The 143,217-nt window shown below is 34.6% G+C and overlaps 16 protein-coding genes, 3 long non-coding RNA genes and 1 pseudogene across 23 annotated transcripts in view; 8 read left to right on the forward strand and 12 right to left on the reverse strand.

Moving 5' to 3' along the window:
• The first annotated feature begins 18,337 nt into the window (after positions 1-18,337).
• Positions 18,338-19,456, forward strand: LOC140830397 (uncharacterized). 2 transcript variants are annotated; one of them, XR_012117612.1, is made up of 2 exons: positions 18,338-19,039; positions 19,241-19,456. It is a non-coding gene; the product is annotated as an uncharacterized lncRNA (long non-coding RNA). The 2 variants fall into 2 exon arrangements; XR_012117613.1 differs by having other exon boundaries at positions 18,338-18,561.
• A 498-nt stretch (positions 19,457-19,954) lies between these two features.
• Positions 19,955-23,112, reverse strand: LOC140830399 (heat stress transcription factor A-7a-like). Its single transcript, XM_073193669.1, has 2 exons — positions 22,477-23,112; positions 19,955-20,996 (listed from the first exon to the last, which is right to left on the reverse strand). Exons 1-2 carry the CDS (start codon positions 22,783-22,785, stop codon positions 20,217-20,219), a joined length of 1,089 nt encoding a protein of 362 aa, XP_073049770.1. The 5' UTR covers positions 22,786-23,112; the 3' UTR covers positions 19,955-20,216.
• Positions 23,113-28,941: 5,829 nt separating this feature from the next.
• LOC140829576 (uncharacterized) lies at positions 28,942-41,366 on the reverse strand (annotated as a pseudogene).
• On the reverse strand, positions 30,511-34,501 carry LOC140829640 (uncharacterized). The gene is made up of 9 exons (XM_073192947.1): positions 34,358-34,501; positions 32,636-32,795; positions 32,268-32,527; positions 31,995-32,198; positions 31,821-31,913; positions 31,420-31,527; positions 31,261-31,346; positions 30,832-31,180; positions 30,511-30,760 (listed from the first exon to the last, which is right to left on the reverse strand). Exons 3-9 carry the CDS (start codon positions 32,469-32,471, stop codon positions 30,656-30,658), a joined length of 1,149 nt encoding a protein of 382 aa, XP_073049048.1. The 5' UTR covers positions 32,472-32,527; positions 32,636-32,795; positions 34,358-34,501; the 3' UTR covers positions 30,511-30,655.
• LOC140830400 (uncharacterized) lies at positions 35,328-40,025 on the reverse strand. Its single transcript, XM_073193670.1, has 4 exons — positions 36,658-40,025; positions 36,463-36,571; positions 35,711-36,370; positions 35,328-35,614 (listed from the first exon to the last, which is right to left on the reverse strand). The coding sequence occupies exons 1-3, from the start codon at positions 39,264-39,266 to the stop codon at positions 35,717-35,719; spliced, it is 3,372 nt and encodes a 1,123-aa protein (XP_073049771.1). The 5' UTR covers positions 39,267-40,025; the 3' UTR covers positions 35,328-35,614; positions 35,711-35,716.
• Positions 41,367-43,421: 2,055 nt separating the features above from the next.
• On the forward strand, positions 43,422-47,481 carry LOC140830401 (type I inositol polyphosphate 5-phosphatase 4-like). The gene is made up of 10 exons (XM_073193671.1): positions 43,422-44,223; positions 44,316-44,403; positions 44,641-44,709; positions 44,853-44,934; positions 45,038-45,142; positions 45,219-45,828; positions 45,895-46,088; positions 46,208-46,316; positions 46,395-46,543; positions 46,689-47,481. Exons 1-10 carry the CDS (start codon positions 44,194-44,196, stop codon positions 46,945-46,947), a joined length of 1,695 nt encoding a protein of 564 aa, XP_073049772.1. The 5' UTR covers positions 43,422-44,193; the 3' UTR covers positions 46,948-47,481.
• Positions 47,482-54,472: 6,991 nt separating this feature from the next.
• On the reverse strand, positions 54,473-56,809 carry LOC140829641 (FCS-Like Zinc finger 5-like). Its single transcript, XM_073192948.1, has 2 exons — positions 56,474-56,809; positions 54,473-55,728 (listed from the first exon to the last, which is right to left on the reverse strand). The coding sequence occupies exons 1-2, from the start codon at positions 56,743-56,745 to the stop codon at positions 55,596-55,598; spliced, it is 405 nt and encodes a 134-aa protein (XP_073049049.1). The 5' UTR covers positions 56,746-56,809; the 3' UTR covers positions 54,473-55,595.
• Positions 56,810-58,790: 1,981 nt separating this feature from the next.
• Positions 58,791-61,176, reverse strand: LOC140830402 (uncharacterized). Its single transcript, XR_012117614.1, has 3 exons — positions 61,057-61,176; positions 59,128-60,958; positions 58,791-59,038 (listed from the first exon to the last, which is right to left on the reverse strand). It is a non-coding gene; the product is annotated as an uncharacterized lncRNA (long non-coding RNA).
• An 865-nt stretch (positions 61,177-62,041) lies between these two features.
• LOC140829642 (uncharacterized) lies at positions 62,042-62,969 on the forward strand. The gene has a single exon (XM_073192949.1). It carries the CDS (start codon positions 62,349-62,351, stop codon positions 62,826-62,828), a length of 480 nt encoding a protein of 159 aa, XP_073049050.1. The 5' UTR covers positions 62,042-62,348; the 3' UTR covers positions 62,829-62,969.
• A 1,942-nt stretch (positions 62,970-64,911) lies between these two features.
• Positions 64,912-66,578, reverse strand: LOC140830403 (small ribosomal subunit protein uS13z/uS13y/uS13x-like). Its single transcript, XM_073193673.1, has 4 exons — positions 66,447-66,578; positions 66,178-66,338; positions 65,383-65,571; positions 64,912-65,304 (listed from the first exon to the last, which is right to left on the reverse strand). Exons 1-4 carry the CDS (start codon positions 66,531-66,533, stop codon positions 65,199-65,201), a joined length of 543 nt encoding a protein of 180 aa, XP_073049774.1. The 5' UTR covers positions 66,534-66,578; the 3' UTR covers positions 64,912-65,198.
• Positions 66,579-69,995: 3,417 nt separating this feature from the next.
• LOC140830404 (uncharacterized) lies at positions 69,996-72,235 on the forward strand. The gene is made up of 5 exons (XM_073193674.1): positions 69,996-70,302; positions 70,406-70,483; positions 70,582-70,657; positions 71,748-71,821; positions 71,917-72,235. The coding sequence occupies exons 1-5, from the start codon at positions 70,204-70,206 to the stop codon at positions 71,983-71,985; spliced, it is 396 nt and encodes a 131-aa protein (XP_073049775.1). The 5' UTR covers positions 69,996-70,203; the 3' UTR covers positions 71,986-72,235.
• Positions 72,236-72,591: 356 nt separating this feature from the next.
• Positions 72,592-75,083, reverse strand: LOC140829643 (uncharacterized). Of its 2 annotated transcripts, none has more exons than XM_073192950.1 (5): positions 74,932-75,083; positions 73,645-73,872; positions 73,434-73,511; positions 73,271-73,342; positions 72,592-73,085 (listed from the first exon to the last, which is right to left on the reverse strand). In XM_073192950.1, the coding sequence occupies exons 1-5, from the start codon at positions 74,977-74,979 to the stop codon at positions 72,870-72,872; spliced, it is 642 nt and encodes a 213-aa protein (XP_073049051.1). In that variant the 5' UTR covers positions 74,980-75,083; the 3' UTR covers positions 72,592-72,869. The 2 variants fall into 2 exon arrangements, with proteins under 2 accessions (XP_073049051.1, XP_073049052.1); XM_073192951.1 differs by having other exon boundaries at positions 72,595-73,085; positions 73,434-73,508.
• Positions 75,084-76,315: 1,232 nt separating this feature from the next.
• On the reverse strand, positions 76,316-77,570 carry LOC140829644 (uncharacterized). The gene is made up of 2 exons (XR_012117491.1): positions 77,053-77,570; positions 76,316-76,791 (listed from the first exon to the last, which is right to left on the reverse strand). It is a non-coding gene; the product is annotated as an uncharacterized lncRNA (long non-coding RNA).
• Positions 77,571-86,266: 8,696 nt separating this feature from the next.
• On the forward strand, positions 86,267-88,736 carry LOC140830405 (aluminum-activated malate transporter 12-like). Its single transcript, XM_073193675.1, has 7 exons — positions 86,267-86,508; positions 86,672-86,812; positions 86,919-87,191; positions 87,369-87,487; positions 87,672-87,815; positions 87,912-88,250; positions 88,557-88,736. Exons 1-7 carry the CDS (start codon positions 86,286-86,288, stop codon positions 88,653-88,655), a joined length of 1,338 nt encoding a protein of 445 aa, XP_073049776.1. The 5' UTR covers positions 86,267-86,285; the 3' UTR covers positions 88,656-88,736.
• A 6,842-nt stretch (positions 88,737-95,578) lies between these two features.
• Positions 95,579-96,864, forward strand: LOC140830408 (adenylate isopentenyltransferase 3, chloroplastic-like). The gene has a single exon (XM_073193680.1). The coding sequence runs from the start codon at positions 95,795-95,797 to the stop codon at positions 96,743-96,745; it is 951 nt and encodes a 316-aa protein (XP_073049781.1). The 5' UTR covers positions 95,579-95,794; the 3' UTR covers positions 96,746-96,864.
• Positions 96,865-98,401: 1,537 nt separating this feature from the next.
• On the reverse strand, positions 98,402-100,870 carry LOC140830406 (protein WHAT'S THIS FACTOR 1 homolog, chloroplastic-like). Of its 3 annotated transcripts, none has more exons than XM_073193677.1 (2): positions 99,593-100,870; positions 98,402-98,541 (listed from the first exon to the last, which is right to left on the reverse strand). In XM_073193677.1, the coding sequence occupies exon 1, from the start codon at positions 100,852-100,854 to the stop codon at positions 99,598-99,600; it is 1,257 nt and encodes a 418-aa protein (XP_073049778.1). In that variant the 5' UTR covers positions 100,855-100,870; the 3' UTR covers positions 98,402-98,541; positions 99,593-99,597. The 3 variants fall into 3 exon arrangements, 2 of the variants coding, with proteins under 2 accessions (XP_073049778.1, XP_073049777.1); XM_073193676.1 differs by having other exon boundaries at positions 99,588-100,870; XR_012117615.1 differs by having other exon boundaries at positions 98,405-98,541; positions 99,538-100,870.
• Positions 100,871-102,705: 1,835 nt separating this feature from the next.
• On the reverse strand, positions 102,706-104,558 carry LOC140830409 (sm-like protein LSM2). The gene is made up of 3 exons (XM_073193681.1): positions 104,434-104,558; positions 104,211-104,369; positions 102,706-103,053 (listed from the first exon to the last, which is right to left on the reverse strand). The coding sequence occupies exons 1-3, from the start codon at positions 104,434-104,436 to the stop codon at positions 102,934-102,936; spliced, it is 282 nt and encodes a 93-aa protein (XP_073049782.1). The 5' UTR covers positions 104,437-104,558; the 3' UTR covers positions 102,706-102,933.
• Positions 104,559-106,789: 2,231 nt separating this feature from the next.
• Positions 106,790-113,696, reverse strand: LOC140830407 (BTB/POZ and MATH domain-containing protein 2-like). Its single transcript, XM_073193678.1, has 4 exons — positions 112,959-113,696; positions 108,989-109,337; positions 107,601-107,877; positions 106,790-107,164 (listed from the first exon to the last, which is right to left on the reverse strand). Exons 1-4 carry the CDS (start codon positions 113,375-113,377, stop codon positions 106,986-106,988), a joined length of 1,224 nt encoding a protein of 407 aa, XP_073049779.1. The 5' UTR covers positions 113,378-113,696; the 3' UTR covers positions 106,790-106,985.
• A 9,439-nt stretch (positions 113,697-123,135) lies between these two features.
• Positions 123,136-124,097, forward strand: LOC140829645 (uncharacterized). The gene is made up of 2 exons (XM_073192952.1): positions 123,136-123,533; positions 123,632-124,097. Exons 1-2 carry the CDS (start codon positions 123,182-123,184, stop codon positions 123,658-123,660), a joined length of 381 nt encoding a protein of 126 aa, XP_073049053.1. The 5' UTR covers positions 123,136-123,181; the 3' UTR covers positions 123,661-124,097.
• An 18,669-nt stretch (positions 124,098-142,766) lies between these two features.
• The window catches only part of LOC140829577 (uncharacterized), a 2,959-nt gene continuing 2,508 nt past the window's right edge, over positions 142,767-143,217 (forward strand). Inside the window, exons 1-3 of the mRNA XM_073192890.1 lie at positions 142,767-142,840; positions 142,913-142,965; positions 143,059-143,099. Coding sequence (XP_073048991.1) covers positions 142,767-142,840; positions 142,913-142,965; positions 143,059-143,099 — 168 coding nt within the window. The remainder of the gene's footprint in view (positions 142,841-142,912; positions 142,966-143,058; positions 143,100-143,217) is intronic.

Raw genomic sequence — 143,217 nt, forward strand, 5'->3', positions numbered from 1 at the left:
AATTAATTATTGGTTCAAAGAAATCAATAAAAAAATCACATGTTATAGTTAAGTACAAAATTTATAAAATTTTATAATAAAAAAAAATCCACAAAAGTCTATAAAAATCTTGCAAAAAAGTCTACATAAATCCACATAATTCTGTTTATAAATCTGTGAGATTCTACAAAAGTCAATAAAAATTTATCAAATCCATAAAAGTCTATCATTTAAAAAAATCATTAAAAGTCATCAAAACTCTGAATTGAATACACCCCACATAGAGATACACTTCGGAAATTTGAGAGAATGATAGAAATAGATGAGAGGAGAGAAGATATGAAGAGATGTGATGTGAAGCGACGGAGAAAAATAATTAGCTTGTGTGTGAGTTAGAAGTTTTAAAAATCCATTCAAATCTTTGGGGTGAACCAAATACAATATTTTACAATTTTTAGTTGTACCTTAGGCTTTAAAACGTATGTCAATGAATTCCATGGAGTTATTAAAAGTCCATGGAAAATTTGAATACCTATAGACTTTTATAGAGTTTATAAAAGTCAATGTTGAATACTACTTGACTTTTTAAAACTCCATGAAAGTCTATTTTGAATACCACTAGACTTCTATAGAGTATGCAAAAGTCTTGATTGAATACCTCTAGATTTTTACAATCTACAAAAGTCATTAAAAGTCAATAAATTTCCCAAGTTGAACACACCCCCCGTGTCCAATAAATTAAAGGTAACTAGGAAATTAAAAGTATCTGGTAGAAATTATTGATAATTTACATGAAAGAGAATAATAATCAAATAACATTGTAAATAAAAAAATTGCAGATCATTGATTGTCAAAAAAGATTTGTAATAATTGAATATTTTAATAAAATATATGCATTATTGAGAGAATATGACAACTAACAAAAAAAAAAACAATATGATAAAAAATATATAAAAAAATTTTAGTAGTCTAATTTTTTTTTAAAATTAAGAAAAATGTTTTTCCTAATTAGTTACATATGCTAATTAACACGATTGTCAAAATTTACAATACTATTATCATTACTTTTTGTTGAGTTAACTAATTTTATTTCAAATTATAATTATTTCAACATATGTTTTCTACGTGCAACGCACGTACATTATTTCTAGTATATATATATAGACTTACATTGTGAATTTACTTGGTCACCCTTTTCCAACTATTACTTAATTAATGTCTTATTTATTTATTTAGGTGACTTTTCAATTTTCTTATCTAATTACCTAATTTGTTTAATTAATACATTTTATTTTACTATGCATTATTTCACATCAATATATTTTCTAAGCTTTATAATAAAAAATGGTTCGAACTTAATTTTTTTAAACTTCAAGTTACATGAACATATAATGTAACGCCCCAGATTTGACGACTGTCCTCACTATACCAAGACGAGTCTTTCCAGCGTGCTTATGTCCTCACTCACACGCACCCTGGGAAACTTCCCAGGAGGTCACCCATCCCAAAATTGCCCCAAGTCAAGCACGCTTAACTATGGAGTTCTTATGTGATGAGCTACCGAAAAGAAGATGCACCTTCGTGATATGAGTAGTACCAATCAAATCTTTTAAGCCCTCTTCAACTGTTCAGTCCATTACATTGCACAGTCTCGGAATCCCTCTCATTCCCGTGTGGGTCGGTTCATTCATGTTCCCTCCACCTAGAAACCTGCCAGGAGCCGCTCATTGTCCGTGCAACTGATGGCACCGGCGATCACCCCCCGCCCTCTTCGGCCCCGGGCCTCACATGCCCACCAGCTTCCGCTTGGTTCGTCCCCGAACCACACCGTACTAAGAGAGGTCGGCTCTGATACCACTTATAACGCCCCAGATTCGACGACTGTCCTCACTGTACCAAGACGAGTCTTTCCAGCGTGCTTATGTCCTCACTCACACGCACCCTAGGAAACTTCCCAGGAGGTCACCCATCCCAAAATTGCCCCAAGTCAAGCACGCTTAACTATGGAGTTCTTATGTGATGAGCTACCGAAAAGAAGATGCACCTTCGTGATATGAGTAGTACCAATCAAATCTTTTAAGCCCTCTTCAACTGTTCAGTCCATTACATTGCATAGTCTCGGAATCCCTCTCATTCCCGTGTGGGTCGGTTCATTCATGTTCCCTCCACCTAGAAGCCTGCCAGGAGCCGCTCATTGTCCGTGCAACTGATGGCACCGGCGATCACCCCCCGCCCTCTTCGGCCCCGGGCCTCACATATAAATTTTTGGTTAGCGGTTCGGATTTAGTTTTTAAAACTTCAAGTTAAAAAAACATATATGTTTTATACCTAAAAATAATTCAAACTTTATTTTTTAAACTTCAAGTTAAATAAACATATATATATAAAATTTTTGTTAACAATTCGAACTTAATTTTTTAAACTTTAATTTTAAAAAAAACATATATGTTTTATAAATAAAAATAGTTCCAACTTTATTTTTTAAACTTCGATTTAAATGAACATAATTAGTAAACTTCAAGTTACATGAACATATAAATTTTTGGTTAGCGGTTCGGACTTAATTTTTTAAACTTTAAGCTAAAAAAAATGTATTTGTTTTATAAATAAAAATAGTTCAAACTTTATTTTTTAAACTTCAATTTAAATGAACATATAAATTTATGATTAGTAAACTTCAAGTTACGTGTACATATAAATTTTTTGTTAGCGCTTCGGACTTAATTTTTTAAAACTTCAAATTAAAAAAAAAAACATATATGTTTTATAATTAAAAATAGTTCAAACTTTATTTTTTAAACTTCAAGTGAAATGAACATATAAATTTATGGTTAGTATTTTTTAAACCTAAAATATATTTTCTATTTTTTAATATATTTTCTATGTTTTATAACAAAAAATGGTTGAACTTAATTTTTTAAACTTCAAATTACATGAATATATAAATTTTTGGTTAGCGGTTCAGACTAAATTTTTTAAACTTCAAGTAATCAAGTTAAATAAATTTTTGGTTAGCGATTCGGACTTAATTTTTTAAACTTTAAGTTAAAAAAACATATATGTTGTATAACTAAAAATAGTTCAAATTTTTTATTTTTTAAACTTCAATTTAAATGAATATATAAATATATGGTTAGTATTTTTTTTAACCTACAATATATTTTTTATTTTTTTAATATATTTTCTATGTTTTTTTAAACTTCAAATACATAAACATATAAATTTTTTATTAGCGGTTCGGATTTAATTTTTAAAATTTCAAGTTAAAAAAAGATATATGTTTTATACCTAAAAATAGTTCAAACTTTATTTTTTAAACTTCAATTTAAATGAATATATATATAAATTTATTGTTAGTATTTTTTAAACCTACAATAAATTTTTCTATTTTTAAATATATTTTCTATGTTTTATAATAAAAAATGGTAAGGACTTAATTTTTTAAACTTCAAGTTACATGAACATATTAATTTTTTGTTAGCGGTTCAGACTTAATTTTTCAAACTTCAAATTAAATAAACATATATGTTTTATAACCAAAAATAATTTAAAATGTATTTATTAAACTTCAAGTTAAATAAACATATAAATTTGTGGTTAGTATTTTTTAAACATATAATATATTTTCTATTTTTTTTAACAAAAAATGATTCATACATAACTTTTTTAGCTTGAAGTTAAATGAATATATAAATATGTCTTTATCTCATTTATATTTATCTATAACACTCATCCATACATTTTTGGTGATCTAATATTTGATTTGCATATGGTTTCAATATATAAATTTAGCTTAAATAAAGATTTTGGCGCTTTATTATATTTGAAATTATTGTGAGGTCATCACGATGTGAATAATTTTAGTTCTTTATTTTTTGTAATAATAATAATAATGTATTGTGATTTCACCGACTTATTAAAATGAACATAATCATATAATATTGCTCTAAATTTTGTTGATTTGATTGATTTATATATGATTAATGTATGTTCTTAATTTTTTAAAATTTAAGTTAAATGAACAAATTAATTTTTAGTTAGAAGTTCAGACTTAATTTTTTAAACTTCAAGTTAAATAAAATTAATTTATTTAATTGATAGATTGATACAACATTATGCATTATTTTCCCAATTATTAGTTAATAATTGATATATTTTTAATTTAATCTAGTTTATTTATTTATTTAATTGATACGTTAATAATTGATATATTTTTAATTTAATTTACTTTATTTATTTATTTAATTGATACATAACTATGCATTATTTCAAATAAAAAATTGAATGCTCTTAATATTTCTTACATATTTTTTTATTATGCATTCTTTCACATGAAAAAGTAGGCTACTTATAATATTTTTTAAAGGTATATTTTCTATGTTTCATAACAAAAAATAGTTCAAACTTAATTTTTTAAACTTCAAGCCAAATAAACATATACGTTTTATAAGCAAAAATGGTTCGAACTGTATTTTTTAAACTTCAAGTTAAACGAACATATAGATTTGTGGTTAGTGGTTCAAAGTATAAAATATAAATCAAACAAAGAGAAGAATTTTGTTTTCTGTTATATATTTTATTTATTCAGCAATGATCCTTTTATAGGAAAATACACATATGAAAAAAACCATAAATATAGCAATAATATTTGACCACTAAACCATGAAATAACAAATATGCTAAGATAATTATTTTATGTAATACTTTGTTAATAATAAACAATGACTAACAGACTTTATTTGACAAGACAGATAACTAAGTACTTCGACAAACCTTTAACAATTCAATAATATCTCTCTTAAACCGATAATGTAAACATCGGCTTAATAAGAACATCATCCCTCAAATTTATTTTGTAGTATGCTAATATCAAGTAGCTCCCTTAGTTTATGAAATGCATGCAGTTTCAGGGACTTGATAAACATGTCAGCTACTTGGTTTTCACTTTTGCAATAGACGAGATCAATTGTTTTATTCTTTGTGAGGTCACTTAAAATTGATATTTCACATCAATGAGCTTGCTTCTTCCATGGAGGACTAGATTCTTTGATAGTTTTATGGCTGAACTATTATCATAATAAATTGCAAATTGCAAAAGGATCATGATTCTTGAATTTAAGCTCTTCAAGAATTTTTCTCAACCAAATAGCTTGACATGCACGTGAAGTTGATGCAACAAATTTAGCTTCAATGGTTGATAAAGTAAAAATTGATTGTTTCTTCGAAGTACATGGAACAACCGCTTGATCTAAGTAAAAAAATCATATCCTTAAGTTCTTTTTCTATCATCTCGATCTCCTTCAAATCTGATTGTTCTCCTTTCTTATAGTAGAGACCAAGTTCTTGTGTTCGTTGTCGGCATCATAAAATCCTCTTAACAGCTTAAAAATGCATTTTTGTAGGATTCTCAATGTATCTACTTATGAGACTGAAAGAATACATAATATCCGACATTGTTGTTGTCAAATACATTAAGCTTCTAACAATTTGCTTGTAAAATGTGTTGTCAATCTTCTTTCCTTCACAAATTTTTCTTAGCTTCAAACCATAGTCTACGGGGGTACTTGCAGACTTTCATTTCTTCATATTAAATCTGCACAAAACTTTTTGAACACGTTTCTTTAGTGAAATAAAAATCTCACAAGTAGATAGAACTACTTCATACCAAGAAAATGATGTATCTTGCCAAGATCCTACATATCAAACTCAACCATCATGGACTTCTTAAAATTTTCAAACATGATACTATCATTTTCAGATAATATAAGATCATTAACATATAAACAAACAATGAGATTTTTCATTCATCTTCAATTTTGTACAAAGTTTATACTCATATGGACTTTTTTGAAAACATACCTTAAAAAATAAGTGTCAATTCAACTATACTAAGCTCGTGGGACTTGCATTAGCCCATACAAAGTTTTTTTCAATTTATACATTTTATGCTAATTTCCAACTTAATATAACAAGAAGGTTGATTGATACATATATGTTCTTCCAAGTCTCCATGTAAGAACGTCGATTTCACAGCCAAATAGCAGATAAACCATGAATATTGTGCTACTAAGACAATTATCAATCTGATCGTATCATGTCTTGCAGCTGAGCAAATATTTCTTTATAACCGACTCCAAACTCTTGTTTGTAATCTTTTGCTACCAACGGTACCTTGAATTTGTCGGCTTTCCATTTTCTTTCAATTTACTCTTGTAAATATACTTCACACATCGTTTTTTGACCTTTGGAAGCTCGATGAGTTCCCAAGTTTTATTTTTATCGATGGATGTGATTTCAGCATCCATTGCCTTTTGCTATTTTGATTCTTTGATACCTTCTTCGAAAGCTACTGGATCACAATATGAAAATAGAGCAAAATGAACAAATTAATCTTCAATTTGGTTATTACCAGTTATCTCATATTTTGTCATCCATGTTGCTCTTCTTCTAAATTGTTGAGATCTTTGTTCATTTTTTGTCTCATTGACTGAAATATGTTGATTGATTATTGATTGTTGCTTGTATTCTACAGATTATGCATTCTCCAAAGGATGCTGCATTTCTTCTCCATTTTCTCCATCAAAATCAGCTTGAATTGGTTGTTTAACAGTATTTTCATCAACGAAAAACTACTGAACATCATGTATATTTTTGGCATTGGGATAACTCTATCTACCGATTATCGTGTTAGTATCTATTTGGTTCAACTTTGAACACAATTCCTTTTCTGCGCATATATTTTACCTCGTTGACTTGTAACTCAACTGAGTTGAGATAAAGCGATTGTATTTTGTTAGCTCAAACCAATGATACCGAAAGTTTTAATATGTATTCATTCACCCCCTCTAAACATCTAGCCGATCCTAACAACATATGAGATTGAGTACATGCTGATAGTCATAGACTAAAAAACGAAAGCTAGAGAAATCCACCAGTCATTGTTGCAATTGCAATTATTAAATAACAAAAGGACACTTGGTCATTGTATATTGTTGAATTAGTTAAATATAATTTGATATAGTATATTGATAAAATAATGAATTCCTTCAAAAGCATTGCTTAAGAATTGATATGTGCATTAAGCGATATTTGAACCGTCGTTTATTAATTATTTTAATTTGAATTATTTAAATTGTGTTTGTTTCATCCTTTTATTTTAATTTCAATTTAGTTTATTAATTTATTCAAGCTTTTGTTCAAGTTAATTAAAGAATTGTTTTTAATGTATATTTGTAATATATCAAGTCTTGTCGGACGATATTCGTACTTGTTATTAAAATTTGACATGTACACAGAAATAACAAACAAAATTACATAACGAAAAGTAAATTATTTAAAACAAACATGTGAAAACATGTAAATTTCATATATGTAATTAATATGAATTTATAAAAAATATAATTTTCATTTTTATTTATTATATCAAATAATTTTATCTCAATAAAAACGTTTTCACGTGCAACGCACATACACTTTTCTAGTACATATAAATATACCACTTTTAATTGTAAATTTCCCTATATGTCTTTTTTAATCTAGCTTAACAAGTTATATTCTTATATGGGTTAAGTAGTAATTTCTTTGTTTGTCTTAAATAACTATAACTATCTACTTATTATTTTATTTTATTTTATTTTAAATATAAATATATCACTTCCAATTGTGAATTTCTCTATATGTCCTTCTTTATCTAGCTTAACAAGTTGTATTCTTATATATATATGGGTTAACTTGTAATTTACTTGCTTATCTTAAATAACTATAACTAATTACTTATTATTAATATATGAGCATTAATATTCATTGAAAACATTGAATTCATTCCTATTTTTTCCGTCTTGCGGTTCTACATGACTTTTCTTGTTTTTTTTTCGGAGTTCGGTTAATTCTTGTCACTTTTCACAAAATTTAAAGATTATATCTTGGTCTCTAAAGATTTATTTTGATGGTTATTTTGAGCTCTTCTATCCAATCTATATAGTGTATATGTATTTTATTTTTATTACATTAATTTGTTTAATACATTGGATCTTTTAGTGTTTCATTTTATTTTGGTGATTATCTATTTTCCTCCCTCTATGAGTTTTTTAACTTAATTATTTGATGTTACGTTAGTTTATTTGATTTAATTAGTTTAGTTTATCGACAGTTCGTGTTTTGTTATCATTTTTTTCTTTCGTCTTTTTTACAGTTCGGTTAATCTATATAATAAATTTATCATCTTTGAGATTATATTAGTTTCCAATGATTTATTTTGATAGTAATTTTAAGTTCTCCTCTTCCGAATTTTTTTTTTCAGAATTCGGTTATTTCTTGTCGCTATTCACAAAATTTGAAGATTATATCTTGGTCTCTAAGGATGTATTTTTATGGTTATTTTGAGCTCCCCTATCCAAACTATATAGTATATATTTATTTTACTTTTATTACATTAATTTGTTTAATGCATTGGATCTTTTAGTGATTATCTATTTTCCTCCTTCTATTAGTTTTTTAACTTAATTATCATGATGTTACGTTAGTTTCTTTGATTTAATTAATTTAATTTATCGATGGTTTGTGTTTTGTTACCATTTCTTTTCCTTCATTTTTTTTACAGTTCGGTTAATCTATTTAATAAATTTATCATCTTTCACAAAATTATGAGATTATATTAGTTTCCGATGATTTATTTTGATAGTCATTTTAAGTTCTCATCTTCCGAATTATATATTAATTTATATTTATTTTAGTTTTGTTACATCAAGAACTTTTAACCTCGTTTTTAAATTTCAAAATTGTTCATGTTGTTTAAATATTATTCATGTACCACACCACATGAACTAAGTCATAATAATAACAACTCAACAGAGCATATGTGTGGGTAAATGATTGTCGTTATCACCTCCACTCAAATTTTGTCATGATGAAATAGTTGAGGTAAAGTATTGTTAGGATAGTATATTGGTTTGCTTTCGGATGAGATCATTTGATTTGTGATCAGGTATAACTCGATTAATATTACTATAATTTAACTAAATTAATAACGTGTTTTAAATTATTTGAGAAAAATATATTTAAGGATTGTGATTGAAAATGATAATAACCTTATTTCATTATTTGGTTGAATTAACGATAAATATTACAAAATACCTTAATATTACACTTTATTTTATTAAATTATGATATTGAATTAATATCTCAATATATATCTCAAACTTAGACTTTTCTACAAGTTTTATTAAAATCATGTCAGTAAATATCATTTATCTTATGATACTTTTCCAATGAAAATGAATATTGAGTTCATGTAGATTCTATATGATTTTTTGCAAAAAAAAAATAAAATTATATTTTATTTACAGTATAATTTGATTAGTTCGATCTATTTCAACTCTATTCATATAAATAAAAAGTAATGATAAATTAAAAAGAATGAAAATTACTTTCTACTTTTTAACTAAATTTATGATATAAGCCTGATAATTTTTTTAATTAATATAATCATTATAATAAATATGAATTATATTGATAATTTATTATCATTTGTTATATATTACAATTTTACATATGATATTTTTTTAACTGAGTATTACATATTATTTTATATATATGTTTTACTACATATATTTATTTGAGTGATATTATGTTAAAAAAATTTATTTCACTGAAATTATTAATCACCAATATTAATTTATAAATGATTGATTATGATATAAAATTAATTATCTATAATATGTATTTAAAAAAAAACATAGAAAGTTAAATAAAATTCACAAGGGGTTAAAAGTTAGCAAAAGCACAAGTGATATTTAACTTAGTAACAAGTTTTAACGGTTTTATTTTAACATTATTATGACAATTTAGTAAATTAATATAATTTTATTTGAAATTTGTATGTATTCTATTTAAGTACATTGTGGTTTTGATTTTTGTAAAATTCACTTAATTTTATTTTTATTGTTTTTAATTTTGAATGATATTTGGATGCAAAATATTTTTGTTGATTTAAAAGAGCTGTCATTATGTTATAATCACGCGGATGGAAAAATGTCATATAAATAAGTGAATATATATTATTTATTGTCATAATGTATTGTTTTTTATGTATTTAGATTGATAAATACTCAAAAACAAAATTTTATTCAAACGATTTTAAATATTATCTAATTCTCGTCATTATATTTTTCATTATTAGTCACACACGTACATCGCACGTGTTCGTTATATATATATATATAATATATATATATATATATATATATATATATATATATATACTTGAGCCATATAAGTGTTAGGCACTGATGGGGAGGTGTGTATATCTACTTACATATAATCTACTTACATATAAATATATAATTTTCAATTATGATTTGCTTAACAAGTTGTTTATGCCACAATTTCAATCATAAATTTCCATGTTCGCTTTTTTTTCCATATAAGTGTTAGGCACTGATGGGGAGGTGTGTATATCTACTTACATATAAATAGACAACTTTCAATTGTGAATTTTCATGTTCGTCCTTTTCTATTTATTTGTTGAGCTAAATAAATTTAAAAAAACGAACATGAAAATTCACAATTGAAAGTTGTATAAACAACTCTTGTTGAGCTAAACAAACAGAAAAGAACGAACATGGAAATTTACAATTGAAAGTGGTATAAACAACTTGTTAAGCTAAATAATAGAAAAAGGCAAACTAAGTGAATTTTCATGTTTGCCCTTTTCTATTTATCTAGCTTAACAAGTTGTTTATACCACTTTCAATAGTAAATTTTCATGTTAGTCCTTTTCTGTTTATTTAGCTCAACAAGTTGTTTTTCATATGGATTAATTAATTATCTACTTACATATAAATATACCACTTTCAATTGTGATTTTCCACGTTAGCTCTTTTCTATTAATTTAGTTGGCAAAAACTTGTGTGTAACGGTATCACATGTCGTATTTTGTGAGACGGATCTCGACTTATCCATAAAAAAATATTACTTTTTTATCCTAAGAGTATTACTTATTGTGAATATCAATATGGTTAACGCGTCTCACAGATAAAGATTCGTGAGACCGTCTCACAAGAGACCTGCTCTATTTAGTTTAGCTTAGCAATTTGTTTTCTTATATGGGTTAATTAATTAATAAAATATATTTGTCACTTTTCAGAAAATTTGAAAATACATCTCGGTCTATAAGGATTTATTTTGATAGTTATTTTGAGTTCTCCTCATCCAAACTATATGTTAGTCTATATTTATTTTAATTTTATTACATTAATTTGTTTAATGCATGGTATCTTTTAGGGTTTCGTTTTATTTGAGAGATTATCTATTTTTCTCCTCCTATGAATTTTTTTACCTAATTATTTGATGCTACGTTGGCTTCTTGATTTAATTAGTTTACTTTATCGATCATTTGTGTTTTATTTCCGTTTCTTGTTCTTAATATTTTTTTACAGTTCGGTTAATCTATAAAATATACTTATCATTTTCAAAAAATTATGAGATTATATTAGACTCAAATGATTTATTTTGATAGTCATTTTGAACTCTCCTCTTTCGAATTATATATTAGTCTATATTTATTTTATTTTTTATTATATTAATTTATTTGGTGCATTGAGTATTTTAAGGTGCCATTTTATTTTAGCGCCTATATATTTTGTTCTGTATCTCTATTAAATAAAAAAAATTAAATCTGCTTAAACCTAGTAGACTATTTCACAAAACGTAAAAATCTATTTTATGAAGAATTTTTGCATATAGAAAATATAGAAAAATTTTAAGTAGTTCCCTTGAATAATTTTAACTTTTATTGTGCATTTCTCTATCTTCCAATATTGTTTTATTCATTTAATAAAATTGTTGCTAAATATTGCAACAGTTCACAAAAACCGTTGTGATTTGTATAAAAAACTCGCTAATCCACAATAGTTTTCTAAAACGTTGTCAGTGTCTAAAAAAACACGCTAATAGACAACAGTTTATAAAACTGTTGTCTTTGACACTAAAAAAAGGCTCAAAGACAACAGTTTTCTAAAACCCGTTGTCTTAGAGCCCTATAAAAATTCCAAAAGACAACGTTTTTAGAAAATCGTTGTCTTTTTCTTAAAACAACATACTTAAGACAACGGTTTTCACTAAAATCGTTGTTAAAAAAGTGTACGACAACGGTTTTAGTGGTGTGTTGTTGTATGTTAAAATTCTTGTAGTGGTTATTATTATTATTATTATTATTATTGTCACTCAACGGAATGTATGTGTGGGTGAATGATTGGGGTAAAATGTGGGTATGATAGTATATCGATTTGCTTTCGGATGAGATCATTTGATTTGTGATCAAATATAACTCAATTAATATTATGTTAGTTTGACTAAATGAATAAAGTGAGAATTTGAAATTCTCCTTAAATTAATTAAGTCAGACAATATATGGAAATTTTCAAATATTATCGTAAATTATTTGAAAAATATATATTGGGATTGAAATTGAAAATGATAATAACGCTATTTTGATTGAATTGACGACAAATATTACAAAAGATTAATATGATACTTTATTTTATTTTTTATTTCTTAAATTATAATATTTAATTAATTTCTCAATACATGTAACACCCCAAAGCTTATTTACGTATTTTAATATTAATGGGCTTTAAAATAAAACATTAAATAATTGAATTTGGCCCATTAGTGGTTTAAACATAAATTGAGGGCAAAAAAACCCTTATTAGAACGCAGTAGCCGTCTTCCATCAGTGAAGGGAAAAGTAGGAGAGGGAGGAAATTTGCTCGTCTTCTATTCTAATCTAATTTCTATTGTTTTAAGATTTTGATATTGCTCGAGATTCTTGATTTAGTATTCACATTTAAGCTAAAGATCCCAGGTGCTTACACTCCTATTCCGACATTATTTCGCAAAAGCTCCACAATAATGAATTTGGATGCATATTGTTGTTATCGATGCTTTATTGTTCCTTATTCGTTGGAATTTTGTATTGGTGATATTGTGGATGATATGTATGTCATGTGAGTCACATCTTGGTTCCTGTGGGCTAAAGTGCTGCATGTGGGATACATGTGAGCCACATCTTGTTTCCCTATGGTCAAAGTGCTGCATGATGGGGTCGGTCCCGTTGTGGATGTTGTTATGTTCTGTCTATCATGTGAGCCACCTCTTGGTTCTTGCGGGTCAAAGTGCTGCATGATGGGGTCGGTCCCGTTGTGGATGTTGTTCTGTTCTGTCTGTCATGTGAGTCACCTCTTGGTTCATGCGGGTCAAAGTGTTGTATGTGGGGAAGTGTGTGAGACACCTCTTGTTTCCCTATTGTCAAAGTGCTGCATGATAGAAATTCTTATCTGGATTTTTTCAGTATTTTATTATATCATTCTGTCACCCTATTTACATGTGTATTTTTTATTTATCATTGTGAAAAAATTTGTCGTTATCCTTGAGATCGAATTAGTGGCTGGATATAGGAGTGTACTGAATAATTTTGTTTCAGGTAATAATATGAATGAGGAAGAAGAATACGTCGAATATATAAAAGATATCATTGAGGATGATGATGACATAGAGGATGTTCCGTAGAGTTTGGGAGACTTGAATTCTTTCATTTGAGTTCTTTTAGGATCCGTGGATTATTTCTTTTTAAATATTTTGGCTAGTCCTTTGAAAGACAGATTTATTTACTCATTGATATGTTTAAGAGATTGACTGATTATTTCATTTCAATAAATAAATTATGATTCTTTATAAATTTTAGGCTTTGTGTTGATTATATGGGTATCGGTACTTTAAACAAGGCTGAACCTCTACAAGTATTGCGTGTGTTTGGGTGTGCATAATCTGGGCCTTACATTTTGGTATCAGAGCCATATGTTTTAAGATCTTTCATGGAGTTTAGTATTAAGTAATGACTAAGACAAAGCTGTTAGTGGCGATCTAGGACTGAGTTTTATATTTATGTATACTTGATTATTTATTGTCCACCTTTAGAATTTTGTAGGATAATAAGATTTTATATTGCATTCACGTAATTGTTTTCTTACATGTAACCATCTTATTGCATATTGTTTGGAAAAAAAATGCTACCTTTTCTAACATGAGATTTTCGTAATAGAAATGCCGCCACGTAGACAAGTGAGGATTAACGACGATGTATCAGACGATGCCAACATCAATAATCAGAATGGAAATCACGGGCGAGGTAGAGCAAGAGTTGAAAGAGGCGAAGCTGTGGGATTTCGAATGAGAGCAACAATTTCTGATTTTCTGAAATTAGACCCACCAAAATTCTATGGAAATGAAGAGGCTAGTCAGGCTGATAGCTGGATGCATCGCATGGAACAGAGTTTGGAGGCTTATGGATCGATGATAGGAGCAAAGTACGTCTTGCAGTTTACTTATTGAAAGATGATATGACTGGTGGGAAAGTGTCAAGGCCGTTCTGCAAGAAACACAAGGTGTGATTACCTGGGGGAGGGGGACTTTAAGAAGGCATTCTTGGAAGAATATTTTCCTAAAGCGGACAAAGATTCAAAAGTCACAGAGTTCTTTGAATTAAAACAGGGGACCATGAGTGTGGCCGAAAGAAGTTCTTTACCTTGATCTGATATGCTCCTTGGGTTGCAAGAAACATGCAAGAGAAGATGCACCCTTTTCTTATGGGGTTGAAACCCCAAATCTATGATCGTGTGGTAGCTAACAGATCAAACACATATGCTGAATTATTAGATCGGGCAAAGCTAGCCGAGAGTGGTCTTGCAGCAATTACTCAAGAGATTTTGAGTGGTGGTACTAGTTCAGGGAAGCGACCGACACCAATATTACAAAGGACTATTTTGAAGAGGATCAAAGAACCTAGTCATCAAGATTATTTTGCGAAAGCCAAGTGTGATACTAGTGGAGGGAACCATCATACTTCTACTTGTTACCAAACTACCATGGCGTGTTTCAGATGTGGCAAGACAGATCATATAGCCAAGGACTGTACCCAACCAAAACCTCGACCAGACCAAGTGGGGCAGCAAAGAAATAAAGTTAAAACAGTCCGTGTTATTCTTCGTCCTGTACAGAATAAAAACAATAATGGAGGCCAGGCACAACAAAAACCACATGCTCGTGTTTATGCATTGACTGAAGAACAAGCAGATGAGGCTGAGGATGATGTCATTGCAGGTACATGCTCTATTCATGGAATTCCTGCTTATGTTTTGATTGATAGTGGGGCAACTCATTCTTTCATATCTTTGAGATTTGTATCGGCACATTCATTGCATGATTCTATTATGTCTGAGTCTTTATTGTTTCTACACCGTTGGGAAAAGTGTTGATAACCAAGAAAATAATTAAGGATTGTGAATTAACGCAAGAGGGCCACAAAATAATAGCTGACCTAATACTATTGGACATGAATGATTTCGACTGTGTCGTGGGTATGGACATAATGAAGAGATGTAGGGAGAAATTATATAGTCATCAACGTGTGGCACAGTTTGAATCTGAAGATGGGAATAAATTCATATTTTATGGGAAATGTTAGAGAGCAAAAGTCCCTCTGATATCTGCTATAAAAATGCAAAGACTACTAAGGACTGGATGTGATGTGTGCTTGATTTATGCAACGAAAGCAGAAGAAGCCGAGAAAGTGTTGATGGTATCCGTGTGGTCCAAGACTTTCCTGATATTTTCCCATAAAAAATACCTGGACTTCCACCAAAGAGAGAAGTATAATTATGTATCGACCTACTACCGGGGACTGAACCCATTTCAAGAGCACCATACCTGATGGCCCCAGCTGAATTGAAGGAATTGAAGGAACAATTGCAAGAATTACTAGATAAAGGGTATATCAGACCTAGTAATTCACCTTGGGGTGCCCAGTGTTATTTGTGAAGAAGAAAGATGGATCGATGCGTTTATGTATTGACTATAGATAGATAAATAGAGCAACAGTAAAGAATAAGTACCCACTGCGAGAATTGATGATCTGTTTGACTAGCTTCAATGGACAACTATTTACTCAAAGATAGACCTAAGATCTAGATATCACCAATTGAGAGTGACAGAGGCAGATGTACCGAAAACAGCATTTAGAACTCGATATGGTCACTATGAATTTTTAGTGATGCCATTTGGATTGACCAATGCTCCAGCAGTATTTATGGATCTGATGAATCGAGTGTTCAAGGAATTTCTGGATCGATTTGTCATAGTTTTTATCGATGACATTTTGGTATACTCAAGGACAGAAGACGAACATGAAGAACACCTGAGAATAGTATTGCAAACTTTGAGAAAGCATCGACTATATGCAAAGCTGAGTAAGTGTGAATTTTGGCTAAGTCAAGTAACTTTCTTAGGCCACGTGATATCAGCACAGGGCATATCAGTTGATCCGACTAAAGTTGAAGCAGCCATAGTGTTTTCATTGAAAATATGGCGAAATTATCTTTATGAGGCTAAGTTTGATATATTTTCTGATCATAAGAGCCTCAAGTATATCTTCACTCAACCAGATTTGAATATGAGACAAAGGAAGTGGATAGACTTAGTGAAATATTACAATTGTAATGTATCTTACAATCCAGGCAAGGGAAACCAAGTTGCAGATGCCTTGAGTCGAAAGACATTGAATGTTGTGCAAGTGACTAAGGGAGTTTCTAAGCTAATTTAGGATTGTTAATGTTGGGATTTATGTTCAGTGGAAAACACCAACCAATCAAAGTTGCTACAATCACAGTTGAGCCAAGTATTTATCAACGAATAAGAGATGCCCAGAAAGATGACAAAAAGATTCAGAAGTTAAGAAGATTGGCTACCAGAGGCCACAAGTCTAGATTTAGGATTGCAACAGATGATTCATTAAGACTAAATGGTCGATGGGTTATACCATGTGATAAGGACTTGAGACAAGAAATTTTGAAAGATGCTCATTCTAGTCATTTTAGCGTACATCCAGGAGGCAAAAAAATGCATAAAGACTTGAAGGAAAAGTTTTGGTGGAAAGGCATGAAGAGGGATATAGCAGATTTTGTATTGAAATGCCTAGCATGCCAACAAGTTAAAATTGAGCACAAAAGACCCGGTGGATTACTCAAGAGTCTCGAAATTCCGGAATGAAAATGGGATCATATCGCTATGGATTTTGTAACTCACTTGCCGAAATCCCCTAAGAATTGTGATGCAATTTGGGTAATAGTGGATAGATTGACAAAGCCTGCACATTTTATTCCGTATCGAAAGAGTTATAAATTCAAGGAAATGTCACAATTATACATCAGAGAGGTTTTGAAGTATCACGGTATTCCAATTTCGATAGTGTCAGACAGAGACCCGAGTTCAAGATTTTTTGAAAGCTTTCAAGATGCTTTGGGAACAAAACTGAGTATGAGCACTGCATACCATCCTCAAACGGATGGGCAATCTGAAAGAACCATCCAGACACTCGAATATATGTTAAGAACCATTGTGATGGATTTTAACATGGGATGGCAAGAAGCTTTATCGTTGGTTTGCATATAACAACAGCTATCATGACAGCATTGGTATGGCACCTTTCGAGGCACTTTATGATAGGAAATGTAGTTCTCCTTTATTTTGGGAAGAAGTAGGCGAATGAAGTCTTACAGGTCCGGACGAAATCCAGTAAATGATCGAAAAAGTTCAATTGATAAAGAAAAGATTGATAGCAGCTCAAGACAGACAAAATAAATATGCCGATCGAAGAAGAAGGCCACTAGAATTTCAAGTGGGAGATAAAATGTTCTTGAAGATATCTCCTTTCCGAGGAACTATGAGATTTGGGATGCATGGGAAACTATCGCCTCGATATGTCGGTTCCTACGAGATTGTTGAGAAGATTGGTGACTTGGCGTATCGATTGGAATTGCCATCACAACTATCCAAGATTCATGATGTATTTCACGTTTCGAAAGTATGAACCTGATGAAAGTCATGTGCTGAAAGTCGATGAAGTAGAGTTAAACGATGCTCTACAATATGAAGATAAACCTTTAAAGATTTTGGACAGCAAGGAAAGAAGATTGAGAAACAAAGTCATTCGCTTGGTGAAAGTCCAATGGCTTAGACATGGTGTCGAAGAAGTGACTTGGGAACTAGAGGACAAGGTGAGAAGATCCAACCCCGATTTATTTGAGTAAGACAAGTAGCTAGCCCCAAAAAACTGTATATATATTTTTATTTTTATATTTTTTTTTTCAATTCATACATTGCATTCCCTTATCTGTTTGAGTGCCTTGTTTGAGCTTATGTGTGTCATGCATAATAATTTCAAGGTCGAAATTCTGTAGGGGGAGAGGAAATGTAACACCCCAAAGCTTATTTACGTATTTTAATAGTAATGGGCTTTAAAATAAAACATTAAATAATTGAATTTGGCCCATTAGTGGTTTAAACATAAATTGAGGACAAAAAAAAAAACCCTCACTAGAACGCAGTAGCCGTCTTCCATCAGTGAAGGGAAAAGTAGGAGAGGGAGGAAATTTGTTCGTCTTCTATTCTCATCTAATTTCTATTGTTTTAAGATTTTGATATTGCTCGAGATTCCTGATTTAGTATTTACATTTAAGCTAAAGATCTCAGGTGCGTACACTCCTATTCCGACATTATTTCGCAAAAGCTCCACAATAATGAATTTGGATGCATATTGTTGTTATCGATGCTTTATTGTTCCTTATTCATTGGAATTATGTTTGGTCATGTTCTGGTGATATTGTGGATGATATGTATGTCATGTGAGTCACCTCTTGGTTCATGCGGGTCAAAGTATTGCATGTGGGATACATGTGAGCCACCTCTTGTTTCCCTATGGTCAAAGCGCTGCATGATGGGGTCGGTCCCGTTGTGGATGCTGTTATGTTCTGTCTGTCATGTGAGTCACCTCTTGGTTCCTGCGGGTCAAAGTGCTGCATGTGAGATACATGTGAACCATCTCTTGTTTCTCTATGGTCAAAGCGCTGCATGATGAGGTCGGTCTCATTGTGGATGTTGTTCTGTTCTGTCTGTCATGTGAGCCATCTCTTGGTTCCTGCGGGTCAAAGTGCTGCATGTGGGGAAGTGTGTGAGACACTTCTTGTTTCTCTAAGGTCAAAGTGCTGCATGATAGAAATTCTTATCTAGATTTTGTCAGTCTTTTATTATCTCATTATGTCACCCTATTTACATTTGTATTTATTATTTATCATTGTGAAAGCTTTTGCCGTTATCCTTGAGATCGAATTAGTGGCTGGATACATGAGTGTACTGAATAATTTTGTTTTAGGTAATAATCTGAATGAGGAAGACGCATGCATAGAATATATATAAGAGATCATTGAGGATGATGATGACATAGAGGATGTTCAGTAGAGTTTGGGAGACTTGAATTCTTTCATTTGAGTTCTTTTAGGATCCGTGGATTATTTCTTTTTAAATATTTTGGCTAGTCCTTTGAAAGACTGATTTATTTACTCATTGATATGATTAAGAGATTGACTCATTATTTCATTTCAATAAATAAGTTATGATTCTTTATAAATTTTAGGCTTTGTGTTGATTATATGGGTTATCGGTACTTTAAACAAGGCTGAACCTCTACAAGTATTGTGTGTGTTTGGGTGTGCATAATCCGGACCTTACAATACATATATCAAGCTTACAATTTTCTAAGTGTCATTAAAAAGTTCCAATTGAAAAATTCTTGAAATATTCAAAAGCTGTATATTATAAATTGACAAAAACTTATGTAAGACGGATCCACATATCATATTTAGACAATCTCTTACTTGGATCATCAATGAAAAAATATTACTTTTTATTGTGAATATGAGTAGAGCTAGACCCGTCTCATAGATAAAAGATTCGTGAGATCGTCTCACAAGAGATCTACTCTTAAAAATTATGGCTACTTAGGGCTTCTAATTTTTCATAACAATTTATGAGTTTTCATTTGTCCTAACAATTATATATACATATAAAGACAAACTCAGAGAAGAAATTTAGTCACATTCAAAGACAATCAAATAGACACCAAATTATGCATCTTTGTTACGAAAAGATGTCGAAATATACAGAAAATGGTAAAGACTTCTACATCAATGCTCTTAATTAACACAGTCTAACGAACAATTAGAGACGACGACTCCTGAATTCCAATTCGAGTCCTGCAGGAAAATGAGCCTAAGAAACGTGGCAAACTACATTAGCAGTCATCAAGAATCAACGTCAAAAGATTTTCTTGTCACAAAACAACAGCATGATCATTTGGGGCTCGAACCCAAGAATCCCAACCGATCCGCCAAGAAATTCACATCCTCCTCCTCGTCTTCATCTTCATTCTCAGGCATGCCTTGTACTTGATCTAATCTTTCATTTAGTAACTCTTCCCAAAAACCATCGTCCAGTTCTTTATCATAACTCCCTAGTTGGGTAAGTTCCCGTTCCTCTTCGTCTTCCTGTCCCCATTTTTCCTTACCGAATCCCTGCATCTCCAAAGCAAGTGCCTCCAATTCAGACACTTGGTAGTATGGGTCAGGCTCACCAAATTCTAATGGTTCCAACTTGATGGGGTTCTTTCCTTTGTTGGTTCGGCTTGATTCACCATATTCAATCGGTCTAAGCCTCTTTTTAGAAACAGCTTCTTCAAGTTCTCTTCTCTTCTCCTTATGCTGGACTAATTTATGAATAAAATCAGGATTCTGCATTGCTCTTGCCAAGAAGCTCATCATTTGCTGTTGCTTCCTCTCAGTTCTTTGTAACCTTAAATCCATTTGCTGAAGGTAAGATCTAATGTTCTGTTGCTGCTGCCGAAGCTTCACTAGTTCCATCATTAACACATGCTTGTCACGCCTCAATCGATCGATTTCCCCATCTAATCCGTATCTTCCGACTTCGACACACGGTTCGGCTTGATCTTGCTGTGGAGGAAGAGATTGAGAAGGTGCTTTTCTTCTCCTTATGTTCCTCAGAAGATGCTTTCGGCCTTCAAGAAATGCCTCGTTAGCGAATTCCCATTTGTCCGAGTCGATCTTTCTAAAGCCCTGCACGGGTCAATATTCCACTTTTTTTAGCAACATTTGAAGAATGTATCCAAATGACCTTCAAGAAATGATTGTCGGTGTGGTTTTTCACTGAAGAATGAATGGCTTCAAAATCTTGTAAAATTTGTCATATAATCTTCATCAAGAATCTTTCCATCTTCAGAAAATTTAGGAACAGGATCAAAGTTAATGTAAAGAATCAACACAAGAAAATTCAGTCGCATCAACGTCAAAGAACATTGCTTCGATAAAAACTAATCGTTCTAAGCAAATAATAATAATAATAAAACTAATAAAGTATATGCATGGCGTGATTTTACGAATATTCAAATAGACACCTTCGATGGCCTTTTCAAATCCTTACCTTTACATTCAAGGAACAAGGAAAGCAAGACCTTCGAAACCCATTTGCTTTAAGATTTCTGGGGTTGCATTGCTTTATTTTTCTCAAATGTTGTTACGAGACACATTTTATTCAAACATCTGCCCGGTCTCTCTTCTACATAAACATACATATACACACACACACATACATACCGGTGTGCATGGGTATGCCCTCTCATTGTACAGACATACTATACAGTATACACACACGTGTGCAGGTGTACGCCTTCTCAGTGCACAAAGACACGTAAATATATATACGTGTGCGCTCGCACAGTCGCACGTGTCCTTCCCGTGATATACAGAAACATACACGAATCCGCTGAAATAAAATACAGCCTGTCCTTGTATATATATATATATTAGATGGACAGGCTAGCTAAACAGTAAATGCGTTTTTAAGTACCAAGTTGGCAACTTGCGATAATATCTTTGCTTGAAAAGTTGTATTCTAATAATATATTAAAGTTACAGACTTTGAGACGTGGCACCTTCGTTCATAATTTTATGAATTTTCCTGTGCAAGTTGGTCCTTGCTTTGGAGCCTCATGCACTCTGTGTTTTTTTATGAGGTCGACTTTTACATTTAGATGGACACGTAGCTCACACCAAATCCACAATCATATTTTATGGTTGTAAAAACATACAAATATAATTTCAGCTATTATATATATATCATATATGATATATATATAATAGCTGAAATTATATTTGTATGTTTTTACAACCATATATAAATTTAAAAATAAATCAAGTGGCGATTGTGTATATATATGTCACCCGGTGTGCGCACGCTTATTCACTCGAAAAGACAGCTCCGACTATGATTATTTACGACGTACAGGCGTACGTCCTATCACATGATACCAAAAACACACACATTTTTTCTCAAAAATAAAAAAGAGCACAGACTTTTAGTAGCAAAATCAAAATTTAACTCTTGGAAATTAAATCAAATTCTAACAACACGATTCGATTCAACTTCCCAAGTTTATGAATAAAATAACGAACTGCATGTTTTTTTAATCCGCAGTCGCTGATTTGTAAAAATAAAAGAAAAAGAAGATCAAAATATGTGCTTAGAAGAGAAACTTACATAGGTATTAAGCTGTCTAACAAAGCTGGAGAAATTGTTGTGCTTAAAGTAATTGGGCACAACACTTGTGGAAAACGAATGAGGATCCCAAACAACGAAGCTTTGACCTCCTCTGCTCCATGAAACGATGTGATTCGTGTTCGGATCATCCACCATATCGAATGTCTTTTTGAGAAACGGCGGCGGACCCATCTCATGCAGCCCTTCCACCGCCCGAGGCTGGCCCATTTCCGTCGTCCCCTGTCCCCGATCACTGATTGCCTGCTGCCATGGCGTATGCTCTTCTTTGACTGGAAAGCTCGGGTCCATCACATTTAATATAGCAAAACCAGAGCCTGAATCATGAAGTTTAACAGATCATTGAGATGAATAGAATGGAAAATTAGCTGGGAAGCCATGGAAAGAAGCTAACAATAGCATTTCTTGACTGAATTCTTTTGAAGACCTTTACCAAGAAATTGGTTAGGTTTCTCGATTGGGAAATAGCATCTGCGGGCTGAAGCTTCTAAAAATATCTTAAGAGTGGAAAGTTCTAGATTTGGAAGGTGCGGGAGAGTACGGCGCAGTTTCCTGGAAACTTCTAGATCGGAAGAAGGGCAGTTCTGTAATTACAACGCCCCTCAACTTGTTATGAATAGTGGCTGTAATTTAACCAGAGGACTGGCCAAAGCTCTGATGAATCCAAAAAAATATACTTCAAAACATGCAATTACAAATAAGAAAGGAAATAATTGAGAAAAAAACAAAGGCACCATTTGTTTAATATTCCTTTTCAATACATAGAATAAGTATTTTGTGAGACGATTACACAAATCTTTATTCAAAACACATATCTTTATTTGTGATACGGGTCAACCATACTCATATTACAATAAAAGGTAATACTTTTCACAGAAATTTTTATGTCAAGGGACAAATTATTTTACTAGTGTGTGTTGGATCGAATTATTCTTTATTGATTAATCGATTTTTGATTGACTTGGTATCTTTTATTGAAGAAAAAATTCATGAGCGGACAATCCAAATAAGCAGAACCATAGCATATTGCTACTAATTTTTTTTTTAAAAAAAAGAATAATTAATGTAATTTCTAGATGAAAAGACAATGCATGTACTCAAACAATGGGGTACACGGTTAATTGGCATATATACAAGATTGTAATGGCATATTCTACTCGACTATCAAATGTAATTAGCTACACAACCATGTGTCTACGACGTCGTTCAATCATTTATTGTGTTCAATGTGTGCCCAGGGTGGCAAGGTGAGAAATACTAGACTTCGCAAAAAAGTTTAATTGCTGAGAACTTGATATTCTCTTCCATTGTTAGAGTATAGAGTGAGAAGTTAGATTTATTGTTTTCCAAACATGTTGGTGCATCTTTGCACCTGGCATGCCCGCAACATATAAATATTGTGCAAATAATTTTTGATGTGTCCAATGGACCTAAAATATGTCCGCAGAAAAAAAAAAAAAGATCTGTCAAAAAAGAATAAGGGAGTTGAAGCTCATCCATAACATGAAGAAGAAGGTATTGAAGAAAATACAAAGGAAATATCTATGCAATATATGATTGACCAACTGGAAGGAAAATTCCATGGCTTCCATTCCATGAGACTCAAGATCCTCCAATGATAACTCAAAAGAGGTGGTGGAAGGATCAAAGCTACTAGCTAGTGATATTCTAGCCTATTTGAAGGCTATGGTGATCCAAACAACCCAATCGGTTAATGCTGGTTAGGGGAGCAATTATATCAAAGAGGGTGGAAAAGGTTCTCGGAATGGTAAGGCAGGTGATACTCACCACCCAACTTCAAAATTCTGATCAGCTGTATAATATGATCAATCCAGTGAATCAACATTGTTTTTATGATAAGTAAGTCAACGTTGCCTTTCAAAGAGGTAATTCAGGTTTTAATACGGGATTCAAGCTCGAGGGGCACAATATTGTCATCATCTACTCCCAGCCCAGAGTATCTCAGTGATAGACCCCAAAATTGTACGAAAAACTGTTCAAGAGTTATATGGGCCGACCTTGAGACAAATACGTCGCCTAGAGTTTTACAAGCCCTATCCATACTACGTAGATGTGAATCACCCTTATCTCAGTGGTTATAGAGTTCATGACTTCAACATATTCTCTGGGGAGGACAATCAATCCAACATAGAGCGCATAACCATATTTATTATCCAGTATGGAGAGTTGGCTAAATTGGAGAATTTCAACAACTTAAATTTGTGGTTATTCGCAAATTCTCTCACAGAAACCACATTTGTTTGGTATGACTCACTCTCCAAGAATTTAGTGATGAATTGACAATAAATGGAAATAATTTTCACACTCAGTTCTATAGAACTGAACCAGATGTATGTATTGTTGATTTATTAAAATCACTCAAAAGAAAGAGGAATATGTAGATTTGCTTATCGACATGCTCAAAAAGATGATCTAATAGATGCAAGTTGTTCTTACTTGAGATTGAATTCGTGAAAATGACACAAAAAGTTTGGATTTCGAATTGGGGAAGAAATTTCAAGGCATAGAGTTTAAAGATTTCTTTGAGTTGGCTGTGAAAGTTCCCGAATATTTTTAAAGAGAGGCCATACGAAGAAAACAACTACGAGTAGGGATGGCAATTTTCCCCACGGGTTTGGGGCCCCGCGGGGAAAACCCGAAACGGGGATGGGGATCCTCGATTTTTTCGGTTTTGGTTTCGGGTTCGGGGATTTTTTTAAATCTCCGATATAGTTCGAGACGGGTATGAGATTATTATCCTCATCCCCGAAATCCCCGAACCCCCCCCCCCCCTCCTCCCCCCTGAAAATAATATCAATAATAAAATAATAGTATTATTAGTATTAATAATATAATAATAATATTGTTTTTTAAAATATTAATAATATTATTATTAATATTGATATTATTATTAATATTAATATTATCTCTAATAATAATAGATAATAATAAATTTTGGTTTGAGAAAATCTTCGAATCCATCATCGTCTTGCCATATTAATATTTTTGAAACGGGGATTGGGACGGGGATGGGATGTTAATCCCCGAAGTTTCGGGTTCGGGGAATCCCCGAACCCGAAAAAGCGGGGATGGGGACGGGGACGGGGGTGGGGATGGAATTCGGAGATGGGGATGGGAATGGCAAACCCGCCCCCGCCCCGGCCCATTGCCATCCCTAACTACGAGGTCCTATTGTCAAGAAGTGGAGGAATTTACATTAGCTGAGATCCGATCAAGTGGTTCATATATTGTTCTTTTGCTAAAATAGAAAGCGGTGGAACCATATAAGAAGAGTAGCCATCAACTCCCTAAAGATGTGCAGTACACTTTCGATGTATCAAAGACTGATGAAATTTTTTATTTCCTGGTAAAAAAGAAATTTATAACTACCTACCAGATCATAGAGTGTCATCTAAAGAACAGCTGAAAGGACGAGATTATTATAAGTACCACCACTCATATAATCATGTCACTACATCATATTGGGTTTTTAAGAACATTTTGTTGGAGAGAATTAACAAACAAACAAAATATTTGATGTAAAAGCTTTGTTCAAAGCATTTTCCATCTCAAATATAGCTTCAATTTTGGTCCATAGAATATCAACTTTATTCTCTTTCTCAAATTGATGAAATATATAAGTTCGGTAAAACATCGTATGAAACCGACAATATTTATATACAGCATAGTCTATTATTCATTTGATAAGTTTCTTGTTGGGCATTATCGCCACTCAATGGCAAATACAAATATTTGTAATATAGCAGGTCCAACATTATTTCCATTTATATGGATTGATTTGATCTGTTGAGTTTAAACATTTCTCCAAGAGATTCCTCTATTGATCCAAAACGTGGCCCTGATAACACTTGTTTGGAAAAATGAACAAATTAAATCGTCGTTGTTTGGTGGAAGCATTGATTCTTTTCCCTTTTAGTGATAATTTCGGATTAAAGTATTTACACGATATCAATCATGATAATAAGTATGAAGAAAAATGACATGAAGATTTTTACGCGCAAAAACTCAAATAGAAAAAAATCACGGGACCACAGTCCACCAAAAGAAATTTTTAATATATCAATAATTTGCACAAATCATTCATACAATAGTGGATGATAACAATAACTCTCCCTTGAACAACTTAGGGGATACAAAGAACTTCAAAAATAATAATTCTTAGACGACACACTCAATCTCACTTTTAAGTGAAACTCACACGGCTCTAATCACAATAGAAAATTATTTTCGATGCGGAAGATCAGACAATGTCGAAAAATAAAGCATACTAAAATTTATCTAAAATATTAAGCTATACTGGCTCCTGCCCGGGCTAGAATTTTAATCTCTAAAATTTTTTAATATTATAAATTGATATACCCGGACTAATATCATATTATTCTAAAATTTGACAAAATTTACCTATAAATTTTTTCAAAAAAAATTGGGCCACCCGGACTAAAACCCGAGTACAATCCCATGTACCTCCGCCCCTGACAACACTCAATATCGTTTGTATATCTCTTGCTTTTTGGGATGATTTGAAGCAATACAAACTACAAAGTGAGTGTATTTATATGGAAGGTTTGGGCTGGTAGGTAAATGTGAAGCCATGGTAATGTGAGTGGTGAAGGTGTGAAATTATGAATGTTCTTCAAGGTTGGTTAGCCTACATGTTTGGAAAAAAAATTGAAGGCAAAGTCAAAAGTGATACTAGATTTCAACACATTTCTCTTCTATTCAATGTGGAATATTGTCATATATATACATTCATTTCATACATTCGCATGACACAAAAACTCAATTTCCATTAACAAATGGAAAAAAAAACCCAGTCGTTACAAAATCCAACGGGATTGAACAAAAAGTAATAACTATTAGTAATTGTGAGTAAGCTTTTAAAAATGAAAATGAAGTAATGTTGTCGTTTTGGGGTTTTAAAGATGGAAATGTGTATGAGATTCTTTTAATCTATACCCAAAAATTTTGAGTTGTTTAGTCAAATTTTAATTAATGGATTTGAATAATAATAATAATAATAAAATAACAATAAATAAATAAATAAAACCATTTAGTCTGGCAAAATTTTTGACATATATAAATACTTTTTCTTGAACTACGTAATGTCTAAAAGAGTTGAAATAAAATAAATAAAAATGCTTCTAAATATATTTACTTAACAAAAGAAAAAAAATTAAAATTTACAAACTTGACACTTGTATTTCAAAGTCACAACAAGCGTCAAGAATATGTGACTAATTCTTCTACATTCTTGCCTATAAATAGGCATCAGGTTTTTGTCATAAAATAAACTGTAATTCGGAAGTTTTAGAGGGAAAATGGAGAGAGGAACGAGAGCAAGAAAAAAATAACAAAATAGGAAAAAATGATGGAAAAATAGTATATCATTTCCAAAAATTCAGAAAATTTAAACGAAACTCTTGTTTCATCCAGAAATTAACTGTATAGGAGTTGTATCAAAATCATTAATCTATTTTGCATAGATAATCAAGATTTACTAAAAACAGTATCCGAAAAAATCTAAAAGTTGATTTTTAAATCAGCTGCTTTTAGCTTATATTTCTCTTCTTCTTGAACTATTTGCAGTGTGATTTTAACATAAAATTTGTTCAAAATGTTTCCTATCTTACAAATGTGTCGGTCGATCATCCTCATAGTCAGCAGAAAACTATTTTGAATGACCGAAATAAGCCAAATAATAATATTTATTTTTCAAAATCTGGGTAAAATCCATCATGAATTTAAAAACAATATCAATACAAAAGTTGTAGATCTCGATGAGACGAAACCACTGTAAAAATTTCATTGGCGCATGACCATCGGAGCAGCCACATACGTAGCTCCAATTCGGCGGTTTCTGAAGGCCGAATTGCTGCACTATTTTTAGACATTTTCAGAAAGTTTAGTAATTTTTGGGCATGTAATTTAATTACTATAAATTTTTAAAAATTTATTCAAAATTATCCGGTGTGAGTTTTGTTCAAAAATGAATTTAAACTTTTTTTTACCACACTACCAGTTCTAATCAATGTAAAATAACTCAAATTATATTTATAGAAAATTATCTTTGTTTGGATTGAAACCAAGACGAAAAAATAAGCTATCGAGGTAAGTCTCCTACAATGAGTTCGTTGTCGGTTTTTCTTCGGTTATGTTCTTATGGTATTCAGCCTAGAATTTACATTAAAGCTTCATAAACTACCAATTTATTCATATATATTGCATGATATTATGTATTTCACATTATATTAATCGAATTGTTCTAATTGATTGAATGAAAGTCTGGAGCCTTGAACAACAAAGTGAGCCCAATGAACAATGAGTTTAAACCTTGGTATACGATTCATTTGAACAAATGTGACTTCAGTCCAAAAATGTCAGCTCACCTTAGCTCGTAAATGATTGATTGTATGAATCTTATTTGACTTCGAACTTTTTGGGATGCATGATGTGTTTCAGAATTTATCTTTCATCAATATATTTGAGCTTTATTTGAACTTTAATCTGCGAGTGGTTCTTTTACACATTATACATTCATGTTTCTCTATTCCGGTGTTCCCCTTCAAATTAGATACTAGATAATTGCTTAAAAAGTCAATATAGCTTGATCGCCTCGTCCCATTTAGAACTCGGTGTCAGTTAGGGATGTAAACGATTCAAACCAAGCCGAACAGTATCAGGCTTGAGCTTGGCTCGTTTAAGATTAATTCAAGCTCAAGCTCGAGCTCGAGCTTGATTCGAGCTTTTATAATCTGGCTTGAGATTGGCTCGTTTAAGATTGATAGAGCTCGAGCTCAAGCTCGAGCTTTTATCATCAGGCTAGAATTCGACTTGTCTTGAAATTACTAAGCTTGTGAAAAGCTCGAGTTCGACTCGTTAAAAGCTCGTTTATCATGTTAATCAAGCCGGGCTCGAGCTTGGTTTATTAATAGCTCGTTTATCATATTTAACAAGCCTGACTTGAGCTCGGCTCTTTTTCGAGCTCGTAAAACATACAATTGAGCTCGAATTTGAGCTTGATTCGAGCTTGTTAAAATTAAATATATCTATGAACTAATTTTATAGTAGACATAAAAGTTTAACTTTTATTATTACTAATATTTTTATTTGTCAACTCAACAAATGAGTCAAGCTCGAGCTTACGAGCCACATATACGAGCCGAGTTCGAGCTCGCGAGCCTATTAACGAACATGTTTGCGAGCTCACGAGCCGAATACGCATAGGCTTGAGTTTGGTTTGATTAAGTTGTCGAGCTCAAAATCGAGCTTGAGCTTGGTTTGATATGATTAATAAACGAACTCAAACAAACTTTTTATCGAGCCGAGCACTACAAAAAAACATGTGTTGTAGAACCGGTTTATAGGACTATCTGAAGTGGTTTATCACCGCTTCGATTTTATTCGAAGCGGTTTATGTACCGACTCCATTTCGTCCGCTCTTAGCGTCTATTGCACCGTAACCACAGCCGGTGGTGAAGCAATAGAAACCGGTCCTAAAGACTGTTATTGCAGCGGTTTAGAACCACTCCTGTAAGAGGAAACACAAGCGGTGATGTATAACCGCTGGTGCTGAAGTTCGTGTGAAGCGGTACAACACCGCTCTAAAAAGTGGCAACACAAGTGGCTAGTAACCGTTTGTGGTCCATTTAGTTTGAAGCGGTTTGTAACCGTTTGTGGTCCATTTATGTTGAAGCGGTATATAAACGCTTCTACAAGTAGCAACACAAGCGGTTTTTCACCACTTGTGTTGCGTATTGTTTTTTGCAGCGGTTGGGATCAGAATGAAAAGACCCGCTCTGGTTACTTTGCTCTCGAGGCGATATAGGAGCGGTTAAGTAACGCTTGTAAATGCAATACATTTTTATTTGTAAGAGCGGTTGCAAACCAATTCATAAGTATTTAAAAAAAATTCCAAATTATTATATTTATTTCCTTCTACACAAGAAAATGAAAAAAAAACATGATACATATAAAATAAATAACTCGAAATCAACAAAAACATTTGTCATTTACTGGGAAACCAAACAAAATCCACAAATAAATATCTAAGTTTGCAGAAACATGAAATTCTAAAAAAAAAAAAAAAATACTGATGATTGCAAACGAAAGCTAAAACTAAAGTATGTTTTTTCTTAAATATCTAATCACCAGATGAACTTTCTGGAGGAGTTCTGCTATCATTTTCTCTTTCATTGGATGTGGCATAAATGTGTTTCTGAATGATGTTTGTCATTACAGCTGCCATCTGTAAAAATAAATCGAAATTATCATCAAGCAACCAATTTTTTCATTTGATATTTTATAACATGTAAATACCTGTGTTGGTAACAATTCATGCCCACTAGACCCTCCATGTATCATACTCTGCATAACCCGTGTACAACTTTCGAATTGATCTTGCATTTGTCTCATTTTCTCCATTTCTGTCTGTAGTTGTGCTTTTTGCGCCTCCATTTCTGCTCGCAACTGCGATTCACGCATCTCCATATCTTTCTTCATTTGTTCTTGCATTTCTTTGAATTTATTTGTCATCTCCAAAGTAGAATGATAGTTTTGCCTATTGTAGAATGAGCTTCGCCTGCATTGTTCAGGGAAGACTTGGCTAGGCAGTGCTCCTGCTCCCAGACATCGAACTCGGCCAGAATGCTCGGTTCCAAATACATCACTGCATAAAACTTATAATTAGTACACATATTTTGTAATAACATTAACAAAAATAATATGAAACTTTAAAGAAAATATAACCGAAATGCATCCTCATGCACTTCTATTGCTTGTGTCCCCTCAGCCATGTCTTGTAAGCGAGTTTGAACAGCCTCATCCAACAAATTCTAACAAACAAAACGTCAAGTAAACGAAAAATTTATTCAAAACTCATTATATAAAATTGTAACTAATTAGCACCTCATAGCGTATGGCTTCAGCATCAACTGGAGCACCTCCTTTCTTTTTACTACTCCGACTCAAATGCATTATTTCGATGCGAGTCGGCTTCCTACCATTCTCTTTCAACTAATAGAAAAACAATATCATATATACAAAAAATATGACTGCTGAAATTTTACAAACAACAAAACTTATACTCTTAATTCACACATTCACAAACAACAAAATAAATGATAAGAAAAACTAGAATCGATCATTAACAACATATCTTTAAATTTTAACTACATCATATATAATTATTAATCTATATTTACAACACCATAAAAGCATATAACACTAGTTATCTATAACATCAAAGTTCAAATAACAAATAGGTAATATGAGACTTTTTGCAAAGAAAAATATAGGTTAATGCTTACAAATTTGTCTTCCAGAGAAGGGATGCTCGTTCGTCCCTGTGCATGAGTTCCTTTTTTATTTTTTCCATTTTCTCGATTTATTTTAGAACTTTTCTGAAAAAAAAAATTATGTTTTAATATGAATATCCATAAAAATATATACACATATATTTAATAATAAATATTCATGATTACCTCAGTAGCCTTCCAGTACACACATAATCTTTCCCAAACTTCTGTAGCCAACCCATGAGGAATAGGGCGAATGGACACAAGCTCCTCTAATGGGATATTGGAGTCATAAGATGTAGCTTTAACTTCGGTCCTCCATCGCCTCCATGCAACCCCCATCATTTGCATCACAAAATCTTGATGTTGATCGGAGATTATGAATCGTGCCTATAAACATAAACATAAATATGTTAATGTTTGAAGCTCATGTGTGATATTAAGTAGTTCTCAACTTACAATAACAAGTTTCCATGCCTCCTCCAACCGATGCTTTGGAACTTTTCTCCAGTCTAAATAATCAAGGGGCAACAAAACTCCATTCCGAGCTATTGTCCCCACATAATTTGCCAGTACCGATTGTAAATCTCCATAAGGTTGGCCTCTTTCATTAAACGTTACATGTAACAAATCATCATGATGCAATGCATGAACATCCTTCATTACAGTTCTCCCACGTCTATTCGGCGGCCTCTGTGAAGGCAACACTTCATTTTCGCCTGATAAATATATATATATATATATAGATATATATATATATATTTGCAAATTATGATTGTTATTTGGTGCTTTAAATTAATCATATGTAGTAAAAATATATTTCCAACCTTCCTCATGGAACTCCTCGTCATCTTGTTGTGATTCCAGTGCATTGTTTTGGGTCTCCGGTGGTGAATGTGATGTTATGTCTTGTGATCCAACTTCATCGTCACACCTGTTATTTGATTCTTGTCCCCTAGATCGCTTTCTGATATTCTTAATCAACTTCTGAAGTCTTTTGTTTGTCATTTTTCATATGTACTTGAGAATAATAATAATATAAAATTACAACAGTCAAGAAGATGGTTAAAATATAAAGAAGACCATAATTTGCATAGTATGAGTTTACAATGAATACTAAAAGAACCAGTTGCAATGAAAAACAAAAATAGTATATGGTCTACCTTTGATTCTCAATTCAATTTTGACGCATGGGCCACAGTATACTAAAAGAACCAGTTTGACGCATGGGCCACAGTATATGTTTCCTGCCGAAATTGTAATTGCGGTTTACTTCATATCTAAGGATTAGGCATGAATGGCTCCAAAGACCCCCAAGTTCTCCCGACTTTCAATTTAACCGGCTAAGGAACTGCAGAAACAATTTATTTAACCATCGTAAACACACACCTTTAATATTAGCTAAAATCAGTACACCACATGTGAACCTATGACTTGAGAATGAGAACTCAATAACTAGTAAAAAATGAAGCAACAGTGTAAATACTAGTTCAAGTTCATATTTCCAAAACCAATGCACAGAAGTTGAACCTAGTTGCTGGGAAAAATAGATGAAAAGCGACAACAAAGGAAGTATCGACCAAGAAGGACAGTGTAAGAAGAATCTCGGGATTGTCATGGTATGTATGATTTCCAACGACAAATTACCATAAATACATGTTAACCATACCAAGAAGCGACACAGCCCTTTCCATGCATGTTTGAAATAACAGCCCAGCTTCCTTAACAACTGAAGAATCGGATTCCAGGACTAGTTCATCATGTACCTGAAACGAAAGTTAGAAGGTTAACTTTTCTTGATTCTTCAGAAAGCTGAACAGGCTTATAGAACCAACATCATTATTGACTTTATTAACAGAAGTAATACATCTAAGTTTTGCAGAGATGACTTGTTACAACATGAACTAATACCCTTAACCAACATATTGTCGCTTATGAAAAACGTTAAATATATGCCATGTCCAAGGCAAAGTAAAATTGCACGTCAGGTGAGATTTATGGCAAACAAGAATGTAAAATTGGGAAGAGATTAGAATCAAAACCCAAATAGGGTATAAGAATGTCCCCAAATTAGTCTTCAGCTGTTTTGACCAAAACTCATCTTCTACAGCACTTTCTAAGTTGTTGTGCACACATACTCCAGTTGTACTTCATCATATTTTTTATAGCTACGAATATTAAAAAGGAATCAATATGATAACCTCAGACTGAAAAGGTTATTCCTTGAACAAAAATAATAACAACTAAACCAAAAGACACTTAGTAAAAGAATGATTCAACTATAACTTTCTTACGACTACATAGTGGAAGGATGCTACTATTGGAGGTAGGAAGCCTAAGAAAGACCAAGAAAACACAAGGGAAATTCAGAAGCTACTGGAAACTTTACACCCTCAGAAATTCAGAAGCGATTGAAAACTTTACACACTCGGAAACAAGAACGTTTCCATTAAATAATGAAAACAAAGAACAAAAACAATATTAAAATAACCACCATCAAAATCCTTAGCAGAATAAAATAAATTTTACGGCAAGGGAAGAGAATTTACCTCCAGAACAAGATTTTCTAAACGATTGCAACTCGGTATAGGGCATAGATTTTCTTCTACACTAGATGGGAAAAAATCGATCGTCGGGTCACAAGATGGGGAAAATCGATTGTGAGGGCGGGAGTGAAAAAAATAGCGGGATTCTGAAACAATCTATCGGTTTGTACGCTTTGTTTTCTTTTTAATTAAGCCTCCTAATTTTCTTTTTAATTAAGACAAGTAGATTAAAACAATAACTCCTATCAATGATGTAAATGCTTATTTACATCATATTGGATATTCTCTTGTTCTTTATTAATAATTAATATTTATTTTCATAAATTCAAATTTGATTGATCATGACAAAAAAATTAGCACGTGTCAATTGCTTAGGGAGAGAGAAGTTCTAGGATAAGTTAATTAATTTATAATATAAAACTATCTTATTTCAAGAAAATATATGTAAATTTCAGATTTTTTTAAAAATTATTAATAATAGTTCACTAATTTTTCATACAAAAATTGATAGAATGTATTCCTACACAATAGGATTTTCTCGTACATTTCTCTTTTGTAATTTAAAATTAAGTCTACTACATTATTAATTAGTGGTAATTATTTTTAACAAACTAAATATAAAAAACAACAAATATTGTTTGAACAAGTGAATAATAGAAAGCTTGTTGTATATGCCCTCGAGGATTGATAATATATAAGAAAAATTATATATATAATAAACAACTAATGCGATTTGGAGAAGTAAGTAATTGAAAACTTATGGTATGCCTCGTCGATTGATAATATAAAAGCATATTTTATGTACATGATCCCAACATTTATTTATTTAAAATTTGTACAATTAATTTGAATATACATTTAATTTAACATTAATTAACCATGAAACGAGAAAAAAAAATCAAAAGATAAAAATGGATGCACATCATTAATCAACTGTCCACTACAAATTTGGAACAATTTTACAGGGGATAAAAACAATTTCAATATTCCAAAAAGAGAAATGTGGTCCTGTCATGAATACAGTATTTATGTAGCAAATACGAATATGCAGTTCAATTTAGAGACTTGAAAGATAAAACAAAACAACTAGAACGAAGTGATCACAAAATAAAGGGAAACAAACCAAATTATTAAAGAAAAAAAATACTGAAGCCTTAAGTGGTTGAATAATCACATTCCTTATTGATAATAAAAAATATATACTGAATAAAAGCATAACCCCTGGCGTTAAGTTGTCTCTTTATCTGGAATCAAGCTTATCTGAAACTCAAACATATAAGGTCATGGAGTTATAATTAAAGAATATTAATAATAATTAAAACAGAGGCCAATTTACCAGAAGACATGTAAACTAACCTCCCCTTATTCTTCATCAGATTCATGGATCACAATAGGCATGCCATCAACGGTTGAGCCATCTACATCATTTCTTGTTAACTCAATGTCTATAGTGTTTACGTCATCCAACAAAAATTCGACATCTGAAAAATTGTTAGGAATGAATTGAATTGTATCAATATCATCTTCATTGCCCATGTTGTATGTGTCTCTTGGTGTGTAGCGAATAACAGAATGCCAATCTTCTTCTTTTGGATCACGAACATAATAAATCATTTGAGCTTGCGAAGCCAAAATAAAAGGTTCATGCTCTTCTCGTTCTCCTGTATGTATCAAACGCGAAAAATTCACCATCGTAAATCCTAAAGGATCAATTTTCATTCCAACAGTAGTATTAACCCAATCGCATCGGAACAAAACTATTCGTCCATGACCACTGTAATCAAGTGAGATAACATCAGTTAACCGTCCATAATAGGTTGACTCGTTATCGTCATTATCATGCATCGACGGCACCATGACTCCACTATTCTGCGTTTTTTTGTTTCTTTCGGATTCTACTGTGCGAAATGCAAAACCATTCACATTGAAACCATGATAACTAAATGCTACAGGATTTGGACCACGTGCAAGTGCCCTTAGAGTGAAGTCATCAATTCGTTCATTTGCCCGATCAACCTATAATACATACACAAACACAATTTTGATATTAATATTTTCAAAATAATAATCACTCTATTTACCAATAAATCAATCGATATCTTACTTACTCTTTTAGCAAACCATTCTGGAAATTGCATTCGAACCATATCATCCAACTGAAAGTTAGTTGGACGATGACCATATCTATGCTTTCTCTTCAATTCGTCTCTTAATTCTCTATTCCACCACAACATTGATGATTAGAAAATAGTAGTATTGACAAAACAATAAAATTTAAATTACATTTCCAAAATAATACTTACTCACGATATGATTGTAGAGCTGTGCAATTAGAAAGGATATATCTGTGAGCTTGGCTCAGAGTTTTGCTGTCCAAAGTAACTATTTGACGCTTTTTTGTAGCTCGTCCTATTTGTGGAAACAATGGTAGTAAAGGATACTCATTATCGGGGGTCTCCTGGTGTCTTGCGTCTTTATTGCCAAACGAGTTCGTACACTCTAAATAACGAGAACAAAACACAACGCATTCATCTGCTAAGTATGCCTCTGCAATATTGGCCTCGGGTCGTGCTTTGTTTCTAACAAAATTTTTTAGTTTTCCAAGATATCTTTCTATTGGATACATCCACCGATAAGGCACAGGCCCAGCTACTCTTGCTTCATATGCCAAATGTACCACCAAATGCACCATTATTGTGAAAAATGATGGTGGAAAAATTCTTTCTAACTGACATAAAACCAATACAATCCCTTCTTCAGCCTTTTTTAACTCATCTTCTCGTAAGGACTTTGCACACACTGCTCTGAAATACTCACACAAAACAATTAATGGTGCAGTTACCTTTTTTGATAACACACGACGAAGAGCTATTGGAAGAAATTGTTCCATTATGACATGACAATCATGGCTTTTTAGACCCATAATCTTACAACGTCCAACATCAACACATTTTGAAATATCGGATGACATACCATCAGGGACACGAATATCTTTCAACACTGAACAAAACAACTTTTTTTCAGCTTTGCTCATACAATAACATGCAGGGGGTAAATATTCTGTGCCATCTGGTTGTGGTTGTGGCCATAATTGTTTCATAATACCCAATATTTTCAAATCTCTGCGTGCGGCAGCGTTATCTTTACTCTTGCTAGAATCATCTAAAAGTGTTCCAAGGATATTATCACAAACATTTTTCTCAATATGCATTGGATCTAAATTATGTCTTATCAAATTAAACTCCCAATAAGGCAAAGTGAAAAAAATGCTTTGTTTCCTCCACATTTGTTCAGTGGAACCTGTTTTTGCTCGCACAGATGGTTTCGATATGTTACTCTTACCAAATACCACATTCCGATTTTGGGTCATTCCTATAACATCAGATCCTGACAATGGTTTCAAATCTAACTCACGTTGCTCTGGCTTGCCATAACTCGTCATAGTTCGGATTTTTGCATCTGCCGGTAAGAAGCGGCGATGCCCTCTAAATGACCATTTCCTTCCATTATTCAAGTATACCGCATCTGTCTTATCAGCACATGTTGGACAAGCATTCTTGGCATATGTGTTCCAACCAGATAAACATCCCAAACCTGGAAAGTCACTAATTGTCCAAAGCAATGCAGCCCGCATTTGAAACATTTCTTTGTTGGAAGCATCATAAGTGTTAATCCCATTTTCCCATAAGTCTTTCAATTCAGCAAACAAGGGACGTAAATATACATCAATATCATTTCCAGGTGCTTTGGGTCCTGGAATTAAGGTGGATAGAATAATTGAATGAGGTTTCATTGATTCCCAAGGTGGCAAATTGTAAGGCATTAGAACAACAGGCCATGTACTGTGTGACGTACTTTGATTTTTAAATGGATTAAACCCATCGCTGGCGAGTCCCAAACGAACGTTTCTAGGATCTGCACCAAAATCAACGTGCCGCTCATCAAATGTCTTCCACGCTGGCGAATCAGCCGGATGCCTTAAAATTCCATCTGAAACCCGTTTCTTAGAATGCCATTGCATATTTTCAGATGTCTTAGATGACATGAATAATCGTTGTAATCTTGGTTTCAATGGAAAATACCAAAAAACCTTGGCTGGAGTTTTCACCTGTAGATTTTTCTTTCCGAGTTTGCGTGACTTCTTCGGTTGTTTGTGCATGTTTTTCCACCTTGAAAGGTTACATACTCTGCAAGATTGTTCATTAGCATCATTGCCCCAATAAATCATGCAATCATTCGGACAAGCATGTATTTTTTCGTAGTGAAGTCCCAAATTAGAAATTAATTTCTTCGCTTCATAAAATGAATTTGGTACTTGTGCTTCAGGTGGCAGTACTCGTCGAAGAAAATCCAATAATGCTGTAAAGGACTTATCACTCCATTTTCCACTCACTTTCAACTGAAATAACTCAACAAGAAATGTCAGTTTAGAAAAATCAGTGCATCCAGCATATAACGGTTGTTTCCCTTCTTCTACCAATTTATAGAATTCTTCCACATTAGACTGCATCGGTGTACGACTTGTCGATGCAGTAGTGTAATTTTCATTCCTCATGGGTGATCCTTCAGACATCCCAAATACATCATGTAATGTTTCTTGTCCCATTGATTCATGGTTAACTATATCATAAACTTCTCCTGAGGCATGAATCTCATCTCTCATGTTATCATGAGATTGCACAATCAACTTTTCACCATGAAAATTCCAAATACGATAATCTTGTAAAATGCCGTTTATCATCAAATGTTCATATACTGTCTCACGATCATGATTCAATGAGTTGATGCATTTACGACAAGGACACGGTTTCGTTACTTCATCACTCGTGTTAGCAAATGCATAACGTAAAAAATTTCGGATTCCCACCTGATACTCAAGACTGCCACGAGGATAATCCATCCATGCCTTCATTGTTTGAACCTATAATATAACTCAAACATAATCAATTTCACTATTGTACAATCTTAAAACATTAAAATAGTTCAACATATAGGTATGTGAGGAAATAAAATTTCAAACACATTTTCTTTTAGTCATTTCAACAAACATATTAGATACAGATGTTTAAACTTGATTTGAATGTATTCAAAAATCATTTATATAAAAAATTTAATAATCTAAAACATCAAAAAGTAAAATATTTGCCAAAACTGACAATATATCTATCAACCCCACTCTTGATTAATCTACCAATAAAACATAATATAATCTAAAAAATCAGGATTTCAAGAAAAAAAATTGATTAATTTTTCTAAATAAGTAGAGAAATTACCTAAAAATGACAAGCACAATTCCAATGTGGACTTGGTGGCCGCCGATCGAATCAATGAAATATGTGAGGTAAATGTTTAAATTAGCATGCAATTTTGCTTGCGTTTCTTAAAATGATTCGATCGCTTCTCGACCGCTTCAAAATAAAACTCGATTACGTTTTGTTTAAAATAAAATTCTGCTTACGTTTTGTTTAAATTAGCATTTCAGCTTATGTATTAGTTTTAGGAGCGGTTTCAACCGCTTCAAAATTCCAAATACGATAATCTTGTAAAATACTCGTTAGGTGCGGTTAGTAAACCGATTGCATATAACCGATTCTGAATGCACTAAATAGAAACGGTCTGGTGAACCCGCTTCAAATGAATTTCTATTAAAGCGGATAATAGAAAACCGCTTCTAAACCCTTCCTCTGTTGCTGCGGTTACGAAACCGCATCCAACAACCGCTTCGGAATGCACTAAATGGAAGCGGTCAACTACAACCGCTTCTGCAGAACCTCTATTGAATCGGATAATGATAGACCGCCTCGAACACGTTACGTATTCGAGGCGGTTACTTAACCGCTTCTAAATAATCGGTTCTAAAACAACTATTTTTTTGTAGTGGAGCTCCGAATAGCTCGCGAACGGTTTGATTCGTTATCTTTGCCGTTATTGTCGTCAATGCATTTTCTATCATGTACTTTTGTATATGTCATTGTGTTTTATGTGGAAAAGAATTATCTTCAGGTCCAAATGTGCCTCGTGATGAGGAGGAACTTTTCAAGCATTTCTTCACTAGCTCGGCTCCCTTCTCACTTTTCGCACCCTCTATTTTCAACCTCACGTCTGGCAAAGCTTGATAAATCGGCAGCGCCAGAGAGTCATACAACTTCAGGTGCAGACTCCTCACACCATTCCACTTCTTTGGCACCTTCTCAATATCCCCCACAATCGCATCCGGCCCATTGACCGCAACTTCATCCTTTTCCATCGACACTTTTCCGACCTTCACCACACAACATGTCCCGGTCCTCATGTACAGTAACGCACTTCCCAAAGCCCTCTCCACTTGAAACTTCAAGTTTTTCTTACTCAAATCCACCCCCAAAGGCAGCTTCTTTTTCTTGAAAAACTCCTTACCTATCAATTTGGGCAGCAAGTGAACAACCCTTTTGTTTACCAGGAATAAGTCATAGCTATCACAAAGCTTCCTTCTTGCTTCAAAAGGCTTGTAATTTGTCTTCAGTCTGGAAATTTTTAGAATTTTTTAGATGGGAATGTTTGTGGGCTACATCAGAACATAAAAATTAGTGGGCTACTAACTAGATAAGTCCAATTAAATATTAGTGGGCTACACCAGAACATAAAAGCCCAGACAATTTTTATTATTACTATTATTATCTTCTTCTTCTTTTTGGTTATTTCAATCATAAATAACTAAATAAACACCTTTCTATGTAGCAAAAAGTTGATTGCGATTGTTACCAGTCAGTCAATGACATACAATATGTACCGTGAATGGTGAAGGGCAAAAGGTTGTTTCTCATTTAGCAATTTGTGAAGATTTTGATTGTAGTCTGATATATATTCTCGTATAAGATAAATTCAAACTCATACATGGAATTTCGATGTAATTGTTACATCGAATATCATATCTATGGTTTTCAGTCCATATTCTGCCCATGCTTCATTCAGTTTATCGCACGGTCAAAGAATTTGCATATACCATACAATGTTCAATAACATTCATGACCATTTTTTGCCCCACATGTATAAGCACATTGCAACTATTTTTTACGCCACATGCTTTTTCAGTGTACTATTGAGTGTACTAGATAAAATCCTATTTTTCAAAAAAAAATCTATGGATTTGAGAGTATCACACTTTTTTAAAAAATTAAATACAATTTAAATACTGATTGGCCTAGTTTTTAAATATTTTTTGTTCACAAAAATACGTGTGAGACATTTTAATTAGTCAATTTTATTAAACAAATCTTCTATTTAGGCCACCTATAAAAAAATATTATTTTTTTATACCAAAAATATTAATTTTTATTGTAGATATAAATATAGTTGACATTTCTTATAAATAAAAATTCACGAGACTGTGTCACGTCCCAATAATTTTTCCAAACATCATAAAAACAAGGTATATAGGCTATTGGTATCGGACATGACATTGATTTGAAACTCGTTCTCACTTCTTCTTCTTCTTCTTCTTTTTTTTTTTTTTTTTTGGTCTTGAATAAGTATTATTATCACATAATTTCAAATACTTATTGATACAATTACTAACTAGTTTAGCAATTTGCTTTTTTGAGTTATTGTTGGGGCCAACCCACATGATGTTATTTCAAGGTACTATATATCTTGATTTAATGGCATACAAGGACTCTTGACTTTCGGGACCCCATGAGTTAATTGATGGACACCTATTTGCATACTTTGTGTGGTTTTATTTTATAATAAATAAATTGAGGTCTCTTCAAATTAATTGTGAAAACTAATTATTCATTACCTAATTCAAAGCCATTGCATGCGACAACTTGTCGAATTAGAGGACTCCTACAAGAATTTTAGAATGTTTGCTTAAACTAGATTTACTCATAGACTTGTCACACACTACAAAATAAAATGAATCCGAATCCCAATCTCATTAATTTTCCAGATATTAAAGCCAAAAGTGGCAATGTTTCATTACGACTTTCCAAAATGGAAGGCACGTCTCTACCAAACAATCCAGCTTAGACTTCTTTATTTAATTACTTCGTCGATTTTATTAAATGGGATGAACAAGAATATGGGATGCCACGAACTTTTTCTATCGTGGATTCTAAGCACCAACAAAAATAATTGAAATTCTTTACAATTTCACATATAATATTTTCAAAAATATAAATTTTAACTTTTATTTGAAAAAAAAATAATTATTCAGTAAGTGCTTTACTAGTAACTACTGTCAACTCTCTTTTTGTATTTGAATATTATATTTGTAAAAAAAAAAAATGGAGCTATATTTGGCTTGGAAGCAGCATGATTAGACTTGTTTGACACCCCATTATTGAGACAAGAAAGGAGTCTATTATTACTAGAGGATGCTTCACTAAATATTGTTTGCCTTTTGGGTCTTGCTAAAGACTATGTCAATAGGGAACTAATTTAGGCTTATATATTCTCTCTAACATCATTACTTTAATCCTAGGAATTATTAAACTAATCCGAGACTTGATTGCAAATCATGTGTTTGGGCATTTGTAGCATGTGGACATGAGAATATTCAACTAAAATTTTACATCATGGAGAATATAATCCCAAAAAAAAAGTATTTTATTTTAAACTTTATGATATACATTCACTCAAATGAAAGTTTATTTAAATCCCTCGAGACAGGTGTATGTGTATATATTGTGGCTAAACACTGCCTACAAATTCCCTAATCGGCCTAAATTAGATCCTACATTAAGGTGAATTTAATTGGTAATACCCGGAAATGGTCGGACAAAACAATCTTAAAAATCCGTGTGTTTGGACCTTAAAAGAAGGTGTAATCTGCTTGGAAACAGAGCTTTCATAGTGTTCTAACATATAGATCTCCGGCATGCAAAATACCATTCCATGCACTAAATATTCCAATTTATCAAAACCCGATAAAGTTATTGAAAGATTTCTCAAGATTCACAATCGGGAACGAATATTTTTCAGCCAAAAGACAAAAGATAGATCACAAGAACATTATGATGAAAAATACATCTTTTTTCTATTCACAATGCTTGAGAAAACAGATTTATTCGAACTCTGATGACACTACCAAAAATATTAATTGGAAAATATAAAACATTTACTGACATTAGCTCTGCTTCTGCATGCTGAATTTATTGATCATATTGAAGACCTTCCCAACTTCCATTGGTGAGTGCGTGCAGCGGCACTGCTCTGAAATCGAAGGACAAAAAGAGTGCGGGCAGCTTGGCGGGGTCCTGTCGTGTGGCTAGCAAAATTCACGGTGCTGTACTGCTATGTCACCCTTATTTTGAGCCAGGCCCCCTTGATTTGCCACCCAAGATACACACACCAAGCGCGTGCCTGTGTGTTTATTTTGTTCCTTTTCTTCAATCCTGCAGTCTTCACTTTATTCTCTTCAAAATTCGATACTTTGCTCTGTGCTCAAACCACAAATCACCCTCTACCATACGACTAAACGCCATATCTCTACATTCTTTCTTGGTCTTTGTTTTCTGCATTGTCCTGTTTCTACATTTAGAATCTGATTTATAAAACCGTTCCCTTGATTTCATTTGTGTACTTGTCGTCAAATAATTGAAACAGAGGCAAAATAACATCTACTGCCTTTTCTCGAATCAAAATGCCACTTGATGGGTTTCCTTTGATTCCATCGATCAAGGAAGATATGCCTTCATTTTCTTAATTTATCAGCTTTTATAATTGGATTGTTATTTTTCATAAAATTTGTTCTTGGAAAGAAACCGAGAATTTCTGACTGGCCGGTGATGAAGGTAGAACAAAGTTTTGATCTTTGTTCATAGAAAATCAGAAGGTGGTAGCGTATGAGGTGGTGAAAAATGAGAGATGGGAACTCAAAGAAAAGCAAGGTTTGATTGTTTGAAACGAATGGGAATTTCTTGAATCTGCTGCTCTATGTATTTGTTTTTAAGATTTATGACACTGGTATTCTGTGGCGAAGGTTTCATGGCCTAAAACACTGGTCAAAAAATGGTTCAACTTCAGGAGCAAGGCCGAGAATTTTCATGCTGATGGCATCATTTATGGAGGTGATTTGCTTTTTTATCTTCTTGTGATACATTAATTTGTTAGTTATATGCGATTAAGGTTCCCATTTTATTTATTTTCAACCCTCAGTCTGCATCTATCACTGTTTGTCTTGCACAGAACAGAAAAAATATTAACTGCAGAGATCTCTGCCGCCATCGATCTGTTAAGATCGCTGATTTGTTACATTCCCAATAATTAATTTTCTAATTCTCAGTAACAAAGTTTTTGCTTTTTAGGTTCTGATGAAGAATGGAGGAACAGTATCTCAGAGAGGGATGCATGCACTCTCAGTAAAAGCCAAACAGGTTAAACTTGTACAACAGTTTCTTTCTTTTGTTTTCGTTTATTTTCTTTAAAGAAGGGTAACAGTACTAGTAGTTAATGTCAAATTAATATATGGAAATCAATTGGCTTAATTCCATTTTTGTTTTCCCTATTGGATTGACAGAGAAATCGAATGAACGAAATTCTGGTCGGCGATGTAAGATTGATCTTGATACCTCCCAAATAATGGATATACAAAACTACAGGTATCTACTTATTTTATCCTTTCTTTAGCACATCGGTTTTAAGTTTCCCATTTTAAAGATCGATATTTGAAATGGTAAGTTCCCGATCATGATATTGGTATAGGATCTTTGTGGCCACATGGAATGTGGCAGGAAAATCGCCACCTGGTTGGCTAAATCTTGAAGAGTGGCTACACACGTCATCTCCTGCTGATATCTATGTTCTAGGGTGAGTTCTTTGTCTAACAATATTGTCCATTTAACTTATGTTGAGTTTATTATTGACGGAAGTTTATCACTTTTAGGTTTCAAGAAATCGTCCCTTTAAATGCTGGTAATGTTTTAGGCTCAGAAGATAATGGTCCTGCTAGGAAGTGGTTAGCACTTATCCATAAAACATTAAGGAGTCATCCCGGAAGCACTGGTGGCCATCAAACACCTTCGCCAGTTCCATGTCCTGTAGTTGAACTGGATGATAATTCTGCAGGGTTAAATAGAGAAAAGGCTTACTCTTTTTCAAATCGACTATCTTTCCAATCATTGAGCCATAGCATGCGAATGCACGATGATGAAATTTCAAAGCCACATACTAGCTTTGATCGTCGATTCAGTGTTTGTGATCGGGTCATTTATGGAAATAGACCAAGCGACTATTATGATCCAAATCTTAAGCGGGACTGTTACTCTGATGAGGAAAATGGGCAGAGTGAAGAGTACTCAACCGTTTCATATAGCGGTTCAATCTCTATGGATAGAGACAGACAAGCTGAGCAGTCAAGGTACTGTTTGATTGCAAGCAAGCAGATGGTAGGTATTTTTCTAACGATATGGATAAAGAGTGATTTAAGAGATGATGTTCGGAATCTCAAGGTGTCTTGTGTTAGCAGAGGACTGATGGGTTATCTTGGGAACAAGGTATGCCACTGTAGCATTATGATTATGGGATTAATGTGAGTGATCTCATAAGATGATATTTTTCAGGGTTCTATTTCGATTAGCATGTCTTTGCACCAAACGAGCTTCTGCTTCGTTTGTAGCCATTTGAGCTCTGGTGAGAAAGATGGTGACGAGCAGCGAAGAAACTCCGATGTCATGGAAATTTTGAGGAAAACAAGGTTTCCAAGAGTTCATGATATGGGAGATGAGAACTCTCCTCAGACAATCCTCGAGCACGAGTAAGATCCATCACTTTGCTAAGATTCATTTTCATAATAACTCGACTTGGAAAATTAGACCACAAGTTGTCTCTGGTTTAAGAAGTTTAAAGATTCAATCTGTTTGTGTTTTCTTTAAGTCGAATCATATGGCTCGGAGACCTGAATTACCGAATTTCCCTCTCAAAACCATATGCAAAGGCCCTGGTGGAGATGCACAACTGGAGGGCCTTGTTAGAAAATGACCAGGCAAGCGAACTCAATTATTTTAGCCGGATTTTATTCAATCCGAGCCATCATTTTACTTTCTTTTTCTTTTTTGAACAGCTTCGGATGGAGCAGAGATACGGGCGTGTATTTACAGGTTGGAAGGAGGGGAGAATATATTTCCCTCCCACATACAAATACTCAAACAACTCGGATAGATATGCTGGGGAAAATACGCGTCCTAAAGAGAAACAAAGAACACCTGCATGGTAATTAATTTTCCATTCTAAAACTAAACGATGTACTATGGCATAAAGTGATTGACCATGGCAAGATGGGTTTTTCGCTTTGCTTTTTTTTTTTATAAATATCTTCCAAACAACCTTAATACGGTATGTTTTTCTTGGATAAAAGGTGTGATCGTATACTGTGGTATGGCCGTGGCCTCCAACAACTATCATACGTCCGTGGAGAGTCTAGATTCTCAGATCATCGACCAGTGTGCAGTATATTTTCGGCAGAAGTCGAGTGTATAAATCGTGCCAGAATGAAGAAAAGCCTTAGTTATTCCAGCTCTAGAATTGAGGTTGAAGAGTTGTTGCCATACTCGAATGAATATGGTCGGATATACTTCAGTGAACCCTCGTTCAAGCACTTCCACGTAGGATCCTAAGTCTGCAATATCCGATACCAAGTTGTCAAATAAGATTGAAAGAGTTTACAGGTGAGAGCCCGAGAGGAACAAACGGCTCCAACAACCAGCGAGCTACTAAAATTCTGAATATCGCCTCCCAGTGCGTCGTTAGGTCCCAAAGGCAATTATGGATGCAAGCTAGTGGCCAAGGAGCCTAGTTTTGGTGCTGAGTATTGATCGATACAACACATCCGTTTTCTTTACATGGCTAACTATTTTGGCAGGCTCGATTCGTGAAGAAGTGCTCGCTATTGCCCTCGACTTCCAGAAAGAACTAGAAAAATTGAGCCGCAGTCAATAATGCTTACAAGTTGCAGTTACATCTTAGAGGTGTAACCTTTGACTTCTTAGAGATTTGCTGTAAATACAACAAAATTACATTGACTGAATTATACTTCTTTTTCCCAGTTTGCATCCCAACAAATGTAGAGCGATTGAGTCTGTGCTCAAATGTAATAAAGATTAAGCGATTTTCTTGTTAGCCAACGGTGTTTTGCTGTCCATTCATGTGACACCATCTTTCAAAAAATTTGAGTTTATACAAGGGAAATATATTTAGAAAATGTCCTTTTCAAAGTACGCAAAACCCATAATTTTTTTCTTCTCTTTTTTAGTCAATGACCAACAATTTTCGTCTTTATGGAAGAAATGGTTAAAAAGTTGCTTGATTAACCAAGTAAAGTAAAGAAGAGGATAGGCCGAGGTGGGTTCGTTTGTGTAAGATTCAGTGAATGTTTAAAGTGAAACATCAAGGGCCCGTTTGGTAGGTAGTATTAACGTGGGATTGATTACTCATACTCTGTTTGGTACAATTTTTACATTTTAGACTGATCACTCCTTTGACAAATTCACTGTTTCTGTAGGAGTGTACATCCATGCTTCTTCGGCTGATTCAAACTATCCACCTACACCCAAGAAGTGAAATCACCCAAATACCCCTGCTTCTAAATACCCCACTTGCATCTTAATCTACTTTACGACTCTCTCGGCAAAGCTTCTTCCTCGATTCGGTGCCCTTGACCGCTGCTCAAGACCTTCGAAACCGACAGTGGATGACCAAAAAGGCACGTGTGGTGCACAGTAAGAAGAACAGGACGTGTGGTGCACAGTAAGAAGAACAGGACGTAGATTTTTTAACGCAAAAAAGCAATGGGAAATAAATTAATAAAAAAAATGAAGGGTATTTTGGTCTATCCATTCGTATCATCATTTTATCTTCCTTCTAAATTTCACACCACACGTGATGTTACATATCTCTTAAATTAACTATCTTCTCATATCAAACATTTATCAATCAGATTAATAATCATTCAATTATCACATCTTACAAACCAAGCGGACCCCAAAAAGATTCAGGATTCATGAGAAACTAGTTTTGCACACAATTCTATGGAATATTAACTGCAAATATCAGCTTTTTTAAAGAATAAAATAGTACTGTATATCATATAAAAAAGTAAAATAAAACAAGACGGTTCCAACATCAAGTGGGGCATGGAAGTTTGGCCAGTGCACCAAATTCCAAGAAGAGCTACACGATCCATTCATGTGATATCACCCTTTGTAACTGTATTCGTCTATTTCTCTCCAAATTTTGTTCCCAAGCACGAGTAATCTATTCCTAGAAATGGTGCTCAGCGATATTATTTTAAAATATATTTAGCAAGTAAAACTTATATATAAGATATGCCAGCCATAAATTATTTAGTTTGAAATATTACGTTTATGTAATTAATTCAATCAAATGGATCGATTAAAAAAATCACATCACTTTAATCTATATCTATATAAATATACCAATTGAATTGTGAATTTCCTCTATTGTCCCTATTAAAATTGTATTCTAATGACACTTTATCTTCTTTTTATGTAATTAGTTAATTATTATTATTAATCCATTGACTAATTATTATTTATTACTCTTTCACTCACTTTTCAAGAAAATCACTATTATAAATAAATACATGGTTATTTATTTTTTCATCTACTCATTTAACAATAATCATTAATATATTTTTATTGTTAATTTTAAAATTATTTACTTTAATATTTACAGTGACATCAAATTCACAAAAAATCACTATCTTAATGTTAAAATTTAAATAAATTGTTAATTTATACTAATTAACAAAAAATCACTATCATAATGTTATAATCTATATCTATATCTATATAAATATACGGATTGAATTGTGAATTTCTTCTATTATCCTCATTAAAATTGTACTCTAATGATATTTTTTCTTCCTTTTATGTAATTAGTTAATTATTAATCCATTGACTGATTATTATTTATTACTCTTTCACTCACTTTCATGGCATGACTACAAATAATATCAAAGTATTTATTCAACAACTAATGATTCGAAACAATATGTAATAATATTATTTATAAAATTAATTGATTTTGTGAAAATACCTTACAAATAATAGTAATAGTGTTATACATTCTTTTATTAAAATAAATAATACAAAAAATTATGCTAACAGAGGTTTCGAACTTATTTTTACAATTTATGTATTAATTATATTTTTCATAATCTTAGTTTTTTTACAAATAATACAAAAAAAATAAAATTATGTTTAACAAAACAGAAAATAAGAAATTATAAATTTATATGTCGATGTTTAATCTATATTTATATCTATATATATCTATATCTATATAAATATACCAATTGAATTGTGAATTTACATAAATATCCTTACCTTCATTTAATAATAATAATTTAATTAAATATTCTTACCTTCATTTAATAATAATAATTGATACATGTTTTCTTTTTCATATATTCTTTTAATAATAATCATTTCATTAATACATTTTTATTTTTAAATTTAAAATTAATTACTTTAATATTTACATTGACATCAAATTCACATAAAATCACTATCATAAATACATGTTTATTTTTTTTTGTTTGTTTTTCATCTATTCATTTTATAATAATCATTAATATATTTTTATTTTAAAATTTAAAATTAATTACTACATATTTTCTTTTTCATATATTCTTTTAATAATAATCATTAATATATTTTTATTTTTAAATTTAAAATTAAATACTTTAATATTTACATTGACATCAAATTCACATAAAATCACTATCATAATTACATATTTATTTTTTTTTTGTTTTTTTCATCTATTCATTTAATAATAATCATTAATATGTTTTTATTTTTAAATTTAATTATTTACTTTAATATTTACATTAACATCAAATTCACAGAAAATCACTATCATAATATTATAAATTTAAATAAATTGTTAATGTTACGAACATTAATGTAATAATGGGAAAACAAATAGAGATGAGTGTGATTGAATAAAATTAAATTATTAATAAATATTAAGGTCATATAAAACATTTTTTTCCCATTTAGAAGGTAGATATATATAGATTACTTATGTATCAACAAAATACGTGATTGAGAGAAAATGTTTGTATGTAAGTGATTTCATTGTAAACATTTAAGTTATTTAATCAATTTTCAATATATGATGCTAAATACATATTACCAAATAATATAATATCTATTAATTAATCTATTAAATATATGACTTTCATTTGTAAGCTTACTATTATATTATTTTTTTTGTTTTACAATTTGTCATGTTAATGTTGCTATTTAAGTCATTTTTTATCTTAGTTTAATAAGATCATTAATAGTGTATTTAACACAATCAAACTAATTATTATTTTAATTTACTTTTAAATTTAATTTTAATTATTTAAATTTATATATTGCCGTCAAATAATAATAGGAAGACAAAGGGAGATGAGTCGGACTGAATAAAAATAAATTATTAATAAATATTAATGTCATACAAAATTTCTTTCTCCCATTTAGAATAAAAATATTTTCAAACTCTTTATGTGTCAATATAGATATGTGATTGAGAGAAATGTTTGTATGTAAGTGATTTCAAACACTGTTTTTAAGTTATTTAGTCAATTTTTTTATAAATGCTGCTAAATAAATATTACTAAATAATATACTCCATTTGATCATTTTGTGTTCTTGCAATGAGGAGTTTTTTTTACCATAGCGTTAACATGTTTGATTGTTATATGTCATTTGTATTGATCATGTAATTGTTTTTGGATTGTTTATGTGATTTGTTGTTTGCACGAAGAAAAGAGAAACAAAATCAAATATCCAACAAAAATGGTTATTTTTCAATTTTTTATTGTTGAGATATTTTGTTAATTTTTAAACACATAATGCATGTTTTCTGTTTGCTTAGATTACTTAGTTTGAAGTGACTTATAAAATATTAAAAAAATTGAAATATTTCTTCGTTTTTACGTTATATCTCAGAATATCAAGAGATAATATTTTTTATTTATTGAGACAATTGTATTTCCAAACTTCTGTCCATAAATCAATATTTAATATTTTTACGACATTATTATATTCTCTAATCAATTTTTTTTTTACTTAGATTGATAGAAGACATTTTAATTTGAGTTTTTATGTTCTTGCTTATATTATTTTTGTAATATTATTTATTATGAAAATAATAGGTGAACTACAAAATTTGGTAGGTCTAAGAGTCCTCTGATGAACGACAAATATGGATAAATTATTAAAATATATAATATCCAGTAGATTTTTGGCATGCGATTTTGTTCTAATTCAATGATTATGCATGATTCCAAGTTTTAATTATATCACAAGTTAACACATGCTTTGTTGTTGCTAGATATATTTTGTCAATAGTATAATATTTTTCTATGATTTAAGAAAAATTGTGTGACTTTGTATTATATTTTTACGGCTCCTTTTCTAAATGGTTTTCTTATGATTTCAAGGCACCATTTTTCCTTTGTGTTTTTTTAAAGAAGTGGAATCAATATCTATAAAACGATGACATTAATAAGGCGTCTTCTCTTTATTTGAAAAAAATATTGGAAAATTTATACAAATTATGAATAATATGAGTTAATATTTAATTGAGAGTGATTTATGCTTTTTATTGCTCGTATATACTTCAATTTCTTTGTTATTGTACTAAATAAATTATTTTTAAACTTTGAGTTATCATTTTTTCCTTATCGAGGTTGTTTGTGTTCTGATTTTTTTATTCGTTTTGGTTAGTATTGTTGGTGGTAATTGATTTTTCTGATATTATATGATGTGTCTTGTTGTTTATAAAAATAAGTATGAGAGTATACCAATCAAAGCCACGTATTTTGGGTCTTCTGTTCTACGAAGAGAATAATAAATGGTTTCTGTGAATTATATAATTTTTTTGTTTTTCATACATAGTCTACGAAATACGTCAAATTTTGAACAAAAAAGTTAAGACAAACATAATGAATGAAAAAAAATAGACATGTTAAATAAAAAAATAATGTTGTGTATTACTATGTTGGGTGCAATAATTGTCCATGCTTGGTAGAGCGGTCGAACCGTGGTGCTTGAGCTACTGTGCGGTTTAAAAGATTTGAGTTGCACCACTACTACTAGCTATAGCTTTTGGTACAGCGGCAAGCGCTCGGCCCTACAATTGGTATCAGAGCCAAGGTCACGGGTTCGATTCCCATTGATTGCGAATAGTGCAATTATTGAGAGGGAGATTGTTGGGTGCAATAATTGTTACTGCTTGGTAGAGCGGCCGAACCGTGGTGCTTGAGCTGCTGTGCAGTTTAAAAGATTTGAGTTGCACCATTACTACTAACTATAGATTTTGGTAAAGCGGCAAGCGCTCGGTCCTACATACTATGTCCTAATTTCTGTATGATATAATTCAAGCACATTTTTTTTATAGATATTTGAAATTAGGTTCAACTAAGTAACATGAAACATATACATATATATTAAATCATATTTAAAGCAAAATATTAAGATCAAGAATGATTCAGATTTAAATTTAAACGAAGCACAATGAAGAAGAAATTGAAGAATTGTATGTGTACATTAAGTGTTATATAATTATTATGTTGTTACTTCATGGTTGTCCGACATATGAATGTCATATAAAATATCAATATTTCTCAATAAAATAGTTTTTCAAAAAGAAAAAATTCTTAATTCAGAAAAAAATACATAAAAAACAAATTGTGCATAATTCTCATTCTATTTATAATGGTATGAGAACAATTCTAAAACTTTGTTGACACAATATAATAGATCAATTTTGTGCATTTTATTGAGACATTAAGTCAGTTTCACTTTATTTCCTCCAATATTATCTCGATATATTTCGATGTGACTACGAGATTGTTTTTGTCTTTTTTTTTAATCAAAGTGTCTAACCACTAATTCATAACATATATGATGGTAGCATAGAAAACTCCTCGTCCATGAAATCTAAATGGTTATATTATTAGATGAGATATTGAATAAGACAAATACTTTGACATATATTTGAATGATATCTCATATGCATATCTTAATTACATTATTCGTATCTCTTCTCAAGATTTTTAAAATACAATAATTAAGTTTGTATATCGTTTCACGAGATATAAAATATTATAAAACAAAATATAAACTCGATAGAAGAAAATTTATTTTGTTTCAATGAATAATATAATATTACGTTCTAAACACAACAAATGAGATTGAAACTATATCATCTTCATGACATGATGCACGCAATCATTATTTCAAAGCTTCCAAAAAATGACGATGAAGATGACTTTCTTGAATTGCGTCAAATTAAATGAGGACACAATTTAAAGATATAACCATTTGAAGAGATTTCAAGCATTTTTCTCACAGTGATTGAGAAATAGTTGTTAAAAATTTATTAACCTTATAGCTATATATTTATAATATTGATACTAAATATATAAAAATGATATCACAAATATCACAATATTTGAAGAAGGTGCAACACCATTCATTCGTTATGTTGTTGAAGAATATATAAGTTATACATACTTTTAGTCACAGTGAAAACTTATCGCGAATAAAAGCATTTTTTCTTAGTTGTTATAGTTGATGATTGTCAAAAGCTGAAAAATCATTTAACAACAAAAAAATAGCCAGAAAATTAAGATTATCAGATAAAAACAATGTAGAAAACCGAAAAAATGTCGTGATAAAGAAGCAAACTATGAGCATGTCAGATCCCGGATAAGGATTGTAAATAACATAATATATGTTAAAGACGATCAGATATTTGCTGAGCATATCAAAATAGTTATATGCATATTATAACAAACTACGACAAAGAGTTGTTGAGTTCTCAAAATCAACCAAGAAGAATATTTGAAAGTGTGTCAAGTGGATAAGATAATTTCTCTTATTCATATATCGTCTATGGTCATGATTTTTTTATTTTTTATGGCTTAGTTTATTTCAGTTGATAAATGTTATTAGTTATGTTTTAATTCATTTAAATATTATCAAAATTTCGCACATATATTTTCAGCAGTTTAAGTTTTTACGTGCAACGCACGTGCATTTTTCTAGTAATATTAAATATTTACATAAACTCCTCATGTCCTGAATAACAAAAGCAACTTTTGATTTATTATGAGCTCGAACGATGGATTCAACAAGTTCTTGCCATCTTTCTCTTCCCTTTTTTCGCCCCCTGTCGCCACATGGAGGGACATGGTGTGGCGACATGGGGAGCTCCGGTATAGAGAACGACTCCTTTGTGGGGTTATGCAATGGCTGTATCTGCGGTGTGCTTGGATTACAGGGATTCAGGAAGCCATAACTTGGTCCATATTGCAATACGGAGATACTCACCAAACATAGGCATACGCTTACGATGTTTTAAATTTGAATTCAAATCGCATGGGATAAGCTGTTCGCAAAAGGACTAGCAAGCATCACTTCTTATCATGACAAAAATAGAGTCCAGTTAACTTTTTATTGATCTGAGAAAGCAAAGAATGGATCTTGTGAGGCGAAGAACGATGTTCAACTAATCTTGATTAAGGATGGATATATGAATTTTTCATGATCCGGTGTAGGCTAAATGAAAAAATTTAGCAACGGGGCAAATCTACAATCCTCCTAAGTCACAAAGCCAGTTTTCCATGTCAATAAACACTCCGGCAATTGAACGTCATGATAGAATCAACATGACTACAAGGACCTAAAGCAAGATTCTCTCAGTTATTTGTAATCATGCCACTAGTCTACTAAGAGCAATCGTAAACTCTCATTTTTGTTTCGGGCTTTTCTAATACAGCGATTTATCTTCCAAACTACCCTTGCACGACGGACACAGAACTCTTGTCCAAGATCAGTGCCATTAAAAACTGATCAAAGAAATAAAATGGACCATAAAACGAAATGCAGATGAATGTAAAAAACCGAGAGATACTTATGCTTTAGGTAATGTTTATATGCCTGACCAGATCAAGGTTATACCATTTAACAGCACCACGTCTGACTTCAGATTAGCTGCTGAAACAAAAGAGGTACACCTAGTCTTTACTCTTTTGAAAATATGCTAACATAGAAACCCAGACGTAAACAGGGGTTATAGGGCGATTACTTCTAGAAGCTGGAAAAAACAGCTTTCCTATTGTAAAGATGTATGGTAACATGGAATGTCAGTAAAACTAATCCTATCCAATGCAGAAGCATAAACCGATCACCAAAATATTTGACAGCTGAATGCATCTGTAGTTAGTATTTGACAAGATAGGCTAACCCTTCACATTGTAGATCCCCAGGCCTGGAACTATCTTCTCTTGGGGATTTACTGATTGTGTCTCCACCAATTGGTCTTTTGCAATTTGAAAGTCCCGGCACTCAGCAGAGCAAAACGCACAGAGGTCGCTGCATCAAATTGAACACACAAACTTGAGCAATTCTAACGCTCAGATAGTTTTGTATATGACATGCAATAATAAGAGATGCATTGATTAAGTAGACAAGTAAAATGATCGAATTCCTTGATTAGTACCAACAAATCGATGCATCAGTTTTTGAAGTGATGTTGGATTAGACAAAATGGGATCTTATAACTTTGATCGAACGATGACATGGTGTCGATAGATTGTTGTCAAGATGAAAATTTTGAACACCACACCGGACTGTCGGGAAACCGTAAAATTCAGGTTCCTAATGAAGAAATAAAAATCAGGATATCAAACACACGCAGCAGATTCTCTGAGGGCCACTATGAAAAACCTAAAAAAATGTATAAAATAAATAATCTTTCACAACCTTTTACTTTTAAAGATCCCTGCAAAAGGGGTAATGTGCCTCAATTTTTAAAACACTAGGTTTTAAGAAGCTTTTAATTTTTATGTTTTTTTAAAAAAAAAAATTCAAAAGAGTGACAAATTTAATTGATTTATAAGAAAATAAACTCCAATAAATGGAATCGATCGAAGAGGAAGATCAAAAAATGGTAATGGAAGTACATAACTGTGAAGACACAAATTGTATTTAACCATTTAAAGCATAAAATACAGAAGCAACCAGTAAAATTCCATGATCTTCTCATTCAGCATAATCGAGACCGAATACTATATATAATATATTAGAAATAAATAATCATCCCCGAAGTTCCTTCTACCTATACATGAAGACCTCCGAGTTCTGCGCAATCCGCTTCTGGCAATAGTGGCATTTCTCCAGAAAATCTCCCATTTTAAGCTGATCAGATTCTCCAGCAGTCTGATGCGCCGCCGGTGAAACAGCGTTCAAAATCTTCGGCTGCAACTGCTCGGCGGCGTGGGCTCCAGATGGCTTCAAAACCTTCGCGGGGCTAAGGGAAGCAGAGCCATCGGTTTCAAGAGGCGTCGCATGAGTCGATGAACCAGCGTTCCGGCTTCGCTTCCCCCGCATCTTCGCCGAGTAATATGGAAGCTGAGTTAGGGTTTTCTACAGTGCGTGTTGGTGTTCGAAACAAATACAACAAATGAGCGAAAGTTGGTGACCAGCGGCAGCTCGCCTATATATATGGCACATGCGGTCCCCGTTAAGGAAACAAGCCCCATTTTGACCCATTTTCCAGTAATGCAAAAAAGTTTAAAAAAAATTAATATATACATATAATAATTAATAAAAAAACTAAAATTATTAAATTTATGAATCAATAAAATATTATAATTGTTTTGTTACGTTGATAAATTTTTACTAAATATAATTCTGAATTTCGTAAGATCTTGTGATCAGAACTCGAAAAGTAAAATAAATCATATTAATAATTTTGATTTTAAATTATTGTTAGTAATAAAAAAAATATGTTTTTAGAAATTTCAAAGGAAAAAAACATATGGAGAAAAAAAAATGAATTAATTGGTGTTTATATAAATATTATTTTTAATAGACACATTTAGAATTATTTTTTTCTCTTTCAATGGCCTAATGATGAAGATTAAAATTAACTTGAGAAATTCCAAGAAACTGTGAAAAACTTCATTCCAACCACATCTCAGACAAAAGAAAAAACAGAATTGGGCCTTTCATTCATTCATTCATCCGTCAGTGTTCTAAAAATGGAAGCTAATGAGATTTAGCAAAGTTTGCTCCGCTTTTTCACAGATTTAATAATAAAAATATCCCAACTTCTTACGGAGAAAAGTTGAAGTCTGTTCCATTTTTCATGTGCTTCTTCAGCAACCATTCATGGAGTGAATAAAGGCACAGAACCAGGTTTGCTGCTAATCTTATTTGTAAAAAAAATTTATTTTCTTTCTTAACTTTTGATCAATATGGGTGATTGGTAATTTTCGAACTATATCTTGGTATGTTTACAGTCACATTACAGAATCTTGGGTGAAATTTTAGTGAATGATTGATTGATTGCACATGCTGAGTAATCAGTCAAAGTTCGGTTCTTGACCCCAAGAATTCACCCAATTTTGCAAAACAGATTTTGTCGGATAAAAACTTGCCAAGTACCCCATCCCCAATCCCTGAAATCATCAGCAAAGGCTCAGGGATTAAACTAGAGCCAAAAGCCATAGGAATTGCCTTGATTGAATCGATAAATGAACAAAATATTGATGAAAAGTTATCGAAATCAGTAACTAGAATAGCTCTATTTGGAGCAAAGCTTAATGTTGAAATTTCCAGCACAAGGTCCTCGCCGGAATCACCTAATTATCTCGGTGATTTCGGAATCATGACTCGTGATTCTCAGGTGTTGAGCCCATTTTCCAGCACTCCAGTTAGAGAATTTTCGAGGCTGCTTTCTTTAAAAGAAATGGCAATGTGTGAAGATTATACATGTGTGATCACTCGTGGACCTAATCCGAAAACAACTCATATATATGATGACTGCATTGTGGAGAGTTGCCGTGGCGATGATCCTGAATTGTTCAATGTCTAGAAAATGGAAAATGGCTTCGAAAGCAGAGTTTTGGGATCTGATTCCCTGGATTTGTTGTCTGTTGAACAAGGCAAAGATTGATTGAACGATCAGGATAGTGCCCCCAAAACTTTATTTAATTCTTGATTGCAAAAAACGATAAGTATAGCGGGCCAAGGTGAAATTGCTCAAATCACATGAAATTTATTTATAATTTTTTTGAAATATCATATTGTTATTTTGGTATGAGCAATGGCACAAGACAATGCTCGTCCTTGAACTCCAATTTCTCCAAATGGGATTGATCAGTGCCAGCGTAAGACCACCTAAACATATCTGTAGCCAAACACAAATATTAAATCCTACATATAATTTTCTTACAAATGTAAATTTTGCTTCTGGAAATTGCACAAGTGCAACCCTGGTCGTGAATGATCGTTTTCGCATGAATCTGATGTTGCTTCTTTGTGTTTAGCTGTTTTATTGAAGTTTTGGTTGTTTCTTTAGGATATCTCTGAACTACAAGGATAGGCGAGATGATGTAATTTACAGGAATAAAGAGAGTATACGGTAGCTGTAGTATCAATCTGGACAAGTATACAAACTGGGAAGTGAAGGTCCTTTAAAACATGCGTTATATGTAAATAGTGTTCTCCTAAACAGACTAGCTGCATATCTAGATAATAGATTGATCATCTTCAGACACAAAGACTCTGATACAAGACAACTGAAAAAGCAGAACAAACCCATAAATATGGATAGAAATATTAGCAATTCGATAGGGTACTGGAACAGTTCTTCAGCCGATTCTCTAATGAAAATAAACTGCCACAAATATGGGGCAAAAGTGTGAGCGCAAACATTCAACACATCGAATAAAAAAATATCAACTGTAAAATTGTTGAAACAATTACCTGTGAACAGCAGCGTATGGTCAACACTCAACAATTCATGATGACGAATGGAATTCTAGATGACAAGGAACGGGTACAACTCATTCTCAACAAATATCAATAGGAGAAAGCTTGTAGAATTAAAATTCGGATCAAACCTAAACAAATGCTACAATCACAAAGATAAACTTGTCCCTACTTTCCTCACCTTCTTCCTTTAAAAAAACCAGAAAAAACGGCGAGAGGGAGAAGACATCTTTGTTATGCAGATTACAAGGATCAAATCTCACAGAAAACAGAAACATGAGAGAAGGATACAGAAGCAAGAAACAAAATCTATTGAACTTGGAGTTTGGATGAAGGGAAAAATCAAAAGATACTCACGCGGGGCTGAAAATAGAAAAACAGGGCCTTGAGTTACAGGTAATAAGCCCGTAAAACGAAATAATGGTTTTACACTATATGCAAGCAGAAGGAAACAAAGTAATACTAACTAAAAAGGAAGGGAGTAACAATGAACAATCCTGAGAGAAAGTCACATCGGAAATCTCAACTGTTGCCATGCAATAACATTTAGTCTCCTCCAAGTTATACTTATACTTGGTTGAAAAGCAAATACGCAACTGAGTTCATTCTATCCATCACTGCTCTACCCAGCTTGTCGGATATCTAAAATCATGCCCTCAATTCAAAGGATCTTGCCTCTCCATATCAACGTCTGACCAATCAAACCACATTCAATGTCAGACCAACATCAACCTCCGGAGATGTCTAGAAATAGTTGACCGACCATCATTTGCTCTTGCGCAGCCATAACCATCACTACGCAGAAATCTCGAAACACTACAAGTCTATAATTATAATTTATTCTGTGGACTGGCTTTATTTTCGAAACACTAAATACACCACTACTCTAATGTAGGAAAATTTATTTATTTACAAAAGCACAAACTGCCTCAGATACTTCTTCATTCATCAGAGATAACAAGATTTAGCATGCGACGAAGTGTCAATGTCGCAGAATCCGAAGGTTCACATGAATCACTGGGGAATGTGCTCCGCTCCCTTGTCGGTGAAGCAGGTGCAGATTTCGCTATAGGGCGTAAATCGATCTTAGAGGCTGAGGAAGGCAAGTCAAGGGAAACTGTTCTTTTGGGCTGTAGTGAAAACTTAGGCATGGGTAAAGAACTTGGGGGAGGTGAATTGGAATATGCTGGACCAGCCCAACGCTCTGAGAAATGCAATTGATCTCCAAATGACAGCTCCTCATTTTCCAACTCGATCTTTATTGGAATCGGAATCGAGCTGCTTTTACCGTTGCTTTTGGAGTTTTTTTGCTTATAATCAGATGAAGTTGGGGTTCTGGGCGAAAAAGGAGCAGAAAATGCCCTATTGATAACTGGGATCGTTGAGCAAGATTTCAATGGCATTGGACGTGACCCATTTTCAGAATGGAATGTGCGGCAATTGATGCCACGAAAACCACTAGAAGGCGGAGAACCAAACAACCCAAAGTTGGAAGCTGGATGACTACGGTTTCTACCATAATCCCGATGCTGATTTCTTTGATGAGAGACTACCAGTGTCTCCATTGAATAATCAGTCTACTTCTCGTCTGTTAAGTAATCTTAATAATAACCAAAACAAACTAACAGATCTAAACAAATCAGCAGCTGAGAACACTAACACTTAGAACACGTCAAGCAACCAGAATTTTAGATCTTCTCCATAACCACCAGAATCTAAGCAGATCGACAGTCTCTTCATTGAACCCCACACATATATCGAACATAAATGAATCCGACTTCACCACAACAACCGCAAACCAACACTTACCTGTCTTCAGATCTAGCTAAAAAAAAAAAGCAAAACAAACAAACAAACAAGAAACATCACAACAACGGAACGAAGCAAAACAGACCATAACACAAATGAAATCGAAAAACTTACCTGAATCTTCGACTGAATTCGAAGAATATCAGCCGACAGCTTGGTGAAATAAGCAGTCAGATTTTCTCTCTAAGCATGGGCTTTTGGTACAAGTAGCATATAAATATCCGGATCTCAAATGGTTTCTCAGGTGTATTTAAATCTCGTATTAGGCACGGCGTGCACCACGTTATTTGGTGCACCTGCCCGATTTACGAAACTAACCCTTCATTTCCTTACAATTACGGCACACGTCTAAATGGTACTTTAAACCTAAAAAAGGAGAATTTTTTTTAGCCAAAATTAAAACCCATTTTTTAAGGATTAGGGATCACAAGCTACAAGGACATCAACATGAGTTTATGGACTCGATTAAGTACAAAGATTAGCATAAGAATTATATTTTTTTGGCCTAAACATCAACAACCACATTTGCTAATTGATATACAAAAATAATAGAAAATGAAGATTCCTGTTGCAAGATAAATCGACAATCATCTATTATAAAATCTGAGGAGACACATATTTCACGGTCAGATGGAGGGAGTTTTGTGAGTAAATGTCGCATGGACTATCGAGGAGCTGTGATTACAGGACCCAATAGGGGTATGTTAATGCACTTATCATAAATATTTTAGTTCAATTGATATCAGTTCTCTTTAATCCAATTATTTATGACCTCGACAAAAGTTTTAGTTTCGAGACTGGAGAAGCACCTACTCCACAACCAGATGTGAGAATTTTTGTGAGCATAGCTCTATGAAGTATTATAACAGATATGATTGCAGGATCCAAAAAGAATACGTCGATGAACCTTACAAATACCAACAAATAGGATTGTTTTAATATGATTAGTTGGATTCCAAAAAAAAAAATTAGTTCTTTATAGAGATGTGTCGAAGATTTGAAGCGGTGAAAAATGGTGGAATATTTAGAAAACGAAAAATGACGTTTTTTTATACATAAAGTAAATAGATCTATGTTTTTTTCCCAGTTAAATAAGAGTAATTAAAAAAAGATAAACAATACGGCCTCAATCATTATTGTTCCTGCTCGTTTTTCACTTTCGAAATCCACCGGATAATCACTCTCTTCTTCCCCTTCTCGTTGAAAATTCGATGTTGGCATTTAATTTTAATGGGTTTCCGTTATCCAATTCAGATTTTGATTGGGTTTTTATGAAAACTTAACCTTGGATTCAAATTTCGATTGCGCTTCCATTTTCAATTCAGTTTTTTTCTTGATTTTCTTCGAGAAACTAGAGAGATTGCTATCCGGGCTTCCATTTCTTCAATTAATTTAGAATTTTAAGAATGAAGGTTCACCCAGTTCCTCGGCAGCGGAACGCCACTCTCCGGTACGACGTCGCATCCTTGCTTGCTCAGGCGAACAGCTGCCGGCAGAAGAAGCTGCGGCGGTTGCCCCACATCTTTGAGAAGGTTCTGGAGCTTCCCTTCCACGCAGATGCCGATGTTACAATCGAAGAGACCCCCGACTCTCTCATATTCGTTGCCGTGACCGATGAAATCACCGGCGACGTGAGGGCGGATGCTATCGAGATCTATCCTGGGGTCACAAAGATTCTTATCAGGGGAAACGTCGTAGTCGACTTTCCAGGCACGGAGTTCGAGCTCGATTTGTGGAGGTTTCGGCTGCCGGAGTCGACGAGGCCGGAGCTAGCTTCCGCCGTTTACTACGACGGAGAGCTGGTGGTGACCGTGCCGAAAGGGGCGGCAGCGGAGGACGACGATGGTGGGGATATTGGAGCTGGAAGGCTGGTTCTTGTACAGTAAATTCTATGTTAACTTTTGTAGGATTTAATCTGCGTATGAGATTAACGTTCAATTATGCTTTCACAGTGGAAAACATCCAAAGATATCTAGAAAATCATATATTTTATGTCTGCGTTGTTGTGATAATCCGTGTTTCTTTTACAGATTTTGAATTAATTCTTGAAGCTTCTTTAGTAGAATTACATTAATCGATTCAAAGTGTTGGTGAACTTTTCTAACAAGAGTGTGAATAAATTATGTTCACTTACCTTGTTCTTGTTTTTTTCCATTAAAGGACAAAGCTGATAGAGATTCGGGTATGACTTTAACATCGGGTATATATTTTTGAGTATGTTTCTTGTGAAACGGTTTCACAAATTTTTACCTGTGAGATGGTCAACCCTACCGATATTCAATATTTTTTCATGGATGATCCAAATAAGAGATTCGGTTTCACAAATTTTTACCTGTGAGATGGTCAACCCTACCGATATTCAATATTTTTTCATGGATGATCCAAATAAAAGATTCGTCTCAAAATATACGACTTGTGATATTATCTCACATAAGTTTTTGTCTATATTTTTTTGGTCACTGAGTATTAATTAAGTTCCAAGAAAATTTTAGACAAGGGATTTCGAATTTCTCGGTGAGGGTACTTGGTTCTCAAAAGATGAGTGGTTTCCAACTCCAACCCGTGAGCTAGTGGGGGGACCTTGATAACTAGTTTATCTATTTCAGAAGTACAACCATCCGTCCATGAAATGAATCAATTTCATTAAATTAAGCCAGATGTTACTGCAGTTCCTCAAGTTAACCAATCTGTTGTTGCTTCTGATTGCTGTGTTATTGCCTCGTTCCAAACAGTGATGACATATTATTGAAGGTTATTGTTCTTTGGAATATTTAAGCCATTATTTTCTAGTTACTTGTGCGGGGTTATATCCTGAGCGTGTGCAAAAATGTGTTGGGACTTGTCTTCCATTCGTGATTAGTCACAAGCTAGTATCTCATAACCAAGGAAGGTTCTGAACCTGTTGGTGTAGATGTGCTTGTATCTGTTGGTTTGTTATTAAACCCGTTCGTGTGGATGTGCTCGTATCTGTTTATTCGTTGTTAAACCCAAACCTGTTCATGCGGATGTGCTCGCATCAGTTGAATGTATGCATAACATTTTCACCTTATTTTGTAACTCGCGTTTTTACAAGCTGCCCTTGTGCTCGTCTAGATAGCACACTCGTATATTGTGAATGGAAGGTGTCCAAAATGATTTGTTATAAAACATTTGCGTAGCATCGGATAATTGATTTTTTGACTAAATCTTTCATGTATTTCAATATTTCTTAAAGGACTCGTCTTTTGTGAATCATTCAATGGTTATATATGCTACGGAAGAACTTACTTAGCACCCTACTTTTTGTGTGGAAGAAGATCAAGTATCAGGTTAGCGTTCAATTATTGAGTTAATTTCTATATCAATGAGTTTTTGAAGCGTTCCTTATGGGACAAATCTATAGTTTATTTGGCTCAACTAACACTTTGGGTTAAAATTAGATCGATCAACGCACCTATTACATATATCTCGTAAGAAATTTTCATTAGTTCTTGTATCCCAAATTATATTCCTGCCACAGCAGTTTCCTCAACATGCAAATAACAAAGGATCCCTTCATTTGATGTATTTGATTCGATGGCAAAATGACAAGCGCATAATAATTTTGGAGTTGACACGGTCCAAAGGCGCAATTGTTAGTGACCTATTTTCGCCAAAATATGATGGGACAGAGCATCGAAATTGTTCCCTAGGAAATCCAACAAAAGAAGGAATCCCAACTTTTTGTATGGAGCATTGCGGGATATTAGGTAGCCCTTTACTTTTACTTTATTCAACTCTAATGCGAAGTTTAAATGTCCCCCTTTTCTTTTCATTAAGATGAGAACAGAATCTTTATCCTTTTCTCTAGATGCCAATGAAAGATGCTACGAAATTGCACTGATCATCATGGTTATGATAAGTGGCTCTTTATTACTCTTGTTATTCTTCTTTTCCAGTTTCTTTATTACCCATGTTATTCTTCTTTTCCAGTTAGGCTTGACTTGAAAATTGGCAGCCAATCTGATTCAATTGATAGAAAATTTCTCTACACAACGAAATTGCAGGCGAATTTCAAAAATTGTCTATTTTGCCACAGCTATAAAGGGCTTCAAAAACCTAAATTTCTTTCCAGTGTGATGCTAAATCACATGGAAAACATATGATTGAAAGCAAGCTGAGATGCAAAATCCATCAAAAAACTAAAAAAGATTAAACTTCGTACAAGCAAGATCCTCTCGGATGCCAAAAATAAAGCCAAAACCGTCATTAAATATGAAGTAGAAAAGAGAGGAGGCTTATCGCTTCTTTGAGACACCAACAGTCTTTCCTCTACGCCCTGTAGTCTTGGTGTGCTGTCCACGCACGCGAAGGCCCCAGTAGTGACGAAGTCCACGGTGGTTCCTGCAAAACAGACTCGTCAGATTCAGTAACACTGAGCAAGAGTAGAGGTCAAGAGATGAGAGATATGAAGTGTGTAACCTGATCTTCTTCAAACGCTCGAGATCGTCCCTGAGTTTCATGTCAAGAGCATTTGAAGTGACTTGAGAAAACTTTCCATCCTTGTAATCCTTCTTCCTGTTCAGAAACCAGTCTGGAATCTTGAATTGGCGAGGGTTAGCAACAATTACCATCAAGTTGTCGATCTCAGCAGCAGAAAGTTCACCAGCCCTGGTTAACATTAAACAACATCAACGTATGTCCATCAAGAAACAAAATCAACAGACAAAGATACAGGACTAAAAACTTTGAGACATGCGGGGTCACAATTTTTTCCCCAAAACGAAGACCTTCAGGTGGCAATATCGAAGAGGTGCATCATAACCTTATTTAGAGGTCAAACAACAAGCTTTTTAATACTGAATACAAATTTCCAAAGTCACGATTTCAATCAGTATAGGAATGTTGTAAAACAAGAATCTACTAATATTTTCCGCAAAAGCAGTCAGCTTAAACATGATATAGTCACACAAAGCCACTAGTTTTCCAAACATGAACAAAATTTTCCATGATCACCGAACCTCAGAATCAAGGTAGTAAAATCCAGCTCCCCAAAAATAATATCGAAACTTAACTAATTTACAGTATGATGGTCTAGCATTGATATACATTTAATTTCTTCGACTAATTGGATGAAAAAAGTTAATGACAGCATATAGTGTTAGAGAGAAAAGAGTAAAATGCAATATGAGATAGAAATCAGCACACTAAATCAGTACATTAATCAGGCTAAATGTTACGGATTCTTTGTAAAAAAAAAAAGAAGTAAAGGGAAACCTCTTGTTCATATCGACATCTGCTTTCTTACAGACAATATTAGCAAAACGGCGACCGATACCCTTGATGGATGTCAAAGCGAACATGATCTTCTGCTTCCCATCAACGTTAGTGTTCTGCACACGCAGAATGTGCTGGAACTCCTCACTTGATACGAGCGACTGCAACACACAAAAATGAAGTCTTGAATTCTAATAAAAATCACAATAAAAGGCATTTGATCCAAAAAAATCTCAAAATTACTCAATAGAGAAGAGTATCGAGCAAACCATGGTTAGGGTGACGAATTGATCTCCGTAGATTTTAGATTTCTTCTCCGACTTTGTCCCCCAGCCGCGCAGACTTGTTAAAACCATGGAGAAAGTTAATATTGGAAAAGTACAAACCCTAGCTGAAATGGGCCGTAATCTGGGCCTAATACGGACACTAGCTGATCAGTTTGGGCTCAAGTCCAATTACTAGCAAGGACTTAATATGCAAAAGTCACTCGGGTTTGGTTTTGATTTTATTTATGTTTTAGGAAACGTTTTTAAGGCAAAATTATTTTGTGAAAAAGAAATAAATATTTGGAATTTTTGGGACAACTTTTTACTGCATTTTTCAAATCATACAAACTATTATTTTGGGTAATACTTGGAACTTTAAAAATTATTTTGAATTGATTTAAAATATGTGTATATATAAGTGTATAATTTATTTGATTTTCAACGTTCAAATTTTATTATTTCTGATCTTAAAATTGGATAAATTTCTGTTGTTTGATGTTTCAACTTGAACAAAGACAACCGCCGGACAAGGTGTAGTAGAACATCATTCACAAATCTGTGGGTATGAAAATAAATAGTACGTTATTTGTTTTATGTTGCATGCATGTCAATACCATTATGCTCAGTCGAATTCAGAACACCAGTCTTTTATTTATATAATACTGAATATTTCAATGTCTGATACCAACTCGAATAATTAATGTTTTACAGCGGAAATGTAAAACAAACCAGACCATAACAATGTCTTACAGACGCAGCGCGAAAACAACATAAATAAAAACTTGAGAATAAACAACTCTTTCTTCACCAGCCCCAGAAACTGAAGTGCTCCTCTTCTTCTAGTCCTTTTTCATCGTTTCTTATCTGAGATGTTTTGGTGGGTGAGTGATAGGTTCGCTCAATCAGTAAGCGGGGCGGGAAATAACTCTCATTTCGAAATCATTTTTCATAAAGAACAGTAATACAGAAAATATTACAGAAATTCTTATTTTCATAACAAGAAATCGCATGTTGCAGTGTTCTAGAAATAATAATCGGTATTTCAGTCAGTCGAAATCAGAAGTTTATCAAATAAGCACACCTGAGCACATTCGTTAATTTTATGGCTAAACTGATATCAGTTCCCTATATGTTCTCTCCTCTAAGGGATGAGGCCAGTAATCAGTAATGTTCAGAATATATCTTCTTACCATTAGTTCACTAAGTTTCAGTGCTTCGAAATCAGATAACAGGATTCAAGAATATACTTTGCTTTAAATCAGAAATCATCAAAACGGTTTTCAAGATATTTATACATAAGCCCACTTACCGTAATTTGCTAAAAGTGTTTCGGTAGAAGTCTGAAATCTGCTTGTTCTTGCTACTGGTCCTACTGCTCGAAACCAGCACTCTCTTAGCTCGAAATTTCAAGTGATACTCTCAAGATTTGTGTAACCCAATTCAGAGGTTTGAGAGTGTTATTTATAGACAAATATTCTGACTGTTAGCTTCCTCTTTTAATGGCCATAATCTGCCATTAACCACCTTTATTCCGTGATAAATGCTTCAGTTACAAGTCTAAGATGAATCAGTAACTGTCTGCTGGAATTCGCTCTTCTGCTGCTGGATTTTGTCTGCTGGATTCGGTCTGCTGGAAAATGTCATCTTCTGAAATATGAGTTGCTGCTGGAATCGTTGGCTACTGCTGGAATCGTTGGCTACTGCTGGAATTGGCCAGCTGCTGCTACTGCTGGAATTTCAGGTTCTCACAGATATTTTACAAAATAAGCCCACAAATTCAATTTCCGTAATTAATCTTTCATTTGTGCGAAGGTGGGACAAATGATTAATTTGGACAAGACATGCCAACTATTTCCTTGTCTTCGTCAAAGCCAGTTGGGTTTTAGCTACATATCGGTCTCTTAAACTTTATATAACTGGGATTTGTACACCATAAAACGACTAATTAATTGGGAACATATTTGAAATTGAATCTCTTTCTTGTTTTCTAACACGTCTTGGCCTTTTTATGTCTCACCTTTCTCTTCTTTCCCAAAATAAATCGCTTCTTTCCTTAATCTTGTTTGGTCCATTGAATTCAAATTTTTTTTAGCAGCATGTGTGCTCCTGGTGTTCTTTTTGAAGCTACAGCCTTGAGTTAGCATTCAAAACAAATTCTGTAATTTCCATTCATCCCTTGTTTCCACAAATTCCAAGAAAAAAGAATGGAAGATTTCCCATCTTATTTTGGTGAAAGTGTCGTCCAAATTGCATCGAACACAACCACAACCAAATCCGGAGCTCAAAATCTTGTCACGCTTGCACCAGTACCAGTCTAGCTAAATCCATTTCAGGCTTCATCACAGTCACATTGATTGATCGAGCATTTGATGGGCCAAGGACTCACTGTTGGAATCCAAAATTCGATCAAAGAATCCCTTTGCAAAGCTGACATCAACATGGCTGTTTTCCAAGAGAAGGCTTCGAGAATTTGGTTTCAGACTCTGCATCCGTCGACATCTTATGGGATTTATCGTCTGCTAAGTTCGGTTCGGGGCCTGAACCTCTACAAGGATTCTATCTCGCCATTCTTGTAAACCAAGAATTACACTTGCTCCTTGGAGACTTAACCAATGAGACCAACAAGAAGATATATTCAAGTTCGACCCCTTGCGTTGATAATTCTAGAGAGATTTTCGTGACGGAGGAGGAGCCCATATTTGGGAAGAGATCGTCAAAATTCAAAGGCACGATTTTTCGGCCAACGGAGATGTGCATGATGTAGAGATTGAATGATAGCTATGATCATTGCCTGGCGATATACATACATAGAAAAGAAGACGATGATGCAAGTGGCGCGATTGAAGTAGAATTTTCGGGGAAACGACACGATTATGGTGGACGGGCTTTTGATCCAAGTGTGTCGGGATGTACATAACTGGTTGTATCAAAGTGTTGTTGGCAATGCGGTGTTCTTGTTTAGAAGTGGCGATTCAAATCATACGCCTAGTCTAGTAGTATTGGATCTACTGGTATTATGTCCTTGGAAAAGTGAATAGAAGAAGCTACTTGTTTGACCAAATTTTGGAATTTTTTTCGTTGGAAGATTATTTTATTATTATTATTATTTGGTTTGTGATGAATGTTAGAAATTAATTAGCTTGGTTTGTCTGTCAACACATACAGTATAAGGCTTTCCACACATACAGTATAAATAGCTCCTCTTAGTTACTTTGAAGTTTGTTTTGTAATTCTTTAGTTCAGAGCTTGAGCTCTGTTTTCTCTTCAATAAAATCAATTTCATTTCTCTAATAATGAAAGAATATATTGGCATTAACTTTTTTTGCGCACAAAGAATTGAATCTTGCTGTTGATAAATATATATGATATAATAATTTTAATTATCTATCAAGGGATTTTAATTATATAAACAATGAAATTTAAGATATTTATATGACAGAAAATATAATACTCTCACAAATAATTTTATTTATTTTTACTCTTCCTCGCTTCACAAAATCCAAATATATTTTATCCATTAGTTCCAAGAAACCAAATTTATTTTCTCTAAATTTTATAAAAATTTAAAACAATTTCATGGGAGAGGATTATCCATATTGTAATGCTGTTCGCCCCATTTTCTTCTGCTGCCGTTGCCAATTTCTCTTTGCTCCAAATTCCGTATCCCTTCTGGGTTTTTCTGGTTTCGCTAAATTTCAGCGGATAAATTCGGAGAGAAGAAAAGCGAAAATCTTGCCGAGCCCAACTCGACCAGAGGAAAATGATGTGGGACGAGTGGTTCCAACAGCCTCAAGAAGAAGAATCCGACGACGATTCTCACCCCGACCACGATTTCTTCTCCGTGTTATCGAAGCCTAAAGTATTGATTTTTTTTTCTCTTGTCTATTTTTGTTCGGTGAAAAAAAATCATTGTTTTTCCTATTTGCTTCTTGTTGATGGCTAATATTTTATTTGGTGTGTAGGATTATTATAAAATTCTAGATGTAGATTATGACGCTCCTGAAGAAGTGATTCGTTCTAATTACATTCGCCTTGCTCTGGTACATTCATTAGCTATCTTTGTTGTTTTTTTGGGTTTTTGGTTAATTTTTTGTTTTAGTTTAATGTTAGTATTTTTGGGTTTCTTATTTGCTACCAGAAATGGCATCCAGATAAAAAGAAGAATGAGGACTGTGCGACTTCCAGGTTTCAAGAAATTAATGAGGCTTATATGGGTATCCTGTGCCTTTTTCATTTTTAAACTAAATGCTGTTTCGTTTAATAATGTGCTAATGTTTGCTTCCTATCGGCTTAAAGTTGTTTTGCTCAATATGTTTTAGATTGGTTATCAATTTTTTGGCATTTAAATGAAATGCTTGTGACATTTGATTTTGAGTTTGGGGGATTATTTCGTTCATATTAGTTCAAGACCATGGAATTTCACTGAGAAAAAAATTGTGGTTTAGAAAACTTGACACTTGACAGTAAGCTTTACGGCAAGAGACCAGGTCAAATGATATGTGCTGTTTTGTATTTTCGTGAAGGATGTGCAATTTGTTAGTTATTAGCTGGTTGTGGCCTGCAGATTAGGAGTCTTGTAATTTAGTTGTGTTTGCCAATCGCTCTTTCTTAGGGTACTTAATGGGTGACCTTTCAGAAAATTTGATTGTAAATGCGATTTTTATGATTTTTCTTATGCTAGGTTGTATACATTTCTCAGCTTGATGTTACTTGGAATTTAACATGGAGGATTGGTGCGACTATTAACAAGTTCCCCTGACTTTTGTATCTTTCATATTAAAACATGCAACCTCGACTAAAACCGTTTGATTTGGCAACAACTGATGGATTCATCTATAAGGCTTTTTGTTATACAGTAATAATTGATCAGAGATGCTAAAGAGTAAAGGCTGTGGTGATTAGTATGTAATGAATGTACATTCTGTTGAAACTTCAACAAATGATTTAGGAAATAATGGGCTTAGGTTAGGCGATACTGAATTTCCGATGCATAATTTAGAAACCTTGAGTTCAGCTCATCTTAGTAAATGGACTACAAGGTGGTAAATACATGACAAACCATCAATAATCATACTTTTAACGCTTCCCCTGTCACACGGTAATTTCATCAAGTCACCTAGAAACTCAGCGCTCTAGAAAAAGGTCTGCTGTTTTTCCACCTAGCACGCCATAAAATATATCTAGCCGATGCGTTAGATTATGGTCAATTGTTGCAGCTTGTTCAGCCTGTGATAAAAGTTCTGTTAGCTGTTCTTTTATGCGAGTTTGACCAGGATTGACATTGGATCTCATTATCTTTTCCAGTTTTGATTGATCCAGTAAAACGACGTGAATATGACAAGAAAGGGATGCTTTATGCCTACGATAGCAACATCATTGTAAGATTTACTCCTTTGCAATGAATTCTATGGTGTATTTATCATTTATTCTCTTTTCAATTCATGTTGCACTACTTGTATTTTGTTGACTGCAGGATTACCTCAATCGTTACAAGAGCCTCATTTTAACCTGCAACGGCCTTGGCATGAAATGCATGATATGATGACCGATACATTTTTCTCCAGGAAATCCCGCAGTCCCTCCAAATGCAGCAGACTTTTGTACGGACTGCAAGCATGAAGTTGGATCTTAGTGGAAGTTATGAGAGTCGATGTTGTATTTACCTTGATATATGCTATGTTCAAAGCTGGAGAGGCAGCATTTACGAGTTCCTTAATGTGTGACATTTTCTGAGTATTCACCAACTTGTTTAGTTGCTCTATTTAGCGGAATTGCATGAAATCCTTGCTCGCACCCTTTTAGTTCCTCTTGTTTGGAAAAAATTCCCTACCACGTGGGTGCATTATGTTTGCTATTGCATTGAAATGCATCATAATTACTAATACAATTTCTCAAAGTTGATTGGAAATAACTACAAAATTCATTTAGCCAAAACTGAGCAAACGAGTAAAATGAAATTAAAACTTTGGATTTCAAATACTTTATTTTGAATTTATTATTGCCAATTTACTTTTAGATTGTAATTGAACTGAAAGATTTGATTTTGGATGGGGGATTGTAATTTGGATTTCACTTACCTGTAGCCTTACCAGAAGGTTCATCAAGACTTAAAATCGAACTTAATTTATAATATAAACAGATGAGCTCTACAGGAGCATTCTGCCATAACATACACTTCTTTATAATTAGAAACCTCGTGATCAATCTTTACCCGCAAATGGTGGTGAATTTTTCCAAGTTAATTAACATCTTTTCAACACAACTTGGACCAATATCTTCAAGATTCAACAGTATACCAATAAAAAAAAAGATTACAGTAAAATCTCTTCAACACTCTTGAGTCCTTTGCTTACTGTTTATCTCTTTCTTTATTAATTCATAATTCCCAGAGCTGGACAGCATCATATCAAGAATTGGTCTTTCTTCTCAGCAATTCTTCTTCCTCTGCCGAGAAACTTTCTTTTGCTCATTAGCAATATTTGAAGCATTCTTAGAATCATTCTTTTCCGGAGATGCCACGTGATTATCTGCATCTGGAGCAGACTCGGCATTTCCATTTGCATTTTCCTGAGTTTTACCCCGTATGGAGTCAACTAGAATCACATCCTTAGTCGTACGGATAGCATCAATCACCTTCTCATACTGGTACCAGTCACAAGTTGATAAAACACAGGATTAATCCCACAACACGAAGGAACCACGATTAAGCACACTCTTATTGTTCCATTTCAGTACGTATAGAATACTTGAAGATTTAAAGCAATAAGGGTTGACTCAAAATCAATGGAAATGCAGTAAGTTTGTGATAAAGGTCATTTAAAACTTACCGCTTCAATTTTCCCACGAGCAAATTCCAACTTCATGGAAAGCCGACAATTTTCTGCCATCAGGTGCTCGAGCTGCTCCATAAAATGGCCATCGTATTCAAGAAACCAAAATTAAATAAATACATAATCATCAACAACATAACATACAAGAAAATGTCATTACCTGTTTTTGTGAGGTAATGTACATGCTTTTGTAGCCGAGTTCAGAAGAAGGGTCAGCATTTGTTGTCCTGCAAACCTGCTTAAGAGTACAATGAAGCCCAAATTTCTTCATCATAGCCATTGAATAAGGTATCGTGCGTGGATACTGAATATGAAACGACACCTCGGACTTGAGTCTATCAATTGCTCTAACAAGTTACAAGATAAGTCACCTTCTGTTTCGTGTTTCTCTCATCCAAGCTAGGTACAGTACCGAATTTCTGACAACTGTTCGGTTCTTCCTTTCCTTTCTCAACAAGATTTTCACTCTCCACAGTGTGTTCGATGTGACTTACATGCTCAGGCATGTTCTCAACATCCTTGGACTCCAAGACAGTTTGAGCAGTTTCAGAGTGTTCTTTTTCTTCGCCTATTGATTTCTCCGATGTGGGGGCTTTACCCTGTCGTTTACAGTGTCAACTCTCAGAAAGTGTAAAAGTGCACATTGAGAAAAGGTTATAACATGCTAAACAGAAGTTCATTGTGTATTGATGAAGAAGCATAAAAACACAGAGGAGAAAATGTTAGGAACACGAGAAGTCACTCTAATATCTTAAAAAGAAACTAAATTTCATCTCCTAATGTCACAAAGAAATAAAGTATATCGCTTTAGTTCAAGAAATAGTACATCGATTGAAATAATAGCCAAGTCAAGCAAGATGATCATGAACACCACCAATTGAGCGTAAGGAAACAAAAATTGCATAACCATCAATCAAACAAAAGAAAATTCCACAACCTTAAATGTAGTGCCTAGTGTTACTACGAGGCTACCAACAATGACCCTTTCCAACCATGTAAAAAATTTCAGAAAGCTATAAATTAGGAAAACGAAAGGCCCTTACCAAATGTAGAGGGGAAAATTTCATTTCTGTGAACCTCTACACTTTGATCCCGAATTTATACGAATAGCCTACTGTTATTCATTTGGAATGCAAAGATATAAAACTGAATCATTGATACCTAGAATCATACAGTGCCAAAGCCTTGGAGTGGGACTTCAAGAATATATGTTTAGTCATCCAACCTAAGGAATAAGCTTCAAAAAGCGCAACGTAGAACAGAGAGTTTAAGGCAAAGCGAGGACACACCTTCTATCTTTCTCTTTTTTCCCACATTTCAGACGATGGCGATGAATATTCTCAATCAGATGGGACACACAAATAAAAGTTTAGCATCCAAAATACGAAAAGTAGTCCACTCACTCAAACCCCAGTTCCCTTTGTTCAAGAACAAACAGAAATCTTTCTTCTTTACGAGAAGATTCAAGATTCATAGCAGAAGATTGGATACGGTTTTCCATAATTTTTCATGACATCAAAACAATGCACTTAAAAGGGTGGTGGAAAAGGTAAAGAAGTGATATTCCAAGAAACAGTTATAATCGAAGAACAAAAGCTACTACATACCCACAAATCTTCAGTTAAACGTGTGTTTATTTTTACTGCAATATTGCATACCTTATTGGCCGTTTTTCCAACATCTCCGGCCTTCCTTTTCCTAGCCATTCTTCCTTTTCTTTACAAGAGAAGTTACAAAGACATCAGAAGACAGAGAGACGGTATTCAGAAGAAGAGAGGGTGGCTTTATTTAAGGGTATTGGGCCATTCAATTCAATTCAATTTTTTGGTAACCTGATCGTCATCGAATTGTCTATCTTAAAATATAAAATAATAATATAACATAATAAATAATGTATTTAAATTCTAAACTTATATATAAATAACAAAAATAAAAAAAATTCGAAGTTAAAAAAATCAAATAAGCGCTAATATTCAGTGTTATAAATCGTCCATCTTTCTAACTTTTGGCTAAGCTAAGTTAAATTAATCGACCGGTTCAAAATAATAAAATTAAAATATTCTCTCACTTTAATGTTTAAAAACTTAAATACTAAACAGAGTAGAAGTGAGAACAAAAGCAGCACAGAGAAACAAGAAGCTGCAAGAAAAGTCGATGGGCTTCTTGCTATCGGCCGCCACTCTCTCGCCACGCTCACGTCGCCGTCGACCGCCCTCACTCCTGCCAGTCAAGTCCTCCAGTGGTGAGCTGTGTGTCAGGTTTTTAAATTTTATTGCTCATTAATTTTGTTTTGAGTCTTTTGATATTTTAGAGAAAATCTGCCAAAATAATGAGATTCATTTTGTTGGCCAAAATTTGTCTTGTGGATATTTGAAGTTTATTTCGGCTTGATCGATTAGTGAGGTTTGTTTTGTGATAATGAAATTTTTACTTTGTTTTTTTATGTTCCTCCACTTTACATTCTGAATCCGTCTTCTTTTTACTATTTGTTTAGAATTTGGCAAGTTGTGAACTCGATCACTCGAATCTCCTTTATGTTCATTTGTGGAGTTTTTGCTATTATATAATATCAATAGTAACATGATCTATTGTAATGATAGGTGGTTGTGTACTTGAGCCATTTTTGAAGCTCTTTATTTTAGTTTGTGATTCTTTTTGTCTTTTACTTAACTTTTTTTGTTTTTCTTTTGGTAGTTGCTGCATTGTGTGTTTATTTTTTGTTTCAGATTTGATAATGTAGTTGATTACATTACTTTGGTTATTCAGTATTTGTTTCTCGAAATTTGTCTGTCGTCAGCTGTGTACCGTAAGGATTTGATAACACCAAGGTTATCTAGCCAAACTTATAATGAAATAAACGTTAAATACGATGTTAAAATGTAATTGAAGAAACAAGAACAAAAAAGAAACAAAGGAATGCAAATGAAGTTGGGGTGAGAGAAGAAGTTGTTCTTGATGAATATTAGGAAGACAAATGGAGTCTAGAGAAAAGAAAAAACCTATTTACTCGACGGGTGTATGATTCTGGTATTCTTTTTCATGCATTGACAATGATAGCTTCAAGAGGTTTGTGAAAGTGATTTGTCAGTTTGGACCGGGTTATTGTCCTCCGACTCAATAACTATTAAGAGATCCCTTACTGAAAGAAGAGGTAGAAAGAACTAAAAGTCTATTAAAAAAGAAAGAAAAGAACTAACTTTGAATGTTTGCTCAATTTTGACCGATCGACTAGAAAAGAACAAGTATTATGAATTTGTGTGTCTATTGTAAGGAATACAAAACTTTCTTTTCTTCTAGGGAAGCATTAGATTAAGCATACACCGAGAATTATATATTTGAATATGTGGACAACTGCATCGAAGAAGTTGGGCCACAAAATGTAGTTCAAGTGGTAACAAACAATGCTTCGAATAATATGGTGGCGAAAGATTTGTTGAAGGATAAGAGGCCACATATATTTTGGATTTCATGTGCAACTCACACCGTGAATTTTATGCTTCAATGAATTGGGAACCAACCTAAATTCAAAGAGGTGATTGAGAAGACGAAATGCTCACCATCTTTATTTATGCACATAACAAGACATTTTCAGTGACAAGGAAGTTCACAAAAAAAAAAAAGATGTTGCGAGGTTGAGAATAACAAGATTTGTAACCACTTTTTTAACTTTACAAAGCTTGATAGAGAAGAAAAATGAATTGAAAGCTATGGTTTCTAGTGAAGAATGAAATGTTGCAAACATTCAAAGAGTGTAAAAGGGAAAAACAGGCATATAATACCTCTTCGAGTGTCTCTTTTTGGGATGGAGTAAGTTTTTGCTTGAAGGTTTTTGCTCTTTTAGCTAAGGTAATTCGTCATGTTGATGGGGAAAAGAAACCATCTATGGGTTTTGTGTATATTGAATTAATTAGAGCGATAGATGAGATTAAAGTGAATTTTTTTAAATAAAAAAAAACGCTCCACTATCGTCCGATTATTGATATTATTGATGAGAAAAATCGTAATCGGCTTGATAGTCCACTAGATTTAGCCGCCTACCACTTGAACCCTTATTACTCTTGAAATGACCAGAGCATAGGAAGTGAAGAAGTGGACGCGAATGGACTTTTCACTTGTGTCAAATCATTCTTTCTCGAGATATTGATAGCCAAGCGAGGTAGTAAATGTGGAGTTGTTGAAGTATATCAACAAATAGTTTGGATTTGGAAGAGCATTGGCTAAGGCAGTGTGCACAAAAAAAATGATGAGAATAACTACGTTGTGAGAGAAATTTGAGTACTTTTGAAGGAGTGAGTATTTAATTATCTATTGTGACTTACTATTAAAATTTTAAATATGTATTAAATATTAATGTTTTTCTTCCATGTAGATCTATACAAAGAAAAAAAATAGAATAGATATCTGGAAGGTTGAACAATTTAGTCTATGTTCAATTCAATACCAAGATCATCAACAAAAAGAGGAGGCAAGAAGAAAAAATGAGTGGATGTGCCAGTTGGTACTGAAGCAACTATGGCATAAGGATGGATTGTTGATGGTTGAGATGAAGATGTCGAGACAAATGTTAAAGATGCAAGTAAAATTCACGGATGAAGAGGAGCAATAACTTATGTATTTTGAGTTTGAGTTTGAATCTGATACAAAAAAAGTGTTGAAAAAAATATTTAAATGAACTAGAAAAAATTAGATGTATAGGCTTAGTATCTATAATGTTCTAACGATCTTTAAGTGACGTCCGATTCTCTTCTAAAATCACCACCGATGCAATTAATAAATCATAGTATATGTGAATCTCATACGTCTTTTTCAGATTCGAGTAAAGAAACAACACACATTGTCACATAGTATTCTTTTGTTCTGAATATACTGTATATTATTAAGCCCTTGCTTGATGGTTTGCTATCGATCCCAACTTAAGCTAAATACATAAAAAAATTATTTTGATAATTTTAATTAGGTAATATTTTTTATGGGAAACATTGATACAGCTCTATAATATCATTCAAATGATGTGATAATGATATGATGAAATTATAAAATCAATTAAATTCATATTTTCTTAAAGTACGAATGTGTTGGTTCTTGTTTATTCTGAATTACAACATTTTTATGATATCAAATAACATAGAATAATTCATTTTTTTGTGTCTTGTTCCATTACATGATAAACATTAAATATAATTTATTTCTTTTAGGTGACGAGAGCAGGGGTGTACAAAATTTCGGTTAAACCGAATTAACCGACCGAACCGAATTTTCAAATTAATTCGGTTCGATTAATTTGGAAGTTCGGTTTTGAAATTTTAAACAATCGGTTAATTTGGTTTCTATGAATATTTTGATCGGTTCGGTTATTCGGAAAATAAAATCGGTTAAATCGGTTATATGTCTATTTGGTTCGGTCGGTAATCGAATAGACCGATTGCACACCCCTAGACGAGACATGATAGTCATAGGTGAATAAATATACTAAATTATTCCTCTACATTCTAAACATTTTTTTTTAAAACAGTTTTTGTGTACTTTCGAATTTATGGATTTTATAATAATTTATGTCAATGAATATATGATAATTTTTGAAAACACGCGATGAGACATGATAGTCAATTTATATTATGATCAATTAACTGAACAATTTGTTTCCTAATTCTCAGTATTAGATCTAAACAAGATATGTATGATTCAAAACATGGCAAAAACTTGTGTTAGACGACGGTCTTGCGAGTCATATTTTGTGAGACATATATTTTATTTGGGTCATCCTTGAAAAAATATTACTTTTTATGATAAGAGTATTACTTTTTATTGTGAATATCGATAGGGTTGATCCATCTCACAGATAAAGATTCGTGAGACGGTCTCACAAGAGACCTACTCTCAAAACAAAAGATAGTCGAGACTCAAATATAACAATATTGTTCTTTAGCTGGAAGGAAAAACCAAAAGGTAGAACAATATATGCATGAGTATGAACTTTCTTGATAAAGATAATTTGGAAAGCAACCTCTATATATGATATGGAATAACAAATTAAGGTATTTTTGTTTGATTGGAATGATTGTCAGTCATTGCCACAATTTTTGTCCTTTTTCTTGTGAATCCAAAACTTGGAACCTATAGAAGTTGTCTCCATGTTGGTCCCAAAGGATTTTGATTTGAATTTTATATAGTTCGTTTATTAATAATAATAATAATAATAACAATATTTACAAAGATTATGAACTAATTATAAAAAATATATTAGGAAAAGTAATCTTTAAAACTATTAATAATCTCTAAATTTCTACACACACACACATATATACACAACACCATGAAAAATATAGTACATAAACTATAAAATCAATGTTGATTTCTTGCAATTTATATCATGATATATTATTAAGAATAAGATACTTATATTTAAAATTTAATGTCACTTTATATCCAAATATTTCCCATACTTCATAAAATATATTGATGCATCTATGTGCCAAACAATATTAGTAATAATAAAGTTGAGGGTTTTTTTTTTAAAAAAAAAATCTCTAGACAACATATTAATTAAAACCTTTAAAAAAAGAAGAAGAAAAAGGTCTCTCTTTTCATATACGTCGAATGAACTTTGTTTAATCTTTTCTCTCAACTCAACACATAGAGCAAGGTTTAACGTGCTACAATGCAATAGACCACGTCTAAAATATTTTAGATCTATCATATATAATTATGAATTAAATATGTAAATTTTATCATAATTAAGAAGCTATATATTTTGGCATTCCCAGCCATGCCAAAGCATTTAAAATATTTTATACTATACAAACTTATTTTTCAAAATTATCAAATAATAACATATAAATTTGATCCCATCTTGTACGTATATATCAAGTCTATCAACTATTGGGTACGATCACATGCTGAACAATACACTTGCATGTTTGTTCGAGATGAGTACTCAAGACTCAATTTCATGTATGGATGACTTAGAGTCAATCCGGTGCCAAATTCCCAAGTTAGATATAAGTTCGAGATCTAATTATAACAAACTCAATTTACATGTGTATATTGTCATGCATGTTATTAATCCAAAATAGATAAAATAATCAGAACGTAAATAAATAAATAATTCTAATTGTTTTAGTAAATGTGAACTAATCATAATAATAGTATCTAAATTAAAATCTTAAATTCTTAACCCACCATAAAAATTAGGTTTACACAAAAAGCACAAAATAGCCATCTAAAAACCTCTTGTTTGGTGGTGACACTACAAAATTAATCATACACTCTTGTAAAAAAAAAATCCATTCGATTACAATTTATCACTGTCTAAATTGAAACCCTCAGTGATCACTCAGTAACTTCTGGTTGTTTAAGAACTTCTAGTTCACCAAAAACAATAAATTCCAACGGATAGTTTTGAACGGCTAGAATTGGTTAAGGTAGCACAAATTGATCCTTGAAAATCTGATATGGATAGATAGACATGTGCTAAAGTGAGCAGGTTGATATTTGAACGATTATGAATGCTCAAGATTTTGAATATTTGCGGACTTTTAAAAGCTTTAAATCAAGTTAACATTAAGTCTGAGTCTGTATATATGTACTTGAAAAAGCTCCAACAGTCGAAAACTTTTTAATGATCATCTGTATTAACTTCTGGTAGAATGACCTTGTCACGTATGATGCATTAAATGTTCATTTAATGCTTCTTTGATTTTTGTGCATTTATCTCTTTTACCTTTGATTTGATTAATCTTTTGACATTTTAGGAAACTTTACTGTCAATTAAAAGTTGATAAGATATTGTGCAATGATATTTAACTGATAGCATCGAACAACTTGAGTTGGAGTATCCACCTCGATCTTCTAAAGTCTGACCGATATGATTGTAGTACAGTTAGACTTGAATGGTTTAGATTTGTTCAATTTACTAATAACTCGGTTAAAAGACAATTGATCTTATGAAAATGTCTGTAGCTTAAGCTTCTGATATAATGTTGAGCGGCTCGATTCGACCAACGACTAGAAACCTTTAAATATATAGAAATGACAGTTTGATCCTGAAACAGCTCGATGATATTATTTGTTATTTCCAAAACATAGGGTAAAATATATTCCAATAAGAAGTTTATGAGTTGCCACAAATATATATAAATAATAATAATTTCATGTTAGAAATAAAAACACATAATTTTAATGTTATATAATCGAGTGTTTGTCATTTTACCATAAATTATAATTAATAGTAACGGTGAAACTCTAATATTTTAGTTGTCGTATGTTAGCAAAGATATTATTGCACCCAACAAATGTCAATTCTCTCCTAACACTCTATGTCATAGGTGATTCTATGCATGTAATCCATTAAATTATTCATGTCAAATAACATATAGAATCTCCCAACTCTCACTTTTTGACACAAACCTAATTGAATTACATCATTTAACCAATACTATATTGGAATGGTGATTTTAAAAAACACCAGATGTAACATTTTCATGAGCAACAAAATTTGGTGTAAAACGTGGAGTCTCCACCATCCACTACTGCATGCTCACAATTCAATATTATTTTAATTCTCAATATATACAAGCATATCACTCTCCTAAAGCACATATTTATTTCTATTATTTTTGACGATTTATATATTTATTTTTTGGGAAAAAAAGAAAGAATAAAAGCTTTAAATTTATTTACAGATCCATTGTAGAACATTTCCTGTAATTATGAGAGGGGAGTGTCTCAAATCCTAGCCAATTTAATTTATATCTTAAAGAACTTGGAAAGATGACCCACTACATACTTTTTTGAAGTCGTGGTTCTGTCGAGCACTAGTAGTTCAAAATATCATTTCTTAAAAAGAATGCGAAGGACGAGTTTGAGGACAAAAGCATGTTAAATCAGAGCATTTAATTCTCTGAAAATGTTTTCTTTAAAAAATTGAAATAAATTTGAGCTTTGAATAATAATAATATTAATTAATTTTATAATTTTTTTAAATATTTTAATTAAAATCGAAGACTATAAGTCATATTTTTTTGTTTCAGGAATTTTAATGCTTTTTTATATAAATTTTATTCATCAAAATAGTATTTTTTAGCAAAAAATATTTTTACAAATTGTCTCGAAAAGGGTTATGTATTATTTTTTTTAAAAAAAGGTTTTAAATTTTTCTCAAAACGAATATTTTATTCCTGAAAAGGAATAAAAAAAAAAAGATACATTTAAGAAATTTCTTGGAATTCATACATATTATTTATGGAGTATGAGTTCTTTATTAACTATTTTTAGTTTATCAAACATACATTTTTGTTTCCCAAAAAATATATTATCTGTAAGAATATATTTTTTTATTTTAAAAAACAATAAGGATAACAAAATAAAAAAGATAGTTTTGAAAAAAAATACATGAAATATTATTATGACTAGGATCCCTTGACATTTGAGCGTGTGTATATATATATGTATATATTGTAATATACAATTTTGGTGTTTATTATTTTTGTGTTACTTTTAAATTTATGGCTTTCATAATAAAAAAAATTATGTTAGGATCATAATATGATCATATAATAAAAATTCTAAATAAAGATAAATTAATATTTTAGTAATTTAAAACACGTGGAAATGTGGTTATAGACTAACAAATTTACTAAAAATATATTCGTATAATAATTTTTATTAAATAAAAATAGAGAAATTTTGTAATTTGACATGTGTATTTTTTGTTCTTCGATCACGACATTAAAATTAGTTACTCTAAACATCTTAACATAATTATAATATAATATAGATTTAATAAGTAAACTAATATTTCATATTAAAATTGAATATGGAGGAGGTTGGCATCGTGATTCGTGATATAAACCATTGATTAATAAAAACAAAATTTCCGTGCTACGGAAAAGCAATGGTATCCCGCTTTCCTTGGAGGGCCCCTTTCTCGTACGAAATTGGATACTGACACACAACCGCATATTCTCCACGAATTTCATTTGTTTAATAATAATAATATATAATTATTTGTAAAAAAATATATCGTAAATAAATAAATAAATAAAAGAGCACTTAACATAAAGTTGATAATCGGTCTCAAACCTCTAAAGTTGCTTGATTCAATGACTACAGTGATGACAAAATAATTATTCTTGAAATTTAACTAAGCTTAATATTATCTGTTTTATGCCAAGGAAATTAATATTTAATAAATTTTATATAATAAAATTCGTATCCCAATGCATGATATATAATATAAAACGTTTTTATTTCATAAATTAAGCTAATTATATAGTGTTACAATCTTTTTGGTAAATAATTTTTTTTTTTAAATTTATTTTCCACTTATAATTCTGGTTTCAATCAACATCAGCGAACCCTCCTCCAATTTCAAGAAATTTACTAGTGGATCAGTAAGAACAATTTTCTTCCTTCCTAGAATATATAAATTAAAAATTTATGGAAAAGCAACCCAAGGAGTGGCCACCAAATTAGACATTTCTCTCAATGGTTTGATTACAAACTGACAAAATACACAAAATGTAAAATCTCAGTACAATTTTTTTACCACACATTTTAGGAGACACGCGAGATGAGCAACAGCGAAAGCACCCAAAATCTAATGTGGAGAAGGCTGGTGGGTGGAGGAGGAGTTATAATATCAAATAAGATTGCATTTCCATTGATTTTTTTTTTTTTAATTTTTATATATCGTTCGTTCAAACAAATCGTAATGGTATCCATTTGATCACTTAGTGATCTCTTAATCACAATAAACTAAAACTTTCGTGAGACGGGCCAATTTTGTGAGACTTATATCATATTTAGGTCTTTCATTAAAAAATATTATTTTTTTATGCTTAAAATATTACTTATTATTGTAAATATATACATGGTTGATTCGTCTCAAACTACTAAAAATTAAAATATAAGTTGACCTGTGTATGTTTACCACAGGGAACAGGTAAAAACAGATTTGATGTTTCTTTCATCACATTATATTTATGTGAATAAAAAAAGTGAAAAACCTTGAGCGGAAGTCCATAATATAATATTGTGCGACCTAAATTTTGATTTACGCGTAAGTGGCGTAGGCGATATAGGTTGTATTGGCAGGCATAAGATTAACGTTATCCTCCACTCATTCATCCTTGTCTCTTTCATTTTAATTTAATATCTATCCTAGGCTTCTCGTGTATTATAATATAATAATACTATGTGAATATTATTAAACACGGGTTTTTTATGAAAAAATATTCTTTCATAATTTAATTCGGATTAGAGATATGTCTCATAAATTGATCTGTGATACAGTTTCACATGAAATTTTTTTTGTTTTAAAAATTAATTTTAAGCTTTTAAATTTAATATAATATCTAGTTCTCAATATTTACAAAAAGAAAAAAAACAATACAATCACGTGTACGGAGAAGAGGCTAAATATTTAATTAACAAGCGTAGGACGTCTTTTCCAAACGTTGAATTTGTCTGTCTTCCATTAGCCATCCCTTTTTTAAATGGATAAATCATATATTTTCAATTTTATATATTTACTTTTTTGAAATATTCGTATGTGAAACAAATAACAACTGGCCTTTTGTGATGGTTACTTTTTTGAGTATGTCTTTTGTAAAACGGTTTCATGAATATTTATTTGTGAGACGGGTTAATTCTATCAATATTAACAATAAAACATAGTACTCTTAGCATAAAAAATAATATTTTTTCATGGATAATACAAATAAGATATTTGTCTTACAAAATATAATATGTGAGACCGTCTCAAACAAATTTTAATTGCCTCCTTTTTTTTATGAGGTGAGGGTTTAATTATACTACGTCACATAACTTGCAACATCTCATTTATTCGGGCCATGTAACTATTCGAGATATTTTTTTTTAAATCTGTTTGACATAGTTTATAATCTCTTTTAAACAAATTATATAGAAGATATTTAACAGCGCTTATAAACTCTCGTCTACATATATTAAATAAAATGATTAATAGTCAATAATAATTATTAAATTTATATTCATAATATAATATGTACATCTTAAAAATAACCATGTTTATCGATTTTATAATGCTATGTTCTTTGGAAAAAACTTGTGTAACCCGTTCTCACGGGTCGTATTTTGTGATACGGATATCTTATTTGGGTCATTCATGAAAAAATATTACTTTTTATGCTAAAAATATTACTTTTTATTGTGAATAACGGTAGAGTTGATCCGTCTCACAGATAAATATTCGTGAGACCGTCTCACAAAAGACCTACTCTATGTCTTTTTGGATTATCATAACAAAAAGATCTTATAATATCAAACACATTAACAACCTTAAGCTTCATTAACTTATTTTTAAAATAAGAACATACAACTTATAAGATATGAGAACTAATAAGTTATTTTAAGTAAGTTTAGCTAAACAGCTTCTTAAACAAAAAGAAAATCTACGTTGGACTTCCATTCTAATCCCTCATCTGTCATTAATTTATAAAAGTGGTTAATATAAAATTGTTCTAGAGGTGAATTGTAACACACTATTGATGGATCCAAATACTATTTATTAACAACCGTACAATTAGACAATTATTTATAAGAAACTTGGGTCATAAGAATAACTTAAGTGGAATCATAGGTCAAGCATAAAAGAGTAAGTTGTTTTTTCATCCAACGATGTTACGAATCTATCAATATTTTCCTACGAATGACTTAAATAGAATACTAGTCTCGTAAAATTGATCTGTGAGAAGTTTTGTAAGCAAAAAAAATATATTATCCTCATCACAAAACAGGCGTAACAAGAAAAATGTATTAAAATGACATGATACTCAAAAGTGTTTTGAATTTAATTAAAATAAAATTTTCGAGAATCCAAAAGTAAATTTGTTTGTCGAATAATATTTGACCAAACCAATGGAAGTGACTCCCCACTTGACCAACCACTAGTTATCCCATCTCATGTTATAAATACAATGGCAATATCACACTCAAGTCCCCCAATGCATCAAAAGAAAATTAAAAAAAAAATATGAAGGGCATTGTAAAGGGAGAAAACAAGAATGTATTTCGGTCATTTGTTTCCTCATTTCTTGAGGAAATGAAAACTAAAAGAGTTATCCATAGCATAAAAGTTGCCTTGGCATTGGTTTTGGTTTCCCTTTTGTATTTGCTTAATCCTCTATTCAAGCAAGTGGGAGAAAATGCTATGTGGGCTATTATGACGGTGGTTGTCGTCTTCGAATTTTACACGGGTTTGTTTGTTTGTTTGTTTGTTTTAATTATCATTACAAAAGAAATTTCCAATAACATAGATATTTTTTTAGGGACATGCAGATTCACTGCATTGCCCATTTATGTTTAATACAAAAGATATATATATGTGCGTGTTTGACATATAATTTACATGAATTGCAGGCGCTACGTTAGGCAAAGGGATTAATCGTGGGATTGGAACTGTATTAGGTGGTGGATTGGGCTGTTTGGCTGCTATCTTGGCTGATGAAATTGGAGGGATTGGCAATCATGTCACTGTCGGCCTTTCTATTTTTATCTTTGGTAAGAAAACAAATATATGGCTTTGATAATATATATTTATATATTATCTATCCATCTTTCTCGATTAATAACAACGTGTGTGTATATATATGTAACGTGTGGTCAGGGGCTGGTGCTACATATTGTAGAACAATCCCAAGAATCAAGAGAAGATATGACTACGGAGCCATGATTTTCATCCTCACTTTCAACTTGGTGGTGGTTTCCGGGATCCGGGCGGAGAAGGTGGTGGAGCTGGCCCGTGATCGACTGGCTACGATCGGCATGGGTTTCGCTATATGCATGTTCATCAGTTTGTTTATATTTCCCATCTGGGCGAGTGATGAATTACATTACTCCATGGCGTCGAGGTTTAGCAAACTTTCAACAAGTATCCAAGGCAAGTTTAGTAGAATCCAAGTTTTGAGCTCTAAGAAAATTTATATACCAATCCACGTATTTCTATAAGATGTTATAGTAATTAATTGTGTGGTAAATGGCATTACAAAAAACATATATATTTATGGTAAGAAGGATTTATTTGTATGAAATTAAATTTGTAATAATATTGGTGTAGGATGTTTGGATGAATATTTCACAATTACAAGTGAGAAGGAAAATAAACAAGAAATCGGCGGTGCTTACATCCAAGCTTGCAAGGCAGTTTTGAACTCCAAGTCCAACGATGAAGCATTGGTACGGACTTCACACTCTTAATAATTACTTATCTGATTTTTCCCATATTTGATCACATTTTTATTAAGAGAATCTGGTGATGATATGTTGAACTCGAGCTTGAACTCGAATTATTATATATGTTCTTTTAACGACTAATAATATTCAATATAGTTTTACACTAATTTTATTTTCTAACATGTAGGCAAATTTTGCCAAATGGGAGCCTTGGCATGGGAAATTTGGATTAAATTATCCATGGACTAAATACTTGGAAATCGGAGAGTATCTAAGAGATCTCGGTGTTCTGGTTCTCTCTTTGCAACAATGTATTCAATCCCCCAAGCAGGTACTTTCAAAATATTTTTTTTTACTAAATATATGTAATAAATGATTTAATATTCTTTTCCTAATTTACAAAATCTATTTGGTATTTCCAAATCAGCCAACATCAATGCAAAGGCAAAAAATGAAGGAACCTTGTGAAATTTTGATGATATCAATCGTATTTATATTGAAAGAACTTGGAGAAAGCACGAAGAAAATGGATCGGTGCCAAGCCAAGAATCTACTATCTCCGAATCTGCAATCTCTGAAACTACAATTTACCCCACAATATCCCTCTTCCAAGATTGATGGAACCCTTACTTCAGATGAAAATCTTGCTATTGCCAGCTTCAATTTCTTGTTGATGCAAATTGTCGAAAGGGTCGAAATATTAGCCAAAAAAGTGGAAGAACTTGGAGAGTTGGCAGATTTTTCGAGCACCAAATTCGAATGCAAAGTATGACTACATTTCTTGATGTATATATATATATATATATATCTCTCTCTTAAAAAACGAATTTTTGTGAGTCTTACTACTAGAAAATGCGTTAATGTATTAATCGATTTATATAAACTCATTAATATTTTTATAGATTCATGTATATTTATGTATTCAAGAAAATACGAAGTATGCTAGTATTTCCAGCTGATGCAGCAGCTTTTGCTATATTATTCCTGATATAAGAACGACTCTTAAGACATTCCTAAGAATTAGGACGACTGTCAAATTTTTTCCATGAGAAATGTGTCTTTTAAGGAACAGTGCATAGAGAAGTTCATTCCAAGAGACGGGAACACCAGGCAGCCACCAGTGGCTGCAGTCTTGGCGACGAAGAGGAGCCGGTCCTGCGTTAGACCCTAAGTAATACAAATAAAAGAGTGACCATCTTTTCTTCGATTATATTCAATAAATCTATTTTATTCATCCTCGGATACTGTGATAAGACCTCAAAATCGATATATTGAACTCAATGTATGTTTTGGATGTCAATGAACTTAAATCTGGTGGTCTTCTCATTGTTCCACCACTGTTAAAAACAGAGAAATTAGCACCCTTCTACTGCACGGAGCTCCAATCCATTACATCAACGTACGTCAGTTTCACGTTTTCAGGCACACTAGCCGCACGTCGGCTCTGCAACACTAGAAATGGAGCGCTATAGTACTCTACTGTGTGCAGTTGAAATCACTAAATTTAAAAACTAAAGAGCTCGAATGCTTCGTGATTGGGCCGTTATTCACTTCATATATTGATGTCTTGTTAGCAATAGCAGACGATAGCATGCAGAGACGGGACTCCCATCGATTTCTTTCTATAGAATCGCCCACAAACACTAAACTTTGGTCCCGTAGCTTTTCCAAAATATTGGGTGCGTTGAATCTGCTCCATTAAAGGAATAACAAACAAAAAATTACTACCTTAAAAGGTTCATGTTCTTCTATCAACTGCTCATAAATAAAGTCTCCACCTTCCAGACCAAAATGCTAGACTGATTTTCTTAGCCCATGTTTCATATTACGCGCTATGTTTTAAATCACATCATACAAACTCAAGAACATGGTCAACATATTCACTTTCACTTGGATATGCTTTCAAGAAGCCATATCCAGAGCAAATTATTACCTTTAAAGACTCTGTCTCACGGTGAAAATGCAGACTATTCAAGATTTTTTTTCGTAATCTTATTCAGTAGTGAAATATATCTGATGCGCTCAAAAAATGCGCATCCATAAAAATACCTTGAATCGATGATCACGAACCAATTCTTCAATATACCGAATCAAACCGCTCCAAAAATACAACTGCGTATCAAAGAAAAAGGGTGAGATGACTCCGCCCGGAGGCGAAGCCACTCCGACGCTTGAGAGAAAAATATAAGACTGACGTAAATAATTGTACATGAAAGCGTACCTTGATTAGGGTTTAGGAGCCCTTTATTTATAGGTGTAGAGTCTTAGATGATATAGAATTTTGTAATATATGGTAACTAAATTTGTGCATATCCATACAATATATTGTAATATCTCTAAAATATAATTAATGATATGATAGGATTTTTACCATATCATCACTAGTATCCCCCGCAAAAAAGTGACGACGAGTGAAATGATGGAGGAACGTTAAATGAATGAATTATATTTTAGAGTATGTAAGATAATATTCTCGTTGCATGTAATAGTGTCCTTTGAGCGTTTGTTGTGGAATGTGCTCTCTGAGATGAGCCAAATTAAGCGGCCAATGTAGTAATTTGATATTGAATAGATAGTCAAATGATTTTTCCTTTCGAGTCGCTAGCGAGTCAAAAGAGCCAAGAGTGGCTATATTCCTCAATAAGAAGTCAGGTCAAGGTGTCGAGACCAGCATAAATAAAAAGTTCGAGATATACCGATTGCTGAAAGTCGAGCTCAAATGAAGAGCCATAAAGAATATCCTGCTAATAACCGAGCTAAAATGATGAGCTATAAATATGATCATGTTGAAAACCGAGCTCAAATGAAGAGCTATAGACAAGATCTTCCTGAAAATCGAGCTCAAATAAAGAGCTATAGATCATAGTCTGCTGAAAATCGAGCTCAAATAAAGAGCTATAGATCAAGGTCTGCTAAAAACCGAGCTCAAATAAAGAGCTATATATAAGATCCTCTTGAAAACCGAGCCCAAATAAAGAGCTATAGATAATAGTCTGCTCAAAATCGAGCTTAAATAAAGAGTTATAGATAAGATAACTTGCGGAATTTGCGGAATAAAATAACCAACAAGAACACAAAGATTTATGTGGTTCACCCAAAAATTGGCTACGTCAACGGAGCACTGCAACTTTTATAACCGGAAGAAATATTACAACAAGTGTATACACCAATACACTCAATATATCACAATCCCAACCCCGAGTATACCGAGAAAATAATTTCTCTAACTCACAAAAGAGAATTTCCACACTCAAAAAAAAAAATACACTCTTTTTTTCTACGCACTCTCTTTTTAGTATATCAAAGCTGAAAAACTTTTGATTTTGGGATACAATAACTGAAGGAATTGAGCTCTATTTATATCTAAATTCCTCGTTCATTTTTGTAATGTGGGATACGTTTTTTTATTATTTAATTTAATGTGGGTCCCACCCCATTAAATTCTTATCGAACAAAACCAGAGCTGGATCTTATATTGGAGTAAAGTTTGGTAGAAAATTTTAACATTTTAATAGCATCTATAATTGTTTTTAATTTTATATCAAAAATAATAAAATATTATGTTTTTAGCTGTCAGAAAATATTATTTAAATTTTTATCGACCTATTTTTAATTAAAATCTTGGTTATAACAATAGGCCGGTCTCCCTGCAAGTTAGAACGATGGAAAAGAAATTCACGTACAGAAGAAAGTAGAAGAACAGAATTTAGAAACTTTGAATTAGGGGGTTCTGCTTCCTTCCATCTCTTTCCTCTATTTATATCTCCATCCAGAATATACAAGCTATATTTTTGCTTTCTAAGTTTTTGTCACTTTATTTTCTATACAGTTGCATATAAACCTCCTTTCGTACGTATATAGTTGTTCCGAGATGAACTCGATCCATCAGCTTCTGGCTCACTCACCGGTATCATGATATCACTCTATGCAGGGATAAATCGAGTTCAACAACCACAACGTCACCATATCATTGCCACGAGGAAAAATTTGAAGCAACTGGAAGCAGTATGATTGAATCTGTGGCAAATCCAATTTCATTTTAAGCAATCATGCTAATCTGCATTGCTCGACTTCACATGTAGTTGCTCATTCAAGCATCATATCCGAATGGTTCGAGTTGTGTAAAGAACAAGTACCTAGGTTTTTGTAGCAGGCATAGCATGTTGTTGCTTCATTTTGCTTATTGTTTGGATATTTTCAGTATCATCAGGTTTGGAGCGATGAAAAGAGAGGAACCGGACGATGCCATGAATGTTGTTGTGCGTGTGTTTTACAGCAAAGGAACTCCGTACGTATATACTTGCATTGATCTGTTGTTGTCTGTTCTTCGAAGAAAAATACAATTAAAAGAAAATTAGTAGAATATATGTAATTCTAAATTGTACGTTTATTCTTTCCTGAAATATCTTTCATACCACATATAGGCATGTAAACAAACCAAATCATTCGCGAGCTATTCGGAGCTCGGCTCGATAAAAAGCTTGTTTAAGTTTGTTTGTTAATCATATCAAACCAAGCTCAAGCTCGATCTGGAGCTCGACAACTTAATCAAACCAAGCTCAAGCCTAAGCGTATTCGGCTCGTGAGCTCGCAAACATATTCGTTAATAGGCTCGCGAGCTCGAACTCGGCTCGTTTAGGTGGCTCGTAAACTCGAGCTTGACTCATTTGTTGAGTTGACAAATAAAACTATTAGCACTAATAAAAGTTAAACTTGTATGTCTAATATAAAATTAGTTCATAGATATATTTAATTTTAACAAGCTCGAATCAAGCTCAAATTCGAGCTCAATTGTATGTTTTACAAGCTCGAAAACGAGCCGAGCTCAAGTCAGGCTTGTTAAATATGATAAACGAGCTATTAATAAACCAAGCTCGAGCCTGGATTTATTAACATGATAAATGAGCTTTTAACGAGTCGAGCTCGAGCTTTTCACTAGCTTAGTAATTTCAAGACAAGTCAAATTCTAGGCTGATGATAAAAGCTCAAGCTCGATCTTGAGCTCGATCTTAAACGAGCCAAACTCAAGCCAGATGATAAAAGCTCGAATCGAGCTCGAGCTTGAGCTTGAATTAATCTTAAACGAGCCAAGCTCAAGCCTGATATTATTCGGCTTGGTTTGAATCATTTACATCCCTAGCCACATGCCTCGAAAATTATTCTAAAATTCAGAAATTGTGGCCAACTAGCTAGAGTCCGAGTAATGCATAATTATTGCACATTTAATATCCTTTTTGGATTTTGAATTCCTTTTTTAAGTTTAATTTAGAACAATTGTAATAATGCTTCACTAGTAAAACACTGATAAATTTATGAAAGTATTTGAAGACGAACTATATTTTGCAGCGAAATTTCATATAAATAATATGTTGATTAAAATGCTATTTTGCTAAACTCATCGGCTACAATTAAAACGACGGTGTTTATAAAATTTATAACTATCTATAAACTCTCTGAAGTAGGTCTCTTGTGAGACGGTCTCACGAATCTTTATCTGTGAGACGGGCCAACTCTACCGATATTCACAATAAAATGTAATACTCTTAGTACAAAAAGTAATATTTTTTCATGGATGACCCAAATAAGATACATGTATTACAAAATACGACTCATGAGACCGTCTCAGCATAAATTTTTACCAACTCTCTAACAGTGGTTGGTAAAAGATTTCTGACGCTTAAAAATAAACCATAGAATAATTTTATAATTTTTTAAAATGATAAGATAAGTCCAACTTATTTTTTAAAATCATAGAATTAATATTATTCAAAATAATGTCAATTGCCAATCCAGACAATATCCCGTTAAAGACATGCTAGCTCGATTGATCTGTTCGGCAGTATCAAAAAACCAGAATCGCACTTAATAAATAGTTTTAGAAACGAAACCCAGACGACACTTGGTAATGCTGAAAATTAAAATCCTTTTTCTTATTATAACGAAGAGAATGAAGAATTATTTTGTAATTTATTTATATTTAAAAAAATCTTTATGAACTTATTCTAACAAAAAAAATCTCTATGAACATCTTACCTTAAATTTAAGGTACCAACTTTGCACTAATAAATCTAGAAATAAAATTATATACAACAAAGCCTCACTTCCCAACAAAAAAAGCCTAAGAGCACGGGTGACAAAACAGGTAATACAGTTGTTTACAGAATCAAATACAACAAAAGTTAAAGATACTTGGAGCTATAGACCTAACGGCCTCGATAACCATTTCTATTATTAAAAAAGAAAAAAAGGTAGATTTTTTTTTTTGTTTGAACGTAAATTCGAATACCACAACAAATCTAGAAATAAAATTATATACAACAAAGCCTCACTTCCCAAAAATTTATTAAAAAATGTATAATCACCAAGCATACATACATGGCTATATTAATATTATGTAGATAATTATGTCAAATCATCTTTCACTTGCAATGGTCTGACTCAACCAATATTAAAAAAAAACTAAAAACTCGCCCGCACACCATTCCATCATCAATTGTTAAATGTGGTTACTTTTTGTCCTTTTTATCTCTACGCCATCATTAATTTTTAAGAAAATTCCTAAATTACTAAAAAAAATTAATTAGTCCTCGTTTAATTCAATCTGCCATTTGGCATATGTCAATTAGCCTGGATGCGCTCACTACAAATCCACCGCTATGCATTATAAATTTTGACAAAAGCTCATGTGAGATGGTCTCACGAATCGTATTTATGAGTCGAATCTCTTATTTGGATTATCCATGAAAAAGTATTATTTTTTATGCTAAGAATATTACTTTTTATTGTGAGTATGAGTATGATTGAACCGTCTCACAGACATGAGACCTACTCACAAATGTTTTTATTGCATCATTTTTCTTAATGATTAATCTGACTCTAACCTACCAACTAGGCAACCAATAAAATAATTAACTAGTTATTTTTTCCAAGTAGATTTTTTGTAGATTAAATAAATCGTTATATAGTTATTTATTAAATGAAATGAAAATTACAATTTTATCATATGTTTGTCTCCTTTTGATTCAATCATATATGTTGTTTAAATTCAATTTTAATTAACTAACTTTCGATTTTTGATAATTTGATTTTTTTTCTTTGGAATGTTATTGTGCACTGTATACAATAACGTCGAGTCAAATCAATGTCATGTCGGTATTATAATACTAAGTAGAAAAAGAGACTAAATTACAAAATAATATAAAAAAAATGATTGAAATTTGATAATATAAAAAACAATTAAATAACAAATGAACAAATATAATGATCAAAATTACAATATTTTCCTTAAATAAAAAACCCACAGCTATATTCTTGGTTAACAAGTCCTCCAGAATCTGGTGTAACTCATAATCAGATAAAAGAAACACAAAAACTTATGTAAGATAGTCTTATATATCAGTTTTGTGATATATTTATTCAACCCAATCCAATTCATGAAAAAAAACGTTAGTTTTTATGTAAAATAAAAATAAAAATTCGCTTTTTATCTAGATCAAATTGTTCTGTCTCACGTATACCGTTACTTCAAAGTGAAAATTATTTAAATTCCATAGTTAACTTTTTTTATCAGTCATAAAGTTCCACTCACTAATGAACCTGATAAGTCCCAAAAACAAGAAAGGAAGTAGAAAACGATGAAAAGGAAAAGGGCAAATGAAATGAAGAACAAATATATTCCCTCTTCCATTACTAATTTGATATTATATCTCCTATTAAAATGTTCTCTCCACCTACAAGAGAACCTCCTCTTGCCGCCCATCCTAATACTTTTCCTTAAACTAAATAATCTTTCGGTCCTTTTTTCTCAAAATTTGCGTGTAAACTAATGGTGTGATATACTAATTTATATCAACAATTTTTTTTTTTTTGGAAAATATTCCGATTCCCTTCTAATACTTAGTATGTGTTCAAGATTGAACTTTGAAAATGGATTTAGTACAAATCCCATTAGGAACTTTCCTTGGGAGTTGCCTTTAGGACCGTTCACCAACTTGGTGTTGACTATTTTAAGTCCAACGTGTCTTTTCTTGGAGTATACCTCTCCATAAATACTCCAACCATCTATCTCATTCGTTGTCATCCAAGAAAAAAAACGTTTTGTCTTAAACCCCAATTTCATTATTTCCCAAAATTCTTACTTTAACGTCTTTCCATCGTTAATCATATTACTTTTTGTATGTATACACTTTTTTTAAAAAATATATATAAGTTTGTAAATATATGAAAACGAGCTTTCCCTTCTTTTAATTTTATCGAAGCTTTCTATAAAGTCAATATTTTGTTGTTCCGTATTCAGATAAAACCATAAACATGCAAATATCAGTATCTATGTGCAAACAAAAGCTCCCCTTGTTCCAGTTTCCGGCAAATGCCATCGCACAGATCCTCCACAGCCGAAAAGAAAAGGTGGTGGTGGTAATGGGAGCCACAGGCACGGGGAAATCCCGTCTCTCCGTCGATCTCGCGACGCGTTTCCCGGCTGAGGTGATCAATTCCGACAAAATGCAGGTGTACAAAGGTCTCGATATAGTCACCAACAAAATCACTGACAAGGAGCGATGCGGTGTCCACCACCATCTCCTGGGAGTCGTGGACCCAGAATCGGATTTCTCCGCCGCCAGTTTCCGCGCCATGGCATCGTCTGCCGTCAAATCCATTCTCCTCCGCAAGAAGCTTCCCATCATAGTCGGAGGCTCGAATTCATTCATCGAAGCACTGGTTGACAGCGAGTTCCGTTCGAGATACGATTGCTGTTTCCTCTGGGTGGACGTTTCGATGCCGACACTGCATTCCTTTGTCTCCGATCGGGTTGATCGAATGGTGGAAAGAGGAATGGTGGATGAAGTTAGAGATTTATTCAACCCGCAAGCCGATTACTCTCGAGGTATCCGTAGAGCGATCGGAGTCCCGGAACTGGACAACTTTTTCCGCATAGAATCGTTCTCCAACGACGAGGAAACTCGAGCTCGGATTTTATCTGAAGCAATAGACAGAATAAAGATGAATACCAGCAAACTAGCGTGCCGCCAGTTGGAGAAAATTCTCCGGCTCCGGAATGCGAAAGGGTGGGAGCTACACCGCCTCGATGCCACAGATGTATTCAGGAAACGCGGTGGAGAATCGGAGGCTGCGTGGGAGAATACAGTGGCTGGGCGGGGCGCCGCGATGGTTAGTAGGTTCTTGTGTGGTCGCCGACGAGTGGCTTACAGCGGCGGCGCACTGGGCGTGGAAGCTCCGCTAATGGCGGCTGCAAGTTACTGATTTTGAGCAGACAACGTAGTACTGTTGCTATTTTGGGAAAATTTCTAAATTTGTCGAATTTTACCCAACTGAACACTTACTCAAAATGTTACTATTATATAATTAATCTTGTTGTTCACGAGTTACTTAAAGGGTAAATTAAAATATGATACTTCTAAATAATTATTAAACAATTTATTATGATATACAAATAATAGTTTCAAAAAAAATCGATTTGTTTAATATCATATAATTCATGGTCAAAATAAACTCCATAATATTAATAATTATATCCAAAATTATCATTTGATATTTTACACACATTATTTTTTAAGTTTCTCTCCATAATTTCTCTCTCTTTGGATAAAGTAAGAATCTGTAAAATTTTAACTAAGCTTATTAGTTATTAGAATAAAAAAAAGGGATAATTACTTCTACCTCTTTGATGTTTGTTATAAACTATAATTACAAAAAATCCAATTATATCTAAATTTTACATTTATCATGTTAAGGACTATAAAATGAAGAAATAAATCAAATAACTTTTGAAATTACGAACAACTCATTAAGTTTGTTTTTATCTTACATTGTACTATATTAAATTTTATTTATTTTACATTTTTAGGTGAATAAATGTAAAAAAAATACAAAAAATGAAGAGAGTGTACGTAATTTATACGGCGTATCAAATTTATTTATTATTTTTCACAAATCTCAAAGGAAGTGTGTAATATTTAAATATAGTTGGATTTTTTTTGTGGGTATGACAAACTTAAGGGGAGGTAAATATAATTAACTCTAAACAAAATTACCGTAAGATAAGCTTGGCCACAATAACTCAATATCTTCATTAGTACTTCGAGATCCATTACCAGTTTTTTCCAAAATCCCATTACTTCTTATGTCATATTCTTTATTAACGAAATGATATGACTTGGTGTGTTGAATAAAATTTACGATTTCAAGAAAATGATACCCTAAATTTCCTAGATGCTTTGGAGAAATTATAAATGATTGATTCACCATAAATTCTATATTCAAGAATATTTCTGAATACACCCCTTAATTTTGATAAACCCATCCGAGTTTCAAATATGTATTGATGTCTATGGTAGATAGATATTGATTTTAGCATCCAGAAAAAGTAGGTGAAAACATAGCATCCAAGAAATGTCATATTTGAATGGGAAAAGGCCACAAGCCAAATCAAATAAACTTATTTTTCCTTTTTATTTAACATGAAAGATAAACTTATATCGTAGCAGTGGACTTGACTTCATCTTCCTAGTTACTTGGTAGCAAGGTAGCAATTCCCAGACGTTCATTTAATATCAAACCGGAAGCAAATTCGAAATACACTGGAACGTCACAGAACACGTTTCATCCACCGTGACAGTGTAGTTATGCACTGGTTTGATCAGAAACGGTGGTAAATGAACTAGCAATTCACAGACACATACGCTGTCAACTTCTTTTAACCACCTACAGCACTCTTCGATAGGTGTCTCTCTGTGCCTATGACCCCTGTGCCTGTGGCCATGACTCGAATGATGTGGACTGTCTGATCCATCAGGAGATGGGGGATTAGGAGGTGGAAGTGGTGGAGATGGAGGAGCCGGTGGAGGGACTGGCGTGTAGGGCAACTTGGAGCATGCATGATTTACCAATGCAAACTGTGATGCACAAAGTGGTGGGCGATTAAAAGGTGCCCATTGGCCTTTTGTCGTTGGATATAGTACCAGAAGCACCACTGCAAGCAGAGGCAATTTGTAGAGCGATGATGGCTCCATCCATGTTCTTTGAACTTCCTCACCGATCTGCAAAAGGTGGAGAACAAAAGATATGAGTTAGAAGTAACCCTGCCCTCCTATGTATGTAATTATTCATTCATAATCTTTCAATGCTTCTTTCAATTAGGTAAGTTTCTAGGTTGACAAAGCAACTAAAAAGACCAAGAAAATGAGTCATGTGTGACGAAAGATTATTAAACTAATACTATCTAAGAAAGTATCATTCATATTATGTGAGGCATTATTTCTTGGCATAGTTGGTTACCATATAGGTTCCACGTCAGAAAATACAAGAGGGAAAAAATCTTGATACTCATGTATAGGTTATAAATTAAAGGAGACCTTTTCAATAATAAAAAACCGATTTGCAATCCAAAACCAGCAAGAATACTCAACATTGTTAGATCTTCCACCGTGACAATATCATCTCAAGAGCTAAAGGTGGAAAAAAAATGAACCAATTCTTGGTGCACATGTTATATATATAGAACCACTTGTCATTTAGATAAAAAAAAAATTAACATCATGGTCTCACTTGGATCAAATTCCAAGAACTGCCCAAACCAAAGTTTACACATCTAATTCAAAAGTACAGGATAACCTGTAACATTCTAACATTCTATAAACCAACATATTTAATCCTTGGCGCAAAGATATGGAACAATTATCTTATATAAAATAAAGTTTTGCATTGAATTAGATTCTTTACATTTAAAAATAAGCTCATAGATGAAAATATCGAAACAAAATACCACATTTAATCAGAAAAGTCTCTTCCTCTCCTCAATCAGCTTCCGAGAAAACAAGCATTTGAGATGCAATATTTGGAGCCCGCAAAATTTTAAAGTTGATAAATCTTAACAAACTCAATTTTCTTTTCTCGATTTTTGGGAAGCAACTACTAGAAGTTCTCACAACTGATGCAAGTTTACATTAAAGACAAAGTGAACTAAATTTAAGACAGTTCCCACCAAAAAGATTGAGAAATACATGCCAGGCATTTCAACAGCAAAGAGCATCCACCTCTCTGGTATCAAGCAACTATGCTGAAATCGGAAGGCGGGAAATTAGACCTTGCCTCGTTTAAACAGTGCAACAATTTTGCATATCTGTGTCACGTTTGTGGCAGTTCAATTCTTTGTTTCTTTCTGCCATCAATTCCAAGTTCTTCCGGACTATTTCTTTCTGCAATTTCAGCTGATCAGCACTCTGTTGCTGCCCCTCATCCAGCAACTCAACAAACTTATCTCTTATTTCAAGAAGTGGATCGCGATCAATTAACTCCTCACCGTTATACGCTTCCCTAAGCATTGCAGTATGAATCCCACCCTTACGCGACATATAGAAAATCCCTGAATGTCTCGTGAACACACTCGAGAATGCATTAGAAAACCTGTACTCTTCGCAAAACTTTCCCAAGATCGGTACAGGAACCCTCTTATAAATGGATAGCGAAAGTAACTCGTGGAAAACCCCTACCGATCTCTTCTCCATCTCAGGAGAAGCCTGATCCAAATGTGACACATCATTGTAAGGCGAAATGTAAGGAAGCTCTATCCAATCCCTAACCCACCCTCTCATTTCCTTCTTGAGTAAAAAACCACGGGGCAGCTTCCAGTTAAATTCAGGCCTGACACGGATGCCCGTCAAACTTGATTCCTCGTCCGCCTTCTTCTCAATTATCGATTTCGCAAACTCGTCATTCCAAGAAACCAGCTCAAGAAACGATTTTCCCTCTCCAGGAGCACCATGTAACCGAAAAGAATCGGGATACTTGGACACCAATCTCACTAAAAAATCATTCGGGAAGCCAAACTCTCTCTTCACCTCAACTAATTTATCCGCACTAACGACCCTATCCTTGGCCATCATCAATAATTTACACAGTTTCGACACCATCAAGATCTCATTTTCCTCGTGAATCCTTTTCTCTTCCTCCAAAAACCTGTTGACCCTATCACTAGGACGAAGGAAATCAACTAAATCAGATTTGGGCCTAATCCGATCCCTATAGATGTCGAATAAACCAGGGTACCGGGCAAGGAAAACTTCGATGCTGACAGGTAAACGGAGCCTCTCTCGGCGTTTCTCCAAATAGCGGAGCGGAATGACTTGGCCCGGTTCATTTAGAACCTCCCGAACAACCCGCGCGCAAAGCCGCCATTTCTTGTCGTTTTCAATTGCTTGGTCGAGTTTCGGGTCCTTGCGCCACACCACTTTCAGGCTTGAAATTGAGGCGGTGAACTGGAGTAACGATAAGAGCACTAGCCCTTGGGGATTCGAGAAAGCAAAAGTTGCGAGCTTTGATCTTCCAAGCATTTTGGTGAAAATTGGGAACATAGCCACCAGCACTAAAGATCTCTTTAATTTCTAATATAAAAAATAACTTTTTTTTGTTGAATAGAAATATTTCCATAACTCAAATAACCACAAGTGTTAGGTTACAACATTAATGAGCCACGACGGAAGAACGCCATCGGTCCATTCAAATAACAAAGAAAACATTAGAGCTCGTTGAGCTAGAGCATGAGCGACTTTGTTAGCCGTACGTCTCATATGTTGTATCGAAAAAAAAGACTCCTCCTCAAGCATCGCTCTAACTTCGGAAGTCAACACCGCCGTTGTGACTTAGATTGAAATTCTCATCCCTCACCGCCTTAACCGCTACCAGGGAGTCATAAAATATGCACACATTGTCCAGCCCAAGCCCCAAGCAGAAGTCCATTCCCATCCTTATAGCCAGAAGTTCTGCACAAACCACACTTCCAGGAAACCGAATCGGACAAGCTTTCGCCCCACGGACTCTCCCCTGCGCATCCCTCACCACCATACCCACACTATATTTATCTATGATAGAATCAAAACCCGCATCGACTGACATCGAGTCTATACTGGGAGTTCAGTGACGGTGCCCATATAGTACATTGATTCTGGATCCCATCAACTTCCACCTCCCCATGAAGCTGTCTAAGAATTCTGAAGCTATCCATCACACCATCAACCCAACTCACATCCAACCCATTAAACTGCCCAGCGTTGTCATGTGTTCTTTTGCAAATTTCAGCCGCCCATATAGCTCAACACAGACAAACCAAGGATTCAAAGTCATCATCCTGTGTATTCTTCCTCACAAATAAAATACAATCCAGGAAAGAAGTATTGTTGTATTTTTTAATCCAATGCCAAAAAGGTGTTTTTTTCCAGATATTTTAATAACCGGACAAAACAAAAGACAGTGACTTGTAGATGCATAATGGAACTGACATAATAAGCACGCACCGTTTGTTTTAACACGATGCATTGCAAGATTTATAGCTGTTGGAATGAGATCATTCGATGCCCGCCATAGAAAGATACGTATCTTAGCAGGAATACGTAGCTTCCATAAGTGCTTCCACCACAGTATATTGGGGTGACTTGACTGGAAAGAAGGTGGGCCTAGGCTATTTCGCTCCAAGTGATAACCTATCTTTAACTGTGTACTTGCCATTCCTTGTTCCTGTCCAAAATCGAATATCGTTGCCTCCCAGTCGATTTAATGGAATGTCAAGAATTGCCTTCGCAACATAGGGAACAAACTGGTGTTGAATTGCTAACACATCCCACTCTCCCTCATTTGTAATAAGGTTACAAACTATGATATTTGTAAATTGAATTAAGCTCTTTGGACATTGGAAGTTCTGGATGGAGGGAATCCAAGGGTCCGTATAAGCATTGATGTGTTGTCCGTCACCCACTCTCCAACATAACCCCTTCTTGATCAGATCCCGACTCCATATCACGTTTTGGCTTTCCGATGATTCCTAATCCAATGCATACATTCAAATCCCACAATCACATTATATGATACACAGTCACTATCAGTGGAGGAGCTAGATTTTCATTTCTACTCAGAATAAAATTTTTTAAACAATAATTGAGCTAATATTGATAAATATGCTCAAATGCTTTGAGACGAAAAAAAAACTCGAATGAGATACAGTACAATGAGAGGATGGAGCTTTATATAATGATGTCATCCAACCACAACCATTAATGCATTTGTCTACTGCTACAATTAATGCATTTGATTTTCCGACATAATCTTGTCTAAACTCCCGATTTTTTACATACATCCTAATAATTTCTGGTGGGAAGCGGCATTTGGTCAAAGCATTTAAGCTAAATCCAGGCAACAATAGAAGCTGCAAATGAAGAATTCAACCCTCGTGACCATATTATCAGGTTCTTCGTGTCTATTGTACAAGAACACGCAAATGAGAAAGATTACTACAAGACGATCATGCTAGAGAAGTTCAAAATCACATCTCCTTCCAACGAAATTATCCTTATAACTGCAAAATGAAATAGGTTAAGACTTTTTCCACTAAGAATGAGTACATGTCTGAACGCATCACACTAGAATATAGTAGAGAGAATCTAGACGCCTCGAGCTTCTCTTCTAGTGGCATCGTGAAGCAATTCAACATCAACTCCCTCCGGTGGCAATTGGACGTACCTAACCACCGATCCTCTGATGAAGCAATTACGTACAGAGAGCTGCCCAAATAGATAAGATAACATCAATCCATCATTCAAGCAGGAAAATGCACCACAGAACAGAATTAGCAAACACCAATGCGATGAGCAGGAAAACATGCATGCCCAATGATAAATGATGTTTTCAAGCATCCCATTTCTCTCAATCTGCCCCACTTGGAGGCCCCTAGTGCTCATTTGATGATTTTGCTTCAATCAAACAGTAGAGTAAACAGATCGGGATATATTTAGACTCGTGACCTTAAAAAAGAACAAACAAAGAGTAAGAAGCCACCCACAAGTACCTTATTTGACATGAACTAAATCACTGAAGTACTTTAGAACACATTTATTCACTCATCATTCATTCTTCAACCCATGTTATAAATCACGAGTCTTTAAATGCATTATAAATTACAAGATGCATCACTTTAATATATTACGTATATATAATACGATTTTGATTAGCCCAATTTCAAAATATAGAGTAGAGTGATAGTTCGCATTATGAAACTGAAAACACGAAAATATACTGCATATGCAACGTCACTACCAGTTTCAAAGCTGACAAGTTGATTGAAACTATTTTCAAAGGGTTACCAAAAGTAATACGACCAGCAATAACCAAGATCCCCAAATAGTGACAGGAAAACTATATAAAGAACAACGCAAAATGCATGCTCCAATTTATGATGACAACAAACTGGAAAAAATCGACGAAAATGTGAAAACAAAACACTCAACCCAGTTATGAGTAAAAAAACTTGAAATAATTGTGAAAACGACAAAACTTTAAGTCAAAAGACACTAAACTCAAGTAGAACACTCGTCAAATTCTAGTTACCAACAATTCGGGAAGGGAGGAATTGGGCAGTATATCAACCCAAGAACGAATGATTTAGCATAATGCTAGTGTAAGAGATAGAAGAAAATCAAAATCCTCCTAGCCTATTTGACATGAAGCATACCAAAAAAAAAATTTTAAATCACAGAAAGAAATTACAAACTAAACAGTTGCACCACCATAATAATTTACTGTGATATCACACCCGAACAGCAAAACGGGAACAGTCAACAAAAAAATCAAAATTCAGACATATGGAAGAACAGTATGGGTAAAGAAACAAAACCCTAAACCCCAAATCAACGAATTGATGGAAAAGAAAAGAGAGATTCACCATGTGGGGGTACTTGTCTTGATCAACAACCCTGGTGTTTTCGAGCTTTATATTCAAATACTGATCCACCGAATGAAGGGTCCCTCTGATCGCTAAATCGTTCTTCAATTCAACCGTCACTTCTCTGCCAACCAATTCCTTGAAGTATGAGAAGAACAACTGCAAATTGCAGAAAAAGATAAGAACAAAGAGCTAACAGAGAATAATCAAACTCTAAGCATACCATTTTCTGGGAGCTGGGTTAGCAGGCGACTCGCTCTGTATTATGGAATGAAAAGAGAAGAAATCCCTCGTAGGACAAATTATCATGAATTTAAATAAATAATTTATTGAAAAAGTGATATACACTACTTATTTTTTGTAAATTTTATTCCAATCGCCATTATAAAATATCAAATATACCTATTTAATAATATAAGGATGTGTTTGGTTGAGTGGATTAAATAAGAATAGATTAATAGTCAAATATTTATCGTTAAAATCTTAAGATGTTTTAATAATCATTTTGACTCGGTTTAAGATCCAATTTTATTAATCAAATAGTTATCCATAAAATTGAATCTTAAACAGTTAAATTCCTGTAAAATTGACACAACAATGCTCGGGAGGGACCCAGCTATATCACTTGTGTTAAGGAGAATCTCCTTGTAAAAAATTAACACAAGTGGTTCTTGTGTATGCATCAATTGTTTCAACTCATCTTTTTGGGCCATATATGTTTTCTTTTTGGCCTCTTTCCTCTCATTTTCTTTCCTCTCAATTTCTTTCCTCTCATTTTTATTTTATATGGATATCTCACTCTTTTAAGCACTCTTTTTTTTCTGCCATTTCTTTTTTATTTTCCAAGGCCACCTCACTTTTTTGTTCACTCTTTCTTTCGGCCTCATATCTCTTTTTTTATCAAATGGTCCTCCAACACTTGCTTTGGGGACAAAGGAAGTAATACAATGGTTTCTTTCTTCAAGACAAATGAGTACTTATTCTTGAACCCGTCATTTGACAGACGCCTATCATATTGCCAAGGTCTACCCAACAAAATATGACATGCATGCATGGGTATCATATCACACAAAACCTCATCCACATACTTCCCAATAAAAAAAGACACCAAGACTTGTTTGTTCACCTTTACCTCCGCACAATCATTCAACCATTGAAGCCTATATGGTTGACTATGCTTCAATGTAGGTAAACCCAATTTTTCTACCATCTCACTACTAGCCACATTAGTGCAACTTCCCCCATCTATGATAAGATTGCAAACCTTGCCATTCACATAACATCTAGTATGGAACAAGTTTTCTCTTTGATTAGTCTCCTCCTCCTTGACTTGGGCACTCATGATACGCGTAGTCACTAGTGCTTCCCCTATAACCGCCCCATAACCCTCATCAGGGTCCTCTAATTCAGGCATCTCATCATCATCATCATCCTCACTACGAGACTCATACTCATCATGGCCATTCAAGATCATCACCCTCTTATTAGGACATTCACTAGCAATATGACCCAACCCTTGACACCTAAAACATCTAGTATCTCTAGCTCGAGTAAGAATAGTTTCAGATTTACCTTGCACTCCTTGTTTAGGCGCCTCTTGTTTGGTCTCAACCTTGGGCTTTGTCACCAACTTGCTTTCATCACGTTTTGCCCCATTTAGTTGCCAAGAAGTTGACGAACTTCCACTTTGATTGGTGCGGCCAACTCCACGTCTTTTGAGTTGTTGCTCCACTTTCACGGCCATTTGCACCATCTCGTCTAGATCTAAGTCGTGCCGAAACTCCACTTGATCTTGAATTTCCCTGTTTAAACCACAAAGAAAACGTGTCATGGTCGCCTCACTATCCTCCTCAATATTTGCCCTAATCATGACTACTTCCATCTCCTTATAGTAGTCTTCCACACTCTTCAACCCTTGCCTCAAAGTTTTTAACCTCTTAAACATCTCTCTATAGTAGTGATTGGACACAAACCTCTTTCTCATCACTCTCTTCATCTCATCCCAAGACTCAATGCTGGTGTTGGGTTCCAGGCCTTATTTGAGCCTAAGTATACCTATTTAATATAAAGGTATTATTTGAGCTTAAGTAAACATAATTTATGCTTGTTTCATTGTTAATATTTTGATAGAAAAAAGTATTTTTGACAAGTTTATTTAAAAAAACACATTGCTATTATCCATATTTCTTATGTGTCATAATCCAATAAATTTTGTATAAAAAATATTGATCGCAACTAGAAGAAAACATATCACAAAAATAATAATCTATTAGAATGTTCGTTAATAATTTTATTTTGTTTGTTTAATTGTAAATTGTACGTTTAAACAAGTTCTCTTCAGACAGAATTTTTATTTCAGGTAATTTTTTCTTTTGCTTGTATGTTTGCGCTCTTCTCTTGTTTTAGCTGTAGTTGTTCTTCGAAAATATACATACAGTGAGAACTTTAATTATGCTCATAAAATTAAAGAGCACGATGAATTTCTTACTTGTATTATCAAGAATAGACCCGTAGCTCAATTACGATCTAACGAAATCTCAAATCGGTTTAATTGTTAAATAAATAATATCATACCCTCGTAATTATCAATCGTACCGTAAATACAGTTGACAACATAGTCCACAGTTTCCTTTTCGGTTGTTTGTCTGAACAAGCAACCCGGAAATATTACATTTACAACTGGCCATTGGAGCTGGAAAAATGTTTCAAGTGAAGATTCTATGCTACTCTCTTCTCTTTCTCAGCTATTAGCAAATTACCAGTCACAAGAAGCTTCTACAGTCTCTGCTTCACGCGTCGTCCATTCGCATCACTTCCGTCTAGAATACCTTCAGGGCTCAGCTTCCCCGGTGCAATAGAATGCTCGTTGATCCTAGCAACATATTCTAATAGTTCGGTCAGGACGTGAGGGCAACTTTCTTTCAAGTAGTCAAAACCATCAGTCTGCATAACAGCTGCAGAACGAAACACCAACTTGTCAGAATCAATTTGGACAAATATGGAGGACAATAGAGTAAAACTGATTTTTAACATTAATCTTGTACTGAGAATATAACAGTTCGAGATAATACTAAGACAGACTAAAAGTAATTCTATGGTAACCCCAAATAAATAATATTCATGTCAACAAACCCACAAGAGACTCGAACTTAAAAAAAATCCATCTTTATATGAGCGATATGGCTAATAATGCAGGATGTTCAAGGAATCCATCGTAACTATTCTTGAGGGGCATCAAAACCAGAATAATATCATAGTACAGCACCAACATTCAAGTTCTGAAGCCGAATGGTGGTAGATGACAGCCAGGTAGCAAGTAGAACACATCCCCATTCATAACATATGCAAACATCAGCAAGGATTTAGAACTAGCTTGAACACGACAATTACCTCTAAGATTTTCAGGCAATGCCACATATTTTAGGCACACAGATTTCAACTGGAAACAATGGTGCTGTTCGGCCAATGCTAGAGTTGTAGCCACAGTATGAATAGCAACATCTGCACATAGGTAAGACTCGCATAGCAACCTGAGCCTATCTAAGCCATACCGATCAGCAGCTGCTAACAGATGTTGAGACATCAAGGTTGAAGCCCATTTTGAGTTCAAACCGGTAAGCTCTTCAAGGTCAGGTAGAGCATCCCAGTACATAAAATGAAGTAGAGCCTGCAATAAACAAAAAGGTATAAACGAAGGACACATAGTATAGAGATAATTACTTAAGAAGAACCAAAAAGCAAATTCTTCACAATTAACTTTTAAGAAAGCTGTTATTTCAACAAAGTTGGCATAATGATCCAAGCTTGGAAAAAAAAACACAAATAGAGGTCCAATGACCGAGCATGGATGTAGGACTTGTGCCATGGGATACATAATGGATATCTTCAGAGAATGAAGTACGAGATAAAAGGGATAAAATGCAAAAACTATTGAAAATAAGCAAGTGAAATTGAGATGTAAAAGGTACAAGATAGGATCGTGAAGAATGATCCAAATTGAAGCTTTAGAGATGACATAAAAACACAAGGAAACTGTCTTGATGTCAAAATCATGTGACAGACAGATGGTTGAAACAAAATCCCCAACGGTCAATGGGAAGGAGACATAATTGGATCTATAATTTTAGCAGAATTAGAGGCAAGAAGCTATGTACAAGCCATAACATAAGAATATTATCGACAAATCATCCTCAGCCAACCTTTACCATTGAAATTTTGGCTTATTACCTTAAGAACATTCTTTCACAGCGAACCTGGGTTTTGATTATTTCGTCTCAGCTTTCAAGAATCTTACCAATTAAATGACAAACCAAAAGAATGGGAATCTTTTTCCTTACTTGAAAGGTTTAAAATGGTAAACCTCACGAACAAATAAGACCAACTTCCTTAATCCGATAACATTTCTCAGAGAAAGGCCCACACACAGGTAAAATTGCATGATAATGAAAATAGGTAAACTCAAGTGCTAACAAGTAAATTATCCCCATTATAAAAAATATGAAATGATTCAGCTCAAGAAACCAAAACAAAAATTTCATGTTAAAATGTAAAATTACAAGCTCGAGATCTAGGCACAAATAACATTTACAAGCTATATTCCCAAAGCAAAAGGTGGACTGTAACAATGATACATGTACGAAAATAGATAATGACATTATACCCCCACATAAAAATAATAACAATAATTATCTTATTAAGAAGTAGACAAGTTCTAAAAAATCAGTTAACGATGCAAAAATAATGTGATATTCGTTTAGGGGGGAAATGTAGTAGACAACCTTAAAGACAGGTGCTTCCATGTCCTCAATTTTTATGCATTGCGTGTTTTGATCTCTCATTGGGCCATATAATTGAGCACTAAATACTGGTGAACGAGCAGCGAGTACCAGCTTGTGAGCAGCAAAGGTTTCTCCATCAATCTCAAAAACTACATCAGTTCCATTTCCACTTTCCAGCAGATGTCCGAAATGCTGACCGATGTCTGAAGGTGGTAATGGTATACTGTAGACCTTAGGTCCCTCTGTATGGGATCTGACAACCCCGACACAGCAATGAACTTGTAGGCAATCATCCTTCAGATAGTCCGATGTTTCTAGAAGTGTCCTTTTATAAAAACGCTTGTAACCCCTGCAACAAGATACACTCGTTGTATAGATCACTTGACGTTACGACCCCAAAATGATTTACAAAGAAATAACCACGGAGACAAGTAAATAAGAAGGAAATCAATGTAATAGAGTTTAATATATATGATACTCTATAATTATCCCAGAGTTGGCTCGGAATTTTACTTCCTTCAATTCCCCAGCAAAGCTATTCCTGACCAAAAGCTAGTTAAACGAGAGAAAACGACAACCCCAACTCTAACCAACTCATTTCTTTTTATAATCCCTTTTCCCCTTTCCCAAGCTATTAATTCTAAAATTATCTTCATTACTAGCAGCTGATTTTGGCCCAGTACATTTAGGTCTGTAACAATACCGCCCTCTTGAAAACAAGCCTTGTCCTCAAGGCTGGAATTAATAAGTCGGTTGACTTCAAATTGAGTATCCTTCATGCCATAAAGTGAAGCCCCATGTCGTGCTGCTATTCCATTCATCCCCCGAAAATCCAAACTCGATCCTTTTTCCCATATAGGAGCTCAATTCTTGATGGAGCCACAATCTGGCCTGTAATAACCAAGTCCATGATTTGTTTTTTCTTGTCTATTATGTCAAAACATTCAGCCCTACCAATCAATGCCCTGACCAAAAGAGGTTCAATTTTCCAGGCATTATGATGGACTCTGACAGCCTTTGTTCATGTCAGTTTTCCACCTCCAGATGATCCACCAGGATGCATGTATATACCAGCACTCCAGCCTAGTTGGCTCAATCTGATGACCAAGAAAAATTAAAACTCCATGTTGAACGTCAATTACAAAACAATAACCAGATATTTTTGCTTTACGACGGAAGCCACAAAGGATGTTATGCCATTTTCTAGCCTTAATAAGTGTGATTTGGTCGAGGGCTCCCTCAACTCTCCAATTATCAACTCTAGGCCCGATATAAAAATTGACCCAGTCTTCAAATCGCGCCTGTACCTGTGTTACTCACATCTCCATCTTCACATCATGAGACCCATCCCTTCTCCAGTCCTGCATCATTTTAAATCCCATACACATTAAAAATAAGGAGAGAATGGATTTTACATTTTTCTCTACAAGAGGTATAAATTATGAGCTGTTATGGAGGGATAAATGACTTGCAATTCACCCTCAATTTTGTCTCTTCCATCATTGATATTTAAACGTCTTCTGCAGATCCAAAACCCATGCCTTTTGATCCTATTTACCCCAAAACTTAATTCCACGGCCCTAAAAATTAAAATTGGCCCTTCTTTTACTATAACCCTAGCACATGCCCTGTCCATCAGCCCCAACCCATCTTGACGCTGCCCAACATTCATCGCCCAACATTGAAGCCCTAACTCCTGCTCCTTCATTACTGAAACACTAAACTCATCCACCCTCTTTCCTTGTAACGCTGCAACATTCCATCAACATGGTTTAACCGCCTCTAATCCATCAATATGTTTGTAATGTACAAATGTCGTTTTTCCGCAGGATAGCACAGGCCGCTGAGGCTGTATGCCCATCATCTCCTTTGCTGCCAACGATCTTGCTCCTTAATCTCCAGGCTCCAAAAATTGCAGTAGGGCCTTGGGCCCATTCTTCTCTCGAATAGTTAATTATGGGCCATATAGAATAATAGCACATAATTTGAATTTCAGTAACAACCCATTCTAGTGCTGACCCGCTATCCATCTCAATCAGCCTTGTGAGTGTCGACTTCTTCATCGGCGAATCCAGGAGCTCACCCCACACCTCCTCTTCCTGCAACTCTTCCACTACCTCTTCCTGTATCAACATCGAGACAAAACCATCTTGACTCACCGCCTTCCTACCACTGTATCTTCCAATTAATTTTAGGACTCCACTATCTAGGTATTCCCCTCTTATTTTGGATAGAACATATCACGTGAAATTTTGGATCATCCTCAGTAACAGTCTCGGGAACTCGAGTGTTTTCCTTTTGCACTTCAGAGAATGCCGTGGATTTTCTTGGCACACTCTGCTTCACTTCCTCCCAATAACCCTTATCCCAAACTAGTAACGCTGATTCCATGATTCGATTGACCGTGTTTGTCCCACAGTCCAACCCCTTGCTCAAACTCTCCTTTTCTACAAAGTTTACTTCTACTTTGTTAAAGGATGGGTTACTCTCTATACTTCTCTGAATAATCTTTTCAACCAATTGATTGGCTACCGGAAATGACTCCTTCACTCCCTTTGAGTATAGCCAAAATAAAATTGATTATATCTGCGAACAAATCTTCACCATCTTCTAACATAAGAGTCATCATTGTCTCTAGCACCAGTTCTTATAGCTCTCAGAAAAAACTGAAACATCTCAGTAATAATCTGATTGCATTCTATATCCAACATGAGAACACAAGATCTGACATGAACCGTAGTTTCAAGAATAGAGATCCTCTTCTGATAAGATCTGCTACATAAGTCTGACAATCCCTCAATACGAAATCATGAAACAATCAGTTGGAACACCTCCTTCATTTTTTCGCCATCATATGAGTTTCTGGGGATGTGATTCTATCGATCTCACCAATACAACAGCTACTCCTGCTTTTACATCATCATTAGAATGCTTCAAAAACTTTTATGCTATCAATGCATTCATCAGTGGTGAAAGAGCACTACACATGGAATTGATTGGAGATTGTTCCACCTTCGACAGAAATTTCTCAATTCGATCGAGAAGAGATAGTGACTCATCAAGAGAATACAGAGGCTGAGAAAGAATGTTCCCAGCAGCTGTGAGATGGCCTTCAAGCTTCATATTTTTCAATTAATGTGGTGACCGTATCCCATTTCTTCCTCGACTCAGATCCGGCAGATCGGACAAATTGTTATGACCCCGAAATGATTTAACAAAGAAATAAATAAGGAGGCAAGCAAAGAAGAAAATCAACGTAATAGAGTTTAATATATATGATAATCTATAATTTTCCCAGAGTTGGCTCTGTAGTCTGTACAAGGAATTTTACTTCCTTCGATTCCCTAGCAAAGCTGTTCCATACCAAAAGCTAGTTAAATAAAAAAAAGAGAAAACAGAATAATCGACAACCCAGCATTTTCAAAACATAAAGAAAGCTACATCTCAAGGATCCATGTCAATATAGCATCATGGTCTGCCCAAAACACTCCTCGGAATCTTTAAAAACCTCTTGACTCCAAAATTTAACACTTAAGAAGTTATATGCGGACAATACGCATCAACTACCTGAAGGATGCATCATGCCAATTGCCATCATCCATTCAGCCAGCAGACATTAGCCAAGTTGTACAGGTATAAAAGATATTTTACACAGACATCATCGTTTGATTGTATAGTACGGATTAAAACAAAAGAAAATCACCCAGAAAATTAAAAAGAATCCAGAGTAAGAAACTTAAAAAGGAATCAGACAGCAAGGTTCGCTGAATAATAAGCATTTTAGTTCAGGTTGAACACTACCCCATCCTTCATTCTCAATTCTTCTCTATAAGACAAACATGGAAAAAATAAATAAAATAATAGTAATCAAATACAACGATAAATCAGTCATGATTCGCCAAGTTAGAGGACATAATCCACAGAACCCAGATAAATATCGAACAAAACCAGTGAAGAAACGAAAACTCACCACATGCTACCACGATACTTGAGCGTGTAGGGTCCGCTCTCCAACGCCCTACCAAAATGGCTATGAACCTTGTGTCTCTCCCTCCCACTCTGATCCAACAGAGTCAACTCAAAAAGCGCCCTCACATCCGCACCCTCGCTAGCAAGTGCAATAAAGAGGGAAACATACGTCGCGTTATCCTCCACGCTTTTCCCATCGGGGTAGAAATAGATCGCCCACGAGTAGCCACCGACAATAAATGTATCTGATGCTATGTACTTCCCGATCCCGATTCCTTTTGACAAAGAATACCCGGCAATCTTGAAATCGTGTGAGCCATCGACCGTCTCGGTAATCGACGTTGATGTCGTCACCGAAGGCTCCGTTGCCGACGCCGAAGAAGATGATGGTTTCGCCGTCTCCTTGCAAGCCCTTCCCATTCCCACGACCAGCACCAAACCAAAAACTATCGCTGGAGTTCAGAAATTCAACCTACAATCGCACGATTAACTATGTAACCGTTACAAAGCGGGAAATGGGAAGCGGAGTCAGATCTGGAAGAATTTGAGTGGGAGTGGACTCAGTCTATGGATTAGGGTTCTAAATGGGTCGAGGAAATCTAGAATTTTCGTTGGTCATGAAAATTAACGAGATTTTCGACGAACCTGGATTTCTAGGGTTTCACAAAGATGGTGACTAAAATCGGATTTCTCCCCTGAGTAGAGAGAGAAATAAAAGAATAAAAGAAAGAAAGAAAAAGGCACCTCCTGCAAGAGCAAGACAGGCATATTTATAGATGCCGTGCGTCATGACCCACGCGCGCGTTTGCTTTAAAAAATATCCTCTAATTAAACCAAGACGGTCTCCCTTAGGGGCCACTTTGAAAACTAACTTTAAATAAATATTAAATTTAAAAATTAGCCTTTTACAACTCAAAATTTAATAAATAACACTCACTTAAAAAAATAATTAATTAATTTAGAAAAAAGCTTACAAATTTTAATCAGTCTGAAATCCCAGGAAAAAATCGAAAATAATAAAGAAAAGAAATCAAGAATCATGTCTTCTCCCAGCAAACGCAGGGAAATGAATTTGATGAAACTGTAATGAATGTTTTTTGGACTGCTCATTTTATTTTATTTTTGGGAAAGCATCTGATCTCATTTGGAGCTTGTGTTTTTTTTTTCTTTTTTTAATTGTGTTTTTTCGGTTTTTTTTTTTTCCGGCTAGGATGATGACTGATTATAAGTGGCGTAAAATAATTCAAAGAGCGACTGAGAGCGACTGAGTGATATATGATTTTTATAATAGAAAATATGAGCAACTCACGTTTGTGGTCTATTTACTCTATTTTAGTATAGTATAACGGATTGATAATGTAAAATTTAAAAATAATGTCATAATACAAAGAGCGACTGAGAGCGACTGAATGATATATGAGTGATCCTAATAGAACCACTTGAAGTTCTATACAATATAGTTTTTTGGAAGTGCAAGTTTGGATTTTTTTTTAAAATGTAATTGAACATTAATGATTTGGTATGAATGAATCGAAGATATTTTGTACTATTCAATGTGTAAAAGGTTATCAAATTAATGTTTTGTAAACTATTTAATATATTATAGTATATTATAATCGTGTGAGTATAAAATGTAAAAGTGGCGTAAAATAATTCAAAGAGCGACTGAGAGCGACTGAGAGCGACTGAGTGATATATGATTCTTCTAATAGAAAATAGGAGCAACTTCACGTTCGTGGTCTATTTACTCTATTTTAGTATAGTATATCACACAATCGTCATTCGGTCGCCCTCGGTCATTTTTGCCTTATCAAAAGGCCTGCCGAAACACCAATAGGTATATCACTAGTAAATAGGATATAAAACACGAATTTGCTCACTTTGTTTTTACCATATCACTCAGTCGCCATTCGGTCGCTCCCAGTCGCCATTCGGTCGCTCCCAGTCGCCATTCGGCCGCCTTCAGTCATTTTTGCCTTATCACACAATGTTTAATTTCATAATTTCTTATACATGAAAACATACCATAATATAGTAAATAGCATATAAAACACGAATTTGCTCACTTTGTTTTTACCATATCATTCAGTCGCCATTCGGTCGCTCTCAGTCGCCATTCGGTCGCCCTCAGTCATTTTTGCCTTATTTCACACTATGTTTAATTTCATAATTTCTTATACATGAAAACATACCATAATATAGTAAATATAATATAAAACACGAATTTGCTCACTTTGTTTTTACCATATCACTCAGTCGCCATTCGGTCGTTCTCAGTCGCCATTCGGTCGCCCTCAGTCATTTTTGCCTTATTTCACACTATGTTTAATTTCATAATTTCTTATACATGAAAACACACCATAATATAGTAAATATGACATAAAACACGAATTTGCTCACTTTGTTTTTACCATATCACTCAGTCGCCATTCGGTCGTTCCCAGTCGACATTCGGTCGCCCTCAGTCATTTTTGCCTTGTTTCACACTATGTTTAATTTCATAATTTCTTATACATGAAAACACACCATAATATAGTAAATAGGATATAAAACACGAATTTGCTCACTTTGTTTTTACCATATCACTCAGTCGCCATTCGGTCTCCCTCAGTCATTTTTGCCTTATTTCACTATGTTTAATTTCATAATTTCTTATACATGAAAACATACCATAATATAGTAAATATGATATAAAACACGAATTTGCTCACTTTGTTTTTACTATATCAGTCAGTCGCCATTCGGTCGCTCTCAGTCGTCATTCGGTCATCCTCAGTCATTTTTGCCTTATTTCACACTATGTTTAATTTCATAATTTCTTATACATGAAAACATACTATAATATAGTATATAGGATATAAAACACGAATTTGCTCACTTTGTTTTTACCATATCATTCAGTCGCCATTCGGTCGCTCTCAGTCGCCATTCGGTCGCCCTCAGTCATTTTTGTCTTATTTCACACTATGTTTAATTTCATAATTTCTTATACATGAAAACATACCATAATATAGTAAATATGATATAAAACACGAATTTGCTCATTTTTTTTACTATATCACTCAGTCGCCATTCGGTCGCTCCCAGTCGCCGTTCGGTCGCCCTCAGTCATTTTTGTCTTGTTTCACATTATGTTTAATTTCATAATTTCTTATACATGAAAACATACTATAATATCAGGTAAAATGAACATCGAACTAATTCTAGATTCCTGCATGATATTCCCTACATTAGTATAAATCAAGAAGCTATTTCACAAAATAAAAAAGGCATTTTTTTCAAGCGCCGTAGCGCATGCGTAAAAATGAGCAGAAACTTAAAGATGCAATTGCAACTTGTGATCCAAAGCAGCACAATCTCGTTAGTTATCAGGTGAAATAAACATCAATCCGCTTCTTAGCTTCATCCACGAGGTCTCGCACACTCACAGATTGTCTCTCGCTGCTCATTGTCGTACTTCCAAGAATCACTTCACTCGAAAACTCATCCAAAAATCAACCAAACAAATTCATTATTTTACCCACAAATCCATCAATAGCATCATCATCATCGCCCCGATAATTCGAGAAACAAACCGCTGAATCAAAGCAAAAATTCACCTAAAAAAAGGTGGTCCACGCATCTAATTCAATCGACTTCCACGTCAAATACAATTAGGTGTAAAGGAGGCCCTGTAAAGGAAGAAACGTTAGTTTAGGATTTAAAAGAAAAGAAAAAAAAAGATTTGAAAATATTTAAAATGAGGGTAAAATAGACATTTTAAATGTGAGTGTTAGTTTTTTAAATATGATGTTGTTGAACGCTATCTTCCTAAATTTCCCCTCTCTAAGGGCAAATTCTCGGTTTACTCTTAAATTTTAAGTGTGCTTCTCGGTTTAGTCTCAAATCAATTTTTTAGATCCAATTTGGTCCCAAATCTTCCCATTATTTTACCCCATTGGTATTTCCGTCAATTTGAGGTTGGAATTAACGGAAAGACTATGCTCTTCTTCTTTTCTTCAATTCAGAAGCCCTAATCGAATTTTTCTCTTCCAAGTTCCAATTTCAGACACGCACATCCCCTTCTCAGTCGCTGCAACAACTTTTTCCTCCGCGTCGAGTCGGTCGTTTTTTGCATAAAAACAATTTTTTTGTCGTTTTTTTTAAATCTCGTTTATTTTTATTTGTTTTTTTTAACGATAATAAAAAAAAAAAGAAAAAGGGAAGAGGATGTGTTCAAACAAGGCGTGATCACACCTTATCGAAATACATCTTATGTGTGATCACACCTTGTCGAAATACATCTTCTGCGTTTATGCAAAAAACGACCGACTCGGCACAGAGGAAAAAGTTGTTGCAGTGACCGAGAAGGGGATGTGCGTGTCTGAAATTAGAACTTGGAAGAGAAAAGTTCGATTAGGGCTTCTGAATTGAAGAAAGGAAGAAGAGCGTAGTCTTTCCGTTAATTCCAACCTCAAATTGACGGAAATACCAATGGGGTAAAATAATGGGAAGATTTGGGACCAAATTGGGTCTAAAAATTGATTTGGGACTAAACCGAGAAACACACTTAAGATTTAGGACTAAACCGAGAATTTACCCGCCACTGTTATATTTATTTTATATATTTTACTTATCTATATCTATCTATATTATATATTAAATTTGAATCTAATAAAAAAAATAAACACAAATTTTTTCTCCTAATATTACCGTTCCCTAATATCAATATTACACTTTTATTTTTATTTTTTAAAATTTCAACAAACATTTTTTTTATTTTTTTTTAAATTTCAACATTTCAAATAATAATTTGGTCCCTCGATAATTATAAAAAAGATTATATACACACGATCTATAGAATAACTATTATACAGGTGCGTTCTTCTAGTCATCGTACTCTTTCAGGTAATCAATACATGCTTATCATGAAGAATCTCGTCAATAATATCTAGATATACAAACACATCCAAATCAAACTTTTAGGCTTTTGAATGAATTGTTTTTCAATTCTACGGTCATAGTATTCTCTATTTATTTGTCTATCATGAATTACATTATCATCTTTTATAATGTAAATACATAGAGTTTCCGAGATTTAGTGGACATTTGAAAGGTTTTCAAATAAACTATGGCAAAAATATTAATAACATGTATACTTTTCGAGTTAATGTATAATTATATGAAAGAAATGAAGTTCTATGAAAAGATAAAGTAAAATTTTCAATATCATATATATCCCTATGGGCCCGCACAAAGAATAATTTTCCCTGTAAACAAGCTTGTTATTTATTCTCAAGAAATCTTCCTTAATATATTTAATTACAGCTTCACTGGACAGCTCTTTTTTGCTGTTGTTTGTGATATATGGAGTCCACTCAGGCATTCCACATCCACAAAACATATTAAAACCTTCTTCTTCTTCTTCTAATAATAATGTAAATGGATGTTCATGCATTAGTATCCGCGTGGCAGCTGCTTCTTTCATGTGTTTGATGCAAAACTTTCCATCAAGTAACAAAGGTGACATAGTTGTATCTACACTTTCGAAGCCTAACAATAGCTGTTGTTGTTTGAGTTTATCCTCGCGTTTCTTTTTAGACTCCAAGTGACAACTCGACTTTCTAAATGTCGTCTTAAGTGTGATGTAGTACCTGACCTTACTTTTGAGATGAGTTGAGGACAATGTTTGCACTTGTACTTATTCTCACCACCTTCAGGGGTCTGCAACCTCATCATCTCTGACCATACTTGAGATCTCTTTTGTCTCTTTGGCTTGTGAATTGATCAGCATCATCAATTAACTATGCCTACTTTATCTCTTATTTGTTCTTGGGTATCATTTGACATTAACTGAATTTACTGCTGGAGCATAATCAGCCATACCTGAATAAGAACAAGGTATCCTTTAGAGTGAATATAGAAAGATCAACTATTAAACTTCACATGGATGCTTTGCTTCATTATATATAAATAGATATGTTGGGTCGATAAATCAGAGGATATTATTATTGATTTTGTGCTTCAGTAATATCAATTAATTTGAGAGTGCAATCTTATCCTTTTAGTGGAGTAGAATAAGATTAATAAATTATTTTGATAAATCATGAGTTGATTGGATCAAATTAATTTATTGGAGCTTAAATTAATTGAATCCGACCAGGTCCCTTTGGTGGCTCTAATATAAACTCGGATAAATTATATGAGTTATAATTTATGGTATATGTGGGATAAATTTATCTGGACTATTATATTTCATGGAAGATTGAGATATCAAATCTTCTAGATATGTATAATATATTTGTCCATTTAAATTTATATTTTAAAAGATATTCTAGTTATCTTTTTGTTACAAGATATCACAAATATATTTTATATATATGTGATATTGTAACTTGTGACCACACACAACACAATCCTACACACAGAGTTTGAGAGAACACCAGAGAAGGTTTGGAGGTTTGGAGCGTAGATCCAGTGCAGAAGAAGATCGAAAACACGCTTCAAGGGTAATCTCTAATCTCTGTGTTGTAATTAATTAATTCGTGTTAAATACGTAGAACAATCGACCCTGTGCAGTAGAGATGATTGAGATCACAAGAAATCAATTTTTGTGATCAGATCTTCTCGATCTTGGCTAACATATGGTATCAGAGCCACGGGTTTTGATATTGTTTTTGCGTATTGCGAATTAATTAATTATTTATGCATGTTTTAGTTTAAAGCGGTGTTAGTTTTATGTGATTATGGTTTGAATGAATGATTTATTTAATTTTTGAACGGTTTATGGCCCTAGTTTTTGGTGAAATTGTATTTCGTATTTTCGAGTCTGTAACCAAGGGGGTGGATTACGACTCCATGTTTCCCCTTGTTATTTTCGTGCAATTTTTATTGTATTTTTCGGATTTGGGCTTTTCTGCATCTGTTTGAAGAACTGGAGGGCCGGATGCAATTTCAATTAAAACTCAAGGGACCAGACTGAAATTTCGTCCAAAGTTTCCAGGGACCAGAGTGCGTCTTCTTCACAACGTCAGGGACCTGTTTGCAATTTCCGAAATCCACCATGGAATGCGAATCTGGGTCGCACGATCGGAATCACGCGGCCGCGAGGATGAGGAGTGTAGTAGCCCGAATTCCAAATTGGGTAATTAACGGAGTAATGGTGATTAAGAAGGTTTAAGGTGTAATTTTGGCTATGGTCATGATCGGACGGACCGAAGAGGGTTCGGAAGCACCGAAGAGTTCGGACGATCCGAAGTGTAGTTCGGTGAATCCGATCATAGGTGTCAAGTGTTGATCGACACGTCATTTTTCCATGCATGTTCGGACGGTCCGAAGTGTATGATCGGAGGATCCGATCATGAGCTGTCAAGAGCCAATGGACACGTAGCGTTCGGACGTTCCGAAGTGTTGATCGGAGGATCCGATCATGACCTATAAATAGTGCTCGGATTTCTCATTTTTGACTTGCCAATTTCTTGAGTTTTCTCTCATTTTGGAGAGTTTGGAAGGTTTCTAGGGTTAGTTGTTGGTCGAGCGATAGCCAAGAGCTGCCAGGAGTAGTAGCGTAGCGGCGCCTGAGTTACGAGGCAATCGACATCAAAGGGCTGTCGACGGACGAAGGTAAACCCTAAACCTTTGGTAGTACTAGGGAGTACTGGTTTTGCTAGTCGAGCATGGTAGTATTGATTGAGTATGCTTTTGATGCGTAGGCTTGTTCTAGACCTGATTAGCGGTGTTGCGTAAGGCTAGGCTTGCTGTGATAGAGGTACGAAAGTACTATCCGAGATATCCTGGTTGAGTATACATTCTTATATGTGTTGCATGATTATGTGGTGCATTGATATATGTCATATGATGCATGCTATTATGTCACGTTTATTACTGCACGTTGCATTTCATGTTGAGCCGTATCTTCTTCGAGATAGCCTTTACTGTTGAGCTGTATCTCTTTCGAGATAAGCTATATCTTGGGGCCGCTCAGCCCTGTCTTGTGGACGCATGGACACCGAGAGTACACAGTGGCCGACGGGTCGGGAGGGCTTCGGTGGTCCGGGACATTTTAGGTCCACGTCTGTCTTGTAGTGGATGCAGTGACCCAGAGGTGTACCGCGCGGCACTATCCACTTGGCGCCTCTAGACTGAGCATTGTTGAGATCCTTTTGTGACTCCTGTTTCTTGACTACCCCGGTATCATGATCATAGCATGTGCATTTCATATAGGTCTGTATACTCATACTTTTGTACTGGGCGTTCTTATCGCTCACGTCCTCGGTTTTGTTTATTCTTGGACACCCCATTCCCACGGGGCAGGCCTCAGGTTGGACAGCTCAGGAGGAGCAGGAGGAGGACGTTGAGTAGCTGGTTGGTTTAGTTTATCGGTATTGTTTTGATTCGATATGGTTGTATTGGATATTTCTTTTTGAGTTAGTCTAGACTTCTAGACTTCGATTGGGTTGTATAACTATTTTTGTTGACTTTTCCGCTGTTATCTCTGATTATTGTTAATTAGGTTAATTGCATGCTTAGTTCTTGCCTAGTAGGTGATTCTGGAACGGGTCACTACAAGGAGTGTATGCGAAAGTGGTTTACGGTCCATCTCATGCGTCGTTCTTCACGGTGGAGGGGGCGCGATTGAGATGCGAAAATCGCCATTTTCTTTGCGCTGGATCTGGAAAATCGGGCATCTATTTTCGGTTTCGAAATGGATATGGTGTCTCGGTGATTTCCCAGTGACCGGCGCGGTGGAGATCTTTCAATTTCGCACGTTTCCGGCGACTCCAGCGGCGGCGCGGCGGCGGCAATTTTTAGGGTTGCAGAAGAGAATCGCGGGTTCCGGGTCGTGGGTTCGGGTCATGGTTTCGGGTCGGATTCAGGCGATTTGTTTGGGGTTGGGCTTTCGGGTCGTGGGCCAACCAGAATGCTGGATTTACTACTTGGGCTGGAATTTTAAAATTATAGTATTGGGCCATTTTTGGGCTCAATTAGATCTTTAATTTTATTGTGTCTAGGATGGACCATAAATTTGTTCTTGTTTAATTATTGCTTATATTTGTCATTCATGTATCATGTCATGTAGATTGCATAAACACCGCTTTAGGTACCATATTGTCATGCATAAAATTTTATTTATTCTATTTTTAGAGAATAAATATTTTGATTAATAATTGAACTATTTTAAGAGTTAAAATAGTCGTGATTTTATTAATCGGATAAAACCTAAAATTAAGTTTAAATATTAAGTGTGAGAGGGTATATTTTAAATAAACCCACGGTTTCCCTTATTAGTCAATTAGTAAGAATTATGTATGCCTCGTGCCAATTTTATTGGTCTCCCTATAGGAGGGCTGCATTGTTTTCGGTTACTTGATTGGACTCATTATTATAATTATTTTATAGTAAAATTAATTGTGACCACCCTATAGGTGACATAATTAATTTGGTACTTGATAAATAATTAATTTAAGGGTATACACTTAAATCAATAATATTGTGAGAATTTCCTATAGAATATTTTTACAATATCTTTTGATGGCCAAAATCAAGCGATTCTAAATTGATATTGCATGAGTTGCTAGATATATTGAATTTAGTGGGAGGGTCCCAGCCTAGCTATAAATAACATGTTTTTTCCTAAAGAAAAAATTATGTATTTTGGAGTTTTAGGTAAATTGTTGTGTTGTAGTAGTTTTGGGATCTACAAATGCATTTCATGCATAACACGAAATTTTATTTATTACATTGCTCATTTAAATTTATTTTAATTTCAGAAAAATGTCTGGAAATTCATTGTCTATGATTTTAACCAACAACCAACTAGTCGGAGAAAATTACATTGATTGGAAACGTAATTTATTGATTGTCTTAACTGCGGAGAAACACAAGTTTGTGCTCAATGAACCCTGTCCATTGGTGCCTACGACGGAGTCCACAGTAGCTCAAAAGCAGGCTTATGATAAGTGGATAAGTTCTGATGAGATGGCCCGTTGCTACATTTTGGGATCTATCTCAAATGTGCTGCAACAGAAACATCAGAACATGGACACTGCTATAAAAATCATGGATAGCCTCCAAGAAATGTTTGAGCATCAAGGACGTCAGGCAAGACAAGCAGCCATTCGAACCATTATGAACATGCGCATGAAACCTGGGACGTCCGTGAGAGATCATATGCTTACATTGATCGCTCACTTTAACGTGGCTGAGGTGTTAGGGGCTGAAATCAAATCAGAGACTCAGGTTGACATGGCACTTGAGACTCTCCCTGAGATGTTCTCACAGTTTAAGGTTAGCTATAACATGAATAAGCTAAACATGTCCCTGACTGAGTTGATGAAGGAACTCCAAAATGCTGAAAGTGTTCTTAAGACTAAAACTGGTGATGCATTTGTTGTTGCTTCTGTTGGGCCGTCTTATTCCAAGCCGAAAGGTAAAAATGGGAATAAAAGGAAGAAGCCCAACAAGAAGGGTCCACAACAAAATGAGAAGAAAGTCAAGGTAGATGGCAAGCCTAAGGGAAAATGTTTCCATTGTGGAGAGAAGGGTCATTGGAAGAGAAACTGCCAAGGATATCTAGCTTCCAAGAAGCAGGGTAGTGGTGAGTTATCTTTTATTGAGTCTTGTTTAGTGGTTGATTCTACTGATACTTGGATTGTAGATTCTGGAGCCACTAATCATATATGCAATACTTTGCAGGGGTTCCAAGTAACCAGAAGCCTCAATGAAGGGGAACATACTCTAAGAGTTGGCACAGGGGCTGTGGTGTCTGCAAAAGCTGTTGGAATTGTTTATCTTTATTTTTCGAATAATAAACATTTGGTTTTAAGACATTGTTATTATGTTCCGGAGACTACTAGAAATTTGATTTCTGTTGCTTTATTGTTTAGACAAGGATATTATGTCCATTTTTCACAAATGGTGGTTGATATTACCTTGAATAAAGCCCTTATTTGCAAGGGATATTTGAATAACGATTTATATGTCTTAAAACAAGATGACAGCTCTTTGCATCACATTGAATCCAACAAACGAATTAAATTGTCTCCCACTAATGAAACTTATTTGTGGCACTTGAGACTTGGTCATATCAACCTTAATAGAATTCAACGGTTGGTAAAGGATGGTCCTTTAAGTAATTTAAAGGTGGAATCCTTGCCTGTATGTGAATCATGTTTGGAAGGCAAGATGACTAAGAGGTCTTTTAAATCTAAAGGACATAGAGCCAATGAAGTTTTAGAATTAGTGCACACTGATGTATGTGGACCAATTAGTATACAAGCTAGAGGAGGATTTGAGTATTTCATCACCTTCACTGATGATTACTCTAGATACGGTTATGTTTACCTAATGTCCCACAAATCTGAATCTTTTGAAAAGTTCAAGGAATTCAGAAATGAAGTGGAAAAACAATTAGGTAAGAGCATAAAAACACTTCGATCAGACAGAGGTGGCGAGTATCTGTCCAATGACTTTAGAACATACTTATCAGATAATGGGATCATATCCCAATTGAGCGCACCAGCTACACCTCAGCAGAATGGTTTCTCTGAAAGGAGAAACAGGACTTTGTTGGACATGGTTAGGTCCATGCTAAGTTTCTCTAAGTTCAGTACATCCTTTTGGGGATATGCTATCCAAACTGCAATATACTTATTGAACATGGTTCCTTCTAAATCTGTCTCTAAAACACCTCTTGAATTGTGGAATGGGCGCGTGCCTAATCTAAGACATATTCGGATATGGGGATGTCATGCTTATGTGCTAAAGAGAAAGATGGATAAAATGGAACCTAGATCAGAATTATGAATGTTTGTTGGATATCCTAAGGGAGCAAGAGGATATTACTTCTATAGTCCTCAAGACAAGAAGGTATTTGTAAGTACAAATGCAACCTTCTTAGAGGACAAGCACATAGAAGAGAGTGAATCAAAGAGTAAGGTTCTTTTGGAAGAGATTACTGAATCATCTACTCCAGAGATCCGCACTGAACCTACTCAGTTTGAATTCACATTTCTACCACCATTAACCACTGGTTTCCAAACAAATGAAGTGGTAGAAAACATTGGTTCCAATGATCGGTCACCCCATCATATCCAAATGGAGAATGAAGGAAATGATCAAGAAGAGAACTTAAGACAACGACAATCAATTCCAATCAACCAAGAACCTCCACAGCTTAGACGTAGTGGGAGGGTCATTCGACAACCTTCTAGATACTTGCTCTATGGAGAATCGTTTGATGCGGTTTCCATTGAACAAGAGGAGGATCCCATCACGTACAAAGAAGCTATGGAGGATGTTGACGCTGACCAATGGAGGAGTGCCATGGAATCAGAAATGAGATCCATGTACACTAACTCCGTCTGGGTTCTTGTAGACATTCCTGAAGGTGTGAGACCTATAGGGTGTAAGTGGGTCTACAAGAGAAAGAGAGGAATAGACGGAAAAATAGAGACCTTTAAGGCTAGATTGGTAGCCAAAGGATTTAGCCAACGAGAAGGAATCGATTACGATGAAACCTTCTCACCTGTGGCTATGATTAAGTCTATTCGGATCCTCTTATCCATTGCAGCTCATTTTGATTATGAGGTGTGGCAAATGGATGTCAAGACAACATTTCTTAATGGAAATCTTGACGAAACCATTTATATGGTACAACCAGACGGTTTTATCCACAACGGTCAAGAGCATAAAGTATGCAAACTGAAAAAGTCTATTTATGGACTTAAGCAGGCGTCAAGGTCTTGGAACATCGTTTTTGATCAATCTGTGAAAGATTACTGATAAGCACGAATTATATAGCGTTTTAGGGTCTTTATTTTGTCGTATTCGAGCTTATCTGGCGTTTTTATTCCGGGTTTTGCGCTTAATTCGTCTCATTATGGCTATTTGCAGGTTTGACCAAAAGATGATAAAAGCCAAAGAAAAGAAAGAAAAGTCAAACTTCGCAAGGCCACGTCAGAAATACCCGGAGAAATAGGAAAAACAAGAGAAAGGGCCAAAGTCCAGACACATACACGGACCCCGTGCAAGGGTCCGTGTCTAAAGAAGCCAAGAGAATAATTTATTCGAGCCACTCCGGACCCAAAGACGGACCCCGTGCAGGGGTCCGTGTCAAGAAACAACCGAGAAAAGAAAATTGCGCGATCATCCGGACCTTCACCCGGACCCCTACACGGGGTCCGTGTCCAGCATCTCCCAGACATATAATTAAATCGTGACTACACGGACCCGAAGCCGGAGGTAGACACGGGGTCCGTGTACCCTAGTTTGAGATCAGATTTCGCGAAGATTTGGAAGAATAAAGGAAAGAAATTTAGAGATTGAGGGGGACTTTCTGGGACGCAGAACCCTTAGCAGCCGACTTTTGGGAGAAAAGGCGAAAAATTTCCTGACTCTTGAAGACGGTGACAGCTTGGGAGAAAATCGGGAGAGACGAGAGGAAATCGCGCGCTTCACACGCAAGACCCGCACATCATCACTGAGATTTTCTCTTCTCTTTTATTTTCGTAATTTCAGACATGAATTCAAACATTAGATTTGATTTTAGTTTTGAATTTATGGAGTAGTTTCTCTGTTGATCGGGACCACGATTGGGACAAACGATTGATTTGTTTATTCATTGGATCGTTTGATTAATAAAATTGTTTCTTGTTATTGATTAATATTTGCATAATTTTCATGCTTTTAATTTGGCCAATTAATTGCATGTTTGTTGTTTGATCTTGACTCGAAAGAAAATAGATTGAATTTAGCTTCAAAAATATTAATCAACACACGGTTAAATCGACTAGAAATAGTATTCGATTTCAGTGTGCGATTTTAGGCGACAGCTGCGATTCTATCATTGTTAAATGCATTTTTGTTTAATTAAATTCAATTAGAAATAATTGGACTGTTAAATGAAAATAGGATTATAAATTCTAGAAATAGATTTATAATTAAATTAGAGAATTGCATCGTGACAGCGAATAACCTGTGGTTAAATTATTCCAGTGCGTGATAAAATCTGAGTTTGTTACCGTTGTGTGTCCCGGTCACTTTATTTAAATTCGAAAACCCCCGAGTTCCAAGCGTTTCTGTTAATCTGATTCTAGTCATCTACTTATCATAAATTAGTTCAATTTAATTAATTTAAATAATCATCAATTCACTTTTTATCGTTGCCTAGATTAAATCAAATAATAAATTCTTGGTACTTAAATAATAGTCTCTGTGGGATCGATACTTGGACTGTTCGTCCATTTACTATAACTTGACCTAGTCCGCTTGCTAGGATTATTCCCAACCGAAATCGTCGGTCAAGTTTTTGGCGCCGTTGCCGGGGACTATTTATTTAATATTAGGATAAATTATTTGTTTGAGACTAGGCTTTTATTCTTAGTTTTAAATTTTTCAGTTATTCTATTCTTTAGTATTTTAATTAATTTTGTTTCAGTTTTTCTTATTATATACTCTTTTGGTGCTTAAATTGTGCACTTAAATTTTTGATTTCAGGGGTTAGCTCGTGTTATATGAACCGTGCTCAGGACGTCAAAAATCTAGTGCCACTTGATCTGGAGATTGAAAGCACCCTTCGCAGCATCCGCAGAAATCGAAGGAACAACAACCTGTCTTTTGAGTCCGAGTCTGAAGCAGAACCTGAAATAGATCTTAAACCAGAATTCGAAGGAATGGCCGGAGAAGAGGATGAACGTACATTGATGGAACTTCATCGGCCAGCATTTGGAGGTTATGGGTCTAGTATCATCCGCCCTACGATTCAGGCAAATTCATTCGAGCTGAAGCCAGGCATCATCCAGATGATCCAAATGCAAGTAAAGTTCGGTGGAGCACCATCTGAAGACCCCAATGCACATCTGGAGAATTTTCTGTCAATCTGTGATACGATCAAGTGCAATGGGGTGAGTACTGATGCCATACGACTCAGACTATTTCCATTCTCCTTGCAAGGAGAAGCTATGGAGTGGCTTCGCGACCTTCCAGCTGGTTCTATCACTACTTGGGATGGGCTAGTTGAGTTCTTCATGCACAGGTATTTTCCCCCTACTAAGATTACACAACTGCGAAATGAAATCACTTCATTTAGACAGAGAGATGGGGAATCACTGAATTCAGCATGGGCGAGGTTTAAAAAGATGTTGAGAATGTGCCCGAGACATGGGTTTTCAGTAGGCCAACAGGTGGAGACATTTTACTATGGGGTAGATCCTTCTGTGAGATCTATGCTTGATGCGGCAGCAAATGGGAGTCTATACAGGAAAACGCCAACCGCAGCGCTCGAAATCATATCTAATATGGCCGAGAGCAATGTGGGTTGGCAAGACAACCGCAGGGAGAAGAAAGTAGGATTCCTTGAGATGGATGCTTTGACAGCGATTACAGCAAAACTTGATGGATTGACACATCAGATGTCACAGTTACAAGCGCAGAAGTCAATACCAGTCAAGTCAGTGAATCAGATCCAAGGAAATGCTGAAATGGGTGGTGGCCCATCTTGCGACATGCCATTCATGCCGGATATTCCTTGTGAGGAAATACAGTGTTTTGGAGGGGATTCAGTAAATTATTTGGGAAACCAGGGGCGTCAGCAGAACAATCCATACAGTTTCTCGTACAATCCAGGCTGGAGGAATCATCCAAATTTCGGGTGGAGACAGTCAGAAAATGCTGTTGTGCCATTACAGTTTAATCCTCCACAGCATCCTACACAGCAAAGGCCTCCTCAACAACCACCTAAACCTCCACAAGGTGCTGGACCTTCTATGCCACCCGGTTTTAAGCCACAAGATGGCAAGTCAAACCTTGAGGACATGCTTGCAAAGTACATAGCAGGGAATGAGATGAGATGGCAAAATCATGATGCCATGATGCAAAGAGTGGAGACTCAACTAGGACAGCTAGCGACACAAATGTCTACACGAGCTCCGGGTTCACTACCTAGTGACACGGAAAAGAATCCTAAAGGTGTCAATGCAGTCACGGTGACGTCTCCTATAAAGCAAGAGGTGGTTGATGTCGATAATTATGCGAAGGAGAAGGAATTATCAAAGCAAGGATCCAATGACACGAAGGAGAAAGGTAAGTCCCTAAACTTGAACTCCAATATTGATATTAATTCGCTCCCTTTTCCCCAACGAGCTAAGCAACTGCAATTGGATACTCAATTTTCAAAATTCCTTGAAATTTTCAAAAAGCTGCACATAAATATCCCATTTGCAGAAGCTTTAGCTCAAATGCCCTCATATGCAAAATTTCTTAAAGAAATCTTATCAAACAAGAGGAAATTGGTTGACTTTGAGACAGTTAAGCTTTCGGAGGAATGTTCTGCTATTTTACAAAATAAATTACCTCCAAAGCTTAAGGATCCAGGTAGTTTCTCTATCCCTTGTACCATAGGAACTTCATTTTTTGCTAAAGCCTTGTGTGATTTAGGTGCAAGCATTAATTTGATGCCTTATTCATGTTTTGAGAAACTAGGAATAGGTGAAGTGAAACCAACTACAATTTCTCTACAGTTAGCTGATAGATCAATTAAATTTCCTAGGGGAGTTGTAGAGGATGTGTTGGTGAAAGTTGAAAAGTTTATTTTTCCAGTGGATTTTGTTGTGTTAGACATGGAAGAGGATCGTGAGATTCCTCTAATTTTAGGAAGACCATTTTTAGCCACTGGGAAAGCTCTGATAGATGTACAAAAGGGTGAGTTGGTATTGAGACTGAATGATGAGAGTGTGGTGTTTAATGTTTTTCAGTCCATCAAATATCCTAATGATAAATCTGATTGTTTTAGAATTGATGCTACTGACGAACTTGTTGAGTGCAGTTTGCAGGAATTGATCGGTGAAGATCCTTTGGAGTTTTGTTTGACTGATTCATGTTCAGGAGAGTTGGAGAATGATGATGTTAAGGAATACATGCTTTATCTGGAAGCAGGCAGACCGATCTCGAGAACGGTAAACTCTAGGATTGGGGAGCTTGGGCATGTCCCAAGACCTTTAAGGTCATCCATTGAAGAAGCCCCAATCTTAGAGATGAAACCTCTTCCCTCTCATTTGAAATATTTATTTTTGCTTGACAATGATAAACTGCCAGTAATTGTTTCATCTATCTTGACAGGTTTGGAGGAAGAAAAGCTGCTGCGAGTTCTGAGGGATAATATCAAAGCAATTGGTTGGAGCATTGCAGACATCAAAGGGATCAGTTCATCCATGTGCATGCACAAAATTCTGATGGAGACTGACCACAAGACTTCTACCCAACCTCAAAGACGACTGAACCCAGCTATGCAAGAGGTGGTAAAGAAAGAGGTGATTAAGCTACTGGACGCAGGTATTATTTACCCGATTTCTGATAGTAGGTGGGTTAGTCCAGTGCAAGTAGTTCCGAAAAAGGGTGGGATCACTGTTGTCAAGAATGAGAATAATGAATTAATCCCTACTAGGACTGTTACAGGGTGGCGTGTTTGCATTGATTATAGAAAACTTAATGACGCCACCCGTAAAGACCACTTCCCCCTCCCTTTTATTGATCAAATGTTGGAAAGGTTAGCTGGGCATCCTTTTTACTGTTTCCTGGATGGTTATTCAGGTTATATGCAAATTCCTATTGACCCTGAAGATCAGGAGAAAACCACTTTTACTTGTCCTTATGGGACATTTGCATATAAACGAATGCCATTCGGTCTATGTAATGCACCAGCAACCTTCCAACGATGCATGATGGCAATTTTCCATGATATGATTGAGGATTTCATTGAAATATTTATGGACGATTTTTCTGTATTTGGCTCTTCATTCGATACTTGTTTGATTAATTTGTCTAAAGTTTTGGAGAGATGTGAGGAGTCAAATTTGGTGCTGAACTGGGAAAAATGCCACTTTATGGTGAGAGAGGGGATCGTGTTGGGGCATAAAATTTCTGAAAATGGAATCGAGGTTGATAAGGCTAAGATTGAAGTGATAGAGAAACTCCCTGCCCCAACAAACATCCGAGGAGTGCGTAGTTTTTTAGGACATGCAGGGTTTTATAGACGTTTTATCAAAGATTTTTCCTGCATTTCTAAGCCACTGACCAATTTACTGATAAAAGATGTGAAATTTGATTTTTCTGATGAGTGTGTGCAGGCATTTCAGGTCCTGAAGGAGAAGTTGATCACCGCACCAGTGATGATAGCACCTGATTGGGGGTCGCCATTTGAGGTGATGTGTGATGCAAGTGACACAGCTCTAGGGGCAGTGTTGGGCCAAAAACGGGATAAATGCATTCATGTCATCTACTATGCTAGTATGACACTGTCAGCCGCCCAACTGAACTATGCCACTACAGAGAAGGAGCTTCTTGCCGTGGTTTTTGCTCTTGATAAGTTTAGATCGTATCTGATAGGGAGCAAAGTAGTCGTGCATACTGACCATTCCGCCTTGAAATACTTGATGGCTAAAAAGGATGCAAAGCCAAGGCTAATTCGTTGGATTCTTCTTTTGCAGGAATTCGATTTGGACATCATCGATAGGAAGGGAACAGAGAACCAGGTTGCAGACCATCTTTCTCGTTTGGAGAATCCAAGTTCAGGTAATGCAATTATTCGTGATGACTTCCCAGACGAGCAACTCTTTGAAATCGACAGTTTACCATGGTATGCCGATTTTGTTAATTATCTATCAAGTAAGTTCATACCTCCCCATGTTACTTATCAACAAAAGAAGAAGTTTTTCTCAGATCTGAAATATTATTTGTGGGAGGATCCTTATTTGTTTAGAATATGTGCAGACGGTATAATCCGTAGATGTGTTCCCCAGGAAGAGGTAAGTGAAATTTTGTTTCATTGTCATGCTGGTCCGGCTGGGGGCCATTTTGGAGCAACTAGAACTGCGTCCAAAGTCCTCCAGTCTTGTTTTTATTGGCCTACTTTGTTTAAGGATGCGCATGAATATGTTACAAAATGTTCAGATTGTCAGCGCACAGGTAATATCTCTAGAAGACATGAAATGCCTCTTAATAATATTTTGGTTTGTGAGATATTTGATGTTTGGGGTATAGATTTCATGGGGCCGTTCCCGGTTTCTTTTGGGAACAAGTACATTTTGGTGGCTGTGGACTATGTGTCTAAATGGGTAGAGGCTACTGCATGCAAAACTAATGACTCTAGGGTTGTTGTTCAATTTCTTATGAAAAATATTTTCTCACGTTTCGGCACACCTAGAGCCATTATTAGCGATGGAGGTACGCATTTTTGTAATCGTCAGTTTGACAGTCTGTTGGCTAAGTATGGGGTCCGACATAAGGTGGCAACACCTTATCACCCCCAAACTAGTGGCCAAGTCGAGGTTTCAAATAGAGAACTGAAACGCATTCTTGAGAAGACTGTCGGTGCTTCGAGGAAAGAATGGTCTAGAAAACTCGACGATGCACTTTGGGCGTACCGCACTGCGTTCAAAACCCCCATTGGCATGTCTCCTTTTAAATTGCTGTATGGGAAATCGTGTCACCTACCTGTTGAACTTGAACATAAGGCTTACTGGGCGACTAAATTTTTGAATTTTGATGCTAAAGCCACAGGTGATGATAGAGTGCTGCAGTTGAATGAATTGGATGAGTTTCGGTTGGAGGCGTATGAGAATGCCAAGCTTTACAAAGAGAAAACCAAACGCTGGCATGATCAGAACATTGTTGGTCGAGAATTTGTGGTGGGACAACATGTACTACTATACAATTCTCGACTGAAGTTGATGCCAGGTAAGTTGCGTTCACGGTGGTCAGGACCATATACCATCACGCAAGTGTTTCCTTATGGGACAGTGGAGATCACTAGCGAAGCTACCGGAGCGTTCAAGGTAAATGGGCATAGGCTGAAAGTTTACCATGGAGGTACAATCCCCGACGTGCAAACCACTGTGGATCTGCAGGATCCAAACTAAATAAGGGAGTACAGTCGGGCTATAGACTATAAATTTAGCGCTTGCTGGGAGGCAACCCAGTGTTTTGTTTTTTATTTTCGTTTTTATTTTAATTTTCGTTTTGTTTTATTCTTATCTCGTGAGCTGATCTCAGTGTTTGGTGGTGCAGGTAACTTATTCACCGGTGGCGGGATTTATAAGGCATGGGATTCTATAAAAACGACGGATTCAGAACGCCAAATAGGCCAGGGAAGTTTCTGTACAATTCCTGCATCTTGTGTGCTTGGTTGCGTTTAAATTTTGTTGTGCAGATGTCTCGAATTATTCTTTCCTGGTTTGCATTATGTGTTGGGTCTAGAGTGCGTAGGGATTTATTTTCAAAAAAGAAAAAAAAAAAAAAAAAATTTGGGGTGAAAATACCGAGTCTGAACGGACCCTGCCCCGGACCCCTACACGGGGTCCGTGTGTTTAGATATTCGAAAGAACCAATATCCCGAGTCTGAACGGACCACTTTCTTGACCCATACACGGGGTCCGTGTATTGAGCCTTCCAAGATGCCGAAAACCCGAGTCTGCACGGACCTTTGGACGGACCCCTACACGGGGTCCGTGTCTAGCATTTCCAGAATTTTCACATTTGCGCATCAGCACGGACCTAAGGACGGACCCCTACACGGGGTCCGTGCCTTCTAAATTCGCGAATTCTCAGAATAAAAACGCGCAGACCCTCCCCAATCCCTAAACCCCCAAAATTCATTCCACCCTCATACCACCACTCATACCGCCGCCTTGCGCCACCACTGCCGTCGCGCCGCCGCCCCTCACGCCGCCGCCTTCACGCCGCCGACCACCGCCGGAATACACCCCTTCACCGTGTCATCATCTTCGAGTTACGGTGAGCGTGGCTACTCCGTTTCTCTCAAATTGGCGATTATCAGTGTTAGGAGATTCATGCTAATCCATACGAGTTAACTTAGTGTGATTGAGTTCGATTATTGTTTGGATTGTTGAGATTTGCGTTGTTTTTGCATTGGGTCTACTCTCGGGATATATTGTTGTTGAGCATTGTTTAATGTGAGTTGACTAGCAAGGGCATTGGTTTCCTTCATTGTGTTGGGATCAGTTGGAGTGAATTCGTTCTGTTGTGGTGAATTATTGGATTGGTGTACGTGTTTGTCGGGGAATTTGAGATTGGTGTATTGGATTATTGTTATTGAATTGTTGGAATTTCAGATATCATCGCTGGAATCAATATGCCACCCCGCAAACAAATCAGTAAGCGCGCCCAAGCCGGTACCTCATCCCCCTATGATGCCTCCAGATTCACAAGCCTCGAAAATTTTGAATGGTTTTCGGCACTCCACGAGAATGCGATGATTGTTGAAAAATCCATCCACCCACGGATTGACGCCGAGGTACCCATCCGAGCCGAATTTGATAAATTTGGTTGGGGATCGCTGTTGGACATCACCGGCCCCTACTTTCCTGAATTGGTGTGGCAATTCTATGCCAACTTCGAAGACAAGGGCATTACTGGATTGCAGCGAGTCCGCACTTTCGTCAAGGGGGTGCTAATCGAGTTCGACACTGCCACTCTTGCCAATCTGTTGAATGTGCCAAATGAGGGCCCTCCGGTGAGCCACAATCAGCTAGACATTTTCTTCTCCGACATCACGTTTCGGATCCCCGAGGCCCGACGTCGCCTTCACTATTTCACTTCTCCGACGGGTTCTCGCTCGAGCGTCCTTCCTACTTCCCTCCCGTTGCTCGATCGCATCATCTGTTATTTCACGGGAGCGAACATCTTGCCGAGGAAGGCCGGGAACAACGAGGTCCGCATTTTGGACTTGTACATTATTGACAAGCTGCTGAATGGATTGGGGGCCATACCTGCGATTCCGGTCGCGTCGATCATTCTCGGTCATATGCGCTCTGTCGCGCATGTTGACCCCACAAAGAACAAGCGGCCATATGCCCCTTTTCCGATTATCATCTCCCGGATTCTATCGGCCCACGGCGTAGATCTCAGTGGCGAGACATCCCTCCTCCCCACCTCTACACAGATGCTCACCCCCCAGGCTATGCAGGGCATGTACTTCATCTTCCGCCAGGGTGCTTGGTACCGTAACCCTTCGAGTCGACATATCACTCCGCACCCCCGTGACCCACCGGTACCTCCACCCGCCATCGATGACCGAGCTTGGGACGATCGTGCACGGGAAGAAGCGGGCTTCGATGATCGCGCCGACCCTCAGGGTCATGTGCCACCACGACAGAGAGCCTCGGGGAGTAGACATCAGGTTTACTCGTCATTGTTTGATGCCTTGGACAACCTCAGCACCAGAATGGCTCGCATTGAGCATCATCTAGGGATTCCGCCCTCTGCTGACGATGTCTCCGCGCCCCCCTATGACAGATCTGGCCTTCACGACATGGAGGATTTGGATGCGGACTCCGCCGACGATTAGGAGCTTTATTTTGTTAGACTGTGTGGAGGACTGTATTCACATTTCTGGACTTTATCATTTCATTCGTATGCTGTGTTGATATTTGTGGACATGCTCTTTATGTGTACGCTATTTTGGAATTTATTAAAGTGTTTGCGTGCTTTATCTTTTCCATTTTACGTTTTTGGGTTTGGTGCATTCGATGTCTTTCTTTCAGGAGTTGCTGATCTTTACCTTTGTCCACCACGTACTCGACATCTAACCAGGGAAGTGTTTTTTTTGCTTTCACATTCTCGATAGTTCTGTTTATATTGTTTTACACTGAGGGCAGTGTCGAGTTCAAAGTGTGGGGGTGAGTCAGTTTTGTTACACATCGTTGCACAACACTTAACAACACTTTTCACGTAGGATGGCACTATTTGTAGACTAAGAACTCGTGTTTCACTTGATAATCGGATTAATTTGTTAGATTTTGGGATCACCCGGAAAATTGCTTCATGCTTAGTATTGAGTGAGAGGAGTCGTAGTTTCAAGGAGAGAGTCTAACATGAACCAGTTTTGTATCAACATTTTGTTCAATGCACGTGGTCAAACTTTTACTCATTGATAGTGAATGGGTGAATTGTGAACTAAAAAAAAAATAAAAAAATAAAAAATAAAAAATAAAAAATATATATATATATCGAACAACGATCCCTAGAACTTGTCTGATTAGCCCTCGAAGCGAAAATACGAACGATGGTGACTTAGGGATGATTTAGGCGATCTTTGGACCGTTTGAGCCTTTCAAGCCTGACCGACACATCATTCATTGCCCCTAGCAACCCCTTTTGAGCCTGAAAAAATCGAATGGTGTGTGTCAATGACACACAGTTAGCCCCCATTCGTCAGTTATTCAATGTCCCACATCAACTACCTGAATCATATCCTATACACTTTTTCCTACCTAAATGTGAGAGAAATAAAACTCCTGTGCACATTGAAATGTTTGAAATACTCCAATAGATTGAAGAGATATGTGTGAAGGAGTCGATGAATTTTTATTCATGAAAAAAAAAAAAAAAAAAAAGGAAAAAGGAGGAAAATGTATAGTGTTGAAAGCACCCGAAACAAAATTTTGTGGGTGAAAGTTGGTGGACAATGAGAAAGAAAAGGAGATGCTAGAGCTCTGGAATTGATGAAAAGACAATAACTGTTGACGGGTCGAAAATTGAATGAATGTGCTACTAAAATAATGTTTATTGTATCTCACTTTTGGATTCCCTACCTTTTATTGTAGCCGTGAGCCTTGGCCTTACGTTATAAGCTTAAAAAGACCTATTAACCAAGTCACTGTCGTTCAACATTTAGTAGAGAGGGGTATGAAAGTCAAGCATATGGGGCGTTTCGATAACAAATGAAAATAAGTGATCATGAAACCAAGTAGCTGGAGATGAGTACGAGTCTGACCTGCACACTACACACATCTTGTTCTGTTGATCTTTACTGGGTAAATGTTTGAATTTTGAATTGTGACGAAAACGAATCTTGTGATATACAAAGCGTGATCTTTTGACTGGGGGTGAATGGATTTGACAAATTGAGAAGTTTTGATTGTGTTACTTGAATTCTGAATCTGAAATATTTCTCATCCTTATCTTTGTCTGATTTGTTCGAGGACGAACAAAGGTTAAGTGTTGGGGAGTTGATAAGCACGAATTATATAGCGTTTTAGGGTCTTTATTTTGTCGTATTCGAGCTTATCTGGCGTTTTTATTCCGGGTTTTGCGCTTAATTCGTCTCATTATGGCTATTTGCAGGTTTGACCAAAAGATGATAAAAGCCAAAGAAAAGAAAGAAAAGTCAAACTTCGCAAGGCCACGTCAGAAATACCCGGAGAAATAGGAAAAACAAGAGAAAGGGCCAAAGTCCAGACACATACACGGACCCCGTGCAAGGGTCCGTGTCTAAAGAAGCCAAGAGAATAATTTATTCGAGCCACTCCGGACCCAAAGACGGACCCCGTGCAGGGGTCCGTGTCAAGAAACAACCGAGAAAAGAAAATTGCGCGATCATCCGGACCTTCACCCGGACCCCTACACGGGGTCCGTGTCCAGCATCTCCCAGACATATAATTAAATCGCGACTACACGGACCCGAAGCCGGAGGTAGACACGGGGTCCGTGTACCCTAGTTTGAGATCAGATTTCGCGAAGATTTGGAAGAATAAAGGAAAGAAATTTAGAGATTGAGGGGGACTTTCTGGGACGCAGAACCCTTAGCAGCCGACTTTTGGGAGAAAAGGCGAAAAATTTCCTGACTCTTGAAGACGGTGACAGCTTGGGAGAAAATCGGGAGAGACGAGAGGAAATCGCGCGCTTCACACGCAAGACCCGCACATCATCACTGAGATTTTCTCTTCTCTTTTATTTTCGTAATTTCAGACATGAATTCAAACATTAGATTTGATTTTAGTTTTGAATTTATGGAGTAGTTTCTCTGTTGATCGGGACCACGATTGGGACAAACGATTGATTTGTTTATTCATTGGATCGTTTGATTAATAAAATTGTTTCTTGTTATTGATTAATATTTGCATAATTTTCATGCTTTTAATTTGGCCAATTAATTGCATGTTTGTTGTTTGATCTTGACTCGAAAGAAAATAGATTGAATTTAGCTTCAAAAATATTAATCAACACACGGTTAAATCGACTAGAAATAGTATTCGATTTCAGTGTGCGATTTTAGGCGACAGCTGCGATTCTATCATTGTTAAATGCGTTTTTGTTTAATTAAATTCAATTAGAAATAATTGGACTGTTAAATGAAAATAGGATTATAAATTCTAGAAATAGATTTATAATTAAATTAGAGAATTGCATCGTGACAGCGAATAACCTGTGGTTAAATTATTCCAGTGCGTGATAAAATCTGAGTTTGTTACCGTTGTGTGTCCCGGTCACTTTATTTAAATTCGAAAACCCCCGAGTTCCAAGCGTTTCTGTTAATCTGATTCTAGTCATCTACTTATCATAAATTAGTTCAATTTAATTAATTTAAATAATCATCAATTCACTTTTTATCGTTGCCTAGATTAAATCAAATAATAAATTCTTGGTACTTAAATAATAGTCTCTGTAGGATCGATACTTGGACTGTTCGTCCATTTACTATAACTTGACCTAGTCCGCTTGCTAAGATTATTCCCAACCGAAATCGTCGGTCAATTACGGTTTCGATCAAAATATTGATGAGCCTTGTGTCTATAAGAAAATTTTAGATGACAAGGTGATTTTTCTTGTGCTATATGTGGATGACATTCTACTTATTGGGAATAATGTAGGGGTGATGACATCTGCCAAAAATTGGTTGTCTCAACAGTTTGACATGAAAGACTTGGGAGAAGCAAGTTATGTTCTAGGAATCCAGATCCTTCGGGATAGGAAGAACAAACGGATTGCTTTATCTCAATCTTCATATATTGATAAAATATTGGTGAGGTATGCAATGCAAAATTCCAAGAAGGGTCAAACACCTTTCAGACATGGAATTCACTTGTCAAAGGACCACAATCCCAAGAATCCAAGTGAAGTGGAATACATGAAAAGAGTTCCTTATGCTTCGGCTGTAGGAAGTCTTATGTATGCTATGCTATGCACTCGACCAGATATTTGTTATGCTGTTGGGATTGTTAGTAGATATCAGTCAAACCCAGGACCAGAGCACTGGATTGCTGTAAAGCATATTCTCAAGTATCTTCGCAGAACTAGAGGGTATATGTTGGTTTACTCGGCTTCAGAGTTGGCACCTGTGGGTTATACTGATTCTGATTTTCAAGCTGATAGAGATTCTCGTAAATCCACATCGGGATCTGTATTCACATTGGGTGGTGGTGCCGTTGTTTGGAGGAGTATCAAGCAATCATGTATTGCTGATTCCACAATGGAAGCGGAGTATGTAGCGGCTTGTGAAGCATCAAAAGAAGCCGTTTGGCTGAAAAAGTTTTTGCTAAGCCTTGAGGTTATTCCTGCTGCATCAAATGCCATTACTTTATATTGTGATAACAGTGGTGCAGTGGCAAATGCAAAAGAACCAAGAAACCATCAGCGTGGAAAACACATTGAACGAAAATATCACCTAGTGAGGGATATTGTTCAACGAGGAGACGTGACAGTGTGCAAGATAGCATCTGCTGAAAATCTTGCTGATCCTTTCACCAAAAGCTTACCTGCTAGAGCTTTTGAGGAACATATTCAAAATATGGGTGTACTAGACATGACTCATTTACTCTAGGGCAAGTGGGAGGAAAATGTTCGATAGTATGATGCCCATTGAGTACTTTTTTATATGTTGATGACATTTTGAAATTAAAATAATCTTCATTTATTTGTTTAAATAAATTTGTTTTGAGCAATGCATATGTCCATTGGATTGTTGTATTATTATAAATTGAGTGTTTAAGTCGTTAAACACGGAAAGATTCAATTTGTAATTCAATCCAAAGTTTTATTGTCCACGATCGGTAAATAAATAAGGACAAATTATTTTGATAAGATCGTCTCAATTTTATTGAAGCCTATCTTTGGTTTGGTAATAAAATTAAGGATACATTTTGTTGTATTGGACTGGACCACGTGAGATTTGAATTTGATTTGACCATAATAATTCAAAATCACTTGATTGTCGTACATAACACCTTAATCCTGAGCGGATAATGAACTTTGATTACTAGCTTGAAGTTCTTTGATACATCAATGAGTGAGACCAAACCATTGGTCAATATCTCGATGTTTTGGGAATCAAAGTGAAATAACAAAGAACATATATTCGTAATATGGAATCTGTCACCTAGTCAATAGGTATGATCATAAACTCACAAGTTCTTCTAGAAGACAGTAAAATCTGAGCTCAGTAGTTCAACATTCTTGTTGAATTAATTATGTGATGTGATCACATGGGACTGTCAAAGAGAAGATGAGGGTTGAGAAGCTATGAATATCTAATGTGGGTTATATGGTCTGGATACCCTGTTTTAGATGTTCTAATTGATCGACAGGGGTGATATGTTGGGTCGATAAATCAGAGGATATTATTATTGATTTTGTGCTTCAGTAATATCAATTAATTTGAGAGTGCAATCTTATCCTTTTAGTGGAGTAGAATAAGATTAATAAATTATTTTGATAAATCATGAGTTGATTGGATCAAATTAATTTATTGGAGCTTAAATTAATTGAATCCGACCAGGTCTCTTTGGTGGCTCTAATATAAACTCGGATAAATTATATGAGTTATAATTTATGGTATATGTGGGATAAATTTATCTGGACTATTATATTTCATGGAAGATTGAGATATCAAATCTTCTAGATATGTATAATATATTTGTCCATTTAAATTTATATTTTAAAAGATATTCTAGTTATCTTTTTGTTACAAGATATCACAAATATATTTTATATATATGTGATATTGTAACTTGTGACCACACACAACACAATCCTACACAAAGAGTTTGAGAGAACACCAGAGAAGGTTTGGAGGTTTGGAGTGTAGATCCAGTGCAGAAGAAGATCGAAAACACGCTTCAAGGGTAATCTCTAATCTCTGTGTTGTAATTAATTAATTCGTGTTAAATACATAGAACAATCGACCCTGTGCAGTAGAGATGATTGAGATCACAAGAAATCAATTTTTGTGATCAGATCTTCTCGATCTTGGCTAACAATATATAAATAGATATATGTCATAATACAAAATCACAGACAAATTAACCTGAAACTAGAACACTCCCACCATCATCAAGATTCAAGGTTGTATTTCACAAATGAAAATAAAAAATCCAAGACCATCAAACACGTTAGCTCATCAGAGTCATCATAAAGACACAAATGAAACACTAGAACTGAACAAGCACATCACAGTAAAAAAGGTTGAATCCCATACCTTCAAAGCAATCAAAATAGAAGAAAAAACAACAAAAAATGGCTAGAAATATATGCACATACTCTGGGAACGAGAGGATTTGCTTGGAGATGTTGCTGTTCTGCGCTTCTCTTGCCCGAAAGCGAGGCCTTCTTGCTTAAAACCCCTAGCAAGAATAATTTCATGTATCACTTAGAATAGCCATTCTAATTCAAACTATTAGAACTTCCAGTCGGAAAAGATATGGAAATAGAATGTTTTCATTTGGTACTCTCCGACCCCTTTGACTCAACCATGACAAAAAATGTTCTCTAGATTAACTAAATATCCGATTGCTCTCTGACTACTTGAACCTTATTATTTCAAGTAATCTATTTTTTGGCTGTTTACTTTTAACAATATATTAATATTTGACCGAGCTCGAAATTTTTTGAATTACAAACATCTTGAAACTCCAAGTATGTGTTTAATTTAAGTTTTATAATGGTAAATAATAAAAATAAAGCCAAGATTTAATTTAACTAATCCAAAATAGATGAGACTCACCCAAGTGTGTTTTTTCAGTCCTGAGATCTACATAATTTTGAAGCCCTGTTATGTTCATACTTTTTTCTCCCGCAAAATCGACTGGTTTACCCTTATCTATAGGGGTGAGCAAGATTTCGGTTAAACTGAATTAACCGACCGAACCGAGTCAATTTGGAAATTCGGTTTGGTTATTTCGGAAATTCGGTTTTCAAATTTAAAAAATTCGGTTATAACGGTTAATTCGATTCGGTTACGGTTTTCAAAATTTTGATATCGGTTAACCGAATTAATCGATGTAATAAATACTATTATTTAATAATTTTTTATTATTTATCAATTTTTATATATTTTTTAATTTTTATTTTTTAATTTTAAAATCGATAGAATATGAATTAATTGTGTTCGAACAAAACTTATACATTTGTGATGTGTGTGATTTTATGTTTTTATGCATTTGTGTAGATTGTAGTATTCAAGAAAAATTACATATCTATACTTTCTATACAGTGTGAGGACCTCATAGTAACTACCTAGAGAGGAGACCGACTTTTTTTTCTACTTTTACCCTTATATGATACTAATATCACACTTTTGTTTTTTGTTTTTTTTATTTCAACACACACTTTTATTTTTATTTTTTTTATTTCAACCATTAAATATAAATTTAGTCCCTCCAAAATTTGTCAAATTTTACTTTAGTACATCGATAATAATAAAAAAATTGTAAACACACACAACGTGTGCACATAGTAACTAGTATATAAATAAAGTTAAATCACAATTTTTTAAAAAAAAATCTAATCCGTCAATTCGGTTCGATTTTCATTGAAAAATAATCGGATCGATTGATTTATAGAAAAATAATTCGGTCGGTCCGTTTAACCGACCGAATGCTCGCCCACTAACTCTCTGTAGTTGCTATTCATCACTTATTGCTGCCCAAGCACACTAATTTTTTGATTAGATTATTCGTTTCTGGTTCTTTGCTGAAATTGAAATGGAGATTGTGATTGGTTTGTGAAAAGCCAAGTCCTTTCACTCCATTCTTAGTCGAAAATGGTTCCAGTTGGAGGAATCGCTTGCTGCTTCAGTGCGGCGGCTATTTACCTTCTGGGCAGGAGCAGCGGAAGGTCAGTGATGCTTTTACGAATTTTTTCTTGTGTCTATCGAAAAGTGTTTGATTAGGTTTTCTTAATTCATAGGGATGCTGATGTTTTGAAGTCGGTAATTCGAGTTGATCGATTGAAGGATCTGGGTTAGTGGGATATTTTTTTTTTGTTTTTGTTTTATCATATGGAGTATATTGAATGTGATTGCTTATGTTGGAACTCATTTATTGTGATTTAAGGATTATGCTCAGCGATATTTTATTGCACAGAGTTTAACCAAGTATAGAACTCTGTCAGCTAATACTTTTTACTCTGTCAATATTAAAATTAAGCTGTTTCTGAGTTTCGAAAAAAATACACATGGGTAATAGGAATGAATATATGTAACTGTATATTGA

Source organism: Primulina eburnea, chromosome 4 (genome assembly GCF_022965805.1).
Source record: "Primulina eburnea isolate SZY01 chromosome 4, ASM2296580v1, whole genome shotgun sequence".
Taxonomy (NCBI): Eukaryota; Viridiplantae; Streptophyta; class Magnoliopsida; order Lamiales; family Gesneriaceae; genus Primulina; species Primulina eburnea.

Coding starts and splice junctions, on each gene's coding strand:
- LOC140830400 (XM_073193670.1), bottom strand. CDS start 39,266: ATGAAGGCATGGATGGATTATCCTCGTGGCAGTCTTGAGTATCAGGTG. Junction 36,572..36,657: donor GCTCTACAATCATATCGTGA/GTAAGTATTATT, acceptor GTGGTGGAATAG/AGAATTAAGAGACGAATTGA. Junction 36,371..36,462: donor CAGAATGGTTTGCTAAAAGA/GTAAGTAAGATA, acceptor TATGTATTATAG/GTTGATCGGGCAAATGAACG.
- LOC140830403 (XM_073193673.1), bottom strand. CDS start 66,533: ATGGTTTTAACAAGTCTGCGCGGCTGGGGGACAAAGTCGGAGAAGAAA. Junction 65,572..66,177: donor GATGTCGATATGAACAAGAG/GTTTCCCTTTAC, acceptor AATGTTAACCAG/GGCTGGTGAACTTTCTGCTG. Junction 65,305..65,382: donor GAGCGTTTGAAGAAGATCAG/GTTACACACTTC, acceptor TCTGTTTTGCAG/GAACCACCGTGGACTTCGTC.
- LOC140830405 (XM_073193675.1), top strand. CDS start 86,286: ATGAAGGGCATTGTAAAGGGAGAAAACAAGAATGTATTTCGGTCATTT. Junction 87,488..87,671: donor AGTCCAACGATGAAGCATTG/GTACGGACTTCA, acceptor TCTAACATGTAG/GCAAATTTTGCCAAATGGGA. Junction 87,816..87,911: donor GTATTCAATCCCCCAAGCAG/GTACTTTCAAAA, acceptor TTTCCAAATCAG/CCAACATCAATGCAAAGGCA.
- LOC140830408 (XM_073193680.1), top strand. CDS start 95,795: ATGCAAATATCAGTATCTATGTGCAAACAAAAGCTCCCCTTGTTCCAG.
- LOC140829643 (XM_073192950.1), bottom strand. CDS start 74,979: ATGGCTAGGAAAAGGAAGGCCGGAGATGTTGGAAAAACGGCCAATAAG. Junction 73,512..73,644: donor AGAGAAACACGAAACAGAAG/GTGACTTATCTT, acceptor TGTACTCTTAAG/CAGGTTTGCAGGACAACAAA. Junction 73,343..73,433: donor ACATTACCTCACAAAAACAG/GTAATGACATTT, acceptor TTTATGGAGCAG/CTCGAGCACCTGATGGCAGA.
- LOC140830399 (XM_073193669.1), bottom strand. CDS start 22,785: ATGGACCCGAGCTTTCCAGTCAAAGAAGAGCATACGCCATGGCAGCAG. Junction 20,997..22,476: donor TTAGACAGCTTAATACCTAT/GTAAGTTTCTCT, acceptor TGACCCGTGCAG/GGCTTTAGAAAGATCGACTC.
- LOC140830407 (XM_073193678.1), bottom strand. CDS start 113,377: ATGGGAAGGGCTTGCAAGGAGACGGCGAAACCATCATCTTCTTCGGCG. Junction 109,338..112,958: donor AAGTATCGTGGTAGCATGTG/GTGAGTTTTCGT, acceptor ATCTTGTTGCAG/GGGTTACAAGCGTTTTTATA. Junction 107,165..107,600: donor ATTGCCTGAAAATCTTAGAG/GTAATTGTCGTG, acceptor TTCGTTCTGCAG/CTGTTATGCAGACTGATGGT.
- LOC140829640 (XM_073192947.1), bottom strand. CDS start 32,471: ATGAAGGATGTTCATGCATTGCATCATGATGATTTGTTACATGTAACG. Junction 32,199..32,267: donor AGGCATGGAAACTTGTTATT/GTAAGTTGAGAA, acceptor TTATGTTTATAG/GCACGATTCATAATCTCCGA. Junction 31,914..31,994: donor TGTACTGGAAGGCTACTGAG/GTAATCATGAAT, acceptor TTTTTTTTTCAG/AAAAGTTCTAAAATAAATCG.
- LOC140829642 (XM_073192949.1), top strand. CDS start 62,349: ATGAAGGTTCACCCAGTTCCTCGGCAGCGGAACGCCACTCTCCGGTAC.
- LOC140830404 (XM_073193674.1), top strand. CDS start 70,204: ATGATGTGGGACGAGTGGTTCCAACAGCCTCAAGAAGAAGAATCCGAC. Junction 70,303..70,405: donor CCGTGTTATCGAAGCCTAAA/GTATTGATTTTT, acceptor TTTGGTGTGTAG/GATTATTATAAAATTCTAGA. Junction 71,822..71,916: donor CCTACGATAGCAACATCATT/GTAAGATTTACT, acceptor TGTTGACTGCAG/GATTACCTCAATCGTTACAA.
- LOC140829645 (XM_073192952.1), top strand. CDS start 123,182: ATGGCACTTGAGACTCTCCCTGAGATGTTCTCACAGTTTAAGGTTAGC. Junction 123,534..123,631: donor TTCCAAGAAGCAGGGTAGTG/GTGAGTTATCTT, acceptor AATACTTTGCAG/GGGTTCCAAGTAACCAGAAG.
- LOC140830409 (XM_073193681.1), bottom strand. Junction 103,054..104,210: donor AAGACAAGTACCCCCACATG/GTGAATCTCTCT, acceptor CTATTTGGGCAG/CTCTCTGTACGTAATTGCTT.
- LOC140829641 (XM_073192948.1), bottom strand. CDS start 56,745: ATGCGGGGGAAGCGAAGCCGGAACGCTGGTTCATCGACTCATGCGACG. Junction 55,729..56,473: donor TCGGAGGTCTTCATGTATAG/GTAGAAGGAACT, acceptor AATTTGATGCAG/CGACCTCTGTGCGTTTTGCT.
- LOC140830406 (XM_073193677.1), bottom strand. CDS start 100,854: ATGTTCCCAATTTTCACCAAAATGCTTGGAAGATCAAAGCTCGCAACT.
- LOC140830401 (XM_073193671.1), top strand. CDS start 44,194: ATGAGAGATGGGAACTCAAAGAAAAGCAAG. Junction 44,224..44,315: donor GGAACTCAAAGAAAAGCAAG/GTTTGATTGTTT, acceptor TCTGTGGCGAAG/GTTTCATGGCCTAAAACACT. Junction 46,544..46,688: donor AAACAAAGAACACCTGCATG/GTAATTAATTTT, acceptor CTTGGATAAAAG/GTGTGATCGTATACTGTGGT.